Source organism: Melanostigma gelatinosum (assembly GCF_949748355.1).
Source record: "Melanostigma gelatinosum genome assembly, chromosome: 6".
Classification (NCBI taxonomy): Eukaryota; Metazoa; Chordata; class Actinopteri; order Perciformes; family Zoarcidae; genus Melanostigma; species Melanostigma gelatinosum.
Genome location: NC_136639.1, coordinates 7,773,713 through 7,916,556, shown reverse-complemented (window position 1 = coordinate 7,916,556; position 142,844 = coordinate 7,773,713). Strand labels below are relative to the sequence as shown.

General features: G+C 42.3%; 10 protein-coding genes across 17 annotated transcripts; 8 read left to right on the top strand and 2 right to left on the bottom strand.

The window, feature by feature from the left end:
• Positions 1-14,451: 14,451 nt before the first annotated feature.
• On the bottom strand, positions 14,452-18,154 carry npffr1l2 (neuropeptide FF receptor 1 like 2; the record flags this gene model as incomplete). The annotated part of the gene is made up of 3 exons (XM_079270748.1): positions 14,452-15,469; positions 16,065-16,164; positions 17,812-18,154. The coding sequence occupies 3 exons, from the start codon at positions 18,152-18,154 to the stop codon at positions 14,452-14,454; spliced, it is 1,461 nt and encodes a 486-aa protein (XP_079126874.1).
• Positions 18,155-26,102: 7,948 nt separating this feature from the next.
• hk2 (hexokinase 2) lies at positions 26,103-44,547 on the bottom strand. 3 transcript variants are annotated; one of them, XM_079269413.1, is made up of 18 exons: positions 44,274-44,547; positions 41,957-42,119; positions 41,188-41,336; positions 40,536-40,655; positions 39,525-39,620; positions 37,995-38,094; positions 35,928-36,111; positions 34,647-34,808; positions 33,946-34,179; positions 31,308-31,612; positions 31,042-31,190; positions 30,804-30,923; positions 30,144-30,239; positions 29,369-29,468; positions 29,082-29,265; positions 28,012-28,167; positions 27,175-27,411; positions 26,103-26,968 (listed from the first exon to the last, which is right to left on the bottom strand). In XM_079269413.1, the coding sequence occupies exons 1-18, from the start codon at positions 44,334-44,336 to the stop codon at positions 26,824-26,826; spliced, it is 2,763 nt and encodes a 920-aa protein (XP_079125539.1). In that variant the 5' UTR covers positions 44,337-44,547; the 3' UTR covers positions 26,103-26,823. The 3 variants fall into 3 exon arrangements, with proteins under 3 accessions (XP_079125539.1, XP_079125540.1, XP_079125541.1); XM_079269414.1 differs by having other exon boundaries at positions 31,308-31,603; XM_079269415.1 differs by lacking the exon at positions 44,274-44,547 and adding an exon at positions 42,721-42,790.
• A 1,641-nt stretch (positions 44,548-46,188) lies between these two features.
• figla (folliculogenesis specific bHLH transcription factor) lies at positions 46,189-51,255 on the top strand (the record flags this gene model as incomplete). The annotated part of the gene is made up of 5 exons (XM_079270747.1): positions 46,189-46,374; positions 49,688-49,834; positions 49,941-50,030; positions 50,858-51,010; positions 51,247-51,255. 5 exons carry the CDS (start codon positions 46,189-46,191, stop codon positions 51,253-51,255), a joined length of 585 nt encoding a protein of 194 aa, XP_079126873.1.
• A 5,941-nt stretch (positions 51,256-57,196) lies between these two features.
• On the top strand, positions 57,197-72,612 carry add2 (adducin 2 (beta)). 4 transcript variants are annotated; one of them, XM_079270214.1, is made up of 16 exons: positions 57,197-57,400; positions 60,726-60,860; positions 61,822-62,018; positions 62,403-62,544; positions 63,215-63,366; positions 64,029-64,109; positions 64,521-64,670; positions 64,908-65,051; positions 65,339-65,437; positions 65,894-66,070; positions 68,005-68,253; positions 69,435-69,551; positions 69,660-69,746; positions 69,847-69,973; positions 70,886-70,969; positions 71,905-72,612. In XM_079270214.1, exons 3-16 carry the CDS (start codon positions 61,872-61,874, stop codon positions 72,159-72,161), a joined length of 2,013 nt encoding a protein of 670 aa, XP_079126340.1. In that variant the 5' UTR covers positions 57,197-57,400; positions 60,726-60,860; positions 61,822-61,871; the 3' UTR covers positions 72,162-72,612. The 4 variants fall into 4 exon arrangements, with proteins under 4 accessions (XP_079126340.1, XP_079126338.1, XP_079126339.1 ...); XM_079270212.1 differs by having other exon boundaries at positions 60,726-60,866; XM_079270213.1 differs by lacking the exon at positions 60,726-60,860.
• A 1,118-nt stretch (positions 72,613-73,730) lies between these two features.
• Positions 73,731-76,800, top strand: snrnp27 (small nuclear ribonucleoprotein 27 (U4/U6.U5)). Of its 2 annotated transcripts, none has more exons than XM_079270983.1 (6): positions 73,731-73,895; positions 74,527-74,662; positions 75,080-75,171; positions 75,284-75,363; positions 76,082-76,146; positions 76,498-76,800. In XM_079270983.1, exons 1-6 carry the CDS (start codon positions 73,859-73,861, stop codon positions 76,550-76,552), a joined length of 465 nt encoding a protein of 154 aa, XP_079127109.1. In that variant the 5' UTR covers positions 73,731-73,858; the 3' UTR covers positions 76,553-76,800. The 2 variants fall into 2 exon arrangements, with proteins under 2 accessions (XP_079127109.1, XP_079127108.1); XM_079270982.1 differs by having other exon boundaries at positions 75,077-75,171.
• Positions 76,801-78,177: 1,377 nt separating this feature from the next.
• mxd1 (MAX dimerization protein 1) lies at positions 78,178-87,378 on the top strand. The gene is made up of 6 exons (XM_079270253.1): positions 78,178-78,529; positions 79,173-79,272; positions 83,024-83,053; positions 85,663-85,777; positions 85,923-86,070; positions 86,728-87,378. The coding sequence occupies exons 1-6, from the start codon at positions 78,463-78,465 to the stop codon at positions 86,922-86,924; spliced, it is 657 nt and encodes a 218-aa protein (XP_079126379.1). The 5' UTR covers positions 78,178-78,462; the 3' UTR covers positions 86,925-87,378.
• Positions 87,379-95,568: 8,190 nt separating this feature from the next.
• Positions 95,569-101,410, top strand: neff1 (neuronal intermediate filament family member 1). The gene is given in 5 exon segments (XM_079270639.1): positions 95,569-96,413; positions 98,177-98,494; positions 98,871-98,995; positions 99,551-99,791; positions 99,794-101,410. Coding segments are annotated over 5 exon segments (1,500 nt in total). The 5' UTR covers positions 95,569-95,663; the 3' UTR covers positions 99,860-101,410.
• A 4,749-nt stretch (positions 101,411-106,159) lies between these two features.
• On the top strand, positions 106,160-117,745 carry cds2 (CDP-diacylglycerol synthase (phosphatidate cytidylyltransferase) 2). Its single transcript, XM_079270437.1, has 13 exons — positions 106,160-106,370; positions 109,494-109,636; positions 110,133-110,229; positions 110,579-110,676; positions 111,192-111,331; positions 111,952-112,010; positions 112,353-112,435; positions 112,642-112,729; positions 112,889-112,957; positions 114,320-114,472; positions 114,919-115,038; positions 115,262-115,365; positions 115,812-117,745. Exons 1-13 carry the CDS (start codon positions 106,299-106,301, stop codon positions 115,945-115,947), a joined length of 1,362 nt encoding a protein of 453 aa, XP_079126563.1. The 5' UTR covers positions 106,160-106,298; the 3' UTR covers positions 115,948-117,745.
• Positions 117,746-119,897: 2,152 nt separating this feature from the next.
• Positions 119,898-133,683, top strand: arhgap25 (Rho GTPase activating protein 25). Of its 2 annotated transcripts, XM_079269867.1 has the most exons (11): positions 119,898-120,099; positions 123,385-123,587; positions 124,864-124,951; positions 125,756-125,869; positions 126,531-126,735; positions 130,254-130,386; positions 130,520-130,593; positions 130,780-130,901; positions 131,411-131,565; positions 131,967-132,517; positions 133,129-133,683. In XM_079269867.1, the coding sequence occupies exons 1-11, from the start codon at positions 120,036-120,038 to the stop codon at positions 133,334-133,336; spliced, it is 1,917 nt and encodes a 638-aa protein (XP_079125993.1). In that variant the 5' UTR covers positions 119,898-120,035; the 3' UTR covers positions 133,337-133,683. The 2 variants fall into 2 exon arrangements, with proteins under 2 accessions (XP_079125993.1, XP_079125994.1); XM_079269868.1 differs by lacking the exon at positions 125,756-125,869.
• Positions 133,684-136,381: 2,698 nt separating this feature from the next.
• bmp10 (bone morphogenetic protein 10) lies at positions 136,382-138,424 on the top strand (the record flags this gene model as incomplete). The annotated part of the gene is made up of 2 exons (XM_079269879.1): positions 136,382-136,787; positions 137,349-138,424. The coding sequence occupies 2 exons, from the start codon at positions 136,382-136,384 to the stop codon at positions 138,422-138,424; spliced, it is 1,482 nt and encodes a 493-aa protein (XP_079126005.1).
• Between the last annotated feature and the right edge of the window lie 4,420 nt (positions 138,425-142,844).

Below are 142,844 nucleotides of genomic sequence, written 5' to 3'. Positions count from 1 at the left end.
CTCCCTGTTGGACACGAGTGAGAACTGCACCAGCTAAGGCTTCATCCTTGAATCAGAGAACTATTTAAATACCAGAAATTCTTAACCCTCTGAACCCCGAGCTGTTATGCGTCTGTAGAATTGTAGCAATGGACAAAACTAAAAACTTTGTCTCTTGTTGAACACCGTGAAAACTCCATTTTGCAGTACCAGCTCCTAAATGTCCTTAACGTCAATGCTATCAACACATCCAGGACCTTCTGAGCATACTTTAAAGTTTAAAGTATGCTCAGAAGCCAAACTTAAACCAACTTCAAACTAGAGTAGCTTCTCATCCATTGATGCTGCATATCTAGAAGTGTGTGAGAAAAAAAAGCACCTTCACTTAACATTCCACACAACTGACAGTTAACAAAAAAAAAATCTGAAAACAATAATAGACTTTTATATAATCATGGTTATATTTGGAGTTGGCATTGACACTGGAAACTGTATGACAAACTAACGTGAACTAGATCCTGTTCTACATGTTGTTTCACAGTAGTTAGTGGTATGCACCTAAAAGCTGGCATTGCAATCCAACGAAAAATGCAAAGAAGAAGGAGACGACACTGGAAGGTGGATAATTACATAATGCTCATGAATAAAATGACAAAGAGACAAACCTGAAGACTCCATGACTAAAACCTACTATAAACCTACTAGTTAGAGCGATTGCCTCAGACCTCAAAACAATATTTAAGTGCATCTTCCTGGATAAAGCATACATGACTTCAAATAATGTAATACAACAGCCGAAGTATTCAAAAATTCATTGAAAGTGTAAAATAGTGAAAAATAGAGCAGCTATACCAATTCGAACTAATTAGTATGAATAAAAAGTCACAATATCTGATTTCCAATCCATATTCCTGAAACTGTTTCAGTTCAGATCATCTAGTTACTGTGATATTAACTGTGATATTAGTATTAAAAACACTACAAGGCCTATAATCATTGTTACAGAGAAGGTAAAACATCAAAACTTCAATAAAAACTTTTAAACATAGTCAAATGAAAACATTAACCCTTGTCAAATTCTTGTCGTATGTCTTTTTTGTGTCCAAAAGGTTCCATTTATGGTTCAAATAAATATATATATTGTTATATTGTTTTATCAGGATCTATTTTTATCAGTTTGTTGTCATGCATGAAACACTGTTCGTTCGATTCATTCCTCAAGGTCTGAGGCCGCATGGCTTCTGCCGGCACTTAACCTCTTGTAGTGAGCATTATAATGGCTCCTTGTGGTTATAATCACATATTGCTGCTGGAAAATTGTCAATCAGCTCAGCAGGATGTAGAGGTCACCTCTGTCAGGGCGGCTAGTCTGCCCCTTTGCTATTCTGGCTGTGATTATAAATCCTGTTGTCGGGGCCCAAGCCTGCCTAGTACCTAGTACCAGGGCTTCTGTTACCCGTGTGTCATGGCACGAAGAGCAGAGGACAAGCTTGCACAATATCTCAGTATTTCATCAGTATTCCTCTGTGCCAGGGAGCTGTCTCTATCGCTGTGTTCATTGGTCTGCCGAAGTAAAAGGGCTGAGATTATTTCTGGATCTGATGCGCGTTGTCATTTGTATAACACCAAGAGACGATCCTTCGTCCAGCTGAGTCCTGTCCCAGCACTTGATCTGTTTGTTTCTAAGAGTGCAATCTCCTGGGTTCTACTTGTTTTTTGCGATACTTGGTACAGATTTTCCTGCAGTCTGATTTGAAATTATCCAGTAATTTGCAGAAAAGTCGTTGTTGCTGTTACGTGTCTACTGTTTACTTGATGGTAGGTTGCTAACTGACATTTTTCCCTTGACACGTATGGATCAAAGGAAACCCCGCCTAACCTTAACCCTCGTGCGCTGTCGCAAACTGAGTCACAAGCCCTTTTACCAATATTTTGAATGATTTTTTTAAATTTTTATTCATAGACTTAAACTTTATTACAATCTTCATATACATACAGGTACATGCATGCAATTTTACCTCTGCATTTAACCCAGCGGTCAATCCCTGTTTCACTTGGGGTGAGAGCACACACACACTCACCTACACACACACACACACAGTCAACCCTGTCTTGTGTGCAGTTGTGGTGCAGAGGTCGGCTGTGGGACTGCGTGCTCGGCGATAGTCGTCTCGTCAGAAGTTGATGGACGAACTAATAAAAACAAAAACTTCAAGGATGAAGTCAAAGGTGTTTTAAATGATGGAAGACTTCACATTTGAAATACCTATTTAAGGAACACTTTCTTTTTATTCAATTTTGCTGACCTCAGATGGCCTCATATCTTTTTACGATTAGACAAGACTGAAATCAGTAGTCAGACAATGTGCGCTATTGAAGTGCACATTGTGAGGGTGAATGTCTTAAAATACATGAAAATTCTGCTGTTAGCTTTGAACTCTTCATTGCAAAAAGCCAAAGAATCAAAGACAGAAATGTTGCATTTTGAGATATTTTTTGTTATTATTTAATAACACTCAAGTAGAGAATTTAGCACAACATTTACAAAGTATTTTTTTCATATTTTCTAACTTTGACGATATGGAGATTATGGAGATAAACTGCAACATTACTGCGGCTGACAACAATCAGGAATATCATTACAACTGTGCAAGCCGCTATGGCCACACCTCTATGCAAACTATAAAGTTAAGAGAAAAGGCTCCTTCAGCCTTTATCTGCTCTCAGTTGGCAGTATTTGATTATCCTGAGTTATGTTTAAGTGCGGCTTTTGAAAGTGATCTTAAAGTACCATTACGCTTTATGTCGCCCTAACTCAAACAGCTACAGCATTTACAAGTCTTCATATTTTGTACTTTTGTACAAATATTCCGTGATACTTTATTTAGTTTTATCAATCTGTTCTATCTTTATTATTACCTTTACAACTTAGATATTTCTTCTGATATTATTAATAAAAAATGAATCTCTTTGTTCCCAAAGAAGTCCTTCACAATACCATAACTATCAAATCACATGAAAACTCAATTTTGCACTACCAGCTTCTTAATTTCCTTCCTTAAGTTAACGTCAATGCTGTCAACACATCCAGGACCATACTTTAAACCAGGGGTCTCAAACTCAACTTACCTGGGGGCCGCTGGAGGTAGAGTCTGGGTGAGGCTGGGCCGCATCAAGTATTCCAAAAAGAAGTACAACTGATCCAATCTTCATTAACAACAGTTCAGAACATGAAGAGTTCTTCAGAACATGAACGGTTCTTCAGAGCGTGAACGTGTTCTTCAGAACATGAACGGTTCTTCAGAGCGTGAACGTGTTCTTCAGAACATGAACGGGTTCTTCAGAGCGTGAACGTGTTCTTCAGAGCGTGAACGGTTCTTCAGAACGTGAACGGTTCTTCAGAGCGTGAACGGTTCTTCAGAACGTGAACGGTTCTTCAGAACATGAACGGTTCTTCAGAGCATGAACGGGTTCTTCAGAACATGAAGGGTTCTTCAGAACATAGGCTTCTCTTGCCTACTCCTTGCTACCAGAGACCTGGCAGCGCTTCCTCTCACACAGCTCAGCCACATTTGGCTTGAGGGAGGAAGCAGTTGAGACCCTCAGTATGGCTTGAAGATGCTCATCAGTAAGTTTGGACCTGTACTTTGACTTATGAAAGTTCATGGTTGAGAAGAGCTTTTCACACAGATATGTGCTCCCAAAAAGGCACATGGTCCGCTTTAACATCCTGGAAAGCTCAGGGAAGGTGGGGGGCAATTCTCTCAAAAATTGTCCAAGCTTGTCTGCTATTCCACTCACCTCCCTGAACTTGGCTTTGAGTTCAGAATTGCACTGCAGGTCAATGAGCTCCATTTGAAGCACAGGAGGGGCATCTTGCACATCAAAGGAGAAGGGGTCAGTAGAGATTTGAAAAGTGGCTCTGTGTGTCTTGAAGTCTGTGCTCTCATCAAGAGCAACTGAGAATGCACAGAATGTTTGGCTTTCTCCAGCAGTTGATCATATCTGTCACCTGACAGGTCAGAATGCGCTCTGCCCCTGTGTTGGCTGAAAGGCTGATGTTGCTAAACTGACTGTTTTTCAGACTGTACTTGCAGCCTGTAACATGCACATTTTTATGAACTCGCCTTCTTTGAATGGCTTTCCCGCCTTGGCGATCATCTCACTCACCACGTAGCTCGCTTCGACTGCCGCGTCACTCGCTTTGCTCGCTTTCTTAAAAAAATCGTGTCTCCTCAGTAAACATGTTTTAAGATCGCCGGCCCGGGCCTCTCTCTCATCTCCCGGTATTTTGTAGACTCCTCGGCATGTCTCTTTGAGTAATGCCGTTTGAGGTTGTACTCCTTATGTACCGCGACTTTCTCTGTGCATAGAAGACACGTCTGAGTGCCCCGGTGCTCAACAAAAAAAGATCCCGTCTCCCACTTTCTCTTCACGGCAGGTTTTGAGAAAGACATGACTGGGACTGGGTGAGATATTTTATATTTTCCTTCCACTTGGTGTCACTCCTGAATCACGTTTCACCCAAGTGACAGTTTCGCTAATTCACGTTGTAAATATAAAACGCCCACAACGACTCGCGCAACAACTCGGCAAAAAGGTGCGCGTGAGAAAAACGCGGGGGCCGCATTCACATTACACTTTTATGTTAGGCAGGGGGCCGCACAATATCGGCTCGTGGGCCGCAATTGGCCCGCGGGCCGCGAGTCTGAGACCCCTGCTTTAAACTGTCCTGATTTCAATCACCAGCAAAATACCAGCTGGTGCATCACAATTAACAATTTTGCATACATATACTGTATGTATAAAACAATTACTTTTATTAGAGCAGAGTTAGATTTAAATTAGCCTGTAACAATTTTTTGAAATGGTAATTTTATTTAAACAACAATAAATGACGAGAGTAAATGATGGATGACATGATTTATTCAGTGTTTCCTTTAAAAAATAAAGACTGGACAAAATAATCCACAAATATATACAATGAGCGGACGTTTCAAGTCACGGTTTGCGGCTTTGAGGAGGGCGAAGGACACAAAAAGGAGGACTTTCCTTTTCTTATCAATGCTTATTTTGTTCTGCACAACTATTGTGAAGTTCACAAATAAATACTCTCCAGTATGACAGGGACTTCCAGTCACCAGAGCTACGAGTGAGAGATGTGTGTTGACCAAATGTATTGCCCCAGAATCTAGTAAACTTTGATTTGTAAGTGTTCATTTTGAAGCAAATTTGATGTGTGTGTGTATGTCAGAGAGAGAGAGAGAGCGATGGCCTGCAGCGTTGTAATTAAGTTTGAAAAGTAAAACTTTGTCAGTTTGAGTAGAGGAAGATTATAGAGGAAGACAAACCTTTAATATATTTTCTGTAGCCTATCCCTTTTTGTAATTCTATTTTGCAGGTTTTTTAGTCTGGAGAAGTCATGTGACCAAGTGTAGTCATGTGACCACCATTCGGAACAAACATGACATCATCAAAGGTTCTAGAATGTCAATAACATCATCATTGACATATTCATCATGGTCATCATCAAAGGTTCTAGAATGACACTGACTGCATTGACATTCTAGAACCTTCGATGATGTCATGTTTTGTGATGTCACGGAATCTTTGTTAGAATTAACCGCCTTTGATGAAGTTGATATAGGTACCTCAAATCCTCTGGGAAACGTAGTTATCATTTGGCATCCTCAAAGTAGCACTCAAGCAACAATAGCGCATTACCATTGTGAAAAAATACAGGACTTGAGAACAGCCAAAATGGACTTTCAAAAAACAGACAACGAGCAGGCATCAGCAAGTGTTGCCTTGAAGGGGAAAGAGCTAATTGAGGAACTGAAAATAATCAGGGTTCTCTGTGAAAGGCAGGCAGCAGAAATTGTTGACATGAAGAAGCAGGTGGCCAGCAAAGAGCTCACTTGGGACAATGAGAAACAGGAAATAATCAGGGTTAAGAAATCAGAAATTCGTGCCGTGAAGAAGCGGATGGCCTCAAAAGAGCACATTTGGGACCGTGAGAAAAAGCAAATAATCAATGCTTTCAAGTCAGAGCTAGAGCGTAGAAAAATAGAAAAGGTGGTCACAGAGAAGACGACGGACGAAATTATCCTTTCTCTTCGTGAAAGACTGCTTGAAAAGCAGAACGAGAATGCCGAGTTAAACCAGGTTGTTAAGTCATTGAAAGAGAACAACGAGATGATGGCCACGGAGGCAAAACTCAAAAGTGAGGAACAGACCTTCCTGGACCTGGACAGCTACGCTGACCTCCAGGAACATAACATCCAGAGAGAGCAGGATCTGCAGAGAATGAGCAGACAGATGGATGAGTGGTGCAACCAAAAGGAGGAAGAGATCAAGCTCCTGACACAGCAAAACGCTGACCTCCAGGAACATAACATCAGCCTTCGAGAGCTCACCAAACAAACTGACAAGAAGGAGCAGTTTAAAAATAAGCAGAATAACCTGAAGCACACCATCCTGGACCTAAATGAGCAGAATAACCTGAAGCAGACCATCCTGGACCTGGAGAGCTTCGCTTTTCAGAAAGTCAGGGAGCTCATCCAGAGCGAGGCGGAGTGGAAAATAAAACTCACGGCTCTGGAAGATTGGATGAGAAGCAAACTTGCTGCAAATGAGGAGAGCTTCCAGAGAGAGCTGGATCTGCAGAGAGAGTGCAGACAGATGGAGGAGGAGTGGCACAACCAAAAGGAGGACGAGATCAAGCTCCTGACACAGCAAAACGCTGACCTCCAGGAACATAACATCAGCCTTCGAGAGCTCACCAAACAAACTGACAAGGAGAAGGAGCAGTTTGAAAAGGAGCAGAAGAAGCTGAAGCAGACCATCCTGGACCTGGAGAGCTACGCTACTCAGAAAGACAGCGAGCTCATCTGGAGCGAGGCGGAGTGGGAAATAAAACTCACGGCTCTGGAAGATCGGATGAGAAGCGAACTTGCTGCAAAGGAGGAGAGCTTCCAGAGAGAAAACGCTGACCTCCAGGTAGATAACCTCAGGCTTCAAGTGCTCGCCCAACAAACTGACAAGGAGAAGGCGCAGATTAAGAAGGAGGAGAAGAAGGCCAGGAAGGAGGCGGAAAATACGCTGAAGGAGGAGAGGAAGGAGGCGGAAAATACGCTGAAGAAGGAGAGGAAGGAGGAGGAGAAGAGGGAGAAGAAAGAGATGAAAGAGAACAAGAATAGAGAAAAGGAGGAATTGAAAAGACAGAAGAAGGAAAGGAAAGAAAATGAGAATAGACATTAGGGGGAACTGAAAAGACAAAAGAAAGAAAAATAGTTGATGGAGAACAAAAAGAAGGGGGGGAAGTAGAAAAGAGAGAAGCACCATCCTTTCTCTTCTCCTCACTCATCCCCACTTCTAACCTATCCCCACTTCTACCCTAACCTACCCGGCCTTAGTTTTATTTTGTATATTTATGTGAGTGGCAACGTTTGCTCAACTTCAGTTGTGCTTTGTCTGGTAGTGTCGCTTCATTTACCGCTTTTATTAATCGTCACTGTCTCTAAACATATGCGACGTACTGGAGACACACTGGTTATAGACTGTCCGTGTGAAGAATGAACCTATAAGAGTGTTCATTCTTGGTTCAAGACTCTGGTCACTTTGACCACTTTTCTCTTTTTGGAGAACGTTATGTGAAATAACTTCTCTGACTCAAGCATTATTCTCCTGCTCTTCCTTCTCTTTCCTCGTCTCTCCCCCGGTGTGTGTACATCTCACTCGAGTCAGGAAACTTGTCAGAATAGCCATATTTGATTGGCTGAGCTGCATCACGTGATGTGATTTGCAACGCATTGGTCGGTGTGTTTCTTGCACCGCTGAACAAGTACCGTAACGGCTGAAAAAGCTCCGCCGGTTAAAATAGAAGCACTCTGTCAAAATAAAATCTATTTTAGGTCCTGGGTCTGGATACAACGGCATCTGGGTCCGGATCCGGAGCGCGATCCGCCTATTGTCTGTCTACTGTCTCTAAACATATGCAACGTACTGGAGACACACTGGTTATAGACTGTCCGTGTGAAGAATGAACCTATAAGAGTCTGTTCATTCTTGGTTCAAGACTCTGGTCTCTTTGACCACTTTTCTCTTTTTGGAGAAAGTTATGTGAAATAACTTCTCTGACTCGAGCATTATTCTCCTGCTCTTCCTTCTCTTTCCTCATCTCTCCCCCGGTGTGTGTACATCTCACTCGAGTCAGGAAACTTGTCAGAATAGCCATATTTGATTGGCTGAGCTGCATCACGTGATGTGATTTGCAACGCATTGGTCGGTGTGTTTCTTGCACCGCTGAACAAGTACCGTAACGGCTGAAAAAGCTCCGCCGGTTAAAATAGAAGCACTCTGTCAAAATAAAATCTATTTTAGGTCCTGGGTCTGGATACAACGGCATCTGGGTCCGGATCCGGACCGCGATAATAATACGAATGAGTTTGCAAATATATTGTGCAAAATTATTATTTGTAACAGGCAATTAAAATTAACAAAATATTGGTGGGGACAATTGTGTCTTTCCCAAACTTTGGTCGTGACTAGTCCCGATGGACCATATGCAAACCTACGCCCTTGCTAACCCCACATCTACCCTAACCTACCCTAACCCTACTTCTACCCTAACCTACCCTAACCCTACCCTAACCCTACACACTCCAGCCCCACCACCACACACACATGCACACGCACACACACACACACTCAACACAAACAACACAGTCTGCTATGAGCACTTTCTTTGATGAAAGAAAAAGTGTCTTATTACGTGTTTTGTGTTGCTGTATGCCATTTCTGCTAACAGCAGGTCACCTGATGTGGATTTAGATATCTCCGGTTGAATTGAATGTGCATAATATGCAGCCTAATTAGTGTGACTGTACTTGGCCTTACCAAACACCATACTCACAATGCAGACCTCTATAATGAGCCTTTATTTCTGTACATGCCGCATGCCACACAAAGAATATGAAAGAAGCAGACGTCATGTCGATTGAGATTCTTCTCTTGTTCCAGATAAAATAATTCAGAATACATCGAACATATGTATACATATATATATATATATATTCGATGTATTCGGCCACATGTACAGTGTCCAAGATGCATTTACACGATGGATTCTGCTGTACTCTCTTTCCTTTAGAAAGACTTGTGCAATCTAGGTGGTGTTTAATTGTATAATTCTCAAAGTTGTTCAAAGGCAGTAATCGCTGCATGGCTTTCCATTGTCCTGGTAATTAGCTGTGGACCATTCCGAATGTATTTGATTGGATTTCGCTGCCTGCCTAAGTCTTAAAATGGAAAGCAGCGCACAGAGATAGTCCTGCTGTGATCTTGTTCATCTTTGTTCTGTCAGCACAGAGAATACATCTCAACCTTGACGGCAGTCTGTGACACACTGAGATCAAGATTAAACACTGATTCCATGAAGCTTCGAGCATCAAAATCAATATGAATGATGTGTCCTCGTAACCTCATTCATGTGCAGTCATTGATAGAGTGGGAGATAGTTTCATATACCCAGAGAACAAAATGTTTAGTTTAAACGGACATGTAATTGTGTCAGCTCATTTCTCAATAAAGGGCTTTCCTTGGATTGAAAATAATGAGGTCTTCCTTTCATTCTGTTCATTTATTTGTTAACCATCACACAGGAAAAGGAACAGGTATACAAGACAACACAGATAGTGGACACGTCAAACATGAACACACACACTGCAGATCACTGCACATCGCCAATAATGTGTGCATAAACATGAAAACCCCCAAAACACAGACACGGCAAGATAGCATCATTTATAATTCCTGTTACTGGTTAGCCGCTATGTTTGCCACATATACTTCAACTTCTCAGCAAACAACAGCAAATACAACTTTGTCACCCACATGTCTTTGTACTTGACATCATGCGCAGTGCGAGGAATAGCGTAAGATGAAGACCATCACAGGAATGTAGACAGTCCCTTTAGTTTTTCTTATCTTGACACATCTGAATTGTTCTGCCATGCTTACAACTTTTGTGTTAAACGGCCTAGTGCCATGTATAAACATACCTCTTTATTGTGCATTCAATACTAAGCTATTCAAATAATGGACAGATTCATGTTTTGGAAAATAAAATAAGCCGGTTCATTATTTTCACAGGAGAACCTAAACACTGCTGGTTTGTTTGCGTATGCAGCTGAACAGAGAAGTTACTTTTATTCTCCAAATGCATTTCTCAAACAACAGGGAGGGGGGGGGGTTGTGGATTTTTTGGTTGATTCGACAATTTTTAATACATTTTTTTCCCACAAATTTAAATGTCTTTAAATACACATTAAAATGAATCCAACACATTGTAGCAAATGGATAAATGGAGGCAGAAGATGTTATCTTTCAGTCAGAGCTCTCTCAAGCTGGTTCACTCGCAGCGCGAGACCTGTCCCCCTACATGTATGTTTAAAAACAAAACATGAATCTGTCCATCATTTGAATAGTTCAGTATTGTATGCAAGATAACAGGCTTAATATGTTTATGCATGGCAGTGGCACAAATAGGCCATCACTCATTTTCGTTTCCGTAGCTTGTGTGCATGATTATCATGCAATTGACAGACTATGTTGATGTTGGCATTGGTATCAGCTGACACGGTATGTTTATAAATGGCAGTGGCACGGCCGCCCTACTCACTGTACCTTGCACATGTTTAAAATAAAAACATGGATATATGAACCTGTGTATTATTTGAATAGCTTAGTATTGAATGCACAATAAAGAGGTATGTTTATACATGGCACTAAACATCATTTTATACAGTTTATATAGTAGGGGGTCCTTGCTCCATCTCTATCACTTTGGGGGTCCTTGGCCTGAAAAACGTTGAAGACCCCTGGCCTAAAGAACAACAATATGCACTAAGTCATGGTTTTGCATTGCAAGCCACAAACATACAGTATTCTGAGTCAGTCATCAGGCTCATTTCACTAAAAGAATACATGTTGCACACTCTTCTGATGTCAGCAATACATTCAAATCAATTCAACAGTAAATTGCAACCCACTGTGGCACAAACATCCTTTGTCCATGCCAACTGAGCTGGCACAATTCAAACGTCCAATGCCAATTTAAACATTTGTAAAGAGCACATGAAAGCATTTGTTTTTCCATTGCGGTATACATAAATAACTAGCACGCTAGCCAGACAGGGAATACATATAAACTAAAAAAAATAATAATACTGCACACATTGACAAGGCCACAACTTGGGAACAAATTCAAGTTACACCACACCAGTGACAGCTTAGCAACGAAGACGCCCCAGGACACAAATATCCAAAATATTACCGCTTTAACAGGTGTTAAAACTCGTCTCTTATTCTTTGGTTGTGGCTCTTGTAGATAAATGCATGTATGTAGTGCTGTACAGGTAGGTGCTTGCAGGTAGATGCTGTTTAATTAAGTCGCAAAAGTCATTTCAGACAATCGGCTAGGTTAAAAACATCCACATGGCGTCTTTTTCTGAGCGGCAGTGTCTTTTTTCAATTGTTCCCAAATAGGAGAGTGTATGCGGCTGCCTCAAGAATAGGCGCTACAACCAGCATCTTCTTTCTGAGCACTTTCTATCCTAAACTTTACTGGAGCATCTGCGGATTAATTCCATACTCTGTTATGATCCACTAAAGTTAGGCATGAAACTAGATTGTCACGACCAGGCTTTGCCCTGTGTGTTCTGTGTCTCTGTGTTTCTTTCTGTAGCTCCTCACTCACCTAATCAGTTCATTCAGTGCACCTGCCAGTCACACTCGCCTCATCAGCTCATTACTCTCACCTGCTCACTCTGCCTCCTTCACTATTTAAACCCCTGCCTCACACACACACACACACACACTGCCAGATCATTGTTTGTGCTCCTACCTACCTGCCCGGTTTGCTCGTCCTGTTCCCGGTTTCCCAGTCTGCCTGTTCTGCCTTGTCCTGCCGGATTTCCCCCCTCGTCTTTTGTCTTGTCCTTGGATTCCCTGTTTGCTTTTGGTTATTTATTAAAACCCTTTTTTCACCACACCTGACTGTCTGCGCTTGAGTCCTCATCATGCCCCGTGACAAAGATGAATAAATCTCAGTTTTTGTTATGTTAGGCCTCATCTGGACCGTAAGGGTGCTGAAGGGGACAATTGAGTGTGACTCAACTCTTCTAGTTTGATAGCGGAGACAGAGACACACCTGGCGGAGATCTGCACTCTACTGAGTGCACCTGTCGAGGTTAGGCAGTTTTGAATGTCTCATATTACAATATCCATCACGTGACTTCTATAGAGGCATCAACTAAAACAGTTTTTGCTTTACCGTTCCATTGAAGTTGAGAACCTACTTGTACACGACTCGTCGAGGTTAGACAGTCGTAATGCAGTTGTGAGAGTGGTAAGGAGATACGGCAGGTGAAATCAATGTTCTATGTACAGCACAACAACGGACTCTTTGTTGGAGAGAAAGATCAAGTGCACATTTCCTGGGATGTAAGAAGCTTGCAGTAAAGTTGTAAGTGATGAATGACAGTCTATGAAAGGTCATTAGGGAACGCTTCCAATGACCCGGTTCTATTTTATGTATATATGTTGTTCTCGTTAAACCTTTCATCTCGAGCCTAACAAGAGCCTTAAACATCCTACGTTCACTTAATACTTTCTGGCAAGTTCAAGGATCATTGCTTTACCTGATTATATGTAAACCGCTCGTGTTTTTGTTTCATAAAGAGTACAATTTGGGGTCAAAATAAAGTTAATCACACAGTAATCTTGCCAGATGGATCCGATTAAACCGCAGGAGCGCACAACAACATAATACGTAACATGCTGAGAGAATTGCACATAACAGTGCTTAGAAATGACAAACGGGAATGAACCCGAGTACCTGGGTCTTTTGTTGAAAGACGCTTTTACAGACAACGGGAAATCACACGTCCGTAGCCTTTGGTCCTCAATTTGAAGGTTGCTGAAATGTGATGGGTGAAGCAGGGCTTTGTGACAAAAACCGTTCGACTTCACCAGCACACCAATGTCCGTATCTTGGGTTCTCCTGGATAAACATTATTCTTCTGCATTATTCTTGTTTTGCATTTCATTTAAAGTTTACAATGTGAATTTAAATGCATGTACATAAACACTGAATATGTGATTACCTTAGTGAATAGATTTTGATGTGCTTTTTAAAACATCAACACAATATTTCACAAACTGGATTTTTTTTTATGTACAATGTCTCCTCCATAAAGAGGAAAACGATGGACCAATGAAAGAATATTGTCACAATAAAAGAAGAAAATGTTCACACTGAGTGCACCCTGCCTGAACTACTTCACTTCTGTGCGTAGTTTTAATCAGCAAAACAATGAGATGTGTGATATGCAGGGAACTTAAATGTGCCTACAAATGTAGCTCAAGCGCAAGTTCAGTCAGGAAGACACTCACTAGTAATCTCTGTCTTTCCTCTCCTTGTAATTACTCTATCAGCTGATTGGGGGCGTGCACTTTTAAGTAACCAACCAGTTTCTGCACACCGGTTCCTCAAGCCAATCAGATCGTTGCTGTCAAACTTTGAATAGTGTTCTCCTCTCTGCTGCTGTCAGTTGTCATTTCAGCGAAGCAGATGCAACCCTCCTCCACCCCAGTCGCCTCCAGTCAGCGTCAGTCAGGCTCCTGATTCATCATCAGATTGCTCCTTTCACCACCACCACCAGTGTCTGGACTCCAGGGGGGTTAGGCCTGTTGGACCTCAGTATGCCTAACCTCGGTGATAGGAGTTCAGGATGGAGTCCAATCGCCAAAGACTTTGCACTTTGCATGTTTGACGCTTGTATAATAAATCATTGTTAAATTATGAAACAAGTCTCTCCTGATTGAACTAGGTTCCTTCTCAGTTTAATCGGTCTGATAAATACTCACCAGCCATTGCATGTGAAGGCTTACATTACTGTGGTACGTCTTTTAATTGCACACAAGTTCCGTCTTTAAAAAGGGATTATTTTCGCTTCAGAGCAATAACGACAGGCATTGCTTACCTTGATTAGCTATGTTGGCGGTTTGAGGTATACCCAGTATGAAATTAGCCCCTGTTGCTCTTAGCATACAAATATTAATTTATTAATCAGATCTGTTGATTCAGCTAATTGGTTTGGTCCAACTTCTATCAGAGGTTAAAAGCCAGCTGCCTGACATGTTGGGCCAGGCATGAGTGAGGGAATATTTTCCAAATATAAAATAACCCCAAGGTACATGGTGCTACCTCCAGTCACCTCATCTGTGCTTTCCCTGATTGGCAGAGCATGAGCATCAGGGATGAGGCACTGCCTAGAACTAGGGTTGCAATGTGTAACCGCCTCTCTAAACGGTTACTACATTGAACATCAGATAATTGTCTCTTCTTTGGGACTACAATATAACATACTGTGGCTTTGTTTACTCATTTCTGGGTGATATTGTCAACACTCAGTAATCCCACGCCTGACCCACTGAGGCTGCCAGTGAACTAACCCTTTCTGACTTCTCACCATTACTGTCTTTGTTATTTACAGCTGTCATTTCCAACCCTTGATCTGAAAGACTTCTCGCCGAGTGCACCACCACACACCCCGCCATTACACTTCTATTCACCTCTGCTGTTACTATCAACTCGTTAACGTTATGGACTCGATTTCTCAGCCCGATGACGAGATGGTTGTGATTGCTCGTGGCATCTCTGAAGTCAGTACCTCCAGAAGGTATTGGCACGGACCTGTCCTTCCTGCCCCTCCTGACCACCCTGACCATCCTTTTCCACAGGTCGCACTGGACAAGGCAACAGAAGGGCCTGGACTTGCACACCGCCTGGAAGCCCCTCTTAAAGTTCCCATTGTAGTAGCCATAAATGATGGGGTTGACGCTGGAGTTAGAGAAAGCCAGCCAGTGGGCAAAGGGGAAGATGTAGCTGGTCAGAAGGTCCAGCTGCTCCCTGTCCAAGCCTGCGTAGTCGGTCATCATCATGAGAGTCCAGAGTGGCAGCCAGGACAGCATGAAAAGCAAAGCCACCAGGATGAGCATCTTTATCACCTTGACCTTTTTCTTGGAAATCATTTGCTGACCAGCCCTTCTACGCCTAACATGGACTGTGACGTTGGCCAGCGGTGGCGCTCTGTTCGCAACCACAGAAGAACACAGTTTGCTTCCGATACCTCCGTACATCAGCGAGATGACGGTGAGCGGCACCAGGTAGATGTGAGCAAACAGAACCGCCGTGTAGACCTTTCTCATCTGAGGGTTGGCAAAGTTTTCATAGCAGGTGTACAGGGGGAATGTCTGGTTGAAGTCGTTATTGTACACTATGTTGTGGAAAGCAACTTTATCCACAGTCAGTGCCATAGCAGCAGGACACATGATCGCCACTGCTAGCACCCAGATCAACACGATGGCTGCCTTGGCAACAAGTACGGTTGCCTTGGGTTCTAGAGGGTACACTATACAGCGGAACCTGTGGGAAATAAGGAAGGAAGAGCGTTCCAACACATTAGCAATATATATATATATAGACATAAACGAAAGAACAACATCTAAAATATAACTAGAGCTGTAAGGATACTAAATACTCAAAACTAATTATTCTTCCAGCAACTTTTTACATGTTAGTCTTCAAAATCATGACAAACCCCACCTCAAATTAACAGAGCAATTCTATATAGCCACTGGTCGAAAAATAATAATCAAAAGGTTAAAAGTAAAGCAAGCTTGATATGTAAGAAGCTGTAATGAGCAAATGTTTGGTACTTTGAGCCATTTTAGTGTTCTGCTCCAGTGATGGGAATGTGGGACTGAAATATCTCAACAACTATTTCATACTTTGACCTGAACATCTGTACAGACATTCATGGTCCCCGTAGGACTTTAATGATGCTGGCTTTTCTTTAGGGCCACCGTATGGTTAATATTTTTAAGGCAAATATGTACCATATTCAAATCTGTTTGTCTTGTGTTACTGTTTTGCTATTTGTCAAATTTTTCTCCTTTTTGTGCCATGACGCATTGTAGATGAATGGGGAGAAAGGCATCAAACCACAGCACACACTAACCTTTCAACAGCTATGGCCACGAGAGTGAAGACTGATGCGGAAACAGACATCCCCTGCACAAAGCCGCTCATCTTGCACACAGTGTTGGAAAAGGGCCAACCTGTTGAAAAAAAAGACAATCATCAGAGTACTCTAGCTAGTCCTCAGCGGTAACACAGTAACATCATTGTCAATCTACAAGGATTTTTAGAAATCTAGAATCACTCGTTCACAGATTGCATAATTCTTTACAGAATTACTTTCATGTGGCAGGAAGGCATTCGAGCCAATCTACAGATATTCTTGCAAATGGAAATGCAGAGAAGACACAAAGTGGCCCTTCACATCTTGCTGCCATTCATTATTCAGTTTCATCATCCCTGCTACACGTGTGATTTGCAAGTGTTTTGCAAATCACGCTGCTGTGTTGTCATTGTTACAGAACTGTACTGTCCGAATTTAGCTAATTCTTGAAACACGCATAGCAATGCACTTACAAACTGTGTTGCAATGCACAGACAAATTAATTAGGCTTTAAAGTCCCCTTATCTGTCCACATAAAGTTTCAAAAGTAATCAATCAATTGATTTACATAACATACAGAAATGAATTGGCTGGATGGTGACTATGTGCCAAGACTCTGCAATAGTTTATTAATAGGATTTTCTTTGAAGCGGGCTTGTATTAGAGAGAGGCCATTATTTCGGATTCCATATCAATCTAAATCAATGATGAGGTCCCATTCTGGTTGAGTAAAACAAATAAATCGCCAGGTGTCGCACCATAAACCAGCCTAGTCAGCTATTTTGCTTAAATGTATGTACACAGCATGCATTCAGCAGCTGTTGAAACAAAAACCCTGAGATAATTAGTCAGCTATGATTAAAAATAGAAATGTTGGCTTGGTTTCACACAAGACACAAAACCTTAGTATCCAGGGTGAAATTCCTGTGTGTTGTGCCATTAATCCACCTCAACCACCTCCCAAGACAGATGCTGTCACTCTGACACCACCTATACCTACCTGAAGCAATCCGATGTGCAATCATAGTGTATAACAGTGTTGCAATCGCAGTATCGTATCATTGCAGTCGCAATGATACGATCAATATTTCCTGGTTTGTAAGAGCGGTTCTGACTGGACCATTATTGGACGTGGACTGCAGCACCATCTGGCCGTCCACCTCATGAATACATTGCAGTTTTTTGGCCTTTGACCAGGACCATTTTTAGCCAGGGACAAGTCTGACCAATGGTTGATCGCGCTGACCTGATCACAACAACAGCTTACCCTTCTTACGCAGTATATGAGTCAGTGCATTCCTCTGATTCGAAGTTCACACCGATGCTTATGTGTCATCAGTTGTTGGCATATGCATCCTCACTAAGAGTCTTCCTCTTCAAGTATTCATCTTCTATGACCTTTTAGCCTCATGTGAGACCTTGGATGAATATACCAGGCATCCTGTTTTCCATTTCTTCGTTGATACAAGTACGTCACAAAGAAGAACACCAGCAAGGCATACAATGTCGACTGAATGAAAATTGTGGATTGTGAAACATGTACAATTTCAACAAAGGACACCTAAAACATCTTGAATGAGCATAAGAGCAGACACCATCAAAGCCCACACAAGGTTGGAGTGAGTCTATTTCAGTGGAAGAGCTCAAAAGGACAGCTAGAGCAGGAGACTGGACTCGTTTCGTGACAGAGGACGGAGTCTCTGTTTGCAGAGATAGTGGGACAGGCCGTAGTGGACTTAATTACCTGTGATGAGGTTGTCCACCAGAGTTGTAGGGATGCAGAAGATGCCCACCAGTAGGTCACTGATGGCCAGGTTGAGGATGAAGAGATTGGTGACTGTGCGCATGTGACGGTTTTCCAGTACAATAAGACACACTAGGATGTTCCCCACCATGCACAGCAGGAAGATCAAGAAGTAGACCAGGATGTAGCTTGCAGCCACATACAGAGAGTGCTGATAATAGGGGGAAAAGGTAATGTTGGTGTAATTTGCGGAGCCATCTAGGCTGACGTTCATAATGGCTGCTGTGTTGGCTGATGCCTCTAACTCCATCCCTTCCTCGCCCATGTTGTCCAGTATCTCCATCCTTCAGAGGAACCAACACTGCAGAGGAAATCAAATAGTGACGAGAAGAGATCAGTTAGAACTGTGATTGGAACGAATAGTTAAAATCTGATCAATCACCTGATTGATCAACATTTAAAACGTTTTTTCCTCTTTCTATTCCAGTGTGGAAATATAACCACCCTTACCTCACACTTCTTTTGTGAAAGAACATTTTTACATACTGGACACTAATCAGGCCTACAAGTCAAATTTCCTGATGTGTTTGGGAAATAAAACCTGAAAGACTGACAGTATCTACGGCACGTCAAAGGGACAAGAATTGCTGTATGATACTGTTGGTTGCAGCGAATGCACCAATAAAAGTTGGCTGTGTGACAATAAAAGAGCAGCATCCATATCAACACACATCACAATACTGATCCAATACACCATTTCTGAAAATGGTCTGATCCTTAAGTGTGTTCAATTTATATATCCAAACTCGTTCTCTCCTCAGGAGCAGAGTCAATGTCGCCTCCTCTACGAGGACATTTGACAGCCTCAATGCCAATATACCTGAGTATGGATTTGTTGTGTTAGGTTTAAGTGAGGTGGACAGCTGCTGGACCTGCTGCCGATTTTGATTGGCACGCCTGTGTTATGCAATCCTAGTTTTAAGGGCGCTCATATTTTCCAATATATTTGAGGCCACAGGGTCATTTTAGCATATATATTACATATTTAGTTTGACAAGATGTAGTGCCCTTAATGTCAAAACGTTTTCTTGAGTGGGGATGGTTGAAGGTATGCATTTTACTAGCTCCTTGACAACCCCTACGGCGTAAGTATGCCAACCCTTATGGAGAGCAAACGTAAGGTGTATTCATTAGCATCCGTGCCCACACCAAAGCGTATGTCACAGTTTAAGACAAGTTCTGTGCAAAGAAACTGAAACTCTCAAGACAATTCAAAGAAACAAAGCATGGCACAACACTGATACCTTGAGTGCACTACACTATGTCTGCAAATACAAAAACAATTTAGTTCACTTGTACTAAAATGTAACTTCATTTTTTAAAATATTTTATTGTCTGTCTGTCTCTTTCTCTGTGTGTGTGTGTGCGCGTGCGTGCGTGCGTGCGTGTGTGTGTGTGTGTGCGTGTGTAAAACTGTGGGCTGTACTCCTCCTCTAGTGACATCACAATCTTAAAACATTCCGCAAATTCAAAATAGAGAAATATTGCTGCGGTGCCCCGTACACTTAGTCCAGTCCAAACCCAACATCACAGCGGAAGTAGCCGGTCCTTATCCTGACCATTGTCTTACACTTTACATTTAATAACAGGAGAAAACTCAAGTAGTCCGCAGGTACTACTTGAGCAATTTTTAGGTAATTTAATATTATTCCTGTTTCTTGATAATTGCAAATATATAGGTCAATGGCCTGAATATTAAATTCACTAATCTTGATAATCAGACATGACCTAACCTCATCATGAACAGCTGCTGAACCTGTAATATTGGCAATGATGTCCATTATTATCTTCAGCAAATAAGATTCAGAATCAAAGAGGTAAAACAAGATGGAGCAAGATTGTAAATTCTAAAATCTGTTATACATAATCAATAAACCAAACGGTGAAAGTGAGTCTTCATAAGAGAGATTTAAAAGAGGACATTTAATTTGTCTGTCCACAGCCTAGGGCCCCGAACAGCAAGGGCCTGCTCACCTTTAGTGACCACTCGGGATTTTGGAACTATTAATAGGGATCTGCCTGAAGATCTCAGGCAGTGGTCGGGCTCAAAGGGAATCAGCAGATCGCAGATGAATGAGCCAGGCCGTTTAAGGCTTTAAAAACGAGCAGTAAAATCTTAATATCGATTCTACAACTCACAGGTAACCAGTGAAAAGCAGCAAGGATTGCCGTTATGTGGTCACTTCTCTTTGAGTTAAAAACCCGGCAGCAGCGTTCTGTATCAATTGCAGTTTTTGAATGTTTCGCCTGCTGATCACAGAATAAAGTACATCGCAGTCGTCAAGGCTGGAAGAGATAGAATCATATATGACTCTCTCTGCAGGAAAAGGGAATGACCGGATTTTGCTTAGGAATTGTCCTGATAGTCTCTTATATTTCTCTGAAAGCACTGGTGCAAAATGACTCCACAGTGTCAGAGAGTGAAATATGTTGATGTGCTGTTTATGAGCTTATTAATATTCAATGTGGGAGCGCACATGGTTGTCCGCCTCAAGGCATGAAGCTAGACTAATTAAAGCTCTCCCTTGGGAAGTCAGAAATGTCAAAGCCAGGAGGAGCTTGGTATTACTGACACCGACGACTTATGTGTGTTTTAACATAAAAAACAACCATCAGGTTATCATTTGTACAGTTCATTTAAACGAGTCAAAGTTAAGGAAAGGTCTTCAATTTCTTTAAGCTTGTTATGTTACTTAGATGAATACAAAAATAAGTCAGAGTCTTAGTTGTCCTTACTTGAATATTTTAGTTTTTTACAAAACAAATATGTCCGGAGAAGATCTTGGTTCACCACATATACATGGACACAGACCAAAACCTTACAGCAACATTACCTTCGCTCAGCTTCATACAGTATTTCCCAAATTATAAAGAATCATGTGTCATGCCACCAGCGAGGAGGCAAAACAACGTTTCCTAACCCTTTGTCCAGACTCGACAAGGTTTTTCGTCTTATTTTAACTTCCCGACAGCCAGAGCAAAGCCTCCTAACGTAAAGCATGCCATGACTTTATAAAGGCCTTTTAGGTTAATAACCATGAAAGCATATTTTTTTTCCACAACAGGTAAACAAATAAAGTAAGTTGTCAAGAAAATGATGAGGAGAGTAAAGGCCAAACTGCTGGTCTACGCTTTTCTATGTCGGGAGCCGTAAATCCTGCCTTCCTTGGTACCCTCTGAAAATAGCATGAGTCAAAGTCAAGAGTGTGAGTCCGTTCAAAGGGTAACCGCTGGACGTCTTGGCAGCTTCTCAAAGTGTTCATAGACAGCCCATAGCATACAGGGGATAGAGAACAGACAGGCGGGAAGGTATCCGGATCAGGACAAGCAGACGCGGACTAATGAGCCTGGGCTAAGGCTGGAGGCCAGCAGACTGGTTGCTAGCAGGCCGGATTGAAGTCCATTTGTCAGCACTGGGAGTGAAGGCTTGTTACTAGGCTGGAGTCAGCCCCGGCAACATGAGCGGGCATTGGGGGTCCAGGCCCGCCCTCTGAGTTACATGTGCCCAGAGTGGACGTGCATCCGTCCCCAAAGACGGAATAATGAAATGTAACGGATAACCACAGTGTTACCAACTTGGCAACTTTCTCGCTGGACGAAGCGACTCTTCAGACCCTTTTAGCGACTTGCTGCTCAGAGTGAACTCTTTTCTCTGTCAGCAACGTCTCTTCCTCCCTCTGTCGACATGTTTACACAGGGCTGAGTTACTATGGTTACGGGCAATCAGGCATCGGTGTTGCCAGGTCATTTTGCAGAGGCTTCACCCCAACCGTTTTGAGTGTAGCCCTGAAAATTGACTCCTTATAGACAAGGACCAGTTTTTGTTTATGTTTTGAATATGTGAATGTTTCGACGTGTTTGTTTTTAATGTTTGTATTGTGATGAAAGAGTAAGCCTGTGTGTCGAAGAGAGACGGCCACCTTTAAAAACACAGCCACCTTTTTCTGAGTTCAAATTTGATATGAAGGCTTTCAGCAGCTCCTCTCTCCTGCTGTCCTTTTCTTTAATAACAATAAGATTTCTCAGCCCCCTTGCCTGAGTGACACATATTACAGTGGAGGAGAAAGAGCTGATGCGGTGAAGGAGAGTGGCAGCCAGGGAAGGACCCAAATGCAGACAGCAGAGATGCGCATTCAACGTTGTGCTTGTACAGTGTAAAGGCAGTTCACCCTGAAAGAGCAATCACATATAATACCTCGAATGTCATGCACGCCAAATTGTATTTGTGAATGTGACTTGTTTTTCCCTCAAACTGAACAATAGACAGACGGACAGTAGTGACGATGTCTTGTTGAGATACAGGAAACCCGAGAGCTGCTGAACCTAATTCAATTCCAGTCTTGTGACAGACATCCATCTGTGTCTGTTTCTCACAACTCTTTCAAACAGCAGTGTGCTGCAAAATCCAACTTGAAATGTGATTTTGCTGCCAGTATTTCACACATGTGAAGTACACCACTGTGCACCATCAACACTTATGTGCAATAATGTGTCTGTATGCGACTGTGTTCACATGCTCAAGAATATTGTTTGCAACAAAACAAAGACGCCTTCTGGTAACCTCATTGACATAAACACACAGCTGTCATAAATACATACGTCCTTTAACCCTTATGCCTCACTTTCAAAACGTTGCTCTGGTGTCAAAAAACTGCCATAAAAATACATCAATCTTGTTTTCCATTTTCAAATCTTCTAACCAACATCAATCCTGACCCTGAAGCAAGCAAGAAAGATTGCAGCCAACCCCTCTCACCCTGGACACAAACTGTTGGTGCCCCTTCCATCTGGCTGAGGTCCATCAAGACCAAGACCTCCGTCCCTCCCTACTGCTCCCCTGCACATCTCTTCACATTTAAATACACTTGTCACTTTTACATTCTGTTTGTTGTGCTATTTATTTTATATTCTTTTAAATTCTATTGTAAATTTTAATATGTAACAAAAAGGAAATCATTTTCTTCTTTAAATGCTGGGGGATTTTTTTTTTCACAGTCAGGGATATGTCAATGCAGAGCAACATCCAGTCAGGTGCAAGAAGAGTTCATGTTGACGTGTCGGTGAAGGAGAGACCCTTCAATCTACTGTCAAACCTCCATGACATCACCCTGAAGCACAGCCCTGTCAGATAACCTGTAGACAAAGGATTTAGCCATATCTTCTTTTTTTTTAAACACACAAATATTTCATAATCTAAACGTATACGCACCAGCAAACTGCCAGCAATCATGCAAGAGATTTAAACTCTGTTTAGCTTACAGTGAAAAACTGAACTGTCTTGTCTTCGCTGATTATTCTGTTTCGAATGAAATGTTGAAATTGTGCACAAACAATGAGGACATCGTCATTTATCCACCACATCTCTCTTTGCAGGAAGGCTGAATGCACTCACAACCTCCACAGTGTCACTTATCATGGCGTGCACGAAGGCTGACCCGCTGTATATAACTAGAACACTACTCCTACAAAATAGCAGCTTAAATTCAGCACTTTGTCATTGTTTTATTTCAAATCCGATATGGTGGAGCAAAGACACAACACCTGCAATTCGTATTGGACTGCACTGTAGATGACATGCATGACACTGTGTGCTGTCTATATCCTCAACATCATTTTATTGTTTTTGTTTTATAAAGGAACTGAAGTTTGATGAAACATTTTGCTAAATGAAGGGAAATAGCTTTGACACAGCCTGATAATTAAAACCAATACGTTTTATTTAACAATATCTCTGTTCCGCTTATTCTAACAGGAGATACACTTAGTCGTGTATAACTATATATTTTTGCACTCACTCAAACTCCTAAAAAGCGCCACCATTTTCAATAATGGATAAATAAATAAATAATAAATAGTGCTGTATGAGAGAGTGGCCTACACGGCACTTGGGTTCTTTATAGGTTTTTTTTTTCATATTGTTTTCGCTCTTTCTGTTTCATTTTGTAGAAAGAAAAGGAAGTCAACAGGTTCAACAAAGGGCTGCTGGAAATCAACTATTCAGAAAGTTATTGAACTGAGTCTATCGCCTCCTCCTCAGTGACATCAGCTCAATTAAGTCAACATACCGTGCATGAGAGAAGACGGTAACCCATCTTTGTAGCGCGCGTGTGTTGTCCTGCGATGCAGGTAAATAAAACATGTAAAGGACCTACCGTTGTGCAGTCAGATGCGCTTTAAGTAGTTGTCAAGTGATGATAAAGAGATGAAAAATTAGCCAATTAAACAAAACAAAAAAAAATGAACGTCGGCGTCGTCCACAGGTTTTCAGATACTCTACCACTTTACAGAGAGAGTTTTAACAATAACATCTATGATACAGTTCAAAGTTAAGATTTACAGCAAGAGGTTCATCCAGCGTTCACAGTCTGCCACAGAAGCGCGCTCCACTCTGACTGTCCGCGCGACTGACTGTCCGCGCGAGTGGTCCGTCATCCACGGAACCTCGGTCACGTCAGCCGGCACTTGAAATGTAATGCTCTCTATGGTATGGGTGCTTGGATAGCCCAAAAAGCCCGGAAATAGACCTATATTTCATCAATCATTTGTCCAATTTGACATAACAAGTCAAAAACAAGGTCATGTTGTATATTAAGTGAAATATAACAATAATAAACTCTGAAATTACACTGCTGTATAATCTTTATTTGAAAAAGGGATCGACAATTATAATATTACCTAATAATAATCTTTGATTTGTCATAAAAACATTTCCTTCATTGGTTAGCTCAAATTTCCATTGGAGTTCTGTTCATGATGACCCCATATATCTCCATGTCAAATGTGATGTCATTTTACTGTGCATTCTATGAGATAATTAAAGGCAAAGTTAGCTAAAATTTCCCCATATTTGACATTTTATAAAAACTAATCCTTAAGAGGTTATGTCAAAATGTCACTGGATTGTTGTTCATCAGGATCCATACTATGTCCATGTCTCATTTCATGAGATTTTATTGTACACTTTTTTAGAAAATGAAAGGCAAAATCAGCTCAAATTATATTCATTTTCAGAATTTCCCGATATGTTATAAATACACATCCTTAAGAGGTTACAAGAAACTTTCCTGCCAACAGAATTGCTGTCATATATTGTGCAGTTAAGCCTTGATAAAGACATGCCAATGCTTGATGAGGGTAGATTTTGTTAGTTAGAACTGAATCGTTTGTATGTTTGAAAATAAAAGGTGCAACATAAGTTGTTTATCAAACGATTTAAGAGTACGAGGGATAAAAGAGAGATGTGTTTTGGTCCAACTCGTGGGCACAACAATGACCCTATCCCTACGAAGTGAGTAAGTGGATGGTTAAGGCAGGAAACCGTGCAGGGGGGGGGGGGGGGGGGGGGGGGATGAGCTGTCTTTGAGGCTGTGCAGGGTTGCATCATCACGCCTCTCACTCAGTGATGGAAGAGAAGATGATCGATATGGATAAGGATACTGCTGCATCGTCTTTTTGTCACCATTTCTCACCATTTGTAAAAATTAAAGGATGATTAAAAAAAAGCTATCAGACAATGTTGTTCAATAATATCCATCCGTCAAACTTGCCAACTGTGTGGCATCAATCCACTTGATATGTACAGTATCGCCACATGGGGATGTTTGGAAATGGATTTGGAATCTGTTTGCCACTCTGCTGCTGCACCATGGACCAACAAATGAGCATGTTGGAGAGAAAGCTCGTGGAAGAATTAGCCCTTAAAGGTTCCAACAAAAGATATTTCCTTCAAAGCTCAACAAGATCAACAGATATGTCCTCAGGCGATTCCATAACTCAATCCTCAAACAGACTCTTGTTGTCTAAACTGTTGGCCCTATCCTGTAGAAGTCTGATTGTTGGAGAAAATTCTGCTTTCCTTCTTAGATTTCTCAATATTTTTGGTGGACAAAAAGGACAAGCCATGTTGGAGTGGAGAACTATCCCAATAACCTGTTTACTGATTCTCACAATTGTACTGAAATATCCCTCGGAAGCTGCAGACACTTAGTGTGTAGAGAAGAGACAATCTCTTCTTTAACCTTTTGTATTCCCTCCGACTACCAGACCCAAGAGAGCGACTAAGTCGTGCCCTTTACGTTCTGATCACTGTTTAATCAACTCGCCCTTCCAGGCAGGCAGTTAAGGGTCTAAAGTATGACTAAAAAAAACATACGGTATGATTAAGCTTTGACTCAATCATCCAATCCATTCATTCTGGAGTGAAGAGACGGAGAGTCACACATTTATGTTGTATGACCTTTTTAAATGGTTTATACTTGCACGAGGACAAAATGGAAAGTTGATAACAAAGTAAAAGTTTACAACTTCATAGAAGAGTTTCAATTCAAATCTCAAGTTTAATCATTCTTACTACAGAGCTCAAATAAGAAAAGCCTTGCAGAACAAAGTATTCTAAACACAAAAATCATGCAGACAGGGTTCATTTTGTAGATCGGATCATTTCAAAGTTAAGATACACAATGTCCTTTACAGCTTCCTTTATTTCATGTCTTGCTTTTGACTTTTATTGTGAGGCACTTTGTGACTTCAGATATTGAAAAGTTGCTGTATAAATAAACCTTTCCAAACCACAGTCTCTACACAGATGACAGACGTTATATTCATTATAAACAAATGAAGTCAGCCGGCTGGAAACCTGCAGCTTAGAAGTTGCAAAAAAAAAAGAAAAAAAAAAAAAAAGGAGGGAGTGTAAAAAAAGAACAGCTCCACATCTCGTAACAGTCCTATTTCACAGCAGGTGCATCTTCTCTAACACAAGCTAAACTGAAATCATTCTCCACCGTCCCATGCAATGTCAGCTAACATGCACATTTGTGTACATGGAAACACACACAAAACAAGTCATATTAAACATTTCAGTACTAAATATCTAAACTAACCAAGTTGTTTGTAACTATATTTTGGAGACCTCAGTAGTTGTAGCTCTGGTTCTACCCGTCCACCGCAGTCGATTCAGTGCTGCCCTTCACTCTTCATCCTACAGGCCACGGCTGTGATCAGCGCTGCTCCCTTCCCACTTCCATCCTCAGACTTGTGGAAAGTCACATGACACTGCGGTGCCAAATCCTGCAACGTCTCTTGCATGATGCTGGAGAAACTAAAGGAAGAGTGAGAGGGGGGGTGAAGGGAACCAGGGTTAGATGAAAATCCTCTCATATTTCATGCAAACTTGGTAGCTTGGTAGTAAAGAATAAATGAACATGAAGTAGCTGTAAAACTCAAACTTGAAGAAAACTTGAAAATGTCATGCTTCTGCACTCATGCAGACTTCGTACTCGTGTTGGGAAAACGTTTGCTCCTTACTGAGGGTGCGTCTTGTAGAGGGTGCCGTCCACTCCCACGGTGATGGACAGCTGATTCAGGTTGCGGTTCTGTCGTATCTTGTCGACCACAGCGGCTAAGCCAGCTGCACAGAGCTGAGCGGCGCGGCGTGCGACCACGCTGCACACCTCCTTCACCAGCACGCTGTCATCACACGTGGAGCTGGTGAGGCCCAGGTGCTGCAGGATTGAGCGGACCTGTCGCATGGCCAGACGGTCACTTTGGGGTCAGAGAGAACGAGGGTTAAACACGTCTAAGAGATGGACTTTCTGTGTAGCAATGATTCATTTACTCAAATGGGTGATTTTACTGTAGGTTGAATGCTGTTGTGTTATATTGACTAAAACACTGTTAAACTGCACTTCATCATTAAAAACAATGGGTTTATGCAATATTCATATTCCTGACAGAGATTCGTTCGATGGAACCTTATTTGTCTTTCAGCAACTTGAGGTTATTGTATTTTAGATGAAAACACACAGATAATAAGACCGGTAAGCAATGCGCACACAGCACTTCCTTTTGTGGCGACATCTCCGAAAGATTATTTGAGCGTTGGAGCCCCCACAACTCTTCAGTTGTACGTGTATCAATGTGTTTGAGAACTGATAGTTCACACCTGAGAAGGTACGTTTGATATATCCCTGAAAGGATACACAAATACATTTGAGATTTAACTTGAACTTGATGAATAACTGTCTTTATTCACTCCGTATCCATTTATTCGGCATTAAGACAATTTCAGCATTAGAACGCATCTCCACACGTGTCTCAGACCAAGTGTGAACAGGGTTACTGAGACTAGTCTGTCACACTCACCTTTCAATCTGTGCCAGGAACTTGGTCTCGAAGATGCACCGGGTCTTGAGTCGCTCAGACATTTTCCCTCTGAACAGCAAGCCCTTATCAGTGAAATCTATCAGCACATTCCTCACTATCTCCCCCAGGTACATGCCACTGATCATCTTCTCATACCTTAGAGAAAAAGACACACAGCAACACATTCAAATGAATAATATCATTTACTATTTGCATCATACTATAAAGCTATTGTAGTGTCACAACCTCCAAAGAGAATAGATCTGACTTTATTTTCATGAATGAAATAGAATAAACAGACGCACTGGCAGCCCAGTTGTTAGAGAGGTTGGTTATTTTACCTTTTCTTTTTTATTTTTTACACTTCATAGTAGGAAAAGCCCATTTGTATTCAACAACATCAATGACAGCTGCAATCAACCTCACAGCAAGAGGGGCACGGGTTCGATCCCGGATATGGCGGCACATTCTGTTTGGAGTTTGAGTGTTCTCCCCGTGTCAGCGTGGGTTCCCTCCGGGTTCTCCGGCTTACTCCCAAAGTCCAAAGTCATGCAGCTTAGGTTAACCGATGACTTCAGATTGCCCGTACGTATGAATGAGCGTGTCAATGGTTGTCTGTCTCTATGTGTATCAGCCCTGCGTTATGTAAACATAAACTGCAGCTTATTATTTACTACTACGGAATAAAAGACCCATCCATCAGCTCCAGACCGCCAGGCCCTCCCCCCCCCCCCCCCCCCCCAGTGACAACTCTCTCTATTCTGGAGCGAGCCGTCAATCGGCTGTTTAAAAGTCATGAGAGACATGCCACACACCAATCTGCTTCAAGGCCTCCACCATCACCCCCGTCCCCAAAAACAAAAAGGATCACAGGACTTAATGACTACAGGCCCGTCTGCGTCTACGACTCAAGCTACTCAGTGCTCTCTGTCCTTGGCACCTTCTTGCTTATTAGTTTTAACTGTATTCATGACAAAGTGATGCTGTTTGATGAGAGTGTTGGCACTTTTTGGTTGTTTTTCATGGACATAAAGTTGATTTTATAATGTCATAAACTACTAATCCAATACCTCTGTTTCCCAGGATTGTTAGAGCAATTATCGACAATGCGGTCAAACTCGGTGCAGAAGTCATCAAGTTCGCCATTGTCACCAAATGCTCCCCACTCCATGTTGACACACATACGGCCATCATCGCCCTCCACCACTTCGATGTTCTGCATTTCCTCCATGAAGCAGGCATTAGTCCCTGTGCCTGAGTCAAAGAAATGTGGAAAAGTATTTATCCAAGTCTTTGATGAGCTTCATTCCAAAGTGAAAACATAAATAGAGGATGTGGGGGGGGGGGACAGACTTACCCACGATGAGTCCCACTTCACATTCGGGGTCCTCATAGCTGCAGGTCATCATGGTTCCCACTGTGTCGTTAACCACCGCCACAAAGTTCAAGTCAAATTCCTGGAAGCAGTGATAGACATCTATAATACTGGAAACACAGCTGCAGTGTAATCGTTTGTAATTAGAAATATCAGATATATAGTCATAAGTCGTGACGTATTAAAAGTCTGTCGTCCCTATTCAATAACCTTTCAGCATATTGCAATTCAAGTGATGTAAGACAAAACAAGACTTCTGCACCTCTTCTTGACTTGTATAATAAAGAAGGATTACGGGTACAAAACATATAGAAGTCATAGATTTAGAGTTACATCTCCCTGTTACAGCAATAATGTAATTTCAAAACAGTGTCATAACTAGATGCTGTATTATGCAAAGATTCAAAAGAGAACCTGGTTTAAGATGAAACCATTCAGTCTGAAACCTGACTAGACCGTTCTTTTAAATGAACGGCTGATTAAATGTCCCCTCTAAAGGTTATACTGTGCTGCCTGTGGCAGTTTGTAAGAGGGTATAAGAATACAGCGGTAGACAATGAACTCAAGGGATACAAATATGATACCTACATTGAGAAAAACTGAACTCAAATACATTTCTAGAGGAAACAGACAAGATCAGTGTGACCATGTAGTATATTGCCTTAAGCCTCTTGGGAGTACTTTTTCTTGTGTCAACATTAACAGGCCACATTTCTCAATAAAGTTGAGACAAAGTATTTGTAATGCGCTTACTGACCTGTGAGCGGTGGACAGCATCTTTAAGTAATGTCAGGACATCTTGTCCCTCACACCCACTGGCTTTGAAACCCTTTGTCCACCTCAGAAGAATGCCCTGAACAAATGAGAACATAGATTTGTGTGTGAGACTTTTGCAATTACAGAATTTAAGATCTTAAATGGCTTGTACGAGTCTGTTTGCTCGAGTGGTTCTTGCACGAGGGCCATTGTCGCTCTGTGGACCAAGATTACTTTGCAGGCAACTGGCCAAACCACATTTCAAACAACTGAAATCCTTTGCACGGCAGCTGACATAATCATTTACACAATTCACCAAAATATGTTTCTTTTATGGACTTTAAACCTTATTTTGGAGGTTAGAAATTTCAGAGCTGGTGATTCAGAGTGTAGTTTAATAGTTTAGTTTAATAGCTTCTCGCCACACATCTCATAGTTCACTGATGGCAACGCTGTGGTTGAATACAAAACAAAACAAGTACCCTTCTTTCTAAACTAATAGTGACGAAGCAAAAAAACAAACCGATATCGTTTCTGCCAAATTCATGTGATTCACACCTGAAGTTCAGGAAAATATGCAAAACTACTGGTACAATCAATATGTTGCGATACAAATTATAGCTAGTATTACACTTCTAATGCATCTTGACTCAAACGTTACCTGATCCAGTTTGCTTTGATAACAGGGGAAGGAGAATGTAAACCCCAGAGGTAAGGAGGCTCCTTTCATGCCCATGTACTCCAGAAAGTCGGCGATGCAGTACACGATGTGGTTGAAAAGCTGGCACGCAAGAGAATACTGAAGTTACATATCTGTATGAACTGAATGCCGCATCATGCAGTCATCAGAATCCTTTTGTCAGAGGACCAGTTTCAAATATTAAAAGAGGGGTTTATACTTCGTCCCCTGTGCCCTGCATCGTCTCCTGAGGAATACTGTAGATCTTTTGGTGCATGTCCACATTGTGTCTCTTTCCACTTTTCACTCGCACCAGCAGCACCCGAAAGCTGGAGCCCCCGATGTCCAACGCTAAGAAGTCGCCGTGCTCTGATGAGGGCAACAAAGACAAGAATCCTGAACATACACATAACAGCAAAATAGACAAACGAAACCTGAACTCAACAACAAGTCAAGCGGAATAACGGATTTTCTTTTGAAAGCTACCTGTTCCATCTGGTGTGTCTCTAACAAAGGAGGGCAGCATCTTGACACTCGCCTGCTCATGGGTTTGCTTCGACAGGCCTCGCAACATCTCTTCACTCATTCGCTTCTTCACCTCCACCAGCTTTTCACGGCTCAAGCGCAAGGTGTCGAGGATGCGCTGACGCTCAGCATGTTGCGTGGCAAGACGGTAGGCTACTGCCGTTACCATGGCTGCACCTTTCCCGCTGCCGCACGGCGACTGCAAAAAACGCACATCGCAGTCCGGCACAAGGCGCCGTACCATCTTGTGGAGCCTCCTGGAGAACCTAGGACAAGTGGACACACTTTGTAATATCTGTGTTGTTTTGCAATCGCCTCTGTCATCCCTTTTCTCTTCCACAAACAAACTCAATAAAGTAAAAATTAAAGTAAAAGTAAAGTAAAAATAAAAAAAAATTGTTGAATTATTATTTTTCCAGTTAAATATCAGCTGCCCAGTTGATGCAAGCACAACAGCAACACCACAAGTAGTCAACAGGTGAGCAGACAGGCAAGGGAACATGGAAATAAAGCAATTTCTCTCACACTGAAAGGCCTATACAATGACTCCCCATCCATTGATTTCTGTATGTACTATTTTCTTTGTTCAATGATGAGGTTATTAATTCAGCTGATGAACTAAACGACATCTTTGCTAATGAATGAATGAATGAATTTTATTTATATAGCGCTTTTCACAGACAGTAGTATCACAAAGTGCTAAACAGAGCAGACATTTAAAAGCATAAAAAACACAATGTGACCCAAGGGTCAATAAATTATCCACACAGTGAAAATTAAAAAATTAAATAGAAAATAATAAAAAATTAAATAAAAATGTAAAACATATTTTAAGAGCAGGTCTAGGACATGGGTTTACTTTTACACAAACGCCAGCCTAAACAGGTGAGTTTTGAGCTGGCTTTTAAAAGTATCCACAGTATCTGCGAGGCGCAGAGTTGCAGACAGAGCATTCCAGAGCCTCGGGGCCACTGCCTCAAAGGCTCGGTCACCACGGCTCTTAAATCGTGTGCGTGGGACTGACAGAAGACCTAGAGCGTTTGACCTGAGAGTGCGGGCGGGTGAATAGGGGTGAAGTAGATCAGCTACATAAGCCGGAGCCTGACCGTGAAGTGCTCTGTAAGTGAGAATTTTAAAGTGTAATTGTAAATGTGTGTATGATCATTTCTAATTCAGGTGTTGATACTCCAGATCTCGGCATCACAGGCTTGTTGCTCCGATATTTCATCAGCATTGCTCGACATTGAAGGACTTCAAAGACACAGCTCATGCACTGCAGCTCTGGTTAGTCCGAACGCCGTCAACACACGACCTCCATTTCCATTCCCTCGAATTTCATTCCTACAATAGACCGCCTTTAGAGCACAAGAAGAGTAATGAAAGACAATAGTGTCAGTCAACTTTATTCAGCCGACATGAATTCATCAGCGAATTGAATACCGAGCTCAACAAGCTCTATTCATACGGTATGCGGGCGTAGCACATTGGAAAAAAGTTACTATAACATTTAGGATCATCTCCATTCACTGATCATTTTATTTGAAAAATGACCTCATCTTTTATTTTATTCCCCTTTATCTTATTCTGTATTTAATTCATTATTTAGTTTTAGCTCAGAGCTCTACTTTTGCATTCGTAAGTGTTCTATTGGAAGAAACGTGACAACAATAAAGGTTATTAGTTCAAGGTTGAATAATTGATTGCCACAGGTGCAAAACAACACAAGTACCGCCGCCTCCTGCACTCAGGCTAGGGCAGTGGTTCTCAAACTTTTTCTGTCGCGCCCCACTTTGGAGGAAGAAAAATGTTCATGCCCCACCGCCCCAACAACATTGTAACAAAATCGTCTATGTTGAATTTTTGTGACTCCTCCATCTGTGCTTTTTCAAATAGAATAAAGAAAATTGCAATCACTTAAGTAAACCAGATTGCTCCATCAGACAAAAACAAATAAAATGTGCAATCACTTTGTCAGAACAATGCAAATAAAGTTATATCTGTGTTTTTTTTTTGAAATACAAAAATTCTGCATTTCCCCCTGTGCCCCACCTGTAATACCACTACAGGTGCACCCCACAGTTAGAGAACCACTGGGCTAGAGAGACGCAGTCTGATGTGACAGCAAGCGGAGGACGGAGAAAGAACGGCAGAAACACTGAAATTACGAGAATGTTTGTGTGTAATACGAGTATCCGTGTGTGTGTTATTTACAATGTAGGAAGAGAAAAAGGAATTATAATGCTGAACTTCATATTCTATGAAACTAGCTTCATTCTGTACATTACTGTGCTGCTGCTGTGCAGTAAGTACGAGGGGTCAGTATTGTGACAGGGAAATGTGTGTTCACATTATCTTACTAACATTAATTGAATAGATTTGCATATGCTATATAAGCCGTGTTATGTTATGCATGCTAGGTTTTTGGATACCCTGGAATTCTGGATTTCTCACTAGATTCTGAATGGGGGGGGGGGGGGGGGGGGGGTTGCGAGTCACCCTTGTGAACAACTGGATTGAGGACCCCTTGCAATTCTTCACCTGCCCAGCTATCAGTGTGGTAGGACTGAGGGGAGAGGCGTGCGTTTGTTGAGACACTTACTCGGGATGATTTTTGTAAACGGAGCCGTCCACTCCAATAGTGGTACGCAGCTTCTCGGCTGCTTTGTTGTCCCGGATCTGCCGCAGCACGGCCCCTAGAGTGGCAGCACACAAGTGTGCGGCTCGAGTGGATACGATCTGACACACCCTCTGAGTGGCTATGCAGTCCTCACCCGACGGGTCCAGACCCAGGCCCCGGAGCACTTTCTCCGCACTCGCCAGACCTTCATCATCCCTGCAGGTAAAGTAGAATACAAATACACATATACACTATAACTTTGACTGCTTAGTGTGATTCTGAACAGAGTCGGCAGCTAAAACAAATGGATGGATGAATGGACACGTGGCGACTGTGGCTCAGGAGGTGAAATGGATCGTCTCATCACAGGGATGGTGGTTCCTTCTGCCCGCCAGCATTTTGAGCTGACAGCATGACCCGCCTGCATCTACAAGTAAGACTTCAAATGTAATGCAAACTTATGTTTTCAGTCCTTTTCTGCCCTAGCATATAACATACAAGACAGTAGGAACAGAAACATTCGTGAGCATGTTCTCTCTGTAAAGTTATCTCATTCATCCTGGTGATAAGATGTCGGGTCCAAGTTAAACAAACCATTGGAAGACCTTCAAGACATCTTTTCAGTTCTAACTGGACACTTCACTGCATCCGACTCTCACACACACACACACACACACACACACTTTTCATTCTCAATGGAATAGATGTAGCTGGTGTTGAAGCTTCCGGTGGTGAGGAGCTCGGCTGTAGTCTTTCCCTGGAACAGCAGCTTGTCTTTAGTCATCCTCAACAGGATGAGACGCACCAGTTCCCCCATGTACAGGCCACCGATCATCTTCTCAAACCTGAACACCAACACAAGAAGCTAGTGTCACGTCCTTAAGAGTTTGGATTCATACCTTAAACAGAGCCACCAAAACTGTATCTACACATGCAGCTAGCAGATGGTGAACTCTGATGAAATCAGTGATGTTTGAATAAAGACACCTCCTGATGTATTTGTCAGTCTAAAAAGGACTGGATACATTTCACATGCTGCTGTCTTTTTCTACTTGATCTGCCTTTGACAGCAGGTGATAATATCCCACAGGAGAGATTACGTTGACAACCCGAATACAAGCTGCTGTTGAATCTCACGCTGAACCTCTTTTTGAGTGGTTCCACCAAGTATTTCAGCTTAAACAATCTTAGATAAAGACAATTAATAGAGATATTATTCCACCTACTGCTTACTTTAGTGTAGTTAATTATAATGCAAGAACAGCAGCAATGATTAACGCACAAAAATACATAAATGTAAAGTACTAACCACAGCAAAACTATGGATAAAAGGAATTAACAGCCAGAAACACAAAACATTCAAATGACGGAAGTCCCAAAAAATCGAAATAACACACCAGACTAATTCACATATAGATATATAAATAAAGGGCTTTTTGATCATGGAGACTGGATATAGCCGTTTTTGTTTTGCAATACTGAATAAATTAAGTTTAGGATCACACTGGCAAGGTGGTGTAATCAAGTGTTAGATAACATGTTAGCAATAACAAGGATTATGTCCCTTGAGCAGCTGGAATGCTTATTAAAGTGAAACATCAGAGCGGAATGTGTTGCGCTTCATTAACACAAGCTTAACAGCGAGAAAGAACATGAAGCTGCAATGAGAACAGCATTCATCTGCTACAAGGATCAATCAGAGTTGTGAGTGTGACGTGATAATGCTGTGGAAATGTACATTATGCTGAAGACAAATTGTATCTATTGTATGCAGTTTACATTCACAGCAAAATTAAATAGGAGTAGGTCAGACAAAAGGGAGGGCTCAACTAAAATATCATGAATATACCGATATGAACAATAGAAATGACAGATAAAAGGCATGCTTGTCTGCTGCGGAAGTGAATCCACTACGGAGGGATGTTTAATGTTGTACCGGGGAAAATAAGCTCAAAGACACTCACAGCTGCTTGCCAGGGTTTAGAGAGCCTGCATCTATTTCCCGGTCGATGTCGGTGCGCAGATCCTCCAGAGAACCATCGTCTCCGAAAGCACCCCACTCTGTATTAACACACATCCGGCCCTCATCGCCGTCCAGCAGGTCAAGGTTCCTCATATGCTCCATGTAGCAGGCATTGGTGCCCGTTCCTTGAGGGAAGGGATGTTAGCACCAATATTACTAAGTAGTTCACATTCGACATTTTACTGCAGTATCAGTAAAACCTGGGCTCTTCTTCCTCCGCAGGCATGGGAGGTTTAGCATGAATTTCAGGATACTTCTACAGGTGCACCATTGAGAGGCTGCATCACCAAATGCAGTTGCACCACTCTCAGCCGCAAGGCTCTACAGAGGGTGGTAAAAACTGCTCAGCACATCACCAGGACGGAGCAGCCAGGAGGACCTCTACGTCAAATACAACTGTCTCGACTGTCTCTATCGATGGCACCGCCAACGTGTTATCTGTGCGGTGACTAATACAGGGTCACCTAAGTTAATTGGTTCACAAGTAAAGAAAAAACTTTCACAAAAAGATGTCCTTCACAAGCTCAAGCAGCAAAACAAGCTTCACGCTTGTTAAGGTTGCAATCTACCGACAGAGCTATATAAAAGAAGATTGAAGGCCACCAGAGACCCAAATCGCCTCATCAGCCACAAACTGCTCTGCCTGCTGCTGACTGGCCCACAGACTCAGAACAGCTTTGCCCGCAGGCCATTCATAGGTTTTCTTATGGCATTGATTCAACCATTCATTGATTTTTCAGTTTATTTCTGTACACATGTACAGTATATTACAGGGGTCACTAATAGGCGGACCGCAGTCCGGATCCGGACGCCGTTGTATCCGGACCCTGGACCTAAAACCGATAGATAATTGAGAATTATTCTATTTTAACCGGTGCAGCTTTTCTAGCCTCGTTTAGCGGTCCGAGAAACACCCCGACCAATTGCATGCGTTGTAAATCACATCACGTGATGCTGCTCAGCCAATCAAATATGTGTATTCCGATAAGTTTTCCGACTCGACTGAGATTTACACACGAAGTGGGAGACGAGGAAAGAGACCGAGGAGCAGGAGAATTGCGTGAGTCAGAAAAGTTATTTCACAAGACTTTCCCCTAAAAGAGAACAGTGGTCAGAGAGACCAGAGAGACCAGAGTCTTTAACCAAGAATGGACAGACTCTTATATCTTCATTCTTCCTACGGGCAGTTTACGGTTTTAAAACCAGTATGTCTCACATGTTCAGAGACCGTGACGATTATTAAAGGCAGTAATGTGAAGCGCCACTACGAGAAACCTGTGCAGCAGGGTAATGGGATCCAACTGGCTGATTAAAAGAAGCAGTTGGCAACTCCCATCTGAATCCAAAGAAACACAAGTCTGTCCAAATGTTCCCCAGAACAAGACTGGGAGTTAGCAGTGACAGGACCAGCAGTGCAGGAAGAACTGGCTGATCCAAACTGGGAGAAACGTAAAACATGCAAAAACACAATAAAGGCTACTACTATGTTTATGGCACTGCCAGGAGCTGCTCTATTTCCTGCAAGAATTTCTTTAGTATGGATAGTAATGTTAAAATATGTGATTTAATACAAGCACCAAGTCTGACATATAAAATGAAATAACACCATGACACTATAGCAAAGAGGACAATCGACTAGTAACATGTTACCACATGTCAAGACATAGACTGAGGATCTAACCTTCCCTACCTTACTTCTGCACATTATACACCCGTTATGCTCACGTAAACAATGAATAGTAGCTTGCAGCACAGGAGACAAATCTGAATAAGAAACAGAAAAATGCAGCTGCTTCCATACAGAGGGATCACAGGAGGAATACTATGTAAATCATGCGCTACGGTCTTTACAGTCACGTCTCAACACAACTTTACACCGGTGGGAGATTATTTCACTGCCTCTGAACATAGTAATGTTTGTCAATTGCTCTGCTAACTGGCACGTGTGCAAACAAGTGGTGACTTTATCCAATCCTTCTTATTCCATTCACAGTTCGACTGGACTCACCCACGATGAGGCCAATTTCACAGTGACGATCATCGTAGCCACAGGTCATCATGGTTCCCACTGTGTCATTGATCACAGCCAAAATGTCAACGTCAAAGTCCTGCAATGAGATTTGATTGAAGTGTTTACATTAAAACGTTGTTTTTGGGTTGGCACAGAACTTTAGATTGACAGATATCCTTTGCTGGACTGTGGCCAACTATAAAATAAGGTTAATATACATTCAAGTATTTCAAGTCACAGATTTGGACCATACAACACAAGAAGTCTGGCTTTGTTTTTAATGTAAACAAATGGTTCCTTAGCATCTTACCATTAGCTTGTCTGTAACACAAATGGAAATTATTTGAGTGGGCAAGAGTGACGATTTTCTTTTTGTAAAAATGAGTTGCAAACATCCATGGCCGTCTTCCTGGGGTTTGACGTGGATTCTGCAGCACTACTTTGGTCATTGTGGCTGCACTTCACAATCCTTGACGTGTCGTCACACCTCGCCGTTACCCACGTCACTCGCACAAGGTGCCTGCAGAGGTGGCCAACACATCTCGACTTGGACTAGAGGTATTACTTCAAGACACTGCTGTCTTACCTTAAGCAAGTGGCCAGCAAGGTTAAGGACCACTGGACGGATCGCCTTTGTTCTTATTAGGGCTGGGCGATATGGCCAAAATGTTCTACCCGGATATACAGCAGGTCATTTCATGTCTCGAATAATATAAATCTAAATATAGCAGGTTCACTGGTAATTCAATAAATTAACAGTCTATATGAAGTAACCAGATGGTAAAGCCTATGTTGCATATTCCTGTGTGAATTAAATACTTATTAAGTAAGGACAAGTACTTTTTCCATTTTCTGGTCCGTGTCTGACTTTCTTACGAGCTCTTCTTGTTCGTGTTGGACTGAGTCCGAGACCCAAATCCACATCTTGAGACGCCTCTGTCTAGTCAAACAGCCGTTTGCTCCAGCTCCGCTCCCACCAGCCAAGGATCTGCATGTAAATCATCATCCAACTGACAGAAACTGTTGGAGAAGGCAACCTCCTGCACTGCTGTGTTTGCAGAATCATCTCTAAGGATGCTGCAAGAGCTGGCAAATGTTCACTTATCAAAAATGAAATCAATTCGTCATGACACGGTTGGAAAGCCACAATCAATATTTGTGAGCTATGAGAAATCCTCATTCTCTGAGGGCTCCGACAGGGCTACTGATTTGGGCATCCTGATTTGGATGTGTTTGCACATTGACCACAACCAAGCTGTTGGTGAGTGCCAATGCGTGTTCAAACTGAACTTGCAGACGTTTCCCTCACGTTGAAACATTTTCAACTCATGCAGAGACATATTTGCGTCAATTCGAGCAAACTGGCATGTGATCTCGCAGCTTTTCACCTTTAATACTCGCACTGCATTCGACTCTAATAATGGGTTGCTTTTACTGTTTTTTAGCTTTGGTGGTTAGTTACATTTCTTTGCGTTATCTCCATACAGTAAATAGTACATCATGTAACATGGAAACTAGATTTTGTACCCCTCGTTTTTTGATGGATTTCCTCAGAAGGCTGACCACGTCCTTTCCCTCCACTCCGTTTGCCTTGAAGCTTTTGGTCCAAGACACCAAAACACTCTGCAAATAGGAAAATAAAGACTGAGTAAAAAGCCCGTTTCTTTTCAGCGAGGCTGGCCTTCAGAGTGGACCAGCTATTCTCATTTTAGTGTCAAGCCGCTCCTCAGAGTTTTAATTTATTATTTCAACTGTTAAACTGAAAGCGTTCATCGGTCAAAATTCTTATTGTCGGTAAGCAGATCAATTATTAAACTGATTAACCTCCCTAATACACGCCGACGTAAAAATGTGAGGAGGCCATTTTACTAAACTTCAGAGCATAATAACCAGAATGTATGAAAGATGTCTCACATGTTTCAGAGTTTCTAGCGGGATGATTAAGCAGAAGGAGTTTGCTCCAGCTGAACTTTCTTATGTTTGCATAAAAAGTTCTGAATGTTTCCAGTATTATTCTGTTCTATAGCTCCGACTTTAACAGCATTACGCTTATTTTGCTGCTTGATATTCCTTTTCATTGAGTTTGTGAAGGCCATCTTTTTGTGGAATGTTTTTCTACTTGTGAACCAATTAACTTAGCTGACCCTGTGCATTAGTCACCAAACAAATAACACGTTGCTGCTACCATCCATAGAGACAGTCCAGACATTTCCTATCCAGCCAGCTCAGTCAGTCGCTCGCTCGGCGTATCATTTTTACGCACTTCTACAGATAAAAAGGCAGTGCGCCTTACTTTTTCAACCAGCAAAATGTGTTGTGTTGGATCAAAGCCTAACAAAACCAATGAGTCTCTGGTGTATTTGATGGATCGAAGAGCCACTGTTTACACCCATTTCTATTGTTTTGTACAAAGCTGCATTAAAACTCACTGCATGCTATATTGACAAACTTCACCAATGTTTGTCTACGACACCAAGTTTCACACTTTATGGTTTGAGAATTACTTGAAGTAGATAAAATAACTTCTAAATCACTCACCTCATCCAACTTGGTCTGCTGGCAGGGAAAAGAGAAGGTGAAACCCAGAGGAAGCTTTTTATCCTTTATGCCCAACTTCTCCAGGAAATTAGCCAGGCAATAAGCTACGTGGTCAAATAACTACAGGAGAGAGAAAAGGTCAGTTTTCTTATTAACCAAGGGCTGAAAAATGAGGGTGTGTGTGTGTGTGTTTGCGAATAGCCCATCTTGTGGGGACAAAAAGCTGATCACAGTCACATTGTTTTTTGGGGACAAAATGGGGACATTTGCAAGTCTCCATGACATAATTTCAATACATCCTATTGTTTCATTAGGTCTGGCTGTCTGACAATCTATTTCATACGAGTATATAAATCCTAATCCGTCTTCTGATCCACTAAACATGCGTTTGTGAGAAGTAATACATTGGATTTTGTTGAATGTTGCCGTGTGCTCATTAAAACACTTCCCGCTGGGTTGCAACTCCAATTCAACGTCTCTTCTCGTCATTTTGAATACATAAACTTCTAAAAATTCAAAAATTCATAATGTAAAAAGGGATTTGGAGTGGAGCTATAGGATTTTTCAATGTGCCATGACTTTAATAAAAGTTTTCCAAGACATGTACTGTACACGACATTGTTTGCAGAGCATAGTAGCCGTGTGTTATTACCTCTGACCCGCTGCCTCTCATGAGGTGTTCAGGAATGGCATAAATCTGATTTTCCATCTCCACCTCTTGCTTGCCATTGGCCATAACTTTGACCAGGAGCACCCGGAAGTTGGATCCGCCAAGATTGAGGGCCAGGAATTCACCTTGCTCTTTGAACAAAAAACAAGATATAATCACATATCACACATAACACGCATAACACACATAACACGCATAACACACATAACACACATAACACACATAACACACGGAATTCAAGTTTCAACCAGAGTTTCTTACTGTGAAAAATAACTATTGACAACCGAGGGGTGTCCAACTTTATTGAAGTTCCAGCAATGACTGTAAGTCTGAATAACATACATCAAATTGTGTCATTCAGATGTAATTTTGTAAAATGATATAGGTGGAGGCTTCAAATAAGCCCAGCTGGCTTTCTGTCTCTTCCTGCACTGTGATATTCATTTATCTCTGTTATGTTTGATTATTTTTTCTTTTATTGTTTGAATTGTGCAAAATAAATAAACCTAAATAAATCAAAAAAAAAAAATCGAATTGGTTTTCAGAGGAAGCATGAATGACATGGACCCTTTGCCTGATACTGAGGTACAAACAGCTTGTCTGATTTGTTTAACTTTAAGGAGGGAAAGTTACTGAATAATTTGGAAGAGAGGTGTTCAGGGGCTATTGATCCTTTAACAGCAATCTAATATGAATGGGTCTAACATGCATTCAATGGACCCATTTCATACGTATAAAAAGCCGTATTTACCGGTTCCATCAGGAGTGGAGCGCACAAAGGTGGGCAGCATCTTGACAGCAGCTGTGGGGTTGGTGTCTCTGCACAGGCCTTTGTCCATCTCTCGTCGAAATCGTATTGACAAATCCATTAAAATCTTATCCGACAGCTGAAAATGGTGCAGATATTTGTCCACCTAAGCCATTGTAGAGAGGAGAAACCGTTACATGCCAGCCAAGGCGTGCGTTTGCTTGCTTGCTTGCATACATGCATACATGCATACATGCAACAGTAGAGCAGTTAGTTAAAAAAGTAAGATTGTGAATTTAGAATGTCATTAAAATAATTACAAATGTATAAATATATTACATTAAAAAAAACGGGCAGTTCTGCATTGAGAAAAGCGCAAACATCTTTAGATGGATTCCTTTATTTTGATACCAAGTTGTGTTTACAGTCTGTGAAGACGGGTGTGTCAGTAACAAGTGTGTCAAAGGCATGGTGCACCTGGAAAAGATGCAAAACAACATGTTTTGTTTGCCCAAAAGCAGTTCTGTTCGTATTGCTGGCTGATGCATACGTGTGAATATTGTAAATTAACTGATCTGTATTTACGAGGCCAGATAACATCCCTGGTTGTGTACTAGCATGAGCCAACCAGCTAACTGATGTCATCACTGACATTTTCAATAAACATTTCCAACCTGCTTCAACACAGCCACCATCATCCGTGCACCCAAAACATTTGCAGTGTCCAGTCAAACGTGAGTAAATGACGACCGCCTTGTGGCACTCACCCCCATTCTGATGAAGTGCTTTGACAAACTGGTTCTCCAGCATACCAACAACGTCACAGCCAGTTTGCATACAGAGCCAACAGATCCACAGACGATGCCATCTCCACTGCTCTGCACTCAGCCCTCACACATCATGAAAATAACAACGCCTTCATCATAATGCTGTTTGTTAATGTAAGGTCAGAGTTTAACCCAAGCGACCCCATGAAAGGGATTAGCAAACTTATCACTGTGGGCTGGAGTATCTCACCCTACAACTGGATATTAGACTCAGACAGACCCCGGGCAGTTGAGATTGGCAGCCATACTTGCTACACTTTAAGCCCCCCAGGGCTGTGTACTCAGCCCCCTCTTGTTCACGCCGCACACCCACGACATTAAGAGAACTCTGTTGGGAAGTTTTCCGATGGCACTATCATTATCTACGAACAATGATGAGACCTCATGTTGAGAGGAAATAAACAATCTTGCAGAGTGGTGCTCAGAGAACAACCTACTGCTCAGAGCTTGTTGATTTTAGAAAAAAGGCGAAGACACTCAACCCAGTCTACATCAGTTTTAAGTGTTCAGCATCACAAACAACCTAACATGGTCATCGCACATCTCCAGCTTAATCACCGCTCCACAGCTGAGTGCCGTAGCAGACAGCACTGATGTGTTGAGCAGACTTTGATTTGACATGGCTCAGATCTTTTACAATTGAAAAGCGCTGGTGGAATAGTTATGGCTCGTTAGGCCAAGTACAAATATGACTGTTGGTGTCAATGTTTGTGATAAAGTGGATAAGCAAAAAACACACGCGATATGGGCCTGGCATTAACTAAAGGAACTGGGGCAGATGCTACGTTTTGTTTCAAGTGACACTTTATTTATTTTTATTTTTGCACAAAGAGCAGAGGCCCAATAAGAGGGGTGACAGCTGAAACCTTCCCAGAAACAGAAATTAACAACGAAGGCAGCTATTCCAGTACAATGGCAGCAAAGAGCAAGACAAATGGGAAAATGAGTTCCATTCAACTATTTTTAAGAGTCAGTAGAAAGGCCCATGTGTAGTGTTACTGAGCCTATTAGATGTGATGCTTTCTATCACTGATTGCACAATACTGCAATCAGGAATTGTAATAAATAAGAAATAAAACAATAGGAAATGATAACCAGTATATGCAGTGTATTATAAATGGAATTAATATGTTTAGAAGTTGTTTTTTTACAACAACATTTTTCATAACAAAGAAAGCACAGGTGTTTATGTTAAAATGCCTTCATTGTATTTAAGCGTCCAAGTAAGCCATGACAGCCAGCGTGCTCCAAATAGCTACATTTAATTCAGCGTTATATAGCTGGAAAGATATGAATGCAGTAGATAAACATATTACACATGTTGTGCATTAAACACCATCTGAATGTATGCAATGACCTACGTGCATTATGCATCTACAGTAGTGACTCGTTGTCACTGTCACACAGTAACGTTAGGCCTTCAAATATCCCGTCACGATAGACTATAAACACCCCAGAACAAATCCAGGCGAGTGTTTCACACCAGTACTCACTTTGTTCGCTTGGTCATCTTGGTGTTCGGTGCGGAAATTATCCAAAAGACTCGAGGCCAACATCTTATGGTGATGTGTGGCGACTTTAAATGAAATGAAGTCCTGCTCGTCCGCCTTGCTGTAGACTTGGAACAAAGTTGATTTCCAAAGATAGCTTCTTTAAATAATGAATACAAATGTCAAAAAAATGATTATTCGGCTCGGCTTCTTGTCTAAACTCTGGAATTAAAACTTTGAAGTTGGTTTAAAACGCAGCCGTAAAAAAAACAAACTTCCAGCTTCCTGGAGTTACGAGTAGCTTGTCGACGTGATCCCGGAAGGATGGCGCTGATTGGCTGCAGAGAGAAGACACAAGGCCTCTGCGTCATCTCTTGGTTAAAATATTGTCCAAGGACGTAGAGGGGGGGGCAAACTAATACAGTCCACATTAAGAGCCTTGCAACCTCTGGGAAGCATTTAATATTGTTCGGTTGTCGATAATAAATTGTCAATGAAGTGTTTTTTTTTTTTTTTCAACTTACAGGCATCAGTACTGTATTTCACAATTTCAAGGCATTAAATTAAAAATGTTCTAATTGTATGCTGGGTTAGGCTACTTTACACTCACTACATTCAGTTGCAGACACACTTTGCAGATCATGACTTTTCATACAAAATGTATCATCTTCTTATACAAATTGATGCATTTAGCTGTAGGTTAAATACCCAACAGTATATATATATACTGTATAGACACCTGTGACAAGATGTTACAGACAGGAGGAGGGGGTGATATACACCACACTACCATCAGTCACTGTACATGTCTCAGAGGCTGAATACCCGTGTGTTTGATCGCTTTACATGTGAGTTGTCGTTATAATTTCCAATTGTTTTGACTCATTATTTGCTCATTTATGACCATCCTAAAACACACTGGGCCTCATAAAATCAGGCATGTATTGACATGTGAATATGTATGGCATACATATATTTATGAGTAAAAGAACAGAACAAATAATTTAGAAGAACTAAGCAAGGGAACATGAGTGAGGTTGACAAACAGAGCCCACAAGCTGAAATAGAAGGATAGACAAAGTGATTCATCCACATATTGTGGAAAATAATGAGCATTTTTGAAAAATGTGCATCTCTTATTTAAGCATTGCACACAAAATGTAAGTTATTGAGTATGGCCCTGTAAACCTCTGCTCCTGCTGTTCCATTTCATTTCAATTCATGCAGCAGCACAAAAGATTATTATGTTGGATGGACCATACTGGCCATAACCAAAATAAATCTGAATGAAAGGTTTAGCTACTTAAGATATGGAAGCTGTGAAACAATAAGCATGCGTACAACAAGCACAAGACAAGCGTTCTCCAAATGTCAATTCAAAGTTGAATACTTAACCCACTTCATAAAGATGCAGCTGTCAAAGGGTCAGATGCAGAGTTTAACATGATTTCTATATAAAGGGAGTTAAAAAACACCTTCCATCAAATCTTTTTTCTGAGCAAATGTATCAACTTCTCAAATGCATCCCACAGAATAATTTGTCTAGAAATGCAAGGCACTGCCATGGCTTCTACGTTGACCTTAAAATATTATATTTATTCAACTTTTCCTGTTAAGTTAGTAAAGTTCTTCTAATTCCAAAAAATGATCTTTAAAAAAGCACATCGAGGCCTCCATACAATGCTTCTTTTGCCTCCATAGTGGGAAAACGATATAGCGGAAACGTGTATAACCATTAAATCCATCCTGAAGTTGCCGCAGGGGACTAATTACAGACGTAGCGCAGGTGTGTTCACAGCAGCTCGCTCTTCTCCTGTCTTTGCGCTCTTTACATGAGAACGTGATTTAGGACGTAGGGGGAAAAATGCCATAACCGAATCAACAGGCTGTAAAGTCCAATATATGTAATTCGTTTAAAATGAAGGTGCCGGAGGAGGAATTAATGAGCGATTGTTTGAAGCGGTTAACAGGCGAATCTGCGCTCCCCGCATACAGCAGCATTGAGAAGTTCAAACGGGAAAAGGACGGCTTGTACTTCGTCGCCGAGGACTTTAATCATACTGTGAAAAAGAGAGAGCTGGTCAACGCCAAGGAACGACTGAGAGTGAGTGTTCATTTTAAAAGACACTGTATTAAACACGAATAACTGTTTGGTAATGTGTTTGACAGGAGGGGAGCTACTCTACTGCGCAGAAGCTCAGCATTCAAACTCGGTCAGTTCAGCTAACGTTAGCTAGCAAGTAGCTTAACGTTAGCTAACAAGTAGCTTAATGTTAGCTGTTCCCTAGCTTAATTTATCTTTGGTAAAGGTCATTAGGTACCCTTTAAGAGTATTGAGACCCTAACCAAGGTGATGGCTTGATCCTCATACGTAAATCGTTGAGTCTCAAGGTTTGTTAGATATGTTGGTGAAGAACGTGAAACTGGACGGTGAATTAGTAGGAAAATATGTGTTGGTGTTGGCTTTGATGGTGTTGCCATTCTCTCCCTAGGCTGGTCTTAAATGCGTTGACTGAGGAGGCACTAACTGTTGCTTGACTCAGGCTGTTCCATACTGGTGGTGTTCTAGAGAAAAAAGGTTTCCGTGGACCAGGCTGGTGTTGTACTTGTAGCTTCAGAGCATGACCTCTTGTATTGGTGCTGAGGGATTTTTTGAACATACTATTGCCACATACTTGACAACTTCTATTAGACTGTACGCTGTCGATTCCTGTCAGTATTTTAAAAGTTTGGACCATGTCTGCTCGTTTACGGCGAAATTCCAGCGTTTTGCAAGTTGAGACTAGCAAGTCTTTCTGGGTATGAGAGGTTGGAGAGGCCGTGCACTAGTCTAGTTGCGCGTCTCTGAACTTGTTCCAGGGCATCTTTGTCCCGCTTGAGTTTGGGCGACCATACGACTGAGGCGTACTCAAGGTGAGGACGTACCAAGGATTTGTACAGGTGGAGAAATGATGTTTGATCCAAGAACTGGAACGTGTGTTTGATTGCTCCTAACACTCGGTTGGCCTTGGATACCTGGGTTTGGATGTGCCTGGAGAATGAGAGGTTGCGGTCGATAATTACACCGAGGTCTTTCTCTTCTTGTGTGATTTGAAGCTGGTGGGTTGTGCCGTCGTTGTCCCTCATTGTATATGTGAGTTGTGGGTTGGTGTTCCCGAGGTGCATTGTTTTGCATTTATCTGGGTGGAATAACATGCACATTGTTTGGGCCCAAGATTGGAGATGGTCCAAATCACACTGAAGACTGGAGTGCTGCGTGTCATGTAGCTGTGATATGACTTCAAAGATCTTAGTGTCATCGGCAAACATCAGGACAAAGTTGTTGAGGAAATCCGGTATGTCAGCCACAAATAGTACAAACGGCAAAGGGCCAAGTACTGAGCCTTGAGGTACCCCGCTGTTGACGCTTGCAAAATCTGAGAATTGTCCATTTACCACTACTCGTTGTCTGCGATTGGTAAGAAAGTTACGGATCCATTGAAGTATGTTGTCTTGGATGCCAAAGGTTGAACGTTGAAGGAGAAGTCTCTCATGTGGAACCGTGTCAAAGGCCTTAGCGTAGTCTAGGAAGAGAATATCGACTGGAAGCTCGTGACTAAGGGCTTCAGTCCAGATGTCGATTGCTTCCAGTAGATTAGTAACTGTTGATCTGCCGGACATGAAGCCGTGCTGTTGCTTGCATAGAAGGTTGTTCGATTTCAGGTGCTCCATGATGTCTTCAGCAATCAGTCTTTCCATGAGTTTGCATCCTACTGACGTGAGTGAGATGGGCCTGTAGTTTGCTGGGTCAGACTTGTCGCCTTTTTTGAAGATGGGGGTTACTGTTGCCGTTTTCCACTGTACGGGTACCTCACCGCTGGCTAGACTTGTGTTAAACAGGCTACACAATGGTGAAACAAGGATATCAGCCATTTCCTTGAGTAATCTGTTGTGGATCTGGTCAGGCCCCGGGGATTTGTCTGTTCTGATGGATCTGAGCTTTTTGAGTATCCTGTCCTCTGTAATCGAAATCCGCAGATCTGAGGTCAGCAGCTTTGCTGTGAATGTTGGCATGGTGGTGGTATCCTCTCTGAATGTTAGCTGTTCCCTATTTTAACGTTAGCTGTTCTCCATCTTAATGTTAGCTGTTCCCTAGCTAACATTATCTATAACGCTATATCGTTAAAACGTATTAAAAACTGTCCGGCATTATATTTCACGCACCACCTATCATACGAACTAGCTGTAGCACAGCAGTAATACATTTCAGCCTTGAGGTTTTCCAGCTAAAGTTAGCTCAATTCTTTTGGGCGAAATATGCTAACCACTGTCGGCAAACGTGAGTTCTGGTGTGTTTTCATGCTTTTTTTTCTTTTTTTAACACGGCTGCAACATGATTAAATACAGAATTCCCCGTGGACATTAGGTCAATTAACGTCCAGGCCTAAATCTTGTTTTAAGATTTCTGTATTTGGCAGTAAGCCTGACCCTTTTAAAATTTGTAAATGTAGTTTGGCACAAAGTGGAAGAACGCAAACCTTTCCATAAACACTGTTAAACCACGGAATTGAATAAATGGAGGTATTGGTTTATGATGTAATATAACTGTCTTATCTTGGTGTCTTGGCGTATATATGCCTATATAATAGTATTCTGACAGTAAAGATTTGTACGGATGATTTTAAAGAGATAGTAACATTCAGTGGGCTAAGATACATCTATTTGAAACTCAACTCTCAAAGGTTGACTGAGTCAGTATTTAAAGACCTGTGCTGGCTTGGGTTGCTGCAGTTGACATACAGAACCCTATTGATTTTATTGTTATTTGTTATCTGGAAAGACAGAAATAATTTCACGATAATGGACTTGTATTCAGAGGGAAACCTTGTGTCTTTGCAACAATTATCACGGACCCATGGTTTAACATCAGCACATTTCTATAGGTACCTCCAGATTAGACATTTTATTATGGACCATATACCTCTCTATGAGCATACACCCAAATATAATATACTGGTCCGCGTTCTTCGCCATGTACCCGGCACTAAGTAGTCAATCTCTTACTTGTATGATATTACACAGGTTCATGTAGAGGTCTCCAGTGACAAAATGAAAATCGATTGGGATCAGGAACTCGGTACTGAAACCTCTGTTGTAGTATGGGAGGCTAATCTTTATATTATGTATCGTAGCTCTATAAATGCCAGACATGCCTTAGTACAATTCAATGTAGATCACACCTCTCCCCCATGTGATAAGTGTAAACGTGGGTCGGGAACACTTCCCTATCAGTTCTGGTCCTGCCCAAAGTTTGGACTCTTATATTTGACTATATATCCAAGCACGGGCTTGTGTTTTGGTAACAGAACGTAGGATAACATTTTTTGTTGCTCTAATCTGGCTAGGTAATGTGCAACTTCAGCCTCTTCTCTGTATAGATTAGGAACTTGAACACCATGTTCTCCCGCTTGAAACGCATGGTGCCACTAATGCGACCGGACCGGAAGCCCAGTAAAGTGGACACACTGAAAGCTGCGACGGAATACATCCGATTGCTTGTTGCAGTTTTGCAGGACGCAGACGATGTAAGTACTGCATTCATCAGGATTCTATCAAATGACAAGTGCCATCTGTTGTTTTCCACTGACACTTATTTTGAGATGTTGATTGGTGTTATTTTGTTTTTCTCAGGATGATGGCAGTGGGACTGATTTCCTAAAGAATGCAATCAGTTATGGTCAGACCGACGGCTTGAGCAATGACCTGTGGCGGGTGGAGGATGTGAGTTTTAGTTTTTTTCCCACTGTGCAGTTATGACAGGTGGTTTGATACATTTTAGTTTATATAAACTAGAATTAGGGCTGGGTGATATGTAGAAAATCTAAATATCACAATATTTATTTGGAGCAAATTCCTCCATATCGATATTGCGACGATATCGTAGAGTTGATTGGTGCTTTCACAAAATATTTACTAATGCCTTTTTACGGTAATCAAAATCTCAGACGAGAATTGTAGTCTCATATCATCATATCGATGCAGCGATATATTGCAATGCCTTAACTAAATTGTAGTGGTACAATTTTATTTCTTGGTTTATTTGGTAGGGACAGTGCACATTAATATAACATTCCTGTGAATGCACCAGAGTTAGCCAAGAGGCTATTTTTCATCTGTAGTCACAACATTATCATTGAAACTAATCCGTTCAGTGAATTTGTCTTTGGGCACAGTGCTACAGGTAAAAAAAACATGAAACTATCTTAAAACATACAGTAAGAGACATTTGAAGCTAGGCTGAAGTGCTGAGACGGTATGTATCTTCCTTCTTGAGCAGGAACAACATTCTCTAAGCCTTTCATGATAAAAGCTGCAGGAACAAAATATAATTTTTATCCATAATTACTCTATATTGGCTGACGGTGTAACAATCGCCTCCCATTTTATCATGCAATGCAGCAGGTCAGTGATCCTAAATTGTACAACAGTAATGTACTTTTTTGAATGCCAAAGTGGAACACTTGAAGTCTAAGGCAAGTGATTATTTGAAAGTAGAAGGTTATATTTTTTTGATCTATTCTCTCTTGCATGCTTTTTTTACCTGACAGTTGCTGAACATGTCAGAGGAGCGTATGGAAGAGGGATTCGCGATGCCCTCAGAACCGGTGACTGAGGACGGAGATATGACCCGACTGATGTTGCAGCATTGTGTGATGCCTGCCTACCAGTTCGTCATCCAAGTATCACCTGATCAGACTTTGGTACCTCATTTAACTTTCCTAGTATTCTGCCTAATCTTATCTTTGGTGTTTGTCGGCGACACTCCAGCTACATCTCTGACGCTGGTCAGGGAGCTGTTGTTGTGCAGCAATTAAGAAGACGGACAGTCAGCCTGTCAGTCTAAAGGGAAAAAACTCACTCACGACTGTATCTCTCGGGTTTTACACATGCATGTGCATTTGATGAGGTTGACATCACACTTGTCTCCATCGCGAAGGGGATGTGACACAGTGTTGACAAGAATTAACTTCAACGCTCCATTCATGCACTCAATTACTGCGCTTCCATCCTAATACCTTAAAATACAGCCTCAGGTTAACAACAGCATATCGTTTCTGACATACTCCACAGTAGAATTACAGAAAAAGGATTGAAATTAAATTGGAATGGAAATCCCTGGTTTGCTTCTCACCAGGGACCATCTCTTAGTTTATTTCACCGATATGATTAAATACAAAACAGTGGTGTTATGTATATTGAGTGGAATTATCTAATATTTCATCTTTTTACATACATGAGGGGGTACAGAATATACATGCATACAAACATTGCAAAGTTTTATAAATCAGAATAAAATTGTTTAAATTAATATATCTTGGCATTGATATGAACTATTAGAGTAGGATGAGTAGATGATTATGATGCTGCAGGGGGAGAACACAACTACAGCAACATCTGTACAATAGACTTCTAATATTACAGTTTTGAAGCCAACGATCAGAAGTGGTGTTTCAAGTTGTGAAACACAGCTGCTTTGTCACACCTGAGGCACAAGGCTCCCTCTATCTGTATGATACAAAGCAGCAGTATTGTTATGACCTTGTTTTTATGTGCTTAGGCCCCCCACACACAAAGCCAACGAGATGAAGCGTGCCTTTTGTCTGCCTTCATTAAAACCCCATCAATGCAACACCCTCCCGCAGGGCAGATGGGTGTCTTTATTGGCGTTTTCCAAAGTGGCCTCCATTATCAATCAGAAAACAATGTTTTCTTTCTCTAAAGTCACTGCTTTGTTCTCATTAACGCTTCTCACGCTCTCTTCCTCTTGCTGCTCGTTGAGTTTGGGCCGACTTTGAATGCTGTGTATGCCAGCATATTGTACCTTTTTTAAAGTTCTCCAGGTTTCTTCATAACATATCTACCTACTAGATTTTTAAGTTTAAACATAACAAATTGACTGTTTAAGGAATTCCTTTTTGTCCCGGCCACACCTGAGGGGAAACGAACCATCGCTCTCCGTTGACTTTGTATTGTGTGAAGGTGCCTCCTTGTCACTTTTGTCTGCTAGCAAATAACAGAAAAATGCCTAAAAGCTGCTGTGAGATGGGTCGCACTAACAGGGTAAAGAACAAGAACTAAGTTTTTAAAACTTACTTTATCAACTAAAACAACTAATTTACAGTTGGCAAGGTTCTTCAACCTCATCATCAAAACAAAAGTGACTCAATTTACGTCACTAATATATAAAGTCTAACATTTGGAGTGTTTCTATCTTGTGTCTGAATGGCACTGTCTGCCTAAAGGCCGTAATACTGAATCTATTTAGGATTTCTACATAAAAGATATTGCTAAAGGAAGTATATTAGCCATTCAGAATAACAAAGATGTTTTTCACATTTTTTCTTCATTCTAGATAGGCACAGTTATATTATGCTTATTACCTTGAATTAGGGCTGGGCGATAAATCGATTTAATCGATTAATTCGAATGTGTGCTTTAAGGCGATGTGTTTTATTGAAAATCGAGAAAATCGCCCCCACCCCTCCCCCCCGTTGGGTTCCCGTAGTAGAGTGCGCGCGCATTGTTTACAAACTAAAACAATGGCGGCCAGCAGCTTCACTGCTGGCCGCCGCCGCCGCCACCTCACAACAACAACCCAGCATTTTGGAGACATTCACCAACTGTACTCCGCATGAGAAGAAGAGTGCCCGGTGGAAAGCCATCACGGATGCAGTCGCGATGTATATCGCAAAAGATATGGTGCCCATATACACCGTGGAAAAGCCGGGGTTTATTCACCGTCTCAAAGCTTTGGACCCCAGGTACGTGCTACCAAGCCGTAAACATTTTTCTGACGTTGCCTTGCCTCGGCTGTACAATAGTACACGCCAAAGGATCTCTGCGGAGCTGGAGGGGATGTCATTCTACTCCGCAACAACTGACCTGTGGTCCAGCAGGTTGACCCAGACACCGATCCACTTGACTGGTGGAAGCGTCACCAACTTAACTTTCCAAGGCTAAGTACTTTAGCAAAGAAATACCTCTCTGTGCCAGCTACAAGTGCCCCCTCTGAGAGGCTTTTCAGTGTGTGGGGGGGGGGCATTGTTACATGCCACCGTGCATGCCTGAAGCCAGAGGTAGTAGACAGGCTTGTCTTCCTGGCAAAAAATATTTAGAAAAAACATGCACTACTGTTTAATACTGTTGGTTATGTTGTGAATGCACTTGATTTTGTTTACATGCACTTATTTACTGTGCAAAATATGTTATGTTGATGTTAGATCAGATGTTGCACTTTTGAAAATGTGAATGTTAAAGGGTCATATACATTTTATTTCATGCTGTGTTTGTATCAGTGTATTCAGTTAGAAAAGCTTACTGTAAAAAGTTACATTTGCACAGTTGTTTACAATGGAAGGCTACTATTTAATGCCATTTAATGTTATGTTTAATTTAATTTTATATTTAAATGATTCAGGCAAACAAAAGAGTGACCAAATACTTTTTGTATACTACAGGCACCTTTCTACAATGTTCAGGTTTTGTTTGCACTTTATTTTTATCAACCTACTTGGGAAAATCATCACAAAATAAAAGAAAAAATTGTTTTCAACAGCTTCTGTCATCTGCAAAAAATTTTGGGGAAAAAAAATCGATTTAAATCGTGAATCGGATTTTTTGTAAAAAAATCGGAGATTTTTTTTTTAGGCCATATCGCCCAGCCCTACCTTGAATATAAAACAGTATTTGTGCATTGGTAGAAAAATACATTAAACATGAAATATATTATAAAGACAACAAGCCTCTTAACATAAATTATGACCTGTTCAACATACTAACACTAGCTTCAAGCAGCTTATAATACAAAATTAAAACTTTATTATTTTTCCAAGGACCATTTATTGTCATAATGCAACACAGGGATGCGCGACGAAACTTGGTTGTAGCCCAACAAAAACAATTCTCTTGGTAGATAATATGGCCGACATCTTCACATTAAAAATACAACGTGAGGAAAAACATTGACTGTGTGCTGTGTAGTGGATCAGCCTCAGGTCCTAGCTGGGTTAGCTTAGCTTCCATCTGGGCTCTCCTCCCTCTTCTCTCATGGGGCACTTTGGTGGAGTTTGGTCCGGCAGGTCTGGCTGGTTGGTCGGCCGTGGTTGGTGATTGTCTCAAAGTCCGCTGCACTTAATCCAATCCCCACGCTTCCTTTTCATGTTGGTCAATGTATTCTGTCATATGCCATTAGTGATGAACACACACAACAACCAATAAAGACAAAAATATAAATTGTGCCAATAGAAATACAATATTTTATCTCGTTATTCTTTTAATTGTGTGGTTTTATAGATGATGGATTTAATTGGATAATTCAGCTTCTTGATTATGTAAATGAAAAATCCTGTTCAGTTGTAGACAAATGATGTAACCTTTTGAACACAATGCAGGCTGCCTTCATGCTGTGTAATGACGGAGTGCAGACCCTTTCAACAATTCGCAATCAGACACTTTTCATTCCTGAAATCATCCGACAGGAATACGCCATGACTGCATCTGGCAATCAACACAAATAAATTGATTGTCTTCCGTGTAGCCCTGTCATCACTCATTCACAGCGTCCTCACAAGTACCTCATCATTTGATTGGATACATCAAGGTGAAGAGGTTTAGATAAATACAAGACCACTTTTTTACTATTCCATTGGCCTGACATGTTATCACAACAGCTGCCCAGATGTGGAAATCTGTCGAAAGACGAAGCTGAACCTGTAGCTCAAGAGATTTGTCGTGGCCAGTTTATCTTAAAGTTGCTGAAAAATGTTTTGAGGGCAAATGTATTGCTTATTCATGCTGTTTATTCCATGAAGATGATACGCTGTTCAGAACTCGGACGTAATCACTGTCTTCTTTATTCCACAGATGTCTCAACCCTAAAGCACATGGCTTGGACCAATATTGGAAACCTGCCAGGTTGGATATGTTTAATACATGAATATCTAATCAGTTAAAATCCAGATGGCTGAAATCATACCAAAAGTTGGTAAGATTTCGTCTTTTCCTTTTTCTTCTCCTTTCACCTTTTTGTCTTCATCTTCATAATGTCATTAATAATATTATTAATTGTAGTAATAGTACCATTGGACTACATTGATCTAATAGTATACGTGCTGCCCCAGTGTGGTCTGATAGATGATTGTCAATTTTAAGAAATTGACAGTTGGTACAAAACAAACACCGGCCTTGCTCACCAGAATATTTTTTCATGCCATATTAGGAAGAGCACGCGTGTAAAGAAATATAATTAATTACGACTGAATTGCATTTGGCTGCGTCGGTTTCAGGGCCCTGAATGCTGGCTCACTCATTGATTAGAGCCCTCGTTCATGTTATTAGTAAACCTGCGCTGTTCCTGTTACGAGTCAAAATGTCTGCTGTGAAGAAGGCCTGTTGCTTGATATTGTTTCCTTTCAGAGGGCTAATTAATTCAGAGTATATGTTAGTTTGTTAACTGACCAATTCATAACTGAACTGTATTTTCAAGTGTAAAATGTGCTCACAGGCCAGCACACTGACGCAGATGTGTTCAGTTATTTTGGCTGATTGCACCTCTGCTTCTATCGAAAGTAAGCGCGACTGGTAATTTGCTGAGGTCACCAAACCCTTGAGCAAAGAACTAATCACCCCTCTCTGAAGTTGTCATGCTTTTATTTTTTTAAACATTTGAGCACAGTGAAAAGAAGTAGAGTTTCCCAGTGATTTGAAAAGCATTGCTACAGTGCCCTCTTCTGGTCGGATGTTTCACTCTTGAGTGTGATCAGCAGTGTGCTGAGCTTAAAGTTGATCACTTTCTATCAACAAGTCGCTGAATGTAGTAATTGTGTTAAAGGAACTGTGCTACTTAAGAGTTCATCTTTGTTTTATTTTTAGGGGCCTGTTGAAGAAGAAAGGATTCTTCTCGAAGAAAATGCTACATTTATTTGTCTTTAATTTAACTTTTGAAATTTACATTTCTTTTGACTAAATATGAATGTTTTTATTAAACTGTATCCTTGGCCTTAAATAAAATAAGCAAGACTGTCTCTGTTTTTTTTTAAATTACTCTCTGAAAGGGTTTGTAGTTTTTATTAAATCAATGCCTTCTTTACATCAACTCTTCATTGTACCAGGAGTACTTGCAGTACTGCGTTACATGATGAATATTATCAGCTTTCGTCAATTGTGCTTTGAATAATTAACATTTGTACCAAGCGGACAGACATGTTTTGTTACGTTTCTGGCTCTCATAATGTTTATCTACACATATAACTGAATGCTGAGTTGTCTCGTCATCACACTACTGGCGTCTACTAATCTGATTCCAAAAATACAACTGGAAATAGCTGGTGGTTGTTTTTTATTTAATACATTTAAATTTAAATTGACAGGAGCAAGAAGATTTTTTTTAATTAAGTAAAAGTAACAATACTATTATAGATGTTTAGAAGGCCTGCTTTCAGATGTTTACATAAGTAGAAAGGTCATAAGCGTGTTTCCTGAAGTTTAAAAACTACTCATATAAAATCAATGTTATATATTATTAATGCATTCATAATTAAACAGCATTTTAAAGGTGGAGGATACCTTTATTGTAGTCTCATGATATATAGCAACATATTAATGTGTTTTGTATGTAAAACATTTTTAGAGTGTAGGTTAGAGGCTCTCCTCCATCAGAACAGAAGGTGGCGCCTCTCTTGTGGGAAACATTTAGTCCGTATTGAACAGGGCCGAGCTAACTAAACAACGTGTCAGGAGCCAGCATTAGATGCCCACAGGGGCTGCATGTAGGCTTTACCAACAACAAAGTGCTTTGCAAAAAGGTTCATTCCCACTGCAGCTGTGTGAGTGGGAGCCCTCGGGTGTCAGACGGTGGACAGGCGTGGCAGTGGGCTGGTCCAGGCGCACCGAGCGATGAACAACATCAGGGTCCACTGGCTTGGTATCAGCTGAGGCCCTGAAACAGTCTGACAAAGGATCCCTGGTGTCGCAGCCCAATATAGTGACAGATTGATTACAATTACCCAGCTGCTTCTTTCTGAGGTCGCGGCTCCGTGCCGTGGGTGTGCCGCACCCTCAAAGACGACTCTGTCCTGAAAGGATGCACTGAGGTGAGTACCGCCTGCAAGGTCCTCCCTGACGCGTGTGTGCGCCGATAGCATCCTTTACTGCCTGATGTTTACCATGTTATCGGTCGTATACGGCGCATCCCACTCCCTTCCGTTGATATATTGTACTGTGTGCTTGTATAACGCTATTAAAATAGCATAAATACTCGGCGCACAGCACCCTCTCCATATTGGCCATGCTTTTCTTTTTCTTCATTGTGCTCTGCAGAAGAAGGCCCGTGACGAAGGTCTCATGTGTGCAGTTTGCGACGTGTATTCACATCGAGGCTGCAAGTCTGTGATGGCAGTGCGTTAGAAAAGCACCGTCTAATCTGGCTCATTAGCGTGATGGCTGTTTGTTATTTTACACAAGCTCAGCCTGTGTGTGTGTGTGTGTGTGTGTGTGCGCGCGCGCGCGTGTGTTTTCCGGACAGTGTCAGGATTAACATGCGGGACATTATGAGCTCTTTTGGCAATTTCACGTGATGTTTTGTTTGTTTTAAATGCGCGGTTCTTTACGGAGGGAGAGTCGTGCGGTGTTGCGCTGTGGCTGCATTTTGTGGGTGGCCATTAGCGGATCCTGGTGCTGATGCTGCTGCGCGCGCGGGTGTTGCTAAGCAGCCATGCAGCGCGCGGGCCGCTAGCGGTTAGAGGAGCGGAGGAGAATAAAGAAAAAGAGAAATAAAACGAGGTTGTTCAACAAGGTTGAAATGTGGAGCTGTACATACGTAATAGGTTGCCTTGCACTCACGTGACTATCTGATCGATAAACATGTCCTCTTCCTCCCCCATGTCCTCCTCTTCCTCCCCCATGTGGCTCAGTGTTGTTGGGAGTGTAGATTGTAATCTCCCTCAGCACAATGGCAGTGGATGAATTCATCTGAGCCACAGAAGTATAGAAGTTGATGTTGGTGGAATTAAGTTTCTATGATTTATCCTTCATCTAAATAATGTCACGTATGTTGAATTACTGAATAGTCTTACATGAATAAATACAAACTATTCATACAAAAAAAGGGTCTTGATATAGAAACTGTGACTATACATTATACAAACAGTAAAGGATGTTTGCTGTTTTAAAACACCTTAATATCAAGTTTGTAGTTATTGAAATTCAAGCATGAGCTGAAAGGAATTAAACAATCAGCAATGCTTAAGGGATGCACCTCTCTGGCCAAAAGCTGTTTTTCCATTTGCTCCTTAAGTGTTTTGTATATTTTGCTATTGTATATTTACGTTGGTGGAAGCCAAATGTCCCATTAGAGACTAGAATCTCCTGCACTGAGTCAGCAAAATACCTCTACATCATTCATGCATTTTCATCTTGTGCATGCAGCACTTAAAAAACACTGCTTGATGTTTAGAATTTATTTATTTTGGGGTTGAATACAACAAAGGTTCCCTTGTGAGTTAATAAAAATGCCATAATAATTTAGTTTAGTATAGGCCTATCTTAGTGTGTTGTTCGGCAGGAATATTAGTTTGGAAGTCATTTTTAATTGACATTGTGTTCAATAAAAATGCAGTTGAGTTTCAATTATATGTGTAATCAATACAGAGGTAATCACTGTTGAATGAGTGAGGACTCATTCATTCTCAAACATGCTACTACGTATCTCTAAAGAAGTGTAACATTGGATTACAATGGTTTGTTGGAATGTCGTTACTGAATGGTTGGGATCCACCGACGGTCATCATGATTTAATCCCAATGAAAGTGAAGCCAAAGAAAATCAATCCAGAGCTATTGAGGTACTTTATACCCGTCTGCCTCTCTGCTGATGGATGTCAGTGCTCTGACATCAGTCGATAGCGGCATGTGTATGTGAATATAATCTGCATCAAACTTAATGCATGGGTGGTTTCGTTCACCTCTTTTTAAGGTACAGATTAGGCCGAAGACCTCAGAGTATCTCGCAGCAGAGCATTACATCTATTTATCGTGTGTTCTGGTGAAGGAAAACACAGCGAATAGTATTTGTTCAATATTTATTTGTTAAACTGAACATAACAGACATTCTTCTTTTGCTGTTTGATAATAACGCAGCTATAGAAGAGGAGAGACGGGCAGCTTTCCTTCTTCCTGGGATTTAATGAAACGAGTGTGAGGTGATGATGCGGCATGATCAGCCATCACAGCGCGACTAAAGATGAGAGGAAGAGGGAGTGATGATGGGCCAACAGCCAGATCTATAGCTGAACAATTATTTGAAAACGTTATGAAAATCTTACCACAATTTTCAAATCTCAAATATCATTTAATATGTATTCTAAATCATATTCTACAGACTGAATGAAACATCTGTGTTGGGTACATATGCCGGGGAAACGTTTTTCAATAAAAAATGATTTTAAAATGGTCATTCCTTCTTAATGTTGCAATTGCAATATTGGTCAAAGTAATTTGATTTGTTTTCCAACGTTTTTTTCAGCCCCAGCCAGATCTCTAGGTCTCCCCTTAGTCATTAGGAGCGTCCCTTGAGAGAGAGAGAGGCTTTATGTCTGCTGCCTGCCAGCAGCTGGGCCCCTCTACCCCAGAGAGAGAGTCAGAAACACTCTGAACCAACCTCTATTGTGAGGCAGTCAGGCAGTAAGCTGCCTCACATTTAGGCTTTTATAGAATGACTGCTGCTTATTATTTTAAGATCGGCGACTTTGTTTAATACGTCTTCCTGGATGCATATATCCGTTTGTGATCACAATGAACACACTCTTTATTTGAAGGGCAAATACCTTCGTTGTATTAGTAAGTTGAACAGAGCAGCTCCTTATTTATTCTCAAAACAAGACACCATAATGCTCGTATGTCAGTGTATGATTCTGGAGTTTAGTTTATCCTTTAGTAAAGGGATGATGTGGCTGATGTGGCGTTTCAATGCTGTTCAGTGCAGGCAGCCTGGCGTTGTCGTCGGGTTAAAGGTTTATCCAGAAACTCCATTAAAGGTTTAGTCATCTGTCAGAATTTCTCGTGTGCAAAAAAATGAGATTTAGAAAAAGCACATGGATCTGATGTAAGTTGCTTTCGTGCTGTTAGAGCGAGTGAGCATCTTAAAAGCTTGAGACATGAGGGACGGACGACGCACGTGATTACGGATACACAAACAGTTATGTTTCAGTTATTCAACTTATCAAGTAAACAACGAATCACGTCAGCCCGTGAGATACAGCACAGGAGAGAGGGTGTGGTGTGTCTGGGACCTTATCTGCTCCCTGCAGCACTGTGTTTGTGTGTGTTTGTGTGTGTTTGTGTGTAAGAGTGTGTGAAACGGGGAGTGGCTGGCCGGCTCTTCTCTGAAGATCCTTACGGTAACTCTTTACTCTTTCTCCAGTTACGGAGCCGTATCAGCAGCTAACTTCCTGTTCGTGGTTCTGCCGCTGCTGCATGTGAGCTCTGCTAATGCTGCATTTTTCTATAGCTCTGCACTTCCACTGAACAGTGCCCTGAGGAATACAGCATCCTTAATGTGAGGGTAGGTTTTTCATCTTAATGCTGCCATTTTAACAATACTAAGAAATCCAGGCTTGATGTGCACTCAAATACACTGTTTATTTTTGCTCTTGTCAACAGGGAACACTGTTTTCATTGTAATGCAAGATGCAAACGGATTGGCATCGGTTTGAATTCTACATAAGGGAGAATATTGATTGAACTGACAAGTGTTGTTTCATATTTGATCGTCTTTGTTGGATGTCTTCATAGCTGGCCTTTAGTGCACTCCTAGGCAGCAAGATTAAACAATTCACTGCTCACTGCACTTCTCCCATTTGCGAATTTCTTAGAATACGCCAGCAATGACTTTCATCTGAACAGGGTTCTGGCTGCTGCTTCAGGAGCATATGGCTCGTATAATTTCAATAGTTTTATTTGTGTAACCTTTTTGTGATGTCTTTTAAGATATTATTCCTTCTTTAAGTCATATCTGCCCATCACCGTTGTACCGCACATTCAAAAAAATCACTTTGGCAAGAGGAAGCTCAACACTTGCGGCTGGTTGTGTGCTGTTCCTATCATTAGAAGGTTTGTTGCTCATCCTGCCTGAAGCTCCTGAAGCTCCTGCCATGAGGAAGGGCTGGTCCAGTCGCCAAGAATTATTCCAATAAGCCGGGACGTGCGCTATTTCCCACGTGTTTCTGATTCAGGCTGTATCATGATGTTGATCTCCAGACTGTTCACTGTCTTCTTTCTGTTTTGTAAATGGAATGCATATCATCATCAGTAACTCTAACTTGGAAGTCAAAGAAAGTTGTCACTCGATGTGATAAAGTCAATTAGGGAGATATCTGAAGGAGTTGGGGGTCTGAGTAAAGTAGTCAATATTGGGAAGTCTAGATGTTTAGTGGTCTGCAGTTTACGTCTAACTCCTGTGTTAAGGTATTTCTCTAAAAAGTTCAACATTTATAAAATTGGAGCTCTTTTTTTGACAGTCATCCCCACCCACTCCTGGCTGTAAGACACCCACTGCGATACGTAGAAGATGAGCAAGTCCCCCACCCCCAAAGGCACCCCGGTGCAGCGCAGCCCCAGTGATGGGGTCCCTGAGGGCCTCCTGTCTCCTCAGCATTCCACACCCAGCTCCGGACCCCAGCATAAGAAACACATCTCCAGCCTTCTTCAGAGTCCGGTGAGATGGCTATTTGTCTGTGTGTGTGTGTCATAATGTCTCCGTCTTTTTCCTTCTCCGTCTCCTCTCCTCTAGATGAGTTCATCTCCTCACATTACAATAAATCTGTTCTCAAATGCAACTTGACAGCTTGGGCTGCAGCTGCTTTTACATACGTGTGGGCGGCTACATGGCGCCGAAGAGGAGAGGGTGACCATGAAGTGAAAGAGAGGCTGACTCATTAAATATGTTTACTCCTCCTCGCCCCTGTGGTGTAGGAGTGTGCTCAAAGGCCAAAAACAGAAATGTTCAACTCCTACACATCGAGTGTTATTATTAAACATACATGATTTATAATGTGTGGTCTGTGTATACGTGTTAATATCTGTGTTTGTGTGTGTGTAGTCATTCAGGGAGGAGCTGGATGTGCTGATCCAGGAACAGATGAAGAAGGGTGGCAGCTCATCCAACCTATGGGCGCTGAGACAGCTGGCTGATTTCATGGCCTCACATGGCTCCCCAGCCGCCCTGCCCGTCTCCCCTTCTAGTGCGTGCTGAACACTTTGAAACAACTCTCTAATATACTGCATATACTTTATCAAAGCCAGTTATAGGCCTGGTATTCTATTATTTGACGGCGTGATTGTCACCTCAAACATCCAGTATATAACTGTACAGATATTAGCTGCAAGCTAACTAACAGCGTATGCACCAACCTTGTGTTTGTGAGTCTTTGTCGGCCAGCCCAGCCTCAGAGGGAGCTGTAATCGTGTGATCAGAGGGGGAGATGTTTGTCTGAACTAAGTTTAAACAAATTAAGTGTTTGTTTTTTTTATCGTTCAACATAAAACTTAATTCTGAAGCAGAATAGACATTGATGCGTTTGTGAAATTGTGAAGCTAAAACGTCCTCTGTGAGAAGGTCTAGTGCAGCGCCACTGAAGATTATATCAAGGTTATGAATGTCATACACAGAAACGGTCCACAAATTTGCAAATTATGATTCATGAAAAAAAATGTGCTGTAAAAGTATCCGGAGAGAGTAGATGCCAAGTAATAGACTGACAATATTTAACAGAGAGAAACTTGTCACAATGTAATTGTGAAATTGTTTTCGTTAGCGTTCGAGGTCTTGAACACCCACACAGATGTTTTCATGTATCTGTCATCTTTACGGCACTCTCTCACTCTGTCTGGTGCTCTGCCTTGCTTCCACAGACATGATGATGGTGACACCCATCAATGACCTGCAGAGCTGGGATCCTGGCAGCATGGTGAAGGGGGAGAGGTTGATGCGCTGCAAGCTGGCTAGTGTCCATCGCCTGTTTGACCTGTATGGCTGGGCCCAGATCAGCCGCACCTGTCTCACTGTTAGTTCCACCACCTTTTCACTTTACATTCCTGACTTTGACTGTTTTCCAAATGGCATGCTATTTCTTTTAGTCCATCAATTGCCTTTACGAAGTATGTGCTGTTGCATGCTGTATGCTTTCAATTGGAACACACTACTTCATCGTAACATTGCACATTGATTTGACTCTCTGGCTCATATATCCGCTGCACAAATGATTGTGTATGAGAATAGCCAATGTGCTGGCTTGCACACTGCAAAAATGCGACCGGACTGCATTGGACATACTATGTTATGGGACAAAATCTTTTTCAGTCATACCAAATAGTATGTGTTCAAAATGCACAGATTGTTTTTTACTTTTGTTGTGAGGCAGAACTACTCACGGATAAGACTTTTCCATCACGTCAGTGATCGGTACAAAAATCTAGTTTGACTGTTGGTGGTCAGAGTGAACTATAAATGGTTAATCTACTTGTACTTGTGTAGCGCTTTTCTACTCTTCCGACCTCTCAACGTGCTTTAACACTACATGTTATCATTCACCCGTTTACACACATTCATACACTGATGGCAGGGGCTACCATGCAAGGTGCCACCTGCCCATTAGTCCCACCTGCCTATTAGTTAGAGTCCTGTTAAGCATCAGCCTTCACTGATGCTCCTCTTCCTCCCTGACAGCTGCGTGTTAGTAAAGAACAGGAACACTTCTTGGTGCTGCCAGACGGCCTGGCCTACAGTGAGGTGACTGGATCCAGTCTGGTGAGTGAGACTAACCACAGCCATGATCAAGGTCCCACACGCACACTCAGTGGCCACTTTATTAGGGACACCTGTACATGCTAATGCTACTCAATACAACTGAGGTCATACGGTTGGTGTTGTACTGGACTCCATTCTATTGAGAGGTGTTTTTGTTCCTGTTCACACACATGAAAGGGGCAGACTATTAGAAACACCTAATGCAGTTCAGTACCCATCATAGTGTGACCTTTGTACCTAATAAAGTGGCCACTGTGCGTATGATGACATGGCTGTTAATGGAAAAGTGCATTTAGCCCTCTGATGTTACTGATATGATGCTATTTTTTATTACATTTTTATGATATAATTAAGCCAAAACCTGCTTTTATGTACACAAGTTTTAAAACCTCTTTTTAATGTGGTGTCCAGGTAAAGGTGAATGTCCTGGGTGAGATGGTGGAGAGGGGCAGCACCAACCTGGGCGTGGACCCTGAGAAGTTCAGCCTGCACTCCGCCATCTACTCGGCCCGGCCAGATATTCGTTGTCTGCTTCACCTCCACACGCCGGCCACGGCTGCGGTGAGTCACCATTACACTTCCGCTGGCCACCTCCAGCTACACATGGATGAATGGGATCTAGTCATAATACTCTTAAGATACATGTGTTGGAGGTATCAGCGTTTGCGGCATCATCTTAACATAATATATCGTTGTCCAGCATGGATTTGCTCGTGAAGCATATTGTGCCGTCCACACTGTGAATATGAGCCTGTTTCGTGACCTTTGCTGCCACAACTGACAGCCAACCGTCTCCAGGTTTCAGCGATGAAGTGCGGCCTCCTGCCGCTGTCCCATGAGGCTCTGCTGGTCGGTGATGTGGCTTATTACAACTACAACGGAGCCATGGAGGAGGAGGAGGACAGAGTGGCGCTGCAGAAGAGCCTGGGGCCGACCTGTAAGGTGAGCCGGCCACCAGAGAAAAGACACGGGCGTATCATTCAGTCGCTGCTCCCGTGCGTCCCACATTCAGCTTTCTGAATGAATGAACAAAAGACACGAGGTGATGTGGTCTTATCCTGGATGAATTACTGAAGCTATTGCTTCTGCTTATAGGCTCAACTTTGGGAGTTGGTCTTAGTGTGCTTTCTCATTCTACAGGGACATTTCTCAACAACCTGCAGCTGTTTTAAAATAGAAATAATGAGGGCGGTTTTCATTGCTGTGTAAATGTTGATGTGTGTGTGTAGGTTCTGGTGCTGAGGAATCACGGCATCGTGGCTCTGGGGGAGTCTGTGGAGGAGGCTTTCTACTCCGTCTACCACATCCAGGCTGCCTGCGAGATCCAGGTAGTTCTCACACACACACGCAAACACACACACACACACACACACACACACTATACTGACTAACAGCTGATGCACTGGAGACAAAGTGCTGCCACTGCATGTATGTGGGTGTGTGAGAGTGAGCTGGCATGTGTACATAATGGAGATGCACCAGTTTTACCCCGGGGCAGTTGCCCTTCTCTTGGTACCGTTTCACTGTAATTGAGCCAGCAGCTCTGCACTGCAGTATAATACACGAGAGAAGTGTTGCGTGCCAAAGACACCCTGCAGTGATCCTACAGGACCAACAGTGGAACAGTAGGAATCAGATATCTGACTGTAAGGTCATTGCTCCTTCACATTTATGGAGGTTGATTTGTTGAGTTAAAAAGTGTGTGAAGAAAACTAGCTCAGTCACTTTGGCCTCAGAGAAGCTGCAGCTTGTTCTAAATATTAAAATTTTTTTTTGTTTGCCAGGTGTCAGCTTTGTGCTGTGCCGGTGGTGAACATAACCTGATTCTGCTGGACCGGACCACCCATAAACCCAACGTAGCCGGTACCGTGGGCTGGGCTGGCTCCACCTTTGGACCCCTGCACAAGAGCCGCATCGGGGAGCACGAGTTTGAGGCCCTCATGAGAACTCTGGATAACTTGGTAGGCAGCAGTTATACTAAACAGAAACATGTGTACAGCCATTGTTGAGGATTCATTATTTCGATTTTGTTAAACCACAAAAAGCAAACGAAACGAAACGGAATTAATTCTGTCTGGTGATTTCCTTCAGCACCACGGACAGAGGCGCAGCCCCGAAACACAACAACCAGCGCTGTCCGTGGTTCTGAAACAACAGATGAACGATAGTCACATGTACCCTGGCAAAAAACGTTGTTGTTTTTGCTATTTTTACACAGAAACATACATTTTAAACAGCTCACAGTGTCCGACACCACACCTTTTGTTTTAAGCACAAGATTTGAGAAAGAACACCGTTACAATTCAGACTTTTACTCATACAAATATTACATCAGGCCCTCTGTCCCCCTCTGCTTCTAGGGATGTACTGATCCGACTTTTTCAGTCCCGGTACCGATACCTGGGCTTTAGGTATCAATCGATACAGACAACCGATCCCATACCAGCGTTAACTTAATAAGCTAAATACTTCACTGCTGTGCTGGAAGTGACTGGGATCATTCTTTTATGTGTAAGGCAACATCAGGCTTGACTTAAACATTCCTAAATTTGTAAAACAAAATGTAATAAATACATACATAGATATCAATTTACTGAATTGTTGTTTGTTAATAAAATAATAAATCGTGCAGTAGTAACCTCCTTTAAAAATCTTACAAATTACAGTTCAGGTATAAACCTTTTTAAAGCAGCAACAAAGTGGGTGAATTATAACCACTCCTCCTGTGCAATATTTAAAAAAACGACATAACAAATGTCCATATCTTGCTGTGTAGAATATATTTTACTGAACATTAACAGTTGGATACAATGCCACGTTCATATTATAAGGAGGTTACTGTATTTACTAACTACACATGTAAAATCCAAGTCAGAACTGACTGAGAAAACTAGCTTGCTAAAGTCCTTCAAGGTAATTCATCCTTCACTGAATGGATATTGTGTAATATGATCAGTGCACAATATTTTTAACCCTCTCGCGACCGCCTTGAGTAGTCTGACGACACAATTGATGGCTGGTGGGAATCTGTTCTGTTTCTACCGTCTTTCGTTCATCATGTGAACGCAGCATAAGTGCTGCGACAACTATTCCTCCGTTTCCTGTAGCTGCTCCACAATAGAAGCATAAAAGCCTTCCTGTGGTTTGCTGATGGAAAACTATCGATGTTTAGAAGCAGCATGAAATGTTCAGTTTGCATCAGCAATAACTTAACAGCAACTACAAACCACAGATTCTTTATTACACAGAGGCTACTGAAGAACTGGAAGCTCAACATAGTAAGACTTTCGTACTAAATGTTACTCTCTCTGGTCAACTACACAATCCCAGACATCAGTTCAAGGTTTGAGTTGCATGACAAGATTGACACACTTCTCATATCTGTCCATCGAATATAAAGCCAGCAGTTAGCTTAGCTTAGCATAAAGACTGGAAACAGGGGGAAACAGCTAGCCTTGCTGTCTGAAGGTAATAACATATATGGCCAAATATACAGTATATATATATACATATATATATATATATATATATATATATATATATATATATATATATATATACACATATATATGTATGTATGTATGTATGTATGTATGTATATATGTATATATGTATATATGTATATATGTATATATGTATGTATGGCAGATCTCGTTGCAAGAAATTTGCCAAAATTGTTATTCCTCTTAGAGCAATGATACAGCAGGTCTGGCTCTGATCCAATCAGGACTGAAATACTGCAAGTCAGTGCTGTTGCCCCGTGATTGATTGCAGTTTAACATGACATGATGCAGCAGAGATGTGCCATGAGACCATTGGGAAGGTCCCGGCTTTCTGCACCATTCTGTCCACCCAAACGGTGAATTGAAGCTTCTCCCTTCTGTTGTTTTTTCAGGGCTATCGTACAGGCTACGCCTACCGCTTCCCTGTGCTGCTGGAGCGGTCGCGGACACGGAGGGAGGTGGAGGTGCCCCCAACCGCCACGGCTTTCCACCAGTTTGATGACGACGGAGTCCACCCGGCTCTCAGGCAGCACCCTTTTGCTCAGCGCCAGCAGCAGGAGAGGACTCGATGGCTCAACACCCCCAACTCCTACCAAAAAGTCAGCCAGGAGCAAGCCAGCCCGGGATACCAGCGCAGCACTGTGAGGCTCCGGCAATCAATGCTTTTTATTTGTTGAACCAGTCACACCATAGAAGCAGTTCAGGAATCCTTCTCAGGAAAGTTGCATGGTCACAGCTGCAGAGGGATCGGAACAAAGAGTGAGAATAAAGTGAGCAGTGAGGAGGGAAGGAAGAAAAGCCTTGAGGCTGGTGCGTTTAAGAGGATGACTAATGCAAGGTGGTAACAGGCACAGAAAGAGAGCCATTAACTCACCATCTGATGATTTCAATAGAAATATGTGATGTGCATTCAACCAAGGGTATTTCTGTCCCCAGCTCTGATTCACATGGATGTTGTTTGTATCTCTATGGCCCTTGGAGAAAAGATGAAGCAGAGCTGCAGTGATGAGTTGTTTAGAGTCAAAAACAATATGAGGTTGAGTGTCTTACATCAGTGGGAGGAGCTTGGCTCTGCCTTTCTGTTTCGTCTCCTCGGTCCATTCCACCCTCCTCTCTCTTCTCTGCATTGCAGAGGAAAGTCCACTGCCCTGTGATGACTGCTGCAGTGCAGAGTCTTCCCTCTGGTGGACAAACATCCACATTATCAAAGCTGCTTGATTAAAAACATCATTTTTTTGGGGGGATAGAGTACTTTTTTAAGGAAGACAGTGACTAAATAACACACGCGGTGCGATATCCTCGACTTTTTAGGACGTTTTCAATCGTAAAGGGCTTATTTTTGTTTTGAAGTTGGTATTTTTTGTTCGTTATTTGTTCAAATAATAAAACAAAACAAAAAGATAAGATAAAAAATGACACAGGTGGGTTGAGAAGAACCATGAGAGCTTGTAAAACATACCGAACTAACGTTGAAATTAAAGACAGCAGTGTATGCTGGCAAACTATTTACAAACAGACATAAATGTTTTTAAAATATCTGAAAGAGAAGAACAAGAAATACCGTAAATAAAAAGCACCAGGAAGGAAGAAAAGAAATAGAAACCGGATTACAATAACAAATATTTCTACTCCTCTCATCCATTTGATCAAACCTCATTTACAAAGTTATATACTCCATCAAGAGGAGTTTATTAAGATCTTTATTAAAAAGCAGAGGTTCTGTAGACTGACTATATTAAATAGAAACAGATCTGGTGTGATAACAAGGGTTCTGATTGGTAGATTGTGAGATATGATTTGATGTTGGCTGTCTTTCCTTTAGTGGTTGAAGTCTGAAGAGGTGACTCAAGCCGGCAGCACAGCCATCAAGATGGAGAACCAAAACCAGTTTGTGCCTCTTTTCACAAACCCTCGAGAGGTGATTGAGACACGAAACAAGGTAACTTCTTGCTTTTGGCCTTTTCTGTCTCCCACAATTCCTATAGTTGTAGTCTGCATAGTGTCACATGAATCCAAAATGTTGTACAATCATTTTTATATTCCTCAGATCCGACAGCAGAATCGTCAGGACATGAAGACAGCAGGACCACAGTCTCAAGTCCTCGCCGGCGTTATAACAGTTGACAGCCCTCCGGTAAACTGCTCGTGTAACTTCTGACTTTTTCCCTCTCGAAGTCCTCCTCTTCGTCGGCAGCATTAAAAGTCGTGATTTCTGTCTCTTACTTGTCTCTTAGTCTCCCGTCAGCTCACCTAACGTCCCACCAGAGCCAGAACCTCCCAACCCCTTCAACCAGCTGACAGACCAGGAGCTGGAGGAGTACCGCAAGGAGGTGCAGAAGAAACAGGATGGAGGGACCAACGGTATGATTCATTCAGCTACACTCAGCTGACTACAGTAACTCTATTTAGATTCTTAACAGTGACAGTACTATAACAGTCATTGTATACAGCAGATGTCTCTTTATTCTTAGGCGTAGAGCTACATTTTTCCAAAACGCTATTATTTAGAATTTAGCTATTAAACGTTATTTGCATATGTTTTATATGGCTAGGTATGTAAACATTACACCTGTATGTACGCTGGTGTATTAAAGGCATTGTCGGGAAAATATTTAATAATTACGAAGCCGGGGGAGAAGGGGGAAAAAAACTCAATTCACAACAATGTCTCTTCAGAGTCCGGATACTTGATAATATGGTGATTTTCAGGCTAAAATCTTTGCTAAATCCGATTGCGAAGTATAATTTGATTCGTTTTGATCTCGAAGAATAAGGCTTTATAATCTCAGAGAATTTGTTTCTCGTAACTTTTTTATTTTTCTTCCAATTTCAAATTCTTCAGTCTTCATACAGACGGCTTATTATGCTCCCCCTCATCTTCGCTGATGCATTGCACATTTTCCTCTGACCTTCTAACCTTCAATGCGCTGTGTGTAACATACTAACTGCCAATATAGACTTTCAGTTTCAAATTCAAATTTCGACCAGGTTTTCACTTATTCCATCTTTCGTTGTAAGAAAGTGTGAAATCTTTTGCTCTGCTTTCACCCTCCCCTGTTTTTAACTGTTAAAGATGTCGCACATTTCCTACAGAATTCCTGTTGCATGACACAAAATGTTTGAAAATGACAGATACTGAACACAGCACCCCAGCAAACTTGATTTCCTGTGTGACTGCCATGTAAACTGTGTTCCCAACACGAACTTCCTGCACAGCTGAACCCTCACTGTCCCTCTCTGTGTGTGTGTCTTTGTGTTTGTTTGTGCAAGTAGGGGAGGAGGTAGCAAATGACAAGGAGTCTCCCCCCGCTACCTCCCCCACAAAGGGCCCTCCGCCCAGCCCCCCTCCTACCTCAGGTGAGGCTTGCCAGAGCGCTGACTGTCTGCCCTGCTTGCTTTGCGTGCTGCGTATCTGACCAGCAGCCTGCTTCAAGTCTCAAAGGGACTCATCCAAAGCTGCTTCTGCACTCACATGCTTCGAACACTCACTACACCTCTCCATATGCATCCTATAAAAATATAGACATTAAAGCGAGCTGTTCTTGTCAAAAGACAAGAAAAATCTAACTAAGTTCACTTTACAAATATCTTTCACTTTTGAATCTGAATTTGTTTTCCATTTAATTTTAGGCTACAACTTCAAATACAAAAAAAGCACAATTAAAAGGTAGTTGTACCAAGTATCACTCATCAGCATTATAGTTCCAAAAGGTAAAAATAACTGGAGGAGCAGGAGATCAAAAACTGCAGGTCGTAAACCTCCTGAACCACAGCCACCGCTATGACTGCCGAGTCAGCAGTGGTGAGGGTTTAGATACCTGAAGGTGTAACGTGTTTTAATTTATGTTTGTCATGAAAGAAACTTATAGCATTAATAATAATGGCTCTGGTACACTTGGCTCTAGCAGTCAGACAGCATTAAAAGTAAATGCACATGCAGACATTATTTCTGTTATTAGTCTGGTTCAAGTCTGTTGCCTTATCTGTTTCTGTTTGATTTACATGTGCCACATTTCAGCCCATCTGTCTCTGTGCCTACTGGATCAGTTGTACTCTCTCCCTCTGTCTGTCTGTCCTTTTCTGTGTTGCTCCACACTCACTCACAGGGCACTCTTCTGGTGCTTTGGTCTTGTCTCACTAGTAAGTACAGAGAACGACAACTCTCTTCTCATTAAGCAAGCATGTTCATCTGCAGTGTTATGTCCAGCATGTAGCTTTGCAGCTCCGCCCATCTTAAGGCTCTCTGTCTGGTTGCTGAATATTCAATGTTTTGCTTCTCTGTTTTGGAGCAGAAGAGGCAAAGACCGACTCTCCAGCCATACAGAACGGAGGCGAAGAGGAGAAGCAGACGACAGAGGAACTGGAGAAAGGGATGAAGGCTCTTTCAACCAACGACACCTCCTCCCCACCCGCCGCTCCGCTCCCAAAGCTACAAGGCGGCACCCCGGAGGGCTCGCCTTCCAAGTCCCCAACCAAGAAGAAGAAGAAGTTCAAGCCGCCATCGTTCCTGAAAAAGAGCAAGAAGCAGAAGGAGAAAGCCGAGACCTGAGGCGTTCAGACACACCAGACCTTGGTGAAATACGACTGTGAAACATTTCTTAGTGTATGACGGAGTAGCAGATGATTTGTCCACATCAGATGTATTCAAACACAGTCAGTTAAGATGTCATTCACAGACACTAAAGGTGTAGTAAATTGACTTACAAATACTTTACTGTAACACTGGTACTCACTGATTTGATCCAAGCGGTGATTCATCTTAGAAAACACTGACAATTAATTTCACAAACTATTTGACCCAGGTCGGATACAAACCAACATTTTAACGCTTCTTCTCTCTCTCTCTCTCTCTCTCTCTCTCACTCACTCTCACTCTCACTCTCACTCTCACTCTCTCACACACACACACACACACACACACACACACACACACACACACACACACACACACACACACACACACACACACACACACACACACACACACACACACACACACAGAGTCTCGCACTACTTGCATCTTATTTTCACCTGCTGTGCTGTCAAACCATTACTTAACTTCACTGTACAGCCATTCAAACACGTTCCTTTCTGCAACTGGGATTACGAGTGTGATCTTGTGCACTTGCCGCTCAGAATTTATTTTTTTCCTTTTTTTTTATTTTATCCACAACTTTGCAAGACATGGTGGAAATTGAAGCCCCCTTGAAGTATGTACCCCTTATCCACATATAGGCACTTGACATGTGTATATTGACATTCTAATATGTTGCTTTTGTTCATCACCATAGGCGTCTTCTAGTCATGATTTGGTTCTAATTATCAGATCGATGTTGCAGGTTTGCTATGTGAGCACAGGTGCAGTACGTGTAGAAATATACTGATAACTACTCATTGTGCTCTTCTGAATGATGGTTCTGTGTAAAACTATCAGCCTATTGACGTTATTACAGCAGGGAAGTACAAGGGAAGAGAACGCAGGGAAAATGTGCTGGCTCGCAACAAAACACAAGTCGCTATCAATGCCTCTATTACCCAAAACAATTTGTTGCTTGCCAATGCAGTGTGAAACTCAGTAATGGAAGATACTAATGGTACTAAACATTCAGATTTTCTCATTTTCTTTTAAATGTATGTGTGCAAAATACCCTGTTAACAGTTGTAATTACTTTCCGTTTTAACCAGTAGCTGTTGTCAAAATGCTGATGTGTGATGTTTGCTCATGGTTTTAATTTATTTTATATTAGAATGTATAAGTGAGTGTTGCAAGGTTACCATGTATCAGTCATTAAAGATCAAGTTTGATTTAAAATCAACTGGACATCTAGTTCATGTCTTTTTGTACTTTGAAGTCCTTCCGTTCCAGGTTCCGTTACTACTGCATTCATTTTAACGACCAACTACAATATTTTTTTAATTAACGTAAAACATTTGTTTCTGTATTTACACTTCTATAAATGATCAGTCTTAATAATAAGCATTATAGCCAACGGAAATCCCAGTCAGACCTATAGGTGGTGCTAATGCGCATCGATGTTGTCAACAGAGGTGAAACACTAACTCTCCTCCGCGCCGCTAGCGGGCGCTCTTCTGTAGAAACGTCACCGGAAGCTCGCGACCAGAAGAGACAACAAAAGAGCCTGACTTTAGGAAGCAGCCATTAATCCAACGAAATTCATATAGTTTGCGGCTCAAATTGTGTTGTTTGTACTACTACATTGAGTTGACATTTTACTGATTGGTAAAATGGGAAGAAGCCGGAGTCGATCTCCTCCAAGACGAGGTAAGAAGCTAAACGTAAGCTAGCTAATGTAGCTAACGTTAACACTACGTACGGTCAGCTGGCTGCTTTAGCTCCTGGAACGCAGTTTGTAATTTACACTGGGGAAAAAGATAACATTCATATGAATATAACAGTGAACCTATTGTCTTTCCTTGACGACTTTACATCATAACATGTGATTCATTGCGTCATTGTCGCCTTCCTACGTTAACAGACGTTACACGAAGTTCTAGATGTTTGCTCAATTCATTGTAGGTTTGCTGCGTTTTCGAAGCTGGCAGTGATATTTGACTGGTTTTGTAGTTGGAGTGTTAAACTATTTTTTGGTATAGTAAGTGTTTAATTAACAACAGAGTCCCAGAGCCTGAAGAGCTTGACCTTTTTGACCTATAGGCCGATACACGTGGTAAGATATTGGTTGTATTTAACTGTTCGATCGATAAACATTATTTCTGCAACTCAGATTGATATCCTCTTATCTCGGGTTTGTCTGACATCAAAGACCAGTAGAGTTCACTCACTCTACACAAATTCACTGTGTAGAGAAGAATGTTAAAAACGTGGATGACAATATGCCCACTTATTATCCCCCAGTTTGATTGCTGACATGATCTGGTTTCCTCCCTTATAGCAGAGAGACGGCGTTCCCGCTCAGCTTCCCGGGAACGTGAGCGGAAGCGAAGGGAAAGGGAACGCTCTCGTTCTCGAGATCGGGATCGAGAGCGTCGGAGAAGCCGCTCACGATCTCCTCACAGGAGACGTTCAAGGTGAGTTAACACCATCTCTCTCTACTCTTTGCTTTATACAGTATATATATATATATATATATATATATATATATATATATATAGATATAGATATAGATATAGATATATCACATATCACATACATATATATACACATACATATATATACATACATACATACATACACACACTTATGTCTGCAGTCATTCTATGTATATTGTCACCAAATATCAATCTAGTGAATAGTCATAGACAGTAATCGTCTTTCAGAGTGTTTGGAGTTCTTTTTTGAGACACTTTTCCCTTTGGAGAAAAAGCACGTGGATCTGCAAGCTTACTAGAATTACACAAATCATGAACACTATTAATCACTTTAAGGTGCAGATGTGGTAACCCGCCCTGAGCCCGTTTTAACAGCCATTTGTGTTCCCGCAGCAGGTCTCCCCCCCGGCGCCATCGCTCCTCCTCCTCCCCCTCTGAGGAGCGCAAAGATTCTAAGGAAAAGACAGCGAAGCCCATCACGATCTCAGGTATTATAGTTATTATGAATATGTCCATATTTGCTATTTTGACATGAACTCAGGAGTAGATTCAGCTTTTTCTAATGCTTATGACATCAATGTTTTTGCCAAAATTCGACAGCGGAAGACATGGAGGGCAAAACAGAAGAGGAAATTGAGATGATGAAACTGATGGGATTTGGTTCCTTTGAGACCAGCAAGGTAATAGAACAAGGGTGTCCTATGTTGTGCACCCACAAGGAGGTGCAGTTTGTTTCAAATTCAGTTAATTCCACAGCTGAACTGAAGATAGGCATGCTGTTGGATTTCACTCATCCTTGTTTGGCCTGCTCGGTGTGCCAATTCATCCCAGTTGTGCTCTGAATTCCCACAAACACAATGCTTGCAGTATCAGAGTAGGTAGCTCCTGGTTATATAATGGTCACTATTCACAGTGGAAGGTCATGGCTCCATATTTAGACAAGCTAGCCCTTGATGACTAACTTCATGCTCAATTTACACCACTGCTGTACAGTAAAATCCTTCCGGTGGCTCCATGCAGCAGACTGGAAGTGTTTCACTGTGAATCAGCTGCAGACGTGTGATGTTGAAGGAAATATGGAGTTAGCCATTGAACTGAAACTCCCTTGTTAATAGAAATGTCTTTTCAGAGTATCAATGTGCCTCAACATTACGGAAGACATGGAAATTCGTCGTTACTTTTATCTGTCAAATACAATTTTAAACCTTCCTGGTTTACCACCAGTGTGACCCACGTTGCTCAGCCTAATTCAGCTGTGGGGTTATTTAGAAGTTTTGGGAATACTTATCTTCCAAATGAGCAACAAAAAATTTTCAACAAGCAATATTTTACTGTTTAACTTGACCTGAAATATGTGATGTTCTGTATGTGTGACACTGTAACAATGTTTTCAAACAGGGGAGGAAAACTGATGGATCCGTCAATGCGTTTGCTATCAATGTGAGCATGAAGAGAAAATACAGGTACGTCAACCAAATAATGTTTTCGAATTGCACAGAACTGTTTATAGCCACGTACAGTTTTTTTTTAAAATTGTTTCACAAGCCCTTGTTTCAATTATATAGTGATCATTTTTGACGTTATTGTCTGAACCTCGGTTGTCTGTCAGGTTGCTTTGCTGAGTTTAAAGTGTCAACTTCTCGGTCCCCTCACTGTGAGTGTCATCCACTGTTATTGTAGCCAATCACCTCTGCAGGTGTTTCTATGCTGAGATCCCGGCTCTCCCATTGGTCCTCGATGATGTAATCGGCAAGTGTTGCGAGGGTAACAGTGATGTAATGTTTTCTTACATATATTTATATCTCTTTTTTTAGGCAGTATATGAACAGAAAAGGTGGGTTCAACAGACCACTGGACTTCATTGCCTGAAAGTGTCAACGACTCATTCTGGTACCCGAGAAGCTCCGTTCTCCTCTCCATGGTAGTGGATGATATTGTGTTATTTCAAACCTGTCTTGTGTTATGCAACAATTGTGTATATACTTTTTTTTTTTCTAGTCACCTACCAATACTCAGCTTTGTCGGAAAATGGACAGGAGTAACAATGCAGTTGGCTTTGTGTTCTTGAGGTGTGTGTTTGGAGTTTTATTTGAAATAAAAATAATTTTAAAAATGTGTTGCTGCAGTCCTGATTTATGAAAAATAAGTGCAATTCTGCAGCTGCCATAATGTGCAGGAACATTTCACATATGTAAATTAATGAATGTGATCGTAGTATTATGGAGTCTAGACTAACGGATAATCCAAAGACTAATGTATTCTACAGTCAAGAGATTTTACCTGTTTATGTATTTTTGTGTGGCTTGCTGGTGGGTTGTTTTGGTAGGTGTCACCGAATTTAATCTAATTTTGTGTTCTCGCCAAGCCAATTATCAAATTTAGTCTTGGACGAAGGACATCTTTCAGCAGCTGCTCTCATCCCATGTTGTTTTAGCCTAGGTTTGTTTTCCCTGCATTAAAATGGGCATCCGTCTCATTTTGAAGACGCCTTATACTGATATGATTCGGAAAACAGTAGGTGTGCGCCTGCGCAGATATATTCTTTGTGATTGAAGACGCAACAGACCAATAACAAGATAACATGTGAATCTGGCCAATAGCTGAACACGAGTAAAGCCAAACAACACCACGGGAGCCAATCATGGCCATACACCGCGAAACAGCATGGTAGAGGGGCGTGTCTTCTGTTAGAAGTGGGCATTGTCAATTTAGCTCGTGGTCGTTGCGGCCAATGGCTAACGAGTATATCAGAGAGCAACCAATCACGGTACACGAACGTGTAAGGCGGAAACTGTGCTCATTTTGGCTCCGCCGCCGTATGCTTTCGCCAATGGAATCAAAGGACCAAAATGGCTGAACCAGGTTCTCAGTGGCAGTCAGCCCGCGACCCTTTCGACGATTGACAGTGTAACCGCCCAATAGGAGCGCAATAAGTTACGCCCAGTACCCAATCACATCGCAGAACACAGGCGCTTTGTGGGGAAGTACAGTAGTTTGCTGTCGTCCAGATCAACAAGCCACTATTTTTGAAGCAGTTTGATAAACACTTGTTCCTCGGTTGATGTCAGTCGCTAGCAGGACGTTTTTACGGGTGATAAGCCAGCACAAAACTAGCCGGCCACATAGCCCCGAACCGATAAGGTTGGATGACATCGTCCGTTGAACTTTTAAGACAACTAACGTTAGCTCGTTTTTTTCTATGATTTCCACAATCGGTCAAGACTGTGACAACTGAACAGCCATCGGTCTTTTTTCCCGATTGGTCCAATCTGTTCACGAGCTAGCGATACGGTTTCATCGTTAATTTGGCAACTTGTCACGAGCGCTAACGTCAGCCAACTTGTTTTGTTTTTCAAACGGAGCAATACTCAACCGTTTTCTCAACCAGCCGGTTTTTTCTCGAATAACTTCATAGAAAGCCGTTGTTTTTTTAGCAAAGTATTTGCTTAATAAAGAGGCCAAAGCAACCGTAGCTGTTGAAGTGTTAGCCTCAGCTAACACCAGACCCTCAACGTTACCTGAACCATTTTTTAACATTAAGGAGGGGGCTAGTTTTGTGTAAACTGATTGGTGCTGTATTTAGGACATTTATTTTTTAAATAACCCGTTTGATACACTGCAGGAGTTACCCTTTAACGTTCGCGCTCACCTTTAAAAAAACAACTGCCAGAACAGCAAGCCACCTTTAGAAGCAGACCAGTGGTTTAGGACCTAAAGGTTGTGTACAACCACAGAATATCCCTCATCGGATTGTTATATTATCCGTTTTATTGTTGAAAATGGCGGCGATCGGAATGGTGCAGATGTTGATCGAAGCAGCCGAGTACCTTGAGCGCAGGGAACGAGGTAAAGTGTATTGTTTTCTGTTTTCCTTATGAAAAATGACAATGACATCACTTCCCCCTGATCCATGCTAATTAATGCACCTGCCATTTTGAAGTTTATTTTAAATCCTGGTGCTGCCCCTTATTGAAAACATTTTTTACATTAAGTATTCGAGTAACGTTTTGACACAGCAGAATGCATCGCCTAACGTGACCCAAACATTGGTTGCTCATAAATATTCATCTTCAGACATTTTGGGTGATGATCTGCAAAAATGTGCAGAACAAACATGTGCATTTTTCCTTTCTCTGGTAAATGAATAAAAAGAATCACTGAATGCATATGTGGCAGATGCAGTCAGATGTGCAGGGACACATTGTTATCATGGAGGCCCCTCCTTTCCCTCTGTTGTGGTTTGCTTGTGGGGTTTATTCCAGTTCAAGATGACATCATTGTCCAGGCTGAGGGGAGAAAACACGGTGCAAAGACTCTGCATGGACTCCATCCTTTAGTGCACTTAAACACACGACATTGCTACTGAATTCTCCTTTTTGCAGCCGTTCTATTTTGGCTTCTTTTCACCGTGGTTATATTTTTGTATTGTCAGATATATCTGGACACGTGACCAACATGTTGTTTGTTTGTTTGTTTGTTTTGCTTGCAGAAGCCGAACACGGCTATGCCTCCATGCCACCCTTCATCAGCAGCCAAGAGAGGGAAAGCTTGAAAAGGAAAAGCAAAAGCAAGAAAAACACAAGTAGCAGGTAAAGAGGCATATCAGCTCCTTGTGGCCAGAACATATATACACACTGTATAATTGTTCAGCGCTGCAACATGGCGCTCATCATAATACCCCCCATCAAGTGTGTCCACACTGAGCGCAGCAACGTTAATCCATTGTTTACTGGACTGGTTTTTGATTTTTACAATGCACACTTATAATTTGTCCTTTTGTAGTAACAGCATCATAAATTAGGACATTTAACGTCATTTTGTTTTGCTTTATTTTTTTGGTGCTGCAATTAGATAAGATAAGATAATCCTTTATTAGTCCCGCAGTGGGGAAATGTACAGGATTACAGCAGCATAGTGCAAACAAGAGACACAGTAAAAACAAGATCAGTTTCAAAGTAGAGTAATATGACGTCTGGATTGGGTTATGGAGTCTATTGGGTTATGGCCTTGTTTTGACTACCCCTCGTCTTCAAAGCGTTTGAGTGACAGCAGCAAGCATCAGTCGGTTTTAAAGCGAAAGGGCCCCTCAGTAAGGCAAACTGGGTCAGTCAAAGGGGCCGCAGATGACATTTCACCGAGGGAGCACGTCCTGACAGCTCCGGTCAATAGACACGACTCCCCACACGTAGAATTCTATCAGTCAATCATATCGGGACAGATTTATGTTGCATTCACACTCTCACAAATCAATGTGCACTCTCGTGATTAGATTGCAGTTTGGCTTTTGTGCAATTGGGGACATTTTGTTTGCGAAACTCGTTGTGAAACGCACAGCTTCTGAGCGCATCGATTGTTTCTCGTGGAGAGGATGAAGAAGCTCCTCGATCGAAGGCAGCACTAGTGGAACCGTACTCTATAGGACCTACGTGATTGAGGTGTGTTTGTATCCACCTGTATTTATGTGCATATGCACAATGAAAAACGCCACAATTAAACAGCTAATTGGTGCAAAACAGACTTGCTTGAGATCGAAACATTTGCCTGTTAGTATAGAGAAGATGTTCTAATAATGATGAAAGTGAACGGTGACATTGGGGGACCTGCTCCAGGGGGCGACTCCTCTCTCACACGAGAGAAGGCCATGAATAGGTTTTTATATAGACCTCTTACGTTGTGTGACTCAATGTACATCCAGCTGAAATAGCTGCAACATCGTAAATGTCCTCAGTGAGTTAGTGTCCGAACGTGCGCTTAAACTGTCGCGCCTGGCCCCCCATCTATGATGGCAGGCCTGTACACGCTGTATAAAGTTGCATGTCGGAAGAACTTCTCGACCTAAAGTTAGAAGACTGGTATACACGGATGTTTGAGTATTCCATCCCTTCATACACACTACCGGTTAATAAGTTGATTATTCTTTTGAATTAATCGTTTCGTCTATTACATTTTTAAGAACATAGTGAATAGCGTCTGTCGGTTCCCAGTGTCTTCAAATTGTCCAACTGTCCAAAAACCCGAAGATAAAAACACTGATATATAAAAGCAGCGAATCCTCACATTGGAGAAGCTACAACCAGAGAATGTAAAATTAATGATTATTAGATGAGCAAAATATTTAGTTGACTAATCGTTTCAGCTGGAGGCATCTGCCAAAAGATTTAAGAAATCAGAATAATTACCTGCGTTTCATTGTCTAAATACAGACATGTGTAAATACTGGTCTTTTAAAAGGAACATGTCGTTATTCAAATGTTTGGTTTAGCCTGTTGGTCAGGATTTAGTCCGTTGAGGTTAGCTTCGTCGATTGAGTGCAGCAGGAATAAGTCATGAAACCTGTATATGAGTCAACGTGTTTGGTGAGATGCTTGAAATGGACAATGGAAAAATCCCATTGGCCTTTTGTCGAGGGAACCAGCTCAGAACATGTCCCAACATGCTTAGGTGGCCTGTATGTCAAGTAGACCACGAGCTGCTGCAGGTTTGTCCTCAAGCCATTCAATCTTTTCAGCTTATCGGCACTTTTACCATTTTATTTGTGTAACTCCAAGTTTTAGTTACGCAACTCCCTCATCATCTGTGAGCTTTAAATCCATTCCAAGGACCATTAATTGATCAGGCATCTTGATGCTGTTGAGACTTGGTGAAATGTACGTCGGGCAGCCATGAATATATATATGTGAAGCCAGTCAACCCAGTATGAACAAGCTCCTCCAGTTTGTGTTGTTTAACCATGGCATGGCTGTGTGAGTAGTGGGGGAGGGGAGTCACTGTGGTTCTGACGTGTGTGTGTGTGTGTGTGTCTGTAGTAGCGACTCTTCCATCCCCCTCAGCTCTCTCTCCCACTTGCGTTCTCTCTCTCTTCCCACCTCCTCCACCCCCCATGTGTCTTTCCTGCTCAGTTCTCACTGTTGGCAAGCGATGGAGAGCACCAGCTCCTCCATTACACAGGTCCGCCCCCACCCGCCACACACACACACACACACACACACACACACACACACACACACACACACACACACACACACACACACACACACACACACACACACACACACACACACATCCATCCATGTTGAGCAGGCAAATTGAGACTTTGCGTCCTCACCGCCCTGTGTTGTTTCAGCCTTCAGAAAGGAGAACGGGTTAATAGTAGATTCATGTAGTAGTGTCTTGTCTGCAATTCAGTTATCCAGTTCATGTCCAGGGAGCTGTCAGGGAAGATTGAATGCCAACACTGTAGGTGGAGTTTGAAGACTCAAACTCATTATTAGAATAGTCATTCAGAGGAACCAGGCTGACTTGGAACCCTCTCTGAAGGAAATGCGGCTTTCATACAACCTTTTGGTCTTATTTTTGTCGTTTTGGGCATCTATCCTGTCTTTAATAGTAATGTGTTGATATAGAAATAGAGCAACCCGTGCATTATAGGTGGTAGGGTTATGGAGACGTGTCCCAGAGCCTGAAATGTAGCCTGAATAAGTGGGGTCATGTCCCTGCTAGTGCTGTTATGTCACCAGCGACTGTCTGCCCTGCACAGGAATGCACACTGTCCGGGGGGGGAGGGGCCAAGGGAGATAGAGAGCACCCAAAGCTGAAACAAGATGATACCCCACACACACACACACACACACACACACACACACACACACACACACACACACAGGCATGACACCGATTGCTGTTTGGAGGTTGCAATATTGGAAGACGTTGTTGCTAAGCTTAGTCCTGACGGTAAGTTGTCAAACATTGAGGTGAATCAAAGTGTGGGTGTGTGCGACGGACCTCTGAGATTCTTGGCCATGGCATGCAACGGGGGACAGTGTCGAGCCTCGCAGAGCTGAAGGTGCAGACGGGTTATTTTGGGACCCGGGGTGGGTGGAACAGGCTGTGTGAAAAGGGGCTACTGCAATGCAGAAGTCCTGCTGGCTGCAAGCGCACCTCCATCTCTCATTTTACCTTTAGCACTGCCCCCCCCCCCCCCCCCCGCCTCTCTCAGTACTACACGCACAGTTTGAGGGCATAGTCTCTCGCTTCTGTTTCTACTTACTATGTTTACACCTGGCCTCCTCATCACGTATTTAAGTCTTTAAAAAAAGCACAAGTATCCTCCACATTACAAGCCACAGGCATCAGAATGCTCAGCCTGTTTTTCTTAGCATCCCTTTTCCTCAGCTCGTTGTGACTGCTCATAAACTCCCACTCAGCCTTTTCTGCCTCTCTTCCTCCCCTGCAGTAAGGCCTTGGGCCGCTGTGATGGCACACAAAGTGGAAACCTTACCCTGTTTAAGCAGCAGCCTTGTTATTTTGTGTGGTTTCTCACATGTGTTTTCATCTCCACAGGTCTACGCACAATGAAATGGAAAAGAACAGGTACGTCAAAGTGTCCTGTGTGTGTGTGTTTGTGCATATTTGCTGTTCGTCTGTTACTATGGAAAGTGTCTGTAAATTATGGGTTGATTTTACCTAGAATTTAAGAGAGAATGGTAACTACATTATTTTCGTTTTAGTACTCGGGCCATAATTAAATGTTTAAACGAAAAAGGAAACTGAAAAAAGCAAAATGGATATTGACATTGATATTCTTTTATTTATGATTTAATGGCATTCCCATCAGCCTCAGCAGTAGTTTGTGTTTATTGCTACTTAGAAGATGTTAGCAAGCTAACACGTGAAACTAAGAGGATGAACAAGGCAAACATTACACCTGCTTAACGTCAGCATGCCAGCGTTGACATTGTAAGCATGTTGCGTGCCGACGTTAGCGTTTAGCTCAAAGCGGCGCTGTGTCGTCGTACAGCCTCACAGAGCTGCTGGCGTGGCTGTGGACTCCCGCTAGGAAACACCACGTCAATACGTTTACTATAGTTTAAGACAATGCTACAGCTGTAATACCAGGCTGTGAGGGTTGTAATGAATCAAAACATAAATCAAACATAAATTGTCAGGCAGACATTTTAGGCCAGAAAACTAATATGTAATTAATTAATAAAATGATTAAGTCCCCGTCGGTGCTTTCCATCTTGCCAGCGCTAGTTGATCCAGACCAGCAGCCCAGTGAACAGCCTGAATAATATATGGCACTGAGGCCTGAGCATGAGCGAGTGTGTGGAGACACCTCAGGCCAAGCAGTAAGTCAAAATTACGACCACAGCATGTCGTATTACACTTGAGAACGTTCACAGCCTTTAGCCAGTTTCTCCCACCAGTAGCTTGATGATAGAAAGCCATCATAGGCAGATAGTAAATTACTCATGGGGACCCACTGCCAGCAAAGCCAGAGGAGTGCAACGAGACCCCCCCCCCCCCCCCCCCCCTCTCTGGTAATATCGCCTCCAGTGAATTCTCCACACACACACATTCAAAGTCCTAATTTGTACGACTCCCCTCTGTCTCTGCACGCAGAACGAAGAGCGTGCGTGTGTTTATGTCCGCGTAACACGACTCCAGCCACCACCACGCCTCCCAGCTGGTCATGGTCAGCTACTGTTGGGGGTCAGAGGGCGAGAGCGAGGACAGTGGGGTGATTTACTGCTGGAACAGTCGTGGGCATTTAATAAAAAGGACACAAGCGCGAAATTAGGGAAGAGGAAAGTTCAGAGAACGGTTCCGGCCTTCGGCTGTACACACAAGCCTGTAGCTCCCCACACACACACACACACACACACACACACACACCCCCACACACACACACCCACATCTCATCTAATGACACACTGAAGCCACACTGAGCCAGAATAGCGGTTGTTTTAGCCCAGCTGATTATGTTAGAGCAACACAGCCGAGGGCATTTGGATGTTATGTAATGGCAGTCGTCATGCCCTTTGGACTGAGTCAGCTGAGAAACAGGCACTTGGGTTTCAGCAGCTGAACACTGTCAACACTGTGTGTGTGTGTGTGTGTGTGTGTGTGTGTGTGTGTGTGTGTGTGTGTGTGTGTGTGTGTGTGTGTGTGTGTGTGTGTGTGTGTGTGTGTGTGTGTGTGTGTGTGTGTGTGTGTGTGTGTGTGTGTGTGTGTGTGTGTGTGTGTGTGCGTGCGTGCGTGCGTGCGTAAAAGGGCGAGGGTCAATGGCGGACTGGCTATCTGGAGCACTGGGCCTTTTCCCAATGGGCTGCTTGCCAATTGTGACTGATGCAATGTGAAATATGTGTTTTAGAATAAAGCCAATACCTGCTTCAATAGAAGGATGCAAATATATTTGAGTGTGTCTTCTGCCCACAGTGAAATCAGTCTGACCCTCTTTGCGTGTGTCCCATTTTTTAATAAACTCTTTCCGGCTGTGACGCTTACATCAGGATTACCTGCAGCAGACCATAAATGAACAGCTCCTTCAGACAGCCCTCAGCTGGCAAAAAACAAAACAATTTGTACACTCGCTCTCAGGAAGAGTCTGACGTGCACACGCCCCCTCGCTCAGGCACACACTGGCATACAGACACGTACACACTCCGCCGAGGCTGGAGCTGGAGGTGCGTGTTGTGTAACAGCGGGTCAAGTGGGCGCAAACACCCACCAGACCTTAGCGACTGGCAGCTTAGAGCGGCTGTGAACTGTGTCGTAGGACGGCTGACATTAATCAAGAGTTCCCATCTGAAAATATGTCGCAGGTAACTCATTCAAGATGCACCCACTAGCTTGTTTTGGAGCTTTCAGTCACATCTCATGGTCTTCATGAGCGGATGAAGTTGTCCTGATGAGACGACTCAGTTGGCACCATGCAACCAAAGCTCAACACTAATGTCACTTGATGCAACTGGGATGACGACCATGAGATGTGGTCGAAAGCTCCAGAAAAAAAGTCGTGGACTGGAAGTCGACCTTGAGTTATTTACTTACTTATTGTCGAACTACCGTTTCCAAGGCCAAGAATAAAGTTGGATATGAAGGCTCAACAAATCCCTTGTTGAACATTGTTGTGTGTAACAGACATGAAAAAGGCTCGTCATGTTTGTCTCTCTTTGTTTCTTCTCTTCTGTCTGCAGACGGGCACATCTAAGGCTGTGTTTAGAGCGCTTGAAATCCCTCGTTCCATTAGGACCAGAAGCTAACCGGCACACCACCCTCAGCCTGCTGATGAAGGCCAGAGATCATATCAAGGTGTGTGTGTCCATATGTAATCACCAATGTATCCATTTGTTGAGCGCTGTGGCGGGTTTGTGTGTTATTTTTGAGTGACTGAAACACACAGGGAGCAACCTTTTTGACATTTTCTCCTTGTGTTTTCTCTCTTCCCTCCCTGCAGAGGTTGGAGGAGAGCGATAGGAGAGCTCAGCATACGGTGGAGCAGCTACAGCGGGAGCGGAGACACCTGAGGAGGCGTCTGGAGCAGCTTGGGGTGGAGCGGACCCGCATTGACAGTACCGGCTCCGACAAGTTCGACTCTGACCAAGGTACACAGACATGATACACTCGCTGCTCTCCATGGAAGAGTTAATGTATCCAGTGAATCCAGATGAGAGCAACGCAACAATAAACACGTCAATGACATAAAGCCTCGTATCATAACATGTCAAAGTTTGGTTCGAAGCTCAAAAAAAACCCAAGTCCTTTATCTTGTGGTTAACCGCTGTCCTCCCTTAAATTAAGTTATGCTAAATACTGCTGGTCAAAGTCGATGCTTTATAAATGCAATAAACAAACTCTGTAAAACCATATACATTATAAATGTTATTATCAGGGTTTGAGTGATGATGAATAAATCAGGCTATGATCACAATTGTGTGTCTTTTAGGACTTTAAGCCTGTTGGATCCAACTACTCTAAATCGCTGTAGTCTACACTATGTCAAAGTTATGTATGTGTGAACAATGAAACTTAGAATAAGGTAATGGCATATATTCCCTCAACTGTTTCAAACGTGGGGAACAAAGCAAAACACAATGTCTTTAGTAACAGAGATGGGCTGTAGGCGCACACAGTATCATGAACACACACATGCAGAGTTCTTTGTCTTTACAGTCCACCAGTACAGCTGCTAGAACAAATGACGAATATTCAGTTATCATTCAGACCTATTACAATGTTTTGCGGCTCCTTTGCGCCAACAGAGGACCTGGATGTGGACGTGGAGGGCACGGACTACCTGCTGGGTGACCTGGAGTGGAGCACCAGCAGTGTGAGCGACTCGGGGGACGAGCGAGGCAGCCTGCGCAGCAGCTGCAGCGACGAGGGCTACTCCAGCGCCAGCCTGCTGCTGCTGCAGGACACTCAGGAGAGGGCCAAGCAGTTAGGCTGCAGCCTATAGACGGCACTGGTCACTGACCCAACTCCAGCTTCTTCTTCCCCTCAGCCAATCCCATCCCTTAGATTGCCTCACCACTCCCTGATCTCGCTCAGACCTCACCATCCCCCCCCTCTCTCCATACATACCAGGACTGACCAAGTCTGATGCCACTCGTCCAGCCGGGCCTCTTCGGACTTTCTATTCCCACAACGACTTCCATCCAGACTTCAATGCACCCGCCCACATTCAGCGGTCAGTCTTTAGGGTGTCCTCTTGCTCTGCACCAATCAAACGAGTGGGATTTTAAAGACACTCCGCCCTCTCCGCCCATTCATCAAAAACACAACTTTCAGCCAGAGAATGTTACCACACAATATCCCACTGCCTCTTTTTCTATGCCTCAAGAGCCATGGGAAGCACTTATGAGATTTCACCCCAACTTCACGCATACGTTTTTTTCTGCCCCGCTCACCAGTCAACCGTGTGTGCATGGTATTTTGCACTTACAATTGCTTTTGTAAACAAAAGCATTTTTTTTTTTTTTTTCAAATGCTGTCTCTAAAAAAACTTAAAGGGCCCCCATCCCCCCCCCACTACAGATGTTGCAGTGATGTTACAAGATGAAGTAAGTGTTTGAAAAACATGCCTCTCGTCTACTGATCTGTAGGGACACTAAAGTATAATGGCGTGTTGTGTTAAACTGTTTTAGGCCGACAGCGATACGCGCCCCCCCCCCCCCCCCCCCCCCCCTTAGCCCCCCTTGTTGGCATTGGCAGGCTCGTAACTACCCTGTCATTTTCTGTCCACACCTGCCATTCTGAGGTAAAACTAAAAAACGTGTGCAGCATGAGATTGTGAAGGGTTTTAGGGGGTGGGTTTGATGTTTTTCTGCCTCTCTCTGATGACTGTGGTGTTTTTACAGCATCCCTTTTTCATCCTAAATGTGTGTTTGTCACGTCTGAGCCTGGCGACGACAAAAAGGTCACGAGCGGGTTTGGAAAACTTTTTAACTGCTGGCATATCTTGGCAGGTGCTGGGACATTTGTGTGCACTACTTCATCACTGCCCCGTTCACCAGGTATGAATAGGAAGGGAGGAGCCTATCTACTGAGAGCAGTCAGCACATTCCATTATGAAGAGAGGGCGGGCAGGTGGCATCGAGAGCATTACTTTTTACAAGATGTTCCTGCCAATAATTTATGAAGGTTTGAGACGAGCCGAGGCTTTGACTTTTCAGTGGGAACACGCGCCGTGTTCACACACACGAAAAGCACTAAAACGTTAAACACCGCAGATGTTTCCCTCCTTTGCCTTGCCGACATAGCTATTTATTGTTTCTGCAAAAAATGTTGTTGTAAATAGTTTACAGAAAGATCTCTATGTCGATCAACAAATGTATTTATTAGATATACTAAATATATAGATGAATATATAGAACTATATTTAATTAGTCATTGCTTCTGGTCTTCTTGTGAGGTTTATTGGGAGTTTCTAATGTGTAGTTTGTTTGCACAGCCTTGTCGACCCATAGAGTATTTAGAAATGTCTCTTGTGCCCCGAGGCTTTTGTGTCGAAAAATGAAATGTTTTCTCTGTGGTTGATCATAATTTTTTAGCTGTTTTCAAAGCCATGTTGCCCTTTAATGTGGGTATAAAAGGACAAAAAAAATCGGAATAATTTATGATAAAAAAAAAATATGTAATTTTAAAAAGTATAAAAATGAGAGGAGCCAGTGGCCAGGGTTGAGCTCTGGTGATGATTCCTCTGGCTAAGCTGTGTTGCCTGTTTGCACATCCCCGTGCCTACGAACCTCAAACTAAATGGCTGCTCCGCCTGGTAAGAACCCAGCGCTTTTGTTTGGTTCCATAATCATCACGGGCAGGGAGAGGACTGCAGCTTATCGATTGTAGACGTCCTCGACCCTGCAAGTGTAGCAGCAGCACAGTGCCAATGGAACGCCCCTGCTCCTGCTTTCCACCGCTCGCAAATCTCAGTTAAAAGCATGAAGATGAATCACAAAAAAATAGATCTAGGAATATTTAGTGTTTGATTGTGGAATGCTGCTTTTTTTTTTGTCAAATTGAAACTTTTTGTAAAAACGGAGAGGTGCTGTGTCGCCACGTTATAAGACTAAAGGGGGCATGTAATGAAAATACGGTGCGAGTGGGCAGTTGTGTTCACTGAAATGAACGCGCGCATCTGTCGGTGCGCGTGTGTGTGTGTTTCGTCACTGTCTTCAGAGAGACAGTTTTGGGGTGGTTGAGGGTGGGTGGAGGACTGTAAAGGCTACATTTCTGTTCTGGTTCATTTGTTTACTCGTTAAATGCAACAAAAAAAGTCCACTTTACAAAGACTCATTAAGCTAAGCATGAATGGCTGTCTATGGGAGTCTACTGTTTTCTCCCATGTTCCATTCATGGCCTGTTGTCTGTCCTCCGCCAATCTGTGTGTGTTTCTCGTGTGTGTGTGTGTGTGTGTGTGTGTGTGTGCTGGCACATGTGTGAGCGTGACTCCCTCATGTTGCGTTGGCATCCAAGGTGCGGGCGAGGCAGGTATGCGCGGTGGGGCAGTGTGTGCGTCAACGATCGCATGCAGGCTGTTGCTCTTCACCGCCACCCTTCCTCCCCTCTAAAAACGACCGGGTGCTCTCAGCATCTGCCTTTTTAAGAAGCAGGTGTGGAATCTCTCAAAGAACAAGACTACAGTCAGACCAGTTGTTTAAGCTACAGGTTTCAGCTTCAGGGGGAACATGTGTATATTTGATTTTTGCACATTTTGTCCCTGCATACAAAGTGGCTGATAATGCCTTAAAAACGGACACGACCGAACAGAAGTATATGTCTGAGGATATATGATATATCGACATGTATCACGAGGGCCATTCCTTTTCTTTGCGACCGTCACAGGCGTGGTGCTTTCATGCGTTGCACAACACACACACACACACACACATATACAGCAACACACCGCGTCATAGCTCCACGGACATCGTCGCCTTTCTCCTCAGAGAGGTCAAATGTGTGTTTATAGAACAATGACTTAAAGGAGGGAGTTTTGTGCACTTACTTTTTAAGAATTGCATAATTTGGACACTGTCGTCTAAAGAAATCACTTTAAATGTGGAGGAAAAAAACCAACCTTTGAAAATGAGTCGTGGAGCAGCAATTTGTATTTGCCATTGATATTAAAGGAATAAAACATTTGAAACCCTTGTTTACCGACCTATCACATTGTCATTGTCTTAATTTGTGGTTCAAAAGCCTGCAGAGTAATTGGGAGCAAATTAAGGTTTTAACCAGAGAACCCAACACACAAGTTTCTTTTACAATGAATAATCTTCATGGAGAGGTTGATGGTTTTTGCACAGCAGATGAAAGAAAGCCTCCACCAACGGCTTCATCCTCGCCAGCCATCCAGTGTTCTTCAGAGTAATCCCAGGTTTGTATGATGACAGCCATCTGTCTGCTGCTCAATAACCCACACACACACAAAAGAGAGCAAAGAGGGGGATGAGCATCTTGAAAAGCATCCCGCATCCCTTCTGGAGCTGTGGCTGCTGGGGGGGGGAGGAGAGCCATAGGAAAAGGCTTTCTTTCTCCCATCATGGGGAGTCCTAGTTCATTGTTAGCTCCAGTACCATTTCAATATACTGTAGGTCATTACAAGCAAAAGGATTTACAATTTCAATGTTATTTCAATCATTGAACAGCATTATAGTCGATACATCTCTACTCCTAACGGGTCATAAATTAGCAAACTGACATTAGATTAATTGTTTATTTCAGTTCATTTAGCATCTAATCTAATGATCTCAAAGATTTTCATTCATGGAGGATGTGCAACAGGGCCAGGACGGTCAAGGAGAGGTCTCTACATGTGCTTTACTATAGTAGTATCTATCTCTCTCTCTCTCTCTCTCTCAGTGTTGGGATGTTATAATCCTTCCGTCCCACTGTAAAGCACTTTTGGCATCAACCAAAAGACACACCTTACGTTTAATCTGCACATGAAACACGAGACAGACACCGCAATGCAGCTCAGCCCGAGCCCACGCTCCCGCTGAGTGTATTGTTGCCATGGCCTACATTCTGCTGGTGTGTGTGTAGAAATGTTATTGACAGTAGCAGAGTTGTGTCAGGAGGTGTGTTTATTCGTGTCAGGGTCACAGGCCTACTGACCCACCTCTCGTCAGGTTAGTCAAATACAGCCGTTTATCGGGGACCTGCACACACACCGCTCTTTGACCTTTGCCTTCGGAGTGCCCTGACCTATCTTGTGCACTCACACCTACGAACAAGCACACATGAAAATGTGCATTTAGACACGTAGTGCAGGGAACACACCCACATAACACACACACACACACACACACACCAAGGCATCACAATCAAACAGAAAATGTGACGAAACAACACAACAAAAGGCGAACAATTGAGGTAGTAGCGATATAATCCCTTATGAGCTTCAAGTCACCAGTGGAGAGGCATAATGACTGCCTCCACCCCCTTGGCTCTCTCTCTCTCCACACTGATGGTTTGATGCTAATCACTGCATGATATTTAATGCTCAGTTTGTGTTTACACAAATACACGTTTTACTTTTTTAAACACTTGATCCTTGAACACTTTGTTGTTTACTTTGACAAGTGTTTACCTGATATTTATTGTTCATTTTCCCGGAAAGAACAGGTGGAACCAGTCACATTTATATTGACTGCATTCCATTTCGGTTTGTCAGTGTCTTAAACAACGACTTCGAGACAATTGTCGGCTTACATCGCCGCTTGTTTTAGAATTTGAATGAAATGTGTTTTACAGCGACTTGCAACCCTTTCGTGTCTAGTCGGGGGGGGTTAGCCAACTGTGGGTTATATTCAGTCAATCGCACGATACAGTCGACTGAGTGCAACTTTCTAGTTGTAGCTGTACCTGCACTTTTAGTCAAAATGTCTGCTGTGGAAAAAAAGGTGTGAATGATAGCTCTGGACAACACACGCTGTAATGGGTTTTACAATAATCAGTCAAACTGTATCATCCATCATTTTGAAGGTGACACATATCACGTTACATATCCGAAGTGAAGGCATTTATCTGAGCCTTCGTGGATTTCATCCCCTCAGTAGAAATCCTGCAGTAGTGGCTGTGTGATAACCGCCTTACATGATCATCCTCCATCACAGCCGGCAGCTCAGATCAAGAGATAGATATTTTAGTGTGTGTGTGTGTGTGTGTGTGTGTGTGTGTGTGTGTGTGTGTGTGTGTGTGTGTGTGTGTGTGTGTGTGTATGCAAACAGATGGAGGAGGTCATCTGCATGCTGGCTGAAAAGAGGCATCCCGGGGGACCTGAGTGAAGAGTGCACATCAGACAAGATCAGTGCATCCAAGACAGAACAAAAGCGAGGGGGCTGAGTGGCCTGTACGTGCCACGTAGTAAAGCTCTTCACAGAAACCCTCGCTCGGCGAGTAACACCTGGTATATCAAAGCACCAAAGTGAGACGAGTTTCAAAGGAGCAGGGCTGCTGGAGAGGGTTTCGTGTCGGGACGATCTGGGAATTTCTGAGTTGTTAGATGCCATTATATATGTAAAGAAATCAATGCCACTCAAGGATTAGCCATTAAGATATACCGCACAATAGGTCCCCTGCAGCACTGAATGCAATAAATCAAACTAAGTGAACAGAGGCGTTTTCTTCAGACTCGTTCTGAATGCTGGGCTGCAGTTGAACAGCTGAAGTGTACTGACTGCCATGTGGAGCAGTGTTTACAAGTCTATTAGCTGAAACCACAGTGAGGATAGTGTGGCTGTGCTGGCAGCAGCGGCGGCTGGGACAGCAGAAGGAGAAAGGTTAGAGTACAGCAGGCTGGTGAAGGGAGGGTAACTGTGTTTGAATCCCACCAGGGGGGACATGGTAAATAAATCAGATTCTTTCCCCACCCTCAGCACATGGTATTACAGCATACATTGTTAGCTTTATTACAGCATACATTGTTAGCTTTTCTTACATGTCAATATGTATTTTCTTACATGTCAATATGTCTTTTCTTACATGTCAATATGTCTTTTCTTACATGTCAATATGTCTGCTGATAAAAAGGGGTTATTACCTTCCATTGCTCCACGTGTCTTTGTTTTTCTTTCACTTGTTCCACCATTTGACATTGCCACAATCCCTGAAAGCTTCCTGTCTGTCTCTGATGGAAGAATAGCGCCCTCTTCCTGTTTGTTGTTGTAAAACACCACAGCATATTTCATGTGAAATCCAACCAGTGGCACTGTCTGCATGCAAAAAGCAGTGTAGTCTGCTCAAGGCTGCTAACTGTGGTCTTGTTTATTTACAGTCATTGCACTGTTTTCTCAGTATTCATGTGGTAGTTTATTGATGCAAAAACATTGCAAGTTGCACATGTCCATTGAGTAATACACACCCTTTTCACACCACATGGTCTCATTTCTCAGTCCTGAATATCTGCAGTGGTGCTCTATGATGAAAACTGTCCAGCTGAATGAGCTTAGTGGCTGACCAAGACCAAGACCAGCTCTATGATAGACCTGCAGGCCACTGCCTGCAGGCTTAAATGCATGATGTCTACATTATATGCACAGTCATTTCCACAACTATACACTCAGAGGGGTGTTTATTTAGCCTACCCTCATTGATATAAACCTGCCTGTAAAACACAATACAGTTCAACAGCACCACAAACTACATCCTCTAAAATGATCATATAGTTGAATCCGTGCATCTCTAAAACAAATCTAAAAACAAAAGCTGAACATAATAACCGTCATAGAGATCTATTGCAGTTGTGTTGGACTGCATTCGATGGAGAACCTTTTAAACAATGACCTCAGTGTGAAGAAGTTATAACATAGACGTGCTACCCTGTAATAAGAGTGAGGATGTGACTCTTGTTTACACGTGCTTTGCATCAGATCAGGTCTGCTGCACAGGTGAAGCACCACAACTGATGCCTGAGCACCCCCTAGTGGTTAATATATGTAAGTAAAAAGCAAACGACTCCTAATGTCATCTAATTAAAATGTTTACATTGCTTACATTGCTTACTGATTTCCAAAAGACTGAAATTACATATTATATTGACATGATTCCAGTTTTCAAGAGATTGGACCACATTAACATGACATGAAGGAAGAGTATGTGTTTAAAAACAAGGTTTCAAGACTGAAGTGTTTTGTAATGGATACGTTGTTGCTGCACAATACTTTCTCCTACTATGTTGATTTACGGCCAAATAAAGCAGTTGACTTCTGGTATCAAGAACACTGTATGTTATTATATTATATTATTTTCCACTTAGAAAAGCATTGTTGTTGAGGTGGCTTTTACTTAGCTGTCTCTTCTTTCCCATTGTAACAGCATCAACAGAAATGGACCGAGGAGATTTAGGATGACTTGGCAGTGGCTGTGCTGTTGCACATTTTCATTGTTTTTGGCAGTTTTCCAGACTGGCGGTGTGAACAGGGGCACTAGAGGCGCCGTGTGCGGTGTTTGTAGGTGGTGAGGCTGCAGTCTTGTGGGTGTGTGTGTGTGTGTGTGTGTTTCTCTCCTTTGCATGGGCGTGGTCCTTCTCCTGCCTCCGGCCTGGATCAGGACCAAGGCCAGCGACAGCTCTGCGCAGTACTTAAACACCACACAGGAAATACTTTTTACCAACAGAGATGCTCTTTCTCGGGACAAATGTACGAGTCATATTTGGATATAATGTTGACTCAATAAGGCATCAACTTCTATCCACCTTTGGTTGTCTGGGAAATATTAAGGGAACATGAACAGTTCAAGTTATCCAAGTTATAGAGATACAAATGCTGATTGTTGGTGCTTAATATTTGTGTTTTGTTGTGATAGAGTATGATGATGACCGACAGAAGAAGAAGAAGAAGAAACCATTTTTATTGTCATATACATTTTACACATACACGAAATTTGACCACTGCATTTGACCCATCCCTGAGCAGGAGACAGGAGGTCACAGTTACATCAAATTTACAATTTACCAATCCATCAGGTTCCAGCGCTGCAGATGAGACTGCGATGATGTGGGAATGCAAGAACCACTATGAGTCTCATCCCGTATTCCGATATTGCGGCGGTGGTTTGGGGTGGATGAGGGCGACTATAGATGCAGACTGCAGCACCAAAAACAAACTCTGGCGCACAGCTCACGCATCGATCCCATTTGCCTTTCTGCAGTGACAGCAAAGAAAAACTGCAATGACAGTGGACAGTGTGGTCTAAGGTAACATGAGATAGTCCAGTGGGATGATACATGTACTGGGAAAATGAGATTACACGTAGTTCTATTATAATGTGATTGTATTTGAATGTCATTCAGTCAGAACATGAAAGGAAAGGGCGAGTTAATAACTTAATGAAAGTGAAGTTCAATAAGCTCTCGGGTCAAACCGCCTACCATGAAGCCCTTTGTACAAAACGTGTTCCCATAGTTGCTGTGTGTTGGTGCCTGAGCCACAAGGCAGAGACGAGGAGCTGCATGAGTGAATTCGTGTCTCCCTAGGGTGGAGGCTTTCTGCAAAAGCTTGCAGGTTTCCCCTCGTCTTCTGTTGTCCCTGCGTCAAATGATGCGCCGGCGCCTTCGCTATAAAAGCACCAGACACCACTCGCATCTCACTTGGTCTCTCGCTCACACACACTCACCCTCACGCACTCCTGAACTCCACACACTCACTTACTCTCTCTCTCCCGTACAGAACAGTGGGACCGGACACCAAAAGGAAACATGAGTTACTCCGGCGATATTTACAGCAGCAGCTCCTATCGGAAGATCTTCGGAGATGCCCCCCGGTCCGGCCGCGTGGGTCTGGGCAGCAGCAGCAGCCCGTCCCGCCCGCACTCTGCGGGATACCGCAGCAGCCACCGCACCAACTATGGTTCCTCCCCCGGGATGTCCTCCACCAACTACCGCAGGACAGCGGCTTCTGGCCGCGTCTTCTCCTCCATGCCGGACTCTGCGATGGACCTAACCCAGTCCACCGCGGTCACCAACGAGCTCAAGATCATCCGCACCAACGAGAAGGAGCAGCTGCAGGGCCTCAACGACCGCTTCGTGTCCTTCATTGAGAAAGTGCACAACCTGGAGCAGCAGAACAAAGTCCTGGAGGCAGAGGTCACGATGCTGCGGCAGCGCAACAACGAGCCCTCTCGCCTGCACGAGCTCTACGAGCAGGAGATCCGCGAGCTGCGGGCGCGCGTGGAGGAGCTGACGCACGAGAGGAGCCAGATGCACCTGGACTGCGTGCAGATGAACGACACGCTGGAGCACGTGAGGGAGAAGCTGGAGGAGGAGACCAAGCTGCGTGAGGAGGCGGAGAACACCCTGAAGGGCTACCGGAAGGACGTGGACGACGCCACCATGTCGCGCCTGGAGTTGGAGAAGAAAGTGGAGTCGCTGCTGGACGAGATCGCCTTCCTCAGGAAAGTTCACGAGGAGGAGCTGCTGGAGCTGCAAGCGTCTCTGCAGTCCACTCAGGTACACCTCCCACTGTGTGGTGACCTGTAGGTCCCGACACACAGAGACGTGGTACCCAGGGCCACTTGTCAGATTATCAACAGTTTTCAATGTCACACTGCCAACAAATACTCCTCACTCCTTATGGCCTTAAACTTTGATAATATCAAAGTTAACATCCACACATGTTTGACTGTAAGCGAATGCAATATTGCTACATACTGCGGCTTGTGGACTGACTTTGCAGTGACAGTATCAAACTTGATGGGAGGTTATTACCCGTAACTCCCGAATACTCTTTAACATTCACCATACAATTATTGATTTGAAAGAAATTACACACAGGTAATAATACTGAGTCAAGTGCACAGGTCCACTATAACTGTTGTAGGCCTATATATGATATTGTTTATATATTAGGCAGTTTCCCACAGTCTTACAGGAATTCAATAACCTGTTTGTTTTCTGTGTGCACGACAAACTGCGTCCTCCTCAAACTCAACATTGCGCACTTGAAAATTGATGGCACTGCAGTTCCGTTTCAGCCCCACGCGTCCCTGCAGCGTCCCGCGCGCTCTGTCACGCCCCCGCTCAAACTTTATGATGTTCTGACTTGTAAAGAGTGTTTTCTTTCGCGAGTAGGTACCGGTCCTCGATGCCGGTTTGCGGGCTGCAAAGTATGCCGTAAATCTGAATCCTCTGTGGGAATATTACGCGAGTATCATGCTGCAGTGGTGCCACTTCAAATATCAATACTCTAAGCGCAACGAGGTCATTATAAACATTACGATATTAGTCCAGCTGGCGTTTCGTTTGGGGTTATTGGCGATATTTTTATAAAAGAAGGCGAGGGAAGGGGGGCAGAGGGGGGAGGGAGGGAGACAAATGCGGAGAAATAGCGCATAATCCAGGGGTGTGGTCGTCCCAAAGGGGCAGCTGGCAGGACAAACCCCGTCAACTGCACGAGCAAGCAGTTATTTGCGTAGTTTACAAGCTAAACTGTTTTTAACAGCAGCGCGACAGTGACAATAATGTCACTGTTTGACAAAAGGTTTTGAGGAATATGATATGAGGGCAGCAGCAACTATCACTGCTTTCAGCAGAAATCAATTTATTGAATGTGCAGTAAGTAAGTGTTAAATGAATGCAGTGGAGGTATGGTTGCTGGGTAGATTTCTCCAGGGTTTCTCCTCTTCCCTGCAGGGAATATAATTGCCATGTAAGCTGACAGCACAGCTCAGATGGCAGCAGATAAGTCTGAGTCAGCAGTCGATTCATCAGTCCTGCAGCAGCGCGGCAACACATTATACATGCATGTCACCAGAAGAGATGCAGTGCATCTATAGAGGAGTGTGCATTGAACGCAGCTGGAACAGAACATGTAATTTATCTATTGGCAGTTTATACTTTATTACATTACATCACATGTATGCATTATATTATTTAATACAGTTCGATTTTAAATTTGAGTTTGTTCAGTATAAAAAGCACATTTCTAAGTTCACTGTTTTCATCAGACTGGTCATTTTCATCAGTTACAGGTAGTCCAGTTGTTCAAAGAACAGGCACAAATAATCTGTAAAAATCAACCGAAAATAATATATAAGCATTACGCAAAAACACGAAAGCATTTAAACAGAATGTGAAGAATTATACAGTTTTCTAAATGTATACTCACATACATCGTGAAATATAAGGCTTATTGATTATTCAGATTTAGTTTGGTGCTGCCTTTATTTACAGATGTTATTAAACCTAATAATGAGTACCTCTCTTACATCCAGGTGTCAGTGGAGATGGACATGAGCAAACCGGACCTGACTGCCGCCCTGAAGGACATCCGGGTTCAGTATGAGAACCTCTCGGCCAGGAACCAGGCCCAGGCAGAAGACTGGTACCGCTCCAAGTTTGTTTGCGTGACCGAGGCCGCCGCCCGCAACCAGGACGCCGTCAAGCACTCAAAGGAGGAGCTGAGCGAGTACCGCAGGCAGGTGCAGGCCCGCACCCTGGAGATCGAGGCCCTCAGGAGCCATAACGAGGCCCTGGAGAGGCAGGTTGCCGAGATGGAGGATCGACACACCAATGAAATGGGAGATATGCAGGTACGGCAATGACCCATTGTAGTGTGTGTTACGATTTGATTAACCTTTAATTAAGCAGGTATAGGGAGACGCTTGTTAAATGGAGACCTGCATGGCCGAGATGGCAGCATAAAGGTTCAATAGCAACGGTCTTGAATTCTGCCAGAGATATCAGACTCATGCATTTAACTCTCCAGGACACAGTGGACCCCGATGAAGGACACAACCGGGTTATGTGTCTTTTATGAATCACTTTAAAATTCAAAATGAACGCACTCCTTATTCAGTGCGACAAGACAACAGTGAAAATCTCTACATTCAATTTCCAATCTACGTACCTCTGTTCACGAGAGCATGAATGATTATTATGTGATAATATGACTTTGTGTGTGTGTAGGATACCATTCAGGAGCTGGAGAATGCTCTGCACAGCACCAAAGGAGAAATGTCGCGTCACCTGCGTGAATACCAGGACCTGCTGAACGTCAAGATGGCGCTGGACATTGAGATCGCTGCCTACAGGTGGGCTTCACCACCAACACAACCATAATCCATTTGGGAGAGTGAACGAACCTGAATTCAAGTGTTAGCTTTTACACTGTGCAACACCTGCTTAACGAGTTTCACTTCCACGCCAGCATTTACTTGAAGCATTTTTTAGAATTGAACTCTCCTGCAGCGTCTGGTGGCCTGGTTTTTAAGACGCAACATGTACAACTGTATAAATACCCGTCTCTCTTTACCCACAATCCCTGTTTATCTCAACAGTTAACTGTCCACAGAATAATAATGCCTTTCCATTTTAAATGGGTGGTTTAAAATGCTTGCATTAATAATCTGATAGTCCCTCTCGGTTCTTCTCCCACTGTAATAAGATGATACAAGGGGAAACCTCACTCAGCAACTGTGGTAATGTTTTGGGACAAAATACCAAAACAGAGCAGAAGTGTTGCCACTGATACTCCAGTGACATTAGATCCCTCAGCAGAGAAACACTGAGATCATTTTCGTAATGAAACCAGACCATAGGTGACATCATCTCTTGTCCCCCGTCTGTCTCTCTTTCTGTCTGAGCAGGAAGCTGCTGGAAGGCGAGGAGTGCCGCCTCAGCTCCGTGGGCGGGGCCATGGTCCAGTCGGGCTACCCGGGCTTCTCCTACATGTCAGCCCGCACCTACTCCCTCGGAGCCTACAGGAAGTCTGAGGCCAAGCCTGAGGAGGAGGAAGAGGAGGCTGAAGAAGAGGTGGAGGAGGAGGCCGAAGAAGAGGTGGAGGAGGAGGAGGAGGAGGAGGGAGAGGAGGAGGAAGAGGAGGAGGAGGAGAAGCAGAAGGAGAAGAAGAAGAAGGAGGGCCCCGCCGGCAAGACCAGCAAGAGCTAAACTGCTAGTGTCAGCATTATCTTCATCACAATAACACATTCCTCATCCTCATTCCAATCACTTATGGATCTGGTCTCTGTTCACGTCATCTCTGTCAAACACAGTTCTGCACGCCGTCTGTGTTTTTCTGTCTCTTTAATTCAGAAGTGATTAAGCTTTATTGGGCGGGGCTTCAGAAGGAAATAGATGTATTTCAATGACAGAAGAGTTGGAGTCATAAACACGCTCTGCAGAGGTCGTCATTATTTTTACATCACATTAAAACAGAGGGATGTGCAGAAAGTTAGCATGATGCCACTCATTTTCTTAAGTTTCAACCAGGATGATTTTTCCTCACGTGAAGCAACAATAAATGTGCCATTAATGATCAATATTTACAGTAAGAGCAATCAAAACCTTGAAAGTAACAACTTTTCTCAGCACAGACTTTAAGAACAAACGCACAGAGTAACAGCCAGTCCAACTTTTACGGTGCTATTTGATTTTTACATATAAAAGTTGGAGAGTACTCGTTAAGAGAGATTTTATCACAGACCGAAGCTCCACCAGCTCATTCCTGAATGTCAGCTTGTCACACGTTTAGAGGACAGACTGCTTCTATTGGAGCTGTGAGTCAAACCCCACATTTCCCACGACATCGCTCTGTAGTTCTGCATCTCATCCCACCATGACAAACGGAAATGTACCACTTGCCATTCAAGCCCCTTTCTCATTCTCTTTAATTCACTGCAGTGTCACAGCACGGCAATGGAGCTCAGAAAAACGGTATATACGAGTGTGTTGGGAGGGTGGGGGGTGTTGCCAGTTGCCAGTTGCTGGAAAGCAGGAGTGCTGAAGCTTCTCCATGAGGGAGTGCATCTTTGGGAAAGTTTAAATTGCCGCTATATATATATATATTTTGTTTTGGATTCTTTGATTGATTCATTTGTCAATGAATTTAACGGCCATCACTGCAAGGTTATTCTTCTTCCCTACATTTATTTTCAGAGAAAAGCAACCCTTTTTAATTTCTCCTCATACAAATGTATGCTTTTGTTTTAATGTAGCTGGTTAAAGGATTCGAGGTGAAGGTAAGCGTGGCCGTCGGTGTCGGGCAGCTGATGGTGACCCCGACGGCCCTCAGCTCAGACTGAAAGTGGCAGGTGGGGCAGAAGCCGCAGTAGTCATGGCTGAATGGTACAGAGTCGCATATAAGGGCTACTTTCACCATAACCCCTGCTATCACTCTGAACCGTTTAATTTCACCATGTTCATCAGTTCATCCTCTTGGAAGTTTCTGTTTGACAAATGAATCAACCAACGGGCATGAATGCATGGCCTGACTCTTTGAGCTTGAGTATCTGCTGGATGTGATCGATTTTTTGCTTGTGTGTTCAATTAAAAAACTTGCCTTAATCATGACTGAAAGTTAAAATATAAAGATATGCTCCCCTCCATCTCACCTGTTTCTTGAGAGGCTGAGGAGTGCCGACACTTTCCAGACCTCCGCTATACAACTGTGACGTATACGTGCTGCTATCTCATGCAGTGATGTTCCTCTCAAAGCCAAATAAAGACATTTGTTAACCAAACATTCGCAGCATCTCTGCGTCTTTAATGTCGTGAGAAAGAACTGACATTTGTAAAGGAAACTATAGATGATAATAGTCTTCCGCTGCTATTACCTATTTATGCCTGATTTGACATTCTCTTTTCACATTTATATATGTTCATACCTGCAATGGTGTTAAGCAGCTGGAGTCTTTCCCAGCATGCCTGAGCATGAAAGGCAGTTGACTACAAGGCCATCATGGCTCATGGGACCCGATTTCAGCAAAGAATATGATTTCAGCGATGAGGGACAAATAATTTGAATGAATTAAGAAATGTGGCAGCTTGCCTTTATATTTTTATTTATCAAGGTTAAGCACTTCTTTCCCATTTACCTTCTTCTACAATCCAAACAGTCAAGCTAGCATGAATACTGAAAAGTAGCCCGTAGACGCCTCTGGTTGCGTCTGTCGGTAATCGTCGCCTTAAATTCTTTTATTCTTGCACAATATACCAGGACCTTGAAACTAAGGCAGCAAAATGGAATTAATCATTACTATTATAATTTGCACATGTGCTGTTCCCACTGTGACATGTCAAAAGGCCTCTGTGGAAAAGGTCTACTGATATATCAATTACAACCTATTCAGGTCTCGATCAGTTAGAGCTGTCTACTTATTTACGGTTCCTCGCTCAGGAGTACAGTAATACAAACTGGCCTTCAGGCTGAAGTCCACCTGATTGATGGGCAGAGCTGCATAATGTCTGCGATCAGCTCATCGCAGCTTCTGCCTGCCTGCACAGGTGAAAGATGGGGCTGGCTAAGATGGATGATAGTTGCCTATATGCTGGCCCACCAGCACAGCTGCTCACACACTGTAGTCCTGTGTGTGTGTGTGTGTGTGTGTAGGGAGAATCAGCACAGCGGCAAAAACATTATCAGCACTAACAGACGAAAAGCAGGGCGAAAAGAAGCATGGACAAATGTTTTGGTCTGAAGCATCAAATGAAAAGGAACACGCTTGAGTTTCAGGAAAGGAAAATGCAACGTGATACAACAACGTAAAGGAACTGCTTCCCTGGACGTGCAACAATCAATAAGAATTTAGTTCACCATAATGCATTAGACATAAGGATCTGTGTATTGAGTTTAACTGCACATTTGCATCTTTCAGTGTATTTCTATCCTGAGGTCGTGGTGCTCTCTTGCTGAGAGTCTTATGAGAAGAGGAGAGTGGAATCAATCTCATATAACTCTCTGCAAGCAAACTAACAAGCGTGTTTCCCTTCATAACAAACATTTCCTTTTAATGATACATCATTTAAATTAAAGACTGTGCCGTACACGGCTTTGTTATCAGCCTCTAACTATGAAGATGAAATACTGCCACAGTTACATTAAAAACATTCATCTTTCATTTGAATTAATAATGTGTCTGTAATTGTAAATCAATGCAGTGTATTGCGTAAAAGTCACTGAGGTGCTGCATGCTGGACTTAGAATGGTCGATGTATCTTTCAGCCGTGACACAAGGAGAGTTATGACTTGGCATTGACTTCTTCGATGAAAAATCAGACAGGGAGCGTGTCAGAGGGCGGATTTATTTAAAAATCAAGAGTCCGATCACTCCCACACCTCTGTGGGCCCGTGGCCCGCTGCTGGCCGCATTGTAGAGCCGCCCTTGATTTGGCCGTGCCGCTGCTGTGTGCGTCAGCAGATGCAGTTGTTGTGGAGGTGCATACATAATTGAACTGGTCACCTCCTCCTCCTCCTCCGCTGCCCTCCCGCGAGACCCTTTGAGATAAAGCAATACATACTCAACCTCAGCATTTAGCAACCACCCTTTGAGGTACTGGCAAACTCGCTTCACTGCGACCATGCCACTGCAAGTGCTGACATCCTGAGTGGACACTTGGTTGGCTTGGTTCTGGGGGTTTCTTTAGCAAATTAAGTGTTTCAAAGCTTTTAGTGTGCACAAATCAGGAATTGACTTTGTTTAAGCTGTAAAAGTTAGCATTTGCCATCGGAGAAAGTTGCATTCTGTCGGCCTTGTATTAGTTTCCAGCTCCTTTTCAGTTCAAGGTTCACGATTCACTCCTGTCGTGCGTTGTTTCTCTCTGTCTTGTCCTTCCTCTCTGTCTCCCTTCACCCTCCTGTCTCTTTGTCTCTCTGTGTCTCGCTGTCTCCCTCTCTCCCTCTCTCTCCACGGCTATATATAGACTTCTGCATTGCAGATGTCCCAGAGCCCTGCAGATCTGGGGGAGCTACTGAAGAGTCCCAGCCCAAAATTTGGGCTGCCTGACACACACACACACACACACATAGAGTAGAATCAGCAGAGTAACTGTACACTACATGATGGGGAGAGTTACAGCATGACATAAGTCTTCACAGTACATGTGCAGCTTGCTGTGTAACACGGCTGAGCAACGTCCGAGGCGTCACACTGCAGCAAGGATGAAGTGTCCCCACAGAATAGAGTCAAAAGCACTGCAGTCATAATCTGTGTGGGTGGGTATGTGAGAGCATTCTTGTTGCCAATGCTTCTGAACCAATTATCCATGTTCTTACATTCATGTTTTCTGCTGAGTCATGGCTCCATGTTTTCAGAAGCATTAGAAAGGTTGAATAATGAATAAACACACATTCAATAACAGCGTTAATCAAGTAGTTTGTTTATTGCATTACATTTATTTTGTCATGCAAAATGATTGTAATTAATCATTCAGATGTCAGTCAGGGACAGATACATTTTAAATATTGGGAATAGAATACTGATGTGGAGGGAAAATCAATGGAACCTTTCAGACATTAATATCGACGTTCAATTAATTACCTGCAACAGCATACTTAAGAAATGACAGCAATGGTGACAAAAAAATCTTTATTGTTCTCTGATTCATCACAAAAACAGCATTCAAATTACAGGTCAACGTAGGAAAAACTCAAAGTGCTTTACAGAAGAAATAGAAAGGCATTAACTTAAACAAATGGACAGAAAGCCAAGATAAAATAAAAACAAATGTAATATATTCATAGGCTACTATTTAAAAAGATTAAACTAAAACAGAAGGGGGAAATAAGCATGCCTCAATGAAATACTTAGATGAAGTAAGTGAACTGTATATTGACAGCTTTATTCGTCTGTTTAGTGAGTTAGTAATCTGTAATTTTGGATGTGTTGAACATCACCTGCACAGGTTTATTCTGTAACATTAGCAATGCAGTTTGGAAAGAAAAGTCAGACAGTGGTGCATTGTAATAAAATATTTTCAACTATGTTAGTCTCAGATTCTGCTGCCCCCCCCCCCCCCAAAAAACACACACACACACACACACACACACACACACACACACACACACACACACACACACACACACACACACACACACACACACACACACACACACACACACACACACACACACAGTGAGCTTTTGCTGCCACTTGGTGTTAAAGGTGAAAATTACAGATCACGAGATGGCTGATCACCTCAGCCATTGTCTTCAGAGAATCTTGACTGGCAGACATTACTACATTGAACTGATAATGCCATAAGCTTGTCGAGTAAATTGTCCCCTAAGATATTAAGATGCTATTTTATTTCCCTTTTTTTGAATGAAATAGACACAGACTATATTTTTCAAGTCCTGAAGAGAAGGAAGCACTATTGTTGAAAAAAGATTTTTTTTAAATGTAACTTGCATTGTAGCAGGTGAGGTTAATGGAAAAGTGAAGGTGACAGTGCTATACACTCGGTTATCATATTTACAGTGTGAGTGTAGGTCATTATGTTTGAGAAAATGTGTGTATCAAGAGCAACAGTAACATTTCAGAAGGCCTCACTGGACCTGAACATCAGGAAGCCACTATTATGTTGTAATGAAGAAATGGCTACATAGTTATAGCTAATGCTATTTTGTTTATTTGTATTATCTCCAACTGTAGCACTACCAACACATAACACTGTATTTGTCTTGAATATAGCCCACTCCTTCCATGACATCAGAGAACTCTGATAGCAATGTAGGCAGCTATACCTTCAGAATAAAAGCACGCATTTGCCATTTTGCAAACTTGCACACAGCAAGCCGTAAAAGACAGTTCGTGTCCACCAGTACTCCATGTCTGATATATACATATATATACGTATATATATATATATATGTATATATATATATATATGTATATATATATATATATGTATATATATATGTGTATATGTATATATGTATATATATATATGTATATATACTGGTGGACAGGAACTGTACACTTCCATGCCAGCCCAGTGTAAATAGATGTGCTTCTTCTGCTCAGTTAAGTTTATAACTAGTTCCAGCTGCCAGAGCACAGCTGGAACTAGAACATGCAGAAAAGTAGATGCAGTAAAATTAATCACTAAAATGTATTCACTGTAAAAACAGTATGAGGACATTTTTACATATACATACTGTACATAATCATCCAGTCGATTTATATCCATTCAGTAATCATTTCTTTGCACTTTTATTTTTTATAATTTACAGAACACTTGACTTGTAGATATACATTTTATTTATTATTTTATTGTTGCTTTTTAAATATATATTTATATCATTTTTATATTTATTTACATTTTTGTACATAACAGTCTTGCCTATTCTTTACCTTTAGCTGTTTTAGCTGTACAATTCCTTTTATGTGCTCGCATACTTTTAAAGCTGATTCTGATTTAACATGGACATTATTTTGAAAACCGGAAGTTGTCTGTATCCTTCATCCCTGCCAATTTGACACCGATTTGGTTCATCGAGTGAAAAGTGTTGCTGTACAAATAACAAGCTCAGCAGGAGACCTGTCCCCATAAAAACGAGTCAGTGTCCCGGAGACACACCGGACCTTCTCTGTAGTCGTTAGGCTACAACCTGCTAAGATGGCAGAGCTGAGGCACCGCGGAGGCAAAGACACCGACCCACCCTTACAACAGCAACCGTCAGAGGACAAGGTACCGTTAGCCTCCGTCCTACCTACCAAATGACAGCGATGCTAACGCTAGTTAGCCTGCTAGCTACAGGAAAAATCATGTCAATATCGATTTTAATCCGACATTTTGACATCGCTCACGTATCGGAAGAAGAACAACTGTCACCTAAAGGCTTCATACAAATCATCCGCCAAACTCCTCACATTTTAGAGCTGATTGGTTGATGCTACTTGCAGGTATTCCTGTGCTTTCGTCGTGACAGCAACAGACCAAATGCACAAGTTAAAATGGTATCGAAATAAACTCTGCTCACTTTATCACATGACGTTATATGCCGACGTATATAGTGGCTTGTAAATTGTGTTTTGAACCGGTGTTGTTTAAGTCATGCTAAGCAATAGTTAAATTGTAAACAATTTGAATTATGTGTGGAAAGATGCTTGTAGCCACATAAACGGTGTTGACGTCAGGTCTACGACGCGTTTAACAACAACTGCTTCCGGCGTTCTGCTGTCTAACACATTATAACTACTAACTACATTCAAACTGAGGGGTAAACACAAGGCATTTTCTGGATGTCGAAGTTGCTTCCCAGGGAATAGTCAGAGCCCACAAAGGGGTGTGGTTATGGACATGATGATTACAGATAATTGAAGAGCAGCATGGAGCAGATGTGAAAGTACACTAGGCATTACAGACATTCTCGCAACAAAGCCACACATTAGGGCATATTAGGCCAATGGTGACTTACTAATTAAGCACACTCAGTCCACAAAGTGCCACGACTTTGTCTTATTTATTCTTGTGTGTCTTTAGGCCCATAGTGAGCACTTAAAGAAGCTTCTGTTGAGGAGTGCTTGTCTGGTCAATCACTTTCCACAATCCGGTTTAGTGCTATTTAGGTCATATTCTTACAGTTTTAAAGAGGATCTCATGGCTCTCTTTTATTATTTAAATTAAAAATTGACATTTATATCTTCAGTATGACCTGGTTTATTTAATTTGTCGTCTCTACAAATATGGAAAATCCATCCTGTATTTTTTTAAAGTGACCTCACCATTGTTTTTGCCAGTAGTTGGTGAAGTAAAGCTCAAAAAGCAGGCACTTGAACCTTACATGTGGACTGAAACCATCCGTGAGATAATCTTTAACCGTTTTTACATGTGGAATTAATACCAAAGCAGATATCTGGCTTAATCCTGCGTAAAGACAAGATCCTGGAATGGTATACTGTACAGGGTGATGGTATAATAGTAGTTTTGAGTAGGCTGGTCAAAATGCAAGTACAGATGTGGGAACCTATGTGTCCTATATGGATGTGGGAATGAATATTTAATTGTCATGTGGTTTAGGTGAGGGAGGACCACATGCCACACACCAACTTAATTTCTGTTGGACATATACAGCTGTTCTGGTGGACTCTGCTTCCAGCAACAAAGTGATCATACCAAGTAAAAGGTGTGGATAAAGTCAAATAAAGATTAAATCTATTCTGGTCCTGCTATGCCCTTTTTGTGTTGATCAGCTTAAGAGGAACCACTCTACAGATAATGACATTGGTCTATGAGATGAGGACAGCAGCTTAGGTAAGGTACTCTGTTTATGGTGTTTTGCATAAATGGTGGACGTAAAATGACTAGTGAAAATCAGTTCACAGATTTATGAATGAGTCACAGTGTGATCAATCTATGTAAACATTAAAGACTCCTCAAAATTCTGCTGCGAAACCCATTTCTCAATATGTGCGCGGAGCAACATCTGGTTGTTTGTAATTATAGATATTGTGTGTTCGGGAAGTCTCGTTCTAAATGAGCATCTGAACACACGCGTGTGGTCTTTAGCTCTTCAAAACATTTCAAAACAGTTGCTCTAAATTATTTGTGTCGGATGAACTCGCAGCTCAACACAGCTGAGAAGGTGAGTCACAAACCTCCTTTTTTGCAGTATTTCTAAAAGGCTCACACTCCTCTGGGTTAAGATGTTTAAATAATCCCAGTACACATAAATGTTTCCTTTCACAACTGGCAGATGTAGCTTTTTTTTTTTTTTTGGAGACAAACAACACGGAGACACTCAGTGTTGAAAGCATCAAGGGGGAGGAGCCTTTATGTGAAACGAGCGCCTATTTTTAACTCCAGCATCCTGAGTGACGGATGTCGTCTCCATAGAAACCGGTAGGCGGAGAATGGGCCTCTGTGTGTTCTTGTTCTTCTGCATTCAGTTGAGCTATTGAGGGTGTGTCTTGTCAGAGTGTTGCATGAAGAAAAGCGATGGACTTTTCCAAAATCATGGAAAATGTACAGTTTTGGTTTAATTTAGCCGAGTCGATCCAGAGAGCCAGTTAGGGAATCAGTGTTTTGTGTTGGGACACTGTGACAAAGGAGGACACACACCGACTGTTGCAGCTGTTAAAATGTGATCCTCGGTATTCAATCTGAATTAAAGCTGTGAGCTCGAGAAAACATTGCTGTTGAATAGATTTGATGTTTGAAGGAGCAATATATACGACATTCAGAGCATCACTATAGCAGCAATTCTAATAGTTAAAGTGAGACTGACAGTGAGCCGACCGTCTGCTGTGTGAATGTGAGGTGAGACCTCCGAGCCTAATTTGGTCACCAGGAGCAGAGACGTCAAACTGACCTCAAGAAAACTCTGTTTGCATCAGACGAGCTGTAACCGCCACCGCCTGGTGACGGCCGTCCTTTGATCGTAGTGTAGAGCGGTAGAGACCAGTGTGTAGTGAACGGGCCTCCGCCAATGAACAGATGGTTCTGGGAGAGCAACAATATGGACAGAGATGATTTGGTGCAGCGTTTAGCCGCCCACACACACACTCACTCCTACACTGGCACTCCTGTTGCTGGTGTTTTGCTTTATTCTGATATGATGAAGCTGCTGCTGTTTGTTCAATGACATATACATTTGTTTCACTACGCATCGATTCACAGCACACAGAAGATGTGTGTTTTGCGAATTCAGTGGATATCAGACAGGAGTGCCAACACATTACACTCGGTGTAGTGGGCGCATTCAAAGGCCTGGATTTTAGATTTTAGTGTGATTCTGTGGTTGCACCTGTTGTCCTATCGCTACATCTTTATACCTTTTGCCAAATGTCCGTGTCTTATTTCTCCTCTCAGGGTTCAGACAGTGAGCTGAAGGTGGAAAAAGATGTGTCGTCGGATAGCGAGGCCAAGGTGGACTCAGGAGTCCCAGAGGTGCCGGTCCCTGCTGATGACACCCCCGAGGTTCTGAACAAGGCCCTGTCTGGACTCTCCTCAAGGTACCGTCGCTGTTTAAAAGAAAAAACAACAACATATTGCTGAGTTTTGTCTGCTGTTATAAAAGTTGTTTCTACAGTATATGACTGTAAAGCATGGGGTTGAGGTCAGCATTGAATAAAGGAATTATGGAAGTTTGACACCGTTTATCTGAGAAACCGTTCTGTAGTCTGAGTTGTTCATTGAGTAATTACATTGTTATATATAGAGTCACTACCTTTCTCTACATAGAGCTACAGGCCCCTGGTTTTCCTGTATTTTAGATCACTGCTACACCTGTGGAGGTGTCACGATTCATACAAAGGAATCCCTCGTCACACATAGTTTCCTTTAAAGAGCAGATGTGACTCAATGAACTCTTCAACCTGTGTTCCTTGCAGAAAGGTTCATGTTTAGGATGGATGAAGGAGTACAGTAGCCGTATTGATTTTAATCTCTATTTAACAGTAATGTTATGGGGTGTATGCAGTAATGCCTCTCTGGCTGTGTTTCCTTCAGATGGAGGAACTGGTGGGTCCGAGGCATCCTCACACTCGCCATGATCTCCTTCTTCTTCCTCATCATCTACCTGGGCCCCATGGTGCTTATGATGATCGTGAGTACCAACAACGCTGATGGTGCGGTGCAAAAGCTTGGAAGTTCATTTTGTCAATGAGTTGGACTGTGTATTAGGGTTCGTACAGTTATTTGTCTCTGCAGCTCGTTCAGTTGAACTTTACCACACAAATGAAAAAACGTAATCTCATGGATTAATAGTATTCGAGCTCTGAAATAGCGTGCAGGATTTCTGCTCCCGTCATCTGGGAATTCACTAAAAATAGGCCCGTCAGCCATTTTGTGTCACTAGGACAGCAGGACGTAGGACACACACACACACACACACACAGAGACGTGGAGATGCTCCAGTAGTCTCCTCCCTGGTGACGCAGTGCTTCTCTGTGCAGGTCCTCATTGTTCAGATTAAGTGCTTCCAGGAGATCATCACCATCGGCTACAGCGTGTACCACTCCTACCACCTGCCCTGGTTCAGGACGCTGAGCTGGTGAGGACACACACACACACACACACACACACACACACACACACACACACACACACACACACACACACACACACATTTTATAGAGGTGTGTCGTTGACATCATCAAATAACGTCACTGGCTTCTTTCTTATGGTGCATGTTTCATGTGTTTATTTTATTGCAGACTTCCTGAGGTTTGTTTTGTGACCTGATTACGTTTTGAGTAGGTTGTAGATTATTAAGCTAATCAACGAAAAGGGCAAAACTATTGTGAATCATCGGAGCTGGTGCAATAGTGGTGTACAGTACAGTGTGATAGATAGCAGAGTCCTGACATTCATTATGCCATAAGCCTGAACAATCTAAAGTGTTCTGCACGTAGTTAGTAATTTGGACTTGCAGAACATTTGACCATCCAACTGTAGTCATACGGTGAGTTTACTCACATGGCCTCACTGGCTTTCTGCAGGCATACTGAATGCAGAGTGTGATCAGCTGCTGTCATGAAGCCGTGATACATGTCCTCCACCCCACAGGTACTTCCTGCTGTGTGTGAACTACTTCTTCTACGGAGAGACCGTGACCGACTCCTTCTTCACACTGGTGCAGAGGGAGGAGCCGCTTCGCATCCTCAGCAAATACCACCGATTCATCTCCTTTGCCCTCTACCTCATGGGTACAAACGCTGAGACCCAAACTGCAAAAAAAATAACTCTGCCTGTGAGAAGTCCCACTTCCTGTACTGCAGGTTTTCAGTCGGTAACTCAGTTCTACTGCAGCTGCAAACAGGATGTGGTGAGGAAGGAAGCACCCTGACTGTTTGCTGTCTCTTGCCTACGTGATTCAAGGTGAAACTGAAGGGCCCGGCTTTCTCACACGTCTTTAAACAGAAGGACTCTAAAGATAACGGTGTCACACCTTCAAGTCCCAGAAAATACTCCAATCTGCAGTGTTTTGGCACGATGTGGCATTTAGTTTTTTAGATGCTTGGAAAAGAGTAAATGTCCTTGTAAAACTTTAGTGTGTCTGGTTTGACTCTTCTCCCAGTATAAGCACTTTTTTTTGTCTCACGCATTCTCCTCACCTCAGTCTTGTGTTCGGTATAAAACGCTCCAGCAATCCTACTCGCTGCACGTTAACTCGTCTGAAATAGGTCAAGCTAAATTTAGTCGAGTTTGAGCAAAGACGACCGGGATTCTGACTTTAATTAATCTCCCTCTTCTCTCAAGACACTGCAGCCCTGATTATTTTCCCCCTTATTAAGTATTTCACGCAGTATTTGTCTTGTTGTTGCAGGTTTCTGCATGTTTGTGCTGAGTTTGGTGAAGAAGCACTACCGCCTTCAGTTCTACATGGTAAGTGGCACCCGGCCTCCTCCTGGGCTCCAGCCTCGAAGTCGGTTGAGTACGGCCACAATATGTTCCTCTCTGTAAGTGAGCGGTGCTGCTGGTTCTTATGACGAGACGCTGCCTCCACTCACATTATCCAACCACATTATTGATCTAATCAAGCTGTTATCTGGTCGCGTCACAGTAATCTCTGGGTGATGTCTTACCAGAATACCCTGTGTTCTTACTGTTTGCCCAGTCTGTCAATAGATATTTAGAACAAAGACACAATCATTAAATCAACAGTGCGGCTCTCATTTCAGACTCGTGTGAACACACTCGGCTAATCTTGTCGTTTTGTCCCCACAGTTCGGTTGGACCCATGTGACTCTGCTGATTGTGGTGACTCAGTCTCACCTTATCATTCACAACCTGTTTGAGGGGATGATCTGGTAAGAAAACATATATAATATATTAATAATATATTTCTCACAGAAAAATGGGCCCTTTCTGTAAAATGATGTTTGAATCCAATTCTGTTAACGTTGTATGTTGATTTGCAGGAGGATTAGCGAGTACATTGTATTACTCTATCATACATGTTTAGTTGTCATAAAACCTGTTTCATGTCTCATGTACACTCCTCTCATCTGAACAGGTTCATCGTGCCAATTTCCTGCGTGATCTGTAACGACATCATGGCCTACATGTTTGGTTTCTTCTTCGGCCGCACCCCTCTCATCAAGGTTGGTCGTATCACTGTTATTTCCTTCTCCAGTTTGGTTGTATTGCCAGGCTAGGTCAACCGTCACCAGTGTTTAAGAGGTCTGGGTATTGACTTCATGTTATGGAAACATCAAGATGATTGTGTGATGATATATTAACCGTGACTGTGTTCTCTGCAGCTCTCACCTAAGAAGACATGGGAGGGATTCATCGGGGGATTGTTCTCCACTATTGTGTTTGGCATTATGGTGAGCTTTGAATGTCTTTGTAGACATTTCTACATTTTGTCTGTTTTGATTCTCATCACAGCGTCAACACGTTTTTACCAATTCCAGGCATTCCTTTTGTCTAAAATCACAATCTTGGGAGTAGTTTTAGTCTCTGGTTTAAATTTTCCTTTTTATTTTTTGGGGGAATTTGTTTAGCTCAGAAAGATGCTGAAATACTGACTTGTGTTTTTATTAGTAGCTGTTTAGACCAGAGGTCTTCAACAGGGGGTCCGCGGACCCCCTAGGGTCCTCGAAATGTTTTGGTTGATTAGACAATTAAAAATTCAAAAAAAAGATAATATTTTTTTTTCTCTAAACATGAATCTGTCCATTATTTTAATATCTTTATGGATGGCAGTGGCACTAATAGGCCATCACTAATTTTTCGTTTCCACATTTATGTTTAAAATGGAAACATAAATTTGAATATCTTGTGTGCATGATTATCATGCAATTGACAGACAATGTTGATATTGGTATTGGTATCAGCTGACAAGGTGTGTTTATAAAAGGCAGTGGCACGGCCACCCTACTCATTGTACCTATTTAAAATGAAAACATGAATATATGAACCTGTATTATTTGAATAGCTTGGTACTGAATGCACAATGAAGAGGTATACACGGTACTAGGCCCATTTAATATAAAACACAATTTGATACAATATATATAGTCGGGGGTCCCTGCTCCATCTCTCTATCAGTTTGGGGGTCCTTGGCCTGAAAAACGTTGAAGACCTCTGGTTTAGACTATTGTAATTACCTTTTCACTGGATTACCTAAGAAGTCTAAAAGATCAGATAAAATACTCCTTTATTAGTCCGACAACAGAACATGTGCAGTGTCACTGCAGCAAAGGGAAGAAGAAGTTTAGTTCAGAAAGACAATGGATTACATGTTTGCACACTGCACTGGCTGCCTGTATCATTTAAACATGTACCTGAAAGATCTTTTACTTGTTTATGAAGCTTTTAGTGGCTTTCATTGACACAAATGACTTCATGCTTTGCCTCTAAAGAATTTGCTCATTCGTGTGTTCGTCAAACATTTCCCCCCAACAGTCAAACAACCTAATTTACTTCAGCATTGTGTCTGTAAAAGGACGCCTGTGTACACACAAATCAAAGTGCAGCGGTGTCACCTGCAGCGTTGTCTGGTTCTGACTGTATTAACAATAATTACATATCACTAATGCAACAAGTATTGATCTTGCCTCTGGATATTAGAACGGTAACAACGCAACAAACTTTTTTTCTTCTTCTATAGTCGTCGTTTGACTGAAATAAGAGCGAGCAGGCCAGTGATGTGACTGCAGAGTAACTGAAGCTTGTTCTCCTCTCAGTTCTCCTATCTGCTGGCCGGCTACCGCTACTTCGTGTGCCCGGTGGAATTCAACAACGACTCCAATAGTTTCCAGGTGTACTGTGAGCCATCCGAGCTTTTCCAGCTTCAGGTCTACACTCTGCCGGCCATCCTGGAGTCCTTCACCGGATGGGTGAGACTCGCTCCTCCTGCTCTCTCCGCCATCTTTTTGCTTTTACTGTGTCTCTTTGCATTATGGCTCCTCAAGTCACATACAAACTAATGGGAACATGAAGGGAGGAAATATTTATATTGCAAAATCCAGTAAATTGTGACGAAGTATCAGAGGAGTCCTATGTTTTCATAGTGTATTATTGCAGCATCCTTGCCAGCTTTTCAGGGGTGGACCATGCCTGACTGATATAATACAGCAACTCTGTAAGCGTATACTATAATATGCAACTTTTTTGGTAAATAATTAAAATTCAACTTTTTTTTATTTCTGTTAGGGCCTAGCTAGTCGTTTTAGCTCTCACATTATAACAACAAACTTATAAAATGGGTAAAAGATGTGGAGTTACCCTTCTATAAGTCAGTCTGTTGATGACTGCTTTCAACACTTCCTCCTCGTCTCCACAGAGCACCGTGCGTCTCTACCCGTTCCAGATCCACAGCATTGCTCTCTCCTCCTTTGCCTCCATTGTGGGACCTTTCGGTGGATTCTTTGCCAGCGGCTTCAAAAGAGCCTTTAAGATCAAGGTAGGAATGACGGACACCTGTACCTGCAGTCTGCTGACGGTACTCATTGCACTGTTCAAAGATGTATTCACGTAGTCTACTTGGTGTTGCCCTGCTCATGTCTATCAGATATGAAATATTATATACTGTGTTTGCAAAACTTAATAAATGACATCTGTCAATGTCTGTTGACTCCACTCTGTTTTTATAAATTATTTCTTTATTTTCTTCTTTGTCCTTTCAGGACTTTGCCAACACTATCCCGGGTCATGGGGGCATTATGGACCGATTCGACTGCCAGTACCTCATGGCCACATTTGTTAATGTCTACATTGCTAGCTTCATCAGGTAAACACTCTTGACACTCTTGAATATGTTGATTATCAGTTTATGGTAGTAACGTGGGAAGATTTTATCATCAAAGTTAGTCGTCATTTTTTGAACACCGGATCCTTGATTTCAGATTTCTTGCCGGCTACGATTCATTTTGGCCGTTGAAATCACATCTGTCTGTGGACAGCGCTTCATTTCACTTGGTGCTCAGAGTTCGCTCTGCCGATTAGACTTGGGTCGGTTCAGACATAAAAAGAGAACTCCTGTCGTATTCGGGTAGGGCTTGGTAACGATGTTAGAGCAGACTCGTACACTCTTTAATCCACTCCTTACAGGCGTGGCTAGGTTGCTAAACTGTGATTGTTCAATCCATGTTTCGGAAGAGGGGATTTAATAAAAGCTCAGTTCTGTCGAGGTCATTTTAGATAGAGTGTACACGATTATCTTCTCCCTCCTCTCAGGGGCCCAAACCCCAGCAAGGTGATCCAGCAGCTCCTGGCCCTCCGTGTCGATCAGCAGCTCTACATCTTCAACTCCCTGAAGGCTCACCTGACGGAGAAGGGCCTGCTGGCAGCGCTGGAGGACGCCGTCGCCTAGAGCCACCCGACCCGAAAAACACCGGCTCGCCCTGAGAGGAGGACCACAGAGGAGGGCAGCACCCGAGGGGCCCTGTGTAGCTCCGCAGCTCTGAGAGACTGGCAGTGCTTCTGTGTGAGCGAAAAACACAAAATCAGAGAGAAAAAAACAAAAAACTACAAAAAAACATTACACTTCATTTGGGCATGAGAGTCGAGTGTGTCTGTGAATCATTCAGTGGTTTCAGGGTGAGTTACTGTACCGTTAAACATTTCCATTATCACCAACTTGTATCTATTCACGCTGTTGACCAAAATGTTGGTCCGCTGTACACTTCTACCTGTATCCAAGATATCCTCTATGTACCTATCGATGTGTGTTCACATTTTATTGTACTCTTGATTGTGTTTTTAGTTTCAATGCACTGCTCTCAGCCCTGTCACTCACCCCCCTCCCCACTTCAAGTTTTTATTTTCTTTGTTGTGATTGTTTCTATTTATACACAGATGGGTTTTATATTTGGTATGTTTTCTTATATCTTAATGTTGTGTCTGTTTTAGACTGTATTCACCTTTGCCATCTGCCGCGTGCATTCATGTGTCTTTTCTCTGTGTTTTTGCTGCCGTTCATCATTTTTAAAGAAGAAGGCCTCTCCTGCTCAGCCAAACCATTGAGTAGTAACAGTATGATTTATTGTCAAAGGACAGGAACAGTTTGTTGTGCTGTAAGGCGCTTACTAAATGTTTCATTATGAAGGCCAGTGCGACGGATAACAGCACCCCTTTCAGCACGGTAGTCACAATCATCCCTCACCTGGTTGCCGTTTCATATTTCATGTCAAAAGCAGAACGACTCGTAGGGATGGAACACAATCATTTTTTCTTTTTTTGTTTAATTGACTCGTTCTGCGTTAATACTTATTTTATCTCCAACAAGGAGCTGGTTTGAGTTTTATGCTCCGTAAATTGGTGGGATTGTTGCGTTATGGCTTCTGTTTGAGACGACGTTGGGATTGGACCGTACAGTAATGGTTCCTACGCTGCCGAGATCTGCTTCTCTCTGTTGTCGCCGTGTTCACGGCTTCAGAGCAGAACGCCAGAATATGCAGTCTGTCACGTGGTTGAGTTGACCTGTATGTGTGGCAGCTGTTGTGATGTCATGCGTCTGATGTTCAGGTTGTTTGTCAACAGCAGTCAGTGCTCAAGAGGTTCTACAGTAGGATTCTGTGATGGTTATACCACTGGCAAACATTTGCGTCATTTTTTTGGTGGTAAAATATTAAAGGTGTCGAGTTCATTTCTGGAGAGTTCTATGTTACCAGCTGTTAAAGGGACGCCCCCGATCTTAACCGTGAGGATGAGTTTACTCGTGTTACGACCCTGCGAGACGTTCTACAACCGTTTTCACAAGAGTCTGAGAAAATGGAAAATAGCCGTGATGATGTCATCGTGATGTTGTTGGGGTAATCTTGAATTGTGTTTGGAGAATTTTAACACTAGCCCTGCGTTACGAAAAACATGGACATTTAACAGTCAGGGATTGTGTTGCTTTATGGGAAATGTGGGAGAATGTTACGCACATACTAGGGACTAGAAGTCAGGATGTCTCTGCCTGTGGTGCATCAGTCTGTTGGATGCTTCACTAAGCAGATTAAACAGCATTTTAAGACTTGGGGGGGGAAATGTGTCCGACTTTCTGCTGATATTGTTGCCAAAAAGGTTTTGTAAATTTGGCTCATTGACACTTTTGAAAGACTACAAAATGTTTATATTGTTAAAAGTTAAGATGATGATTAAATCTAATTACATGGCCATTATTATTCACATGTTTGTGGGTTGTTTTGTAGAAATGGTGGCGCTATAGAGGAGCAGCAAACACAGCGGTGTATATATGTGGGCACAACTCTGGTTAGACAAAGATTAGACTCTAATTACCATAATCATCAACCAATCACATCAAGCTGTCCATGTTTCTGCACATTCATCAATAGGTTTTTATCCATTCGGAGACAACAATTGATTTATCGTTGTCCTTGAAAGCCACATAACTCTGGAGGTTTAATGTAGTATTATATGTGTTGATGTCACCCCGACAGAACTACTTCTGTGCTCAATGTTTGAGGACGAAACAGCAATATGAACAACCATACAGTAATCAGTGTAGCAGGGACGCGATCAGTATCTAGGTGTCCCTAAATAGTAATCGTATAAAACAGCTCTTATCTCCAGTGAATGACTGCTTCACTGAATCAACACTTGGGGAAACGTTTGCTCCCTTAAATGTCCTCTCATCAGATTCTGTCTTCAAAAACTTCGATGTATTTTTAAGAAAAGGACGCAAATGTTTTGTAACGCAAGAAAATGGCTTATTCTATATGCCAAATCAAGAGTCAGATGAAAGAACCACTGCATGAACCAAGCCTTCGTTTATCTTGTCTCCTATTTGAATGTCGCTCCATTCATATTCTTATTGACGTCATGTTTTTGGTTTGACCTGCGTGATAACCAACCTGTCTTACGCTTAAACTTCTTAAAGTATTTATTTTATTTACTGTAAGAAAACCTTTTTAAAGTCACTATATTGTATATTTAAGAAGATGTTTAGAGAGATGTTGAGTGTTCTTTAGTATTTTTGGTTAGAGGAATATTTCAAGTATTATTGCCATATAGGAGAGAGTATTGAGATGGCAGAAAAGTATTTTCTCTTCGTCTTGCTGTGACTTCAGTGCAGTTTGGGTGTTTTCTCGGCTCTTCCCCTCGTAGCTGTCATGTGTCAACTTCTTTGTCGCGGTGCAAGTTGACGCAACGCAGATACTTGTAGCGCTGTGTTGCATCGTCTCCCTTTTGAGTAGGCAGGAAGTCTCCAGAAAGTACCACCAGGACTGGTGTCTCAGCATTCGTAGACATCTTATATTTCTCCTGGCATCACTGCCTGCTGTGGCGGTTTGATGTCTGAGTTTTTAAATCCCTGCAGCTCTGTACTGCCATTCCTCTGTCTGGTGTTACAGTCGGCCACTAGAGAGAGCTGGAGCTCCTGGTGTCGGCTGCATCTGAGCAGAACGCTTTGACTGTTGATACATTCCAGTTCCCCTCCGATTTGCTCACATGGAGGCAGACTATAAGAGACAAAACATACCACTATTAGAAAAAATAAAGATTGTTTTTGTTTCGTGGCACCCAGGGAACACCATGCCATTTAATCAACACAGTGCCACTTTGCTGTTGTGAATCCTGCCCAGCCAGGACCCTCTCAAAGGAATGTCTGGGAGTGTGACTGTCCAACATGCTGTCGGCTCCCCTTTGTGGACGTTTTTATTTTGTGGTTGTAGATTCTCTTATAAAGCTGTATGATTTCAGTATGTTGTGCTTAAACTGTGCAATGGTTTGTGTTGAGTTGTACACTTGTCTAGAGAAAAGTTGTACTCTTTGATGCTGAAATGTGCTTTGCCTTTGTTCAAAGAAAATTAAAGGTGTAAAAAAAAAAGGGCGACGCGTTACTGGTTTCTTCCCTCTTGGTCTTCTTCCCCATTCTCAAATAGATATCCATTCAATCTGTTTCCACCAACTGACCCATTTTATAACAGTAGTTCATGTCTTTAAAGATGGGGGAAACATTGCAACCACTGTATTCATAGGTCAGGAGATGATACCTTAAGACGTACACTTTTGTAAATACTCCCTCTCTGCTGCAGTCGCATGGCAGCCTGAGCTGTGAAGCGACACTGACGGGGTGAAAACCATTTCCTTTAAAACACACCCGTGGTTTCTTTTTGTGACACCAGTGAACGTTAGTCATTTGAAAAGTCCCCACATGAAGCCCTGGAGCTCTGCACCTTTTAGTGAATCAGCCTGGAAGCCATTTATGCAGATCTCTATCAGAACGAGTATGAACATGGAAGTAAAGGCAACATGAGGGGACGCGCTTAGAAGGGCTTAAAAAAAAAGAAGAAATATTAACACACAGGAAGTAGGAAGTATGATCTGCGATATCTCCAGTTTGTGTGATTGTGTTGTTTGAGTGTGTATCAATTTGTGTGTGTGTGTGTGTGTGTGCTCTGGTGGGCTGTACGTGTGAAGTTAGACCCTGACCTCTGGTTTGAGTTGAGGACAATGTCTCTGAAACTACCTCGCAACTGGGACTTCAGCACCTTCAAGGCTGAGACAGCTCGCATAGGTAAGCCGTTGGTCGTGCTGCGTTCACTGGCAGCAGAGTGGGTGCTGCACTTCCACTCATAGTTGGAACTTTACAGTTTGGACATTTAACTGCTCCTTAAACTAGCATTCTCTGTCAAACCAAAGTTTTAAAAAAAAGTATGTAGCACAGTGAACTTTAAAAAAAATGGTGTTTCTCATTATTAAGAATATTACTATTGCATATCAATTCATGGCAGCATCATTGAGGTTATGAATCTGTACTTTGTTTGAGCAGTGTTGGTTTTTGACCATGTTGGTGGTTGCTTGCTATGTGGTGATGGTAACCAGTGTGTTATTGGACCATTTTTCGTGACACAAATCACTCTCATAATACAGGATGTATACGAATACATTGTGGTACTATATTAAAACGTGGCTCGACGTTTAAAACTTTAAAGTGCTTTTGTTAAAGGGACAGTAAACATGAACAACTCTCTCGTGTGGGCCTATAAAGTCTGGTGCTTCTCCATAGACAATGCATTGGGAAAGATGTTATATATTACACGAAGAGCACCCTGGGAAATGAATAGATTTAGCATCTTCTGTTTTAAAAGTGAGAACACTGTAATAATTTGACAATGCTCTCCGCTCATTAGCTTGTTAGTCCCACCATACTTTAATGCTACACTGGCTACAGAAAATAAGTCAACCAAAATTCATTTGGCGATAGCACTGTGCTTTCCTATGCTGTGACAATAATGTGTGGATGAAGCATTAAGTCATTTGCTCTGTGCTTCGTAACTTTACTCTTCCACTGCTTGTTTGAGTCGTTACTGAAAACCTCACCTCAGCGAGTCCACGACTTGCTGTAAATTAGTTTAGTTTATACGAAAGTTAGCCCGCTGCAACGGTGGCAAGGGCAACGGTACACATAAAAATCAGTTCCACTGCTTTTTTCAATTTCAATGAATGGAATAAAGCTCATTTATAGGTATTAAAAAGAAAACATGTGTTGTCTGTGGAGCAGCTCAAGACGTCATATCACATCACATGTTTGAGACTTCTCTGGTTTCTGTCTTTGAGAGAGAGTAGATGCTCCCAAATAGTGTTTGAACTTTCCTAAACCACAGAAATAACTTATTAGAATTCTTAGTTTTGGTGGCGCTCCCCTGTAAGTCACATGAAAGTAACAATATTGCCACAAGTCACCAGTAACCAACTGCATGCAAAACTACGATGAGTATTTTAAAGTGACTGTACAGCCGTCTAGACGGACTAATACAGTGCTTACCACAGTTTGCGTAGGGCGGAAACAGTGCGCTAACATGCCTTGTACCATGCCTCAGGTTTGGATGGCACAACAGTTGCAACATTCATATAAAAGAGGATTGCACACAAGCAGTAATAGGATAAATGATCTGCTTCTGTTCATGGCATGCATCATTTTCTCTCCAGCTCTAATCATTCTCACAATCAGTGGTAGTGGTTGTTCAGCCCGGTGGAAGGAAGTATCTGTCTGTTGCACATTTATTTTATCTGCTTCATGTTGACTGAATATCAGCCGCTATTATTGTCACGCGCTTCCTTTCGTATGAAAGCATAACTTCCTAAAAGCTGGTGACCTCAACGGGATTCTTTTACCTTGAGATGTTTTATGGACCATGACTGTGACTGATTTTAAACCCATGAACTAAAGTGATGCAGGTTTTCAACAGGAAACTGATGCAAGAGCTCAGTTTCTGCAGAGCTCTGACTTTGAAGCTGTCTGTACGTAACTGGACCAACATATGTGTGTGTGTGTGTGTGTGTGTGTGTGTGTGTGTGTGTGTGTGTGTGTGTGTGTGACGTGTGTGTGTGACGTGTGTGTCAAGGTCATACTGCATCTAGCCTTTCAGACAGATTTGGAAAGGACAACCACAAACCAGTCAGTGTGTTGATTCACACTGACTGACCTGACTCTTCCTGATTCAGTGAACGTCGCTCATCTGCTGTTTCAGGATTAAAGACAAGTGATCGTTGGACATTTTGGGAAATATGCTTATTTGCTATATTGTCGAGAGTTAGATGAGTAGATCGATCCCACTTAATAGGAAGTTCATACAAATCTTGATCCTATTATCAATTCATTATTGTGCATGATCATGGATATTTAGGCCTCTACACCCAATTTAAAATTTCTCCAGGTGGATATTTAACCATGAAATCTGATGACATGACAAATGTCTCCCCCACAGTCAGTAGAGAACTTTCTTTCATTCTCCCATCTTGATGTAAAAGTATCGCACTTAACGTTATCTTCTCATGATAGTGGGCACTGGACGCGTCTTTGTGGTGCTGTGGGAGCACGAAATGAGGCCAGTTTGAAGTAGCCGTGTGTTGGTCAGCTGTGGGTGTGGTGTGACATCGGCCTCTGTGTGTGGGCTCAGGTACTCAGTCCGTCCCCATCTGACTCTGCCTTCTCTGGGCCACGTAGACCTCTGCCTCTGTTCTTTCATCAAACCATCAACTCAACTGAAAATAAGACTTTGTGCCAGTTTCAGGAGACTCAATACAGAACTTAATGTCGGGTCTTTCTAGCTGTTTGATGGCCGGACTTTTGCAAACCACTGTGTCATTTAGAACAATCACAGCTGCATTTGTGCACCTTCCACAGGAAACATGATCAGTTGAGACCAACAGTTTCCTCTCAGCCTGAAACTGTGGGGAAGAAAAATAAGCTACAGTGAGCAAGGCAAGGCAAGGCAAGGCAAGTTTATTTGTACAGCACATTTCAACAACAAGGTAATTCAAAGTGCTTCACATAAAACCATTAAAAGCATCAAAACATAAGGCAAAAGAAAAGGAGATTTAAAAACAATGAAGAACATTCATTGCATTAAAACATTAAAAAACAGTGTAAGAAATAAAATGCAGTAGTAAAATGCAGAAATGCAGGAAATTGATTAATATATGAATTGAACGTGGTTCAATTAAAGGCAGCAGCAAACGGTAAAGTCTTCAATCTTGATTTAAATGAGCTGAGGGTCTCAGCAGACCTGCAGCTTTCTGGGACTTTGTTCCAGATATGTGGAGCAGAAAAACTGAACGCTGCTTCTCCATGTTTAGTTCTGACTCTGGGAACAGAAAGTAGACCGGTCCCAGAGCAGGTTTCTCAAACTTGATAGGCTGATGCATATTCATGTCAAAAAGAGGAAGTGCTCTCCTCCAGCTCAGTAGAGCGCTGATGTTTTGGTAATGTTTCACAGCTCCGGCTGTGACACAGCGAGTCGGCGTATTTTGTTGTCCACAAGACGTTTACCAACAGCTTTCTTGTGGTGTTTGGCAGCGCGATCCAGGAGTGTGATACCTAGAGAGGGAGGCCCCAGCCCGGGCTCACCGCGCTCCCCCAGGTCCATGGAGAGGCCCCTGAAGGCCGGCTGGCTCAAGAAACAACAGAGGTCTTTAGTCAAGAACTGGCAGCAGCGTTATTTTGTGCTGAGAGGGAGCACTCTGACTTACCACAAGGATGACAAGGAGACCACTGTCCAGGTGAGACAAAGGGAATTTAGTCGATTTTACCCCATACTACTATTATCTTAATTATGATGTCATTCGTTGTGCTCTTCTTGTCCTTTTTTTTGCATGCACACATTATTTCCAAAGCAATTCATACAAAAAATACATAACATCAAAATACTTCAATAACTTCTTTAATTTGGCACATGCAGTAACTCATATCAAAATAATTTCAATACCTCAATTACATGTTCTACTTCTTTTACACATCCGGTGATGTAAAAGCAAACCAGCATTATCTAACTATAACATCTAGTTGTCTTAAATTAGCATTTTTCGGTATTAAACGTTGTTGATGGATTCATTCGATGGGTTAATAAGAAATGTGTCAGTTATAATTTCCAATGAAGACCACAAGCACTTTAGCTGTGTGGCTAACTTTGCACACTTCCTGTAAACAAAACAAATGGTGCTTGAAGCCTCGAAAGAGAGGCTTGCTGCCATTGAAAGACTTTTTTGACAAAGACAATATCTAATCCACTGGTTTACGCTCTTGAACAACTATCCAACCAAGATCCCATCTTTGTAACGATGCTGTAGATCTGTCTGTGTAGGACCAACGCAAGATGTTAATTCTCTCCTTACCTGTGTGGACAGACCTTCAAACATGCAGTGTAGAGAGAACATGACTCTTCCATCGTCTCATTACTTGCTTGAATTTCAACTGCTTTGACACCATATATGCAGGGAGCTTGGTCAAATATGCAGACCATATTAATAATGTGTGAAATATTCAAAACAAACAAACATAAAAAAAAACAAGTTGACTTTGCGTTCACCCCTCCTCTTGCATGTGTTGTTCTTCTCCCTTTACTTCCTGTGTCGAAATGAGTGATGGTGAAACAGGAAGGGAGAGTAGCATTCATGTAAATAACCTTAATCGCATCCAGAAACACTAAACAACCGCAAGCACATTCATTCTTATTCTTTATGTTTCTGCTTGATTTGAGTTGCTTGCTTTACAATTGCTTTTGAATTTATGTTCGCTTGTGTTGTTTTGTTGATTATTTGACTTTTGTGTGTGCTGACAGTGTTTGTTGAGGTGAGATTCCAGACTACGTGGACTCTCTGGTAAACCTGAAAAGTGTACAGTTAATATTAGGGTAGCCTATGGTGGTCTATGAATGAATGAATGAATGAATGTAAACATCAGTATAAATATCAGTGCTTGGTTCTTGACTTCTAGTTTGGACATGACACTAACATGCCTTTTTCTCTGTGTCTGTGCTCCTGTTGCTTCGGTCTGCAGGGAGTCATCCAGCTGCGGTTCAGTAAAGTGAATGACCTCCCTCCAAGCTCAGATGACCCCGGGAAGTACTTCTTTGAGATCATGCCACGTAAGCATGTAATCGACCCTTAAAAGGAAGCAAAACTGAACTGACTTCACAGTGAAATCAACAAACAATGAATGCAATGTGTTTTGGCTTGTAATAAGAAAATAAATCTGCCAATGGAATAAAAATTATCATTTTTAAGATTTCTTGAAATAAGACAGAATATATCACCTATTATATAAAATGTTATGTGATTGTGTCTTATATGAATGGTGCAATATATGACAGCAAACAATGATAATCTATGTAAATATATAGTGGAGTAATGTCTGATTGAGCAGAGAATGAAGTCGCTTTCCTTCTGCGTGTATTGTCAGCCAAACTCCTTCTTAATTTGTTGACATAGCTTCTGGTTGCAAAAAAACCAAGATGGCAACGACCAAAATGTCAAACAGGCTTCAAAACTGTAGTTCACAAACCATCCGGTGTCACACAGTGACTACGTCCCCTTCTCATAGACAGTCCGTGTGTGGCACTTGAATGCATCTTTGTGTGCAGCAGTGATACATCAGTACTGTCCACTTCATTGCCTTGTGTTTTCTTTGTCTTACAGACAAGAAAACGTCCTGTGTGCTTCTAATTACTAATTTAAAATCAGGTTGCATGTCCTTTTGCGGTATCTGTTATATGAGTCAGCACTTACATGTGTGGTGGAAAGTCAGAAACTAGCACAAACCGACAGCAATCTCAATCTTCACCGGACATATTTATAGAAATTTCCCATGTTCTGACTGGCGTATCTCTCCTGCTAAAGGTTTTTCTGTACCAAGATGGATTTTTTTTCTAACAATACCCATCATTTCACAGGTACAACTAGAGACAGAGAGCGATGTCCCTATGTGTTCATGGCAAACTCCCAGAGTGACATGGAGGAGTGGGTCCGCACTCTGCGCAGAGTCATTGGAGTACCAACAAGTGGAGGTTCAGTAAAACCTTATGTTGTTATGGAAACTAAGGTTATGTATGACGCTGCAACGAGAGAAATAGTTGGATATGTTGGGAGTGCATTTATTTACTTTCTTGCTGATAGTTAGATGAGAAGATTGATACCACTCGAAGGTCTGCACACTGAATATGTAGCTGGAGCCAGCAGCCAGTAAGCTCAGCTGATCAAGACTGGAAACGGGTAAACAGATAGCCTGGCTCTGTCCAAAAAGAAAGAAAAAGAAGATATATATATTTATAAATCTGCCTCAAAGCATTTCTAAATCCAGCAGCTGCTAGCTGAGCTGAGGATAAAAAGAAGGAAGTAAGAAAGACGCTGCTCGCTGCTCAGAAATAGTTTGTGCTGGTTGGAGTTTCTTATTACCTTTGGACAGAGCCAGGCTAGCCTTTTTCAGTCTTTATGCTAAGCTACTGTAAGCTAACCAGCTACTTACTGTAGCTTTAACTCTCAGAGAGATAATAGGCAATTTCTCAAAATGTCAAACTACCACTTTAAAGTAAATAAATAACAGGCACCACTCTACAGTTACCGTAAAGACCCCGTAAAAAGGGATAATGTGGATGATTTAAATGTGCAACATGTTTTCTGATTGGACATTACTGGTCCAATGTGTCATGTCTTTCTGTCTGTCTGCAGTGTTTGGAAAGGGTCTCATGGACACAGTACTATATGAGCAACGGTTTGGGCCTCACATGGTGCCAATCCTGGTGCAGAAGTGTGTGGAGTTCATCAAAGAGCACGGCCTGGATGAAGAGGGCATCTTCCGTCTCCCGGGTCAGGACAATGCTGTGAAACAGTTCAGAGACGCCTTTGATGCAGGAGAGAGACCCTCCTTCCCCAGGTAAGGAACTCATGTTTCCCTCGGTATATACTGGCGCCATATGAACCATTCAATGAAAACTCTTTAATTACTTTATTATTGTTTATTGGAAGCCTCTAACATGAACTGACTCCAAAACCTTTGATCTGACTCCACACAAGCATGTTTCAGACTTAGTAGTAGTATTGTGTATTTGTATGTACTGGGGGTTTGTATTGTTATTGAAATACATAGGCAGAACTGAGTATAAGTGATCATAAAACATCACGCATTTCAAAAAGGCCAAAAATGTCCTTGGAAATCCTTTTCAGACTTCTTGAATGAATGGTGTAGAACTTTAAGAAGGTCACTGCTATAAAAGGAGAACAAAAATCCTTCCCTCAATCAACCAGCACAAGCTTTCTGTCTTTCTGAGAAAGCAAGGAGAGATGAGAGCGATACAGAGCGTCGGATAGATTTCTGTCTGTTCAGCTCTGAAGGCGATACCACATCCTGTTCTAACCGGCACACAGGAGGAAACCTGTATTACTCAACATCACAAGCTCCTCTGACAGCGCACTGTTGATTAAAACATCCATTTAGCATAACTTGTTTGTCTTTAATCTTGTGTGAGCAGAGCCAAGGAGCAGCCAGGGCTACTATGACATGCTTTATGTCAAAATAATGAACACGAGTTTTACTTTTTATTCCCCTTGAGTTGTAATCTTGGCAAACAACAAAACTGAATCCAAGTCTGCTGCACCAGCTCCAGACATAAAACTTGGCCCAGAGGCCCAAAATGTCCAAGAATGACTAAATCTTATACTCAGTACAAGGACTTTGTAAAGACCTTGTTAGAAGTAAAGGGGAAAATATGCACTTTTGATTGTGGGGTGAACTGTCCCTTTCAGCCAGGTCAAACTTGTGTCAACATTTCTATGCGGGCAGATTCCATTTCTTATAAAATACAAGCCCACTCACGAAGGCCTCCTGGAAACATGATACACATGTCTAACATTGCGTTCTGTGTTTAAAGTGAGCATTCACCCCAAAATTTAAAAACAATACATATTTTCCCTCTTACTTGTCGTATTATCTATCAATCTTGATTGTTTTGCAGTGACTTAGGTTGTTTTGGAAATACCAGCCATAGAGATTTTCTGCCTTCTCTCCAATATAATCCGCTTGTGGTGCTCAAAGCACCAAAAAATACATTTGAAAAACTGCTCACAACAACGTCCGTGGATTTTCTTGAGTAACTGGGTCGTGATTTCTGGAAAGAGAAACATTGATGTTGAGTTTTTAAAATGTATATCTAGTTCCATTATAGAAGACATATTTACGGAAGAGTGTGAAAAAATGGCATGAAGAAGTGTGAAGAGTGTTGCATGTGATAAAAAAGTCTGAAATGTCATGAAAAGGTTGTCAAAGAGGTCTTATTTCATTTGAATTTATTAAAACGTCATAGCGTAATATGCAACAAGAAATACATAATAAACAGACTATGGTATGTCATTAAAAGGTAATTTTCTAGTAGCTCATTAATTGCACCATAACATACAAATACAATAAACAAAGAATCTATAAATTACAGCCAAATAACAGTTGAAGAGTTTGTATGTCGAAAAGACATCATAAAAAGTCAGATAAGTATGTGAAATAAATATATTTATAGCATATTCTTTTAGTTACTTTATTTTTCAAGTTACTTTGTAAAAACGTTACTTTTTTAGTTACTTTGTAAAAAAAGTTACTTTTTAGTTTCTTTGTAAAAAAGTTACTTTTTTAGTTACTTTGTAAAAAAAGTTACTTTTTTAGTTACTTTGTAAAAAAAGTTACTTTTTTAGTTACTTTGGAAAAAAAGTTACTTTTTTAGTTACTTTGGAAAAAAAGTTACTTTTTTAGTTACTTTGGAAAAAAAGTTACTTTTTAGTTACTTTGGAAAAAAAGTTACTTTTTTAGTTACTTTGGAAAAAAGTTACTTTTTTAGTTACTTTGGAAAAAAAGTTACTTTTTTAGTTACTTTGGAAAAAAAGTTACTTTTTTAGTTACTTTGGAAAAAAGTTACTTTTTTAGTTACTTTGGAAAAAAAGTTACTTTTTTAGTTACTTTGGAAAAAAAGTTACTTTTTTAGTTACTTTGAAAAAAAAGTTACTTTTTTAGTTACTTTGGAAAAAAGTTACTTTTTTAGTTACTTTTTGAAGATACTCAACTGTATCAACTGTTACAAAAAGTACTCCAGGCTATGACACAAATGTGAGACCTCAGAGCCCTGAAGGTATGCTGTAGATCAGGCATGTCCAAAGTCCGGCCCGCGGGCCAATCACGGCCCGAGGTCAGATTTTATACGGCCCGCGCCTTCTGTCTTAAAATGCATTATTTATGGCCCGCCAGCACAGTCAAAACGGAATGAATAAATCATACGAATTCAACATGCAATTCCTATTTTTACCTCATGGTGGCAGCACCACTCTGTAACTGTCTGGCTGTTTGAAATTGGCTCTGACCCTTGAACTCATCATGGCTACGGCAAGTAAAAAAAGGAAAGTCGATAATGAGGGCCGCCGCTTCCAGGAGAGGTGGAGATCGCAATATTTTTTTCACCGAAAACCGAAACAACTGTGTCTCCCTAATTTGTCATGAGACTGTTGCCTTGTTTAAGGAATGTAATGTAAAGAGACACTACGAGACCAAACGTGCTAATGCTACAACAAGCTATCAGAGAGCGTCTGTGCTAGAAAAGTGAAGCAACTCCAAGATAACAGCAGCGGTCCCTTTCACATGAAAACATCAAAGTAAGCTGCGGAGTGGCCGTGGTAATTGCTAAACATGACAAACCTTTTACGGAATGTGAGGTTATCAAAGACTGTGTTATGAAAATAGCAGAAAACATTTGCCCCGAGAAGAAGACAGTTTGCTCATGTTTGCCTGGCTCGTAACACTGAAGAGCTATCATCAGATACGAAGAGACAACTTGATTTTTTTTTTAGTGAGCCTGTTTCATGTGTGTTGAATTTAAATGTTAGACAACTTTTCATCACCCTCACTAAGTCATATTTAAGATTGTCTTGAGGTGAGAATATTGATCGGTTCCTATGTAATTAGCTTTTAGATGGCTTGTTCTTTGTTATCTGACTTTCAAGATGTGAAAGAAAGGCAGAATAGTTGTTGAGATGTGTTCACACATGAATGCTTACATTTGGTTACATTGCTATTTGCTGTCATTGAAAATAAAATGATAAAATAACAATGTATGTATAGGCTACTTGTATTGTTTAAAATAATGTCAGCAGGGACTGTTGGCCCTTGGGCATTTTCACATTAGCAAATTTGGCCCTCTTTGAAAAAAGTTTGGACACCCCTGGCCTACAGGTAAGAGGAAAATATGTATTTTTGATTTTTTTTTGGGGTTAACTGTCCCTTTAAGTCAGGTCAAAGGCTTCCATAAACATGTAATCAAACAAACTGTGTGTCAATGTGTGCAGGTTCCTTTCAAGGTTTGAATGTCTGTTATACTCAGTGGATGTTCATTGGATGATTATGCGTCATATGTGCCGCAGTGACACTGATGTCCACACGGTGGCGTCTCTGCTCAAGCTGTACCTCCGCGAGCTTCCTCAGCCCGTGGTGCCCTGGACTCAGTACCAAGACTTCCTGGACTGCACCAACCAGCTGGACTCCAGCAGCACAGAGGTGCGCTTATCTAACAGAAGGCCACAATATGTGTTTTCTTACTGTACATTGTGTATGTGTGAACATGCAGGAGAGGTCCTGTGGTATTTTGAGTGCGTGTGTCCTTCAATCTCTCACTCATGTGTCCTTTTAGGGTTGGGTAAAGTTGGAGAAACAAATTGCTCTTCTCCCCAGAGTCAACTACAACCTTCTTAGTTATGTTTGCCGGTGAGTAGGAGCTGGGGCACAAAGCATTATGGGAAATTCCAATTAAAAAAACATGAGGCCTTTGTGGTTAGACAGCATCCCATAATTGGAAAGACATGTGTTCAGTGACATGTCCTTGACTGCACATCCACCAGAAGTTTGTGTGGTTAAAAGCATCAACTAACTACTTGTCTTTCTGCTTTGCAGGTTTTTGTTTGAGGTGCAGCTGCACTCCAAGGTGAATAAGATGAATGTGGAGAACTTGGCTACTGTGATGGGCATCAACCTGCTCAAACCTCAGATTGAAGACCCCATAACTGTGATGAAGGGTAAGAACGCACTGCTGATGTGTCCTGAACTAAGCTGTGTGCAGATCCACGTTGAAATGATGTGGGTGTGTCTGATAATCTGATACAAAACAGGTTTATTAAATAATGCATTTGACTGTATTGGCTGGGAAAACATCCTGAATCCAAATGATGTGTGAAGCAATTATTTCCAGGAATACTTTTCCATGACCACATCCGTCTCCTTTTAGACACTGTATTTAGTGCAATAAACATTCTTTTCCAAAAAAACTTCACAAGTATGTAAATACTCTAGTATAATTTGGTATTGATCCAGTATCAAAAGCCATGTGCTACTATCTCCCAAATTGCTACTGACATGGCTTACAGTATGTCTATGTCTATCTGAACTGTAGATAACAGCAAAATATGAACAAGAAGTAATTCAGTATCTTTGTGTGAAGAAAGTGAATTGAGAATTTGCATAATAACCTAAAGAGAAGACTTTTTGATGCTAATCTTTTCATGTTTGTGTTTGTTTTTCTTTGCAGCGACTCCTCAGATCCAGAAGCTGATGACGGTGATGATCAGACAGCACGAGACTCTGTTTCCTCTCTCCAAAGACGTCCTTCCCTCCCCTCCCTCAAAAAAGGCTGAAAGCCAGAAGAACACTCCCCGAAGCTTCGTCGGCTGGGAGTCTGCAGAGGTACGAGCAGTTGACCACACATTAAGCCTCTGGGATGTTTTAAGTGTCCCGTCTTTTAGGGCATGTTCAAAATGAAACAGGATGAAACAGCCTCACAGTCCGAAACAATTGCATTTGGTGATAAAGTTGCCATGTTTTCAAACAGTGATAAAAAATGTAATACGCTTTCACTTCCTTGCTGATAGATTTCACTCTCAACAAACACTAAAGGCCTAAAACATATGTAATTGTCATCTCTTTAACCAGATTCATGTCTGTGCCATATTCTATATTTTCAAAGCTACTTTGCTCTTCAACTGAAGTTTATTTCTTCCTCCATTTCTTCCCCCTGACTATAAAATAGCATTTGCACATAACAGATTCATATTTGTATTTCATTTTGAGTGATGTGTTTGTCTCAGATGGGTGATGCGTCGCTGTCTGAGTCTCCAGAAGAGGAGGAGGACATTGACAGTCCAGGTCCAGGCAGAGGAAACTGCAGCCCCCAAAACATGTGTCAGGAGCCCCGCTCCACTTCCACAGACGACTGGACGGGAAGTCCCCGCAAACGCACTCAGACCCTTCCCGCCTTCAACTGCCCGCTCACCGGGATGGCAGCCAAGGCCGACGCGCTCAACCGGTGGAGTCACATCCATGAGAGCGTGGAGGAGAAGAGCGGGACATTGTCAGAGGACATTTTTAAGATCCTGGACCTCCGGAGTTCAGGTGCATTGTTCGGGGGGCCTCAGATGAGCAACAAGGAGGGAGAGGATAAGTTATTAACAGCCCGAAGAGGAAGTGACAACACGGGTTCTTCGACTGCTGGCTCCCAAAAACCTGACAGCGAGGCCCGGCCAGCCCGGCCTGCCCGGGTGCTGCTTCATCAAAAGAGTGTGGGGAACCTGACGGGTTCAGACCAGCAGGTCAGCGGCCGGGCTGAGCAGAAGAAAGACAGCCCGCAGCTTGTAGACAGGTGAGCTCAGCTGAGGAATCACAACCAACTGGCTGCACACAGCCAGACCCTCAACAACCATTACATGTGGTTCACACTTTTTAAGTTTTAAGGTAATATCATCAATGAAACAGTTCAATGCTGTCAGCTGGAAACGTGGTGAAAAAATGATCTTTACAGGAACTATTTTGGCTTCAGGATTTTTAAAAAGATATATACAACACTTGCAACCCAAAGAGGAGAATGTAGTCCTTCAATTCAAACACTTTGATTGGAGTGACAAATAAAGTTAAAAGGAAAATTATATTCAGCTTTTTGTTTTGCAAGTGCAATATTTCTTGTTTGGGGAATATTGTAGAAATGTGACCAAAGCAGATCACTGGGCTGGAATCAACTTACTTCTGGGAAATTCTTGAAACAAGTTGATTCATAGTGAATTTCGCTCCTCTGGCAGGATTCAATCTTTAGAACATTACGTTTTAGAACTCAACACATAACAGCGACAGACATCTTTTTGTGTTGGATTCATATGTTTTATGACTTGCGATACTATACGACATGGATAGTTTCCAGTAGAGTTTCTTTTTGGACTTTCTTTTACTGTAGGCCTGATCCCTCTGTGTCTCTTGCAGTCTGCAGCAGGAGAACAAGGAGCTGAAGGCCACAGTGGCAGAGCTCCAGGCTGTCCTGGAGGCAGATCGCCGCCACGTGGCCGCTCTGGAGATCTGCCTGAGAAATGCAGAGCGCAGCCGAGACGAGGTCCAGAGACGCAACGAGGAGCTGCAAAGAAACATTCAGCAATTCCTCGACAAAAAGACACAAGCTCCTACCCAACAGTAATTTTCAGACTCACTAGTATTTGGATTTATGACTCCATTAACCTCAACAGAGCTAACTTAACATGAACTGGTTATGGAAAATGATATTGTCCTTCTGTGGGATGACATTAGATTGTTTCCATTTAAACTCAGTTTGGTCCTCAAGATAAATGAAGATAATAAATATCATTATTCACATTAAAGACATTAATACGATGAAGTGCCTTGATCTGGTGTGTCCGTGGGGCAACATCAGCTTAGACTGAATCCTTTGAACCGAGGTCAACTGGACTGAATTAATGTCAATGGTGGACAGTAGAAATACTCTGTGTCATATGTGGATTGACGAGTAGATTATTTCATGTGGTAAAATAATAAAACAGCACACATTTAAGTGATTTTTGTTGATGTATAAAAATATCTTACACCCCATATTTACCACTTCTTAACATTTTGTAGCATATTTGTTGAGTAGCACGAAACACAAAGTGCAGACGCGAACATCGGCAGTGTTCGCAGGCATTTGGTCATGAATTTAATTATTGGATATCAATCAATCAAACTTTATTTATAGAGCACCTTTCAAACAAATCAAATGCATTTCAAAGAGGTTTACAAGCCATTGGCAAAACCTGGTTGATGTTTAAAGTAGTAAAATATGAATACAATAAAATATCAACGATTGTAAAACACAACATCATCTCCAGATGCTGCTCCAGCGGCTTGGAACGTAACGGCTGAAAGCAGCATCGCCAAATGTTTTTTTTCCTGCTTTGTGGAACGATGAAAGAATTGTAAAATTGTTTGAAATTGACCATAAATGTCAAACTGTCTGTAGACGCCCTCGGCTCAGAGCTACAGAGCATCAGTGTTTTTCAGCTCGTCGTCGTGTAACTTTACTGTTTTAGTTCGCTCGCAACGTCTTTTTTTTTACAAAAGAAGTATGTGCGATACTTGACCAGCAAACAGCAGACTGACAGAAAAGACGTTTCCCCTCAGGAGTGTGTATATCGGTCGTAAATGTGTTAGGCAGCCAGAAACACGGCCGCAAAGGAATGCTAACATTACTCTGTTTACTGCATATGTAAATCGGCAATTTTTGATTACACATTCATCATAATGACTTTCTATGGTGGTAATATGTCAGTGTAGTTCCAATGCAGTCACTTAATGCTGCTTTAAATATACATTGATTTCCTAAGAATCTCTTAAACTCAATTGATGTCTTTTGGTGTTGTTGGTATTATGGGAGTGGATCATAAACAACATACCACTGTGGGGGAAACGCAGATGAAAATCATTGAATTCGGATCTTTGATATCTGCACAAAATATTGTCTGTTGGAAGGTTCAATCCCAAAATAGCAACTCGGGCCTTCATAAATCCACATATGTTACACCCATAGGTCCACAATACAGACCATATGTATGGGACCGACTGTGTGTGTGTGTGTGTGTGTGCAAAAGGACATTGCCGTTATCAAGCCCTCTTACGGCCAACAGGAAGATGTGCGGCAGCAGTTTAACAGAGTGACAGATAACAGCACATCTGTCAACTGTCAGCCTGGCAGATGAGTGGCAGAGGCAGGAAAAGCTCATTCCTTCCCATCTCTGTGACACGCAGCAATCTGGAGTGTATCTGCAGGTCACACAAAGAAGCTCAGGAATGAAGGACAGTTGTGTAGTGAGATGAGGGTTCAGGTGACGAACGGAACAGTTATTCAAATCTGCAGAGGAGCCCCAGCGTGAGTCATTATTAATCTGATCAGAAAACATCTGACCAGCCTCTTGACTCCATGTTGGTAGCGGAGACAGACAGTCAGCTCCATCATGTTTAATCGTGTCTCTATGGCGCTCTGTTCAGGCCTCACAACACATGCTTCATCTGTTCTCGCCTTATTTTGCGACCTTGCGCTTGCATTTTTAAAGGATCCCTTTTGTGCCCAATTTAAGCCACAGTGTCAATTTACCAGAAGAGGAACTACACACTGAACATTTCAGCAAGCACAACAGGGGTTGATTGTTACTCTATTGAATGAACGTGACTGGTTATTTTGCGCGACTCTGTTGTCCCCGTGAGCTACTTGTAATGTCCTCCAGACTCACCGTCAAACCAGCATCTTTCATCCTCGATCATTAAGGCCTCACACCTCATTGCATTTCAATTTCATTTGGCCAAGTGGTGTCTACTAGATGTATCCTGTTACATTCAACGATATCAACAGAGCCTCGGTGTATTTTGTCAAAAATAAATGGTCAATGGAGCCGAGGCGGCAGCTCGCAGAACTCCACCATTTACAAAGCAAATAAACAAATGAAGAATATCAACCCTGGAGCACCCACCCAAACAAAATAGCGCTTCCACAAGGAAGAGGCTACAGCACCGTGTTTACAAAATCCTCATTAAGGAAGTTGTGAGATAACACACGCTCGTGTGCATCACACAAAGTTGAAGGCACGCACGCACACACACACACACACACACACACACACACACACACACACACACACACACACACACACACACACACACACACACACACACACACACACACACACACACACACACACACACACACACACACACACCAGCAAAGAGACCAAAAGCACTGAGCAATGCAGAGCCCACCATGTCATAGATAAGGGACAGAAAGAAAGAGCTGGGAAGAAGAGAGAAAAGCGCAGAGAGAGACTGACAAGAGGAGAGGACACAACAGAGATGACTCGGACGGACAAAGCCAAGCCTTGGCCACCCTGTCGCCGGAACTGCAGCCCTGTCACAAAGGACATCAAAAGGTGTGCATGAGAATAAATGCTGTGAGATCTGGAGGAACGCAGCAGGAACACAAACTCCTGCAGAGGCTCGCACTGGTCAGTGCAGGGGTCAACAACACGTCTGTCTACTGGATGCAGAACTTTCTTTGTCTGCAGATGAACTGACCACAATTTCAATTAACCTTTGGATTAAGGTGTTCAGATATCACAATCATTTTGTCTCACTGCTGCATCAGCTTGTCCATAGAGAAGCTCAGAGGGCAGACAATAGAAAGCTGCAGATTGTTTTTCTCATGGCGAGAATTTGGGTCTTTCCACTGGGAACCATCTGCAGCTCCAGGACTTTGCTCTTGCTCTTTTGCATCCTACTGATCCAGGGACTCTGTGGACAGAGCAGCCCGATCTCCAACACCCATCAGAGGTATCGCCCCGCTCCGGGGCTGGGAGACGGGCATGGAGGGGTGGTGGATCCTTCACTGCTGGAGCAGGTCGACAACATGAACATGCAGAGCTTGCTGGAGAGCCTGAAGGAACAGTTTCTGCGGAGTTTCAACCTGTCTGGTTTAGGTTCCCCTCCGCTGCATCCTGGAGGCACTCGAGAAGAGCCACCTGAGTATATGATGGAGCTCTACAACCGTTTCGCTAATGACCGTACTGCCATGCCCACCGCCAACATCATCCGCAGCTTCAAAAATGAAGGTAAAGACCCTCTGCTGAATATGATTATGCCCTGTTGATCAATTGGATTTACAAAATAAATTACAACTTTTGTTCTTTCAGTTGCTTCCATGTTTATTGAATATATTTATGACATATTTGATTTAAATATCATTTGTATTTGACTCATCACACTCTGGTCTGCGAGGCCAAGGTATGTAAGGAGTGAAACTGAGAACAAAGGACTTCTTGTATATTTTGTATATTCTTGTGGTTTTTAATTAGACTGTCACTAAATCAAGATGTAGTTGTTCAAATCCAAGCATTAGTCATGGCCCTGTTTCTTTTTACTTCTCTGTTCAAGGCAATGTTCATGTAAATGATATTATTCTTTTGTAATGGGACAACATGCAGTAACATTAAGTTGACAGTAATGACAGTTAAATGTCTCCAAATTAAGTCTGAAATTGAAGATGTCATCCTCAATAGGGTTAGAATAGGATAGGGTTAGTACATGTTGCAGAACTCAGCTGAAAACTTTATTAAAAAGACAATACAAAATTGACAGAAGTTCAACTTTCACCATTTAATTCTCTTCCCCAGATTCATCTCCCAGTGTTGTGGGTGCTGGAGGGGTAAGGCGTCACCCACTCCTCTTCAATGCGTCGGTCCCCCATCATGAACGCATCACAGCGGCCGAGCTTCGCCTCTACACACTTGTCCAGACTGACCGCCACCTCTACGCTGGTGTCGACCGCAAGGTCACTATCTACGAACTGGAATTGTATGTCGGCGATGACAACATGACCGATGAGAACACCGTGAGAGGTGATGGATTCAGAGGGGGAGGAGAGCGGATAGAGCTGGCGGAGTTGGCTTCACGTCAGGTCTACGGCACCGATAACGGCTGGGAGGCCTTTGACCTCACTGCTGCTATTCAACGCTGGCGCAAATCTGACCATGACACCACGCACCGGTTGGAAGTGCACATTGCCAGCATGGCCAATGAAGACAATGTTCAAGGTATGACGGAGGACAACAAAGACTCAGCTGAAGGAGACATGAAGATTGACACCAGCCCTGAGGAAAAACACAAACCACTGCTGATTGTTTTCTCTGACGACCAAAGTAGCGATCACCGTGATGACAAGCGCGAGCTGAACGAGATGATCGACCACGAAACCGCCGACATTGTTCTCCAGAATGACTTGGGAATGGGTCTGAATGGGCTGTGGGGGGAGCTGGGGAGGGACAGGGATGAGGCGGATGAAGAAGCAGAGCCAGATGAAGAGGACCTCATCCAAATGCGCTCCAATCTGATCTACGACTCAGCGTCCCGCATCCGTCGCAATGCCAAGGGGAACCACTGCAAGAAACAATCTCTGTACGTAGAGTTCAAGGACATTGGATGGGACAGTTGGATCCTGGCGCCCACTGGTTACGACGCCTTTGAGTGCACTGGCATTTGTTCCTTCCCACTGACAAAGCACGTCACACCCACCAAGCATGCCATCGTCCAGACATTGATTAACATCCACAGTCCTCAGAAGGCGGCACGAGCTTGTTGCGTGCCCACCAAGCTGGACCCCATCTCCCTGCTGTACTTGGATGACACAGGCGTGGTCACCTACAAGTACAAGTTTGAAGGCATGGTGGTGGCAGAGTGCGGCTGCAGATAGTCCATGTTTTGAGAGAGTTTAACTCTTCGTAAAGTCTTAAAATAAGAGGAAAGACACAGAACTAACAGTGAGCTGCAAAAGGAGGTTGGAATCTCTGTAAACGTTACTCAGTGAGATTGGAAGTGCACGTTCACGACTCGTGAAACTAGGTGCGCTCCAATTGATGATCATTCAGACAGTGGAAAGACAGTGTGCTGCAGATTTACAGTCAACAATAGAGATGCCAAGGTGTGTCCTCAAACCCACAAGAAGGAAACGGCACAAGACTTCCCAAAGGACCAAGCCGAGCTCATCCTACAGTGTGTGGTGGGAACCAGTGGGTCAGTTATCCCCCTCCCTCTCCTTCCCCCTGACATCTGTCTTCCTCTCCACTTATCTCTGGCCTCCCCGCTCGATGCAAACACTAATCAGCACTTCATGTGTCCTGGCGCAGTGAAAAGACCCCCAAGAGGCAACCTGACAAGACATGAACTCTCCAGGCCCACCTCCTGCCTCCTGCAGCCTCCTGATACGTAGGCGCTGTGCAGGGGTCCTATCTATCCCAATCCTGTTTCCAACTTCACATGCCTCTTGTGCACTCCCCAGAGCTACAGCGATAGCAAGGTGTGGGGGGTTGAGAAGCATGTATGCCACCACTCAGGCTTGGAGAACTGGACGGCATTCTGTGCAATTTTTTGAGGTGGTGGGATGGGGGAGTGGGACAGGACAGGGGGGCAGGGGTTGTCCACATTCCGAGGCAACAAACAATCTTAACTGGCTCAACTTACTGACCTAGCACCATGTGTCCCCGACATACCTCCAACTACTCAGTTGAGCCATCTATCACTTTTATGGTAAAAATGGCCTTTTTGGACAGTTATCACCTGACGGCCAAAGTCAAGAGTTGAAACGTTGAACTTTGTCACATTCCCTTTATGGATACGACCCAAGGAAACAGAGCTACAGAAATACAGTTTCTTTGTTTACCTCTGCTGCTTATGTCGAATAAAAGACTATTTATTGTTCTAATTTATTTATTTTTACAACAGAGTAGATAACTATATATATATATATATGTATATGTATATGTACATGTATATTGGTAAGTTGCGTAGTGTAGAGCAGGTTTTGTATCCGTGACAATGCATTTTCAGAACAAAATGAATTCTGTTGGGAAGCGAAATGGTAATTTCTAAAACAATAAATTACTTTACAAATCCCACATGAAAAGTCTCCTTAACTGATCCTTTGTCTTTCAGAAAGTTTACAGACCATCAAAATGTCATTAGGATTATCTTATATCAAGATGAATGTAAATATTTGGAGCAGAAATGCCATGCTGATGTGTACATGATCTATTTCCCACATTACAATTATCAATCAAAGGATCTCGGTCTGTCAACTTTCCTTTCCATTATTTCAGGAGGAAGCCATTAGACCAATGATACAATGCATTTCTGACTTTCAGATCATTTCGTCCGACAGTATCAGCTCTCAGGTCACAGTTCATACATGCACACAAACATAGAACCATGGGAAGCTGAGAGGAAGGCCCGCTAATGAACAAAATGGATGGCCTGCTGCTCACACTGACAGCTAGCAGATGCAGACAGCTGTGATGGAGGACTTGTTCATAAAAAGAAAATGTGAACAAAAAAAAGATCTGGACTCCAGTATCTCTTTCAGTTCTCACTTGTTTTTCTATGAATGTTGTGAATAAATACGTCACAAGAGCATCTTGGTGTTCGTTTCATGGAGCAACGCACATCGAAGAAAAGGATAGAAATCTGATTCAAGACACAGACAGGCATAACACAAGATTTGGACAGCAAAGTAAAGATTACTGTTGGCATATTTGGAAGTGTGCTCATTTGCTTTTTTTGCCAAGAGTTAGATGAGAAGATCAATGTCAATCTCCTGTCTGTATGCTAATTATGAAGCTGTACTGTTTGGGGTAAATTAGCTTAGCTTAGAATAAATACTAGAAGCACGAGGACACAGCTTAACTAGCATTGCCCAACGATTACAATTTAAAGTTTTTACTGGGGATTATTTGCTGGACTATTTCAGGCACGGTGACTTTCTAGATTTTTGTTGTCACCGTGAGGTTGTAATGCAATTGGTGTTTCCCCCATTTCCACCCTTAATACAAAGCTATGCTATTAACAAACAGATATGAGTGTGGTATCAAATGCACAGCTTTCCTTTAAGAGGTTACTGCAACATTAACAAGTCTAATGCAGTCATTATAGTCACTTATTTAGTAACAGTTAACAAAAAAGAAGGTGAGAGATATGTGTTGGGTAAATATCACTCATGCAATCAGAACACGATGGCTACATTATTACAATTCATTCAGTACAATTCTGATGCTGTAGATACACTGGTTTCTCATCTAACTATGTGTCGTAACAGGAGTTGCAGTTCTGGAAACATGTTGTTCAAAGCTTTAATTAAAAAACAAAGCCTTTGGCCCACGAATGACAAGTGCACTGAGATGTTTCAGAAAGCAAACAAGTCACTGACTGACCTCTCATGTAAGATGAGAGCGGAGGTCGTCTAAAAATGGTTACAGACCTGAGGGCAAGAACCTCCACCAGTGACAACAGTGCGCCTCAGCTATGTGACGCTCACTAATTGAATATTTACAGAATGGTGGAAGAAATATGAATCTGGCCTTTGTCACTGAATAGCAAACTTTCAGGAAATATGATGAAATGGGAAGTCTTTCGTGTTTGCTCTGTTGATAAGGACTGGTGGAGAGTGCTCTGTGCTTTTTCCTCTCTCTCTGTTTTGACATGGCTCTTTCTGTCGAAACAATGAGTCCCTCTTCTGGAGTTTGTGAAGTATTCGGCCTACGTGATTGATTGAGGAGCACACCTATCAACAAGTAAACAAACTCAACGTTTCAAAATGTACAGACGGTTCAAAGTGCTTGAAAATCCTGTGCCGCTCCAGCGTCTGACATCGTGACGTGTCGGCTGCAGGAACGTCGACGTGTGTCTCGCTGTGAACGTGTGTTTCGGTGTGTGTCATCCGAAGCTGCATGACTCGCCCTGACTCTGACGTGGGGTCTGTAATAGGGCCTGATTGTTTCCGTTTTGGGTCACATGTTTATCATTCCATCTCTTGGCAACACCACCACCCTGCACTCATCGCTCCCTCTTTCCTCTCATCTCTTTTTGTTCCCATGAAAAGAACACTTACCCCAACAGTTATTTCTGATCATGTAATAGTAACTCCAAATGTTCTAACATCTTTTAACAATTTGCATTTGACTGATGTTGCGAAGTTGCAAAATGCAGATTGGAAGAGAGCGCAATGAAAAACAGATGTTCAATGTCGTTCTTCAGTAGAAGTGATGATTTTCACTCGCCAGAGACATTACAGGTTGTTAGTGAGAAGGCTGCGGTTTGTGAGAAAAATCCAATAAATAAGGGGTTGTATTATTACACGTTAGGACCATTTCCCAAATGGCACATCATTGCCGAGGTAAAGAAATGATACATAAACTTGTTATCTCTCGACAAGAACTGCATTTGGCCCCCTGTGGTGATTCAGTAAGTGTTCGACCCTGTGATGAGTTAAAGGAAGCTCTTTCATGTGAACACAGCATGAGTGCCAAAGGAGAGGAAAGCTACAAGTCATCTGGCATGACTCCAGCTGCATTCTGTTAAAAATAAACCCTGTCCTCGGGGCATTGCTGGATTTTAAAAGGTATTGATGACAACGCATGCGAGACAAATTACAAAGGTTGCAACTGCAAATAATGACTGAAAGTCTTCATCTCTGAAAACATGTGGATTCGATAACTCAGTAAACTCCACATGGAGCCAGTTTACAGAGAGCTGGGAGGCCCAGGGCATAACAATCACGAACCTCGGCATCACGACAGAAACCTGAACCTGAAGTGAACAACAAAACCACAAACGTGTGTCCTGTTTCCATGTTTTCTCCTGCGTGGATAAACAGAATATTTACAATACACTCATCAAGAAATATGGGCCAAATTATACAACAGCTTTTGGCTCAAATATCTAATTGTCTAGGAGACAGTTTGACATTTTGGGAAATACACTTTATTTGCTTTCCTGCCAGAATAGAAAATCGATGAACGGTAAATATGAATCTTCAGCCAGCGGGCAGTTTTGCTTATAGCTTAGCATAAAGGCCGGAAACTATAGGGTAACAAGATCAACCTGCCGAAGGACCTTAAGCTTACCTCGATTGCTTAATCTGTCTGGCTTTACGGTTTGTTATGTGCTGGACAATTTCTTGGCCAGGCGCACTCACCTCCCGCTGAGGCAGGCGAGCTGTTTTATCGTTTCCAGTCTTTGTGCTCAGCTACGCTGACGAGCTGCTGGCTGGAAGTTCCAATTGTACTGTACTACCTCCTTGAGAGTGGCATCAACCTTCTCTTTCCTTTAACCAGTTTGTAAAG

Bases quoted from the DNA above. Each gene is read 5' to 3' on its own strand.
- hk2 (XM_079269413.1), bottom strand. From the start codon at position 44,336: ATGTTGGCCTCGAGTCTTTTGGATAATTTCCGCACCGAACACCAAGAT. The intron at 40,656-41,187 runs GTAATAACACAC...TCTCTCCTGTAG, and splicing joins TGAGAGGCAGCGGGTCAGAG to TTATTTGACCACGTAGCTTA. The intron at 31,191-31,307 runs GTAGCTTTCAAA...TGCCCTCATCAG, and splicing joins AGACACACCAGATGGAACAG to AGCACGGCGACTTCTTAGCG.
- add2 (XM_079270213.1), top strand. From the start codon at position 61,872: ATGAGCAAGTCCCCCACCCCCAAAGGCACCCCGGTGCAGCGCAGCCCC. The intron at 65,052-65,338 runs GTGAGCCGGCCA...GTGTGTGTGTAG, and splicing joins GCCTGGGGCCGACCTGTAAG to GTTCTGGTGCTGAGGAATCA. The intron at 70,970-71,904 runs GTGAGGCTTGCC...GTTTTGGAGCAG, and splicing joins CAGCCCCCCTCCTACCTCAG to AAGAGGCAAAGACCGACTCT.
- snrnp27 (XM_079270982.1), top strand. From the start codon at position 73,859: ATGGGAAGAAGCCGGAGTCGATCTCCTCCAAGACGAG. The intron at 74,663-75,076 runs GTGAGTTAACAC...GTGTTCCCGCAG, and splicing joins CCTCACAGGAGACGTTCAAG to CAGGTCTCCCCCCCGGCGCC. The intron at 75,364-76,081 runs GTAATAGAACAA...GTTTTCAAACAG, and splicing joins GTTCCTTTGAGACCAGCAAG to GGGAGGAAAACTGATGGATC.
- mxd1 (XM_079270253.1), top strand. From the start codon at position 78,463: ATGGCGGCGATCGGAATGGTGCAGATGTTGATCGAAGCAGCCGAGTAC. The intron at 83,054-85,662 runs GTACGTCAAAGT...TTCTGTCTGCAG, and splicing joins AATGAAATGGAAAAGAACAG to ACGGGCACATCTAAGGCTGT. The intron at 85,778-85,922 runs GTGTGTGTGTCC...CCCTCCCTGCAG, and splicing joins AGGCCAGAGATCATATCAAG to AGGTTGGAGGAGAGCGATAG.
- cds2 (XM_079270437.1), top strand. From the start codon at position 106,299: ATGGCAGAGCTGAGGCACCGCGGAGGCAAAGACACCGACCCACCCTTA. The intron at 110,230-110,578 runs GTGAGTACCAAC...TTCTCTGTGCAG, and splicing joins CCATGGTGCTTATGATGATC to GTCCTCATTGTTCAGATTAA. The intron at 114,473-114,918 runs GTGAGACTCGCT...TCGTCTCCACAG, and splicing joins TGGAGTCCTTCACCGGATGG to AGCACCGTGCGTCTCTACCC.
- arhgap25 (XM_079269867.1), top strand. From the start codon at position 120,036: ATGTCTCTGAAACTACCTCGCAACTGGGACTTCAGCACCTTCAAGGCT. The intron at 120,100-123,384 runs GTAAGCCGTTGG...GGTGTTTGGCAG, and splicing joins GGCTGAGACAGCTCGCATAG to CGCGATCCAGGAGTGTGATA. The intron at 124,952-125,755 runs GTAAGCATGTAA...ATCATTTCACAG, and splicing joins CTTCTTTGAGATCATGCCAC to GTACAACTAGAGACAGAGAG.